This window comes from Pleurodeles waltl, chromosome 3_1, assembly GCF_031143425.1.
Source record: "Pleurodeles waltl isolate 20211129_DDA chromosome 3_1, aPleWal1.hap1.20221129, whole genome shotgun sequence".
Lineage (NCBI taxonomy): Eukaryota > Metazoa > Chordata > Amphibia > Caudata > Salamandridae > Pleurodeles > Pleurodeles waltl.
The window spans coordinates 883,710,455-883,854,633 of NC_090440.1; positions in this window are offsets into that span (position 1 = coordinate 883,710,455).

Genomic DNA, 144,179 nt, shown 5'->3' on the forward strand with positions numbered 1-144,179 from the left:
AAATATTTTTTTAATTGCTGAAGCATTATTGAAATTTCTATTATTGTGCATTAACCACTGCGATTTTTGAATATACATATATACATTTAGTATACGTAATGTTTCACAGTAGGGAATTACCAACAGCATTCCCAAAATTATCTTTTGGAATGAATTTTGTGTGGAATCTATTTTGCAAATCAGTGTTCTGTGTTTGCGGCGACCCTGGATGTCACGTTGGTGTCGTCAACTACAATGACTGCGTGCTTTTCAAATTGTGCATATCACATCTGTACACATATTGTAAAGAGTGTTTGGTTATAGGGGTTTCCTAACATGATGTATACAGTTTTCTTTTTGTATTAGGTTTTAGAGGAAAGCACTTTCCTGTGTTTTCTGTGTTCCCGCTGTGACTCCGGCAGTCAGGGTGAAGTCGTTAACTGCAACAACCATGTGGTTTTCAAATACTGTAAATCACATATATGCACATAATGTAGACAGTGTTTGTTTATAGGGGCTTACTAATATAATGTTTACAGTTTCCTTTTTGTATTAGATTTTGTAGGAAAGTACTTTTCAAGTACTTTTTGAGTTTCCACTGCAACTCCAGCAGTCACAATGATGACAAGACCTTATGGTTTTCAAAAATTAGAGTACAGATATTGTAGACAGTGTTTGATTACAGGGGCTTACGAATAAAGGGGGTCATTACAACCCTGGCGGACGGTGTTAAAGCGGCGGTAAGACCACCAACAGGCCGGCGGTAAAAAAAAGGGAATTATGACCGTGGCGGAAACCGCCAACAAAGACAGCCACTTTAACACTCCGACCGCCACGGCGGTACAGACAAACAGTGCGGAGTTCACCGCCAAAAGACAGGCGGGAGATAATGTACCGCCCACAGTATCACAACCTACCAATCCGCCACCTTTTCCGGGGCGGATTCACCGCGGATAAAAACATGGTGAAAACAGCCATTTCAAAGGGAAAACGCTCACCTCTACACACCCCACGAGGAACGACGACACCATGGAACCAGAACTCCAAATTCTCCCTGCGATAGTCTTCCTGCTCCTATACGACCATCATCAACGCCAGTGGCGAAGACAACAGTGAGTACTGCACCAACGACATAGGGGAGGGGGAGGCAAAAGTCAGGGACACACACACGCAACACCCCAACCCGACCCTCACCCACTACAACACACACACCAATGCATATCCAAACATTACAGTAACAACCCTCAACCCCCCCGGAAGAATACAAAGACAAAAGGAAATGAGTTCAACCATTGTAATATATCAAAATACAGTAACCAAATATATACGGATATATATACACATTCAACAAAATATACATCACGATTAGTAGTGCAGGTAATGCACCATTCATTGTCTGTGGACCACTGGGTCCAAAATGCATGGGCGAGGCCCACATCAGATACCTGATCAAAACGGAGAGAACACTGCTGGGGCATCAGATAGAAATACAACAGGCACCTCAGGGGGAAGGGAAGGGGGGGCACCTCAGCCGGATGAGTGCACCACGCCAGATCCACAAGGGGGCTCCATGCCCATTGATGCAAAGCCACAGTCTCTCAAGTCTCTACAGTGGGTGGGTTGCCCACTGTACCATCCTGGGGAGTGCAAAGCCACAGTCTCTCAAGTCTCTACAGTGGGTGGGTTGCCCACACTACCATCCTGGGGAGTGTAAAGCCACAGTCTCTCAAGTGGATAACAGTCTCCACTGGTTCTGGAGGGGGACTGGTGCCCAGAGTGCATCACTCTCCCCGTGACAGTCCCAGTTGCGTCACTGCCCCTGCCGCTCACGGTGCATGAGTTGGCGGTCCTTGCCCTGTTCAGCGGTGCTTGAGTTTGGTTGGTCTTTGCCCTGTTCAGCGGTGCTTGAGTTTGCAGTTTCTGACCTGTTCAGCGGTGCTTGCCATGGCGGTCCTTCATTGCCCACTGGGCTGGGCCTGGCGGTCCTTCATTGGGCAGCTGGGCCGGGGCTGGCGGTCCTTCATTGGGTAGCTGGGCTGTGGCTGGCGGTGGCCTCCTGGCACTGATGATGGGGCTGCCCTCCTGGGTACTGACTTTGGCAGTGGCCTCCTGGCCACTGACAATGGGGCTGCCCTCCTGGGCACTTACTCTGGCGGTGGCCTCCTGGCCACTGACGATGGGGCTGCCCTCCTGGGCACTGACTCTGGCGGTGGCCTCCTGGTCAGCGGGGATGATGGCGGTCTTTTCCGCCGTGCTGCTCCTCCCAGACTTTGGCAATTTCTTCTGGCCCCTCCCCACCTTGGGGGGAGTCACAGCTGAGTGGACACTCCTCCCGGGACCCTTGTGAGCGGCTTTGCTGGCTGGAGTCTTCACCCACTCCCGCCGGGCACTGTCCAACTTCTGGTGCTTCACAGGGGGGGGACTGGCTGTGCTTTGGCTCCATGTCACACTGGCTGCCCTGGTGCCCGGTGCACTCCACATGCCTCTAACAACAGGCACCACTGGTCCCGGAGATTTTTTGGCTGAGGTGCTAGTACGGGACCTATGAATTGGAGGGGGGGGGTGGGAAAGAGGTCAAACTTGGTCAGGAAAAGTTTCTTAGGAACACTGGGACGGGTAGCTGGAGGGGGTCTGGGAGTGGAGGAAGAGCAGGTGGTTGTAGGAGGTGTAACTTTTGTGGCTTTGGGTGCAGGTGCATGCGCTGGAGGCTGTCGTGAGGTGGATGTATGTTGGGTGGGTGTGTGCCTGCGTTTGTGTACTTTGGGAGGGGGCGTCACAGACACACTGAGAGAGGACACAGGGGACGTGTAATTGGTAGTGGGGGTGGTGAGTGCAGGTGAGCGGGGTGTGCTGGTGGGTGTGCTGGTGCGCGACCTAGTGGCTGTAGTGGTAGTGCATGCAGGTGAAAGTGTAGACGAGAGTGGGAGGGAGGAGGGAGACGACAAGGAGGGGGACACAGTGGAGGCAATGGATGTTGCTGTGTCTGTATGTGTATGATGCTTGCGTGAGTGCCTGTGGGATGTGTGGTGCTTATGTTTGCCTGAGCTTCCATTGTGTGTTGACATGTGTGCATGCTGGTCTGATGGTGTGCTTGGGATAGGCTGGGGTACAGGGGATTGGGTCTGTGTGGAGGAAGTTGGAGGGGGGAGGCTAGAGACAGGGACAATGGCTGCCATCAGTGCTGAGGCCAGAGTTTGCAGGGTTCGATGAAGGGCAGCCTGACCAGAATGAATGCCCTCCAGGAATGCATTTGTGTGTGCAATTCCCTTTCTACACCCTGGATGGCATTCAAAATGGTAGACTGCACAACAGTGAGTGACCTGAGGAGGTCAATGGCCTCCTCACTGAGGGCAGCAGAGGTGACAGGGGCAGGGGCTGAGGTGCCTGGGGCGAAGGTGATGCCCACCCTCCTGGGTGAGTGGGCACGGGGCGAATGCTGAGGGGCTGCTGGGAGGGCGGTGCTGGTAGGGGGGGTGGCGGATGTACCTGTAGAAGTGGGGGGCACAGATTTTGCCGCCACCACAAGGGAGCTCCCATCGGAGGACGAGTGCGTGTCGCTGGTTGCAGATCCTGTGACCGCTGTGAAGCTCTCCTTGCCCTCCGTCCCACTGGTGTATTCTGAGTCCGTGGTGTGGGCCTCGATGGCCATTTGGGATGCAGCTCCCTCGTGCTCCGGTGCCACTGTACCTCCGCCTGATGATGCTGATGCACACAAGAACAGGGAGACCACAAAAAGGGGGGACGACAGAAGAAAGACAGGTTGAGTGCATGGCTTACCGCTACCGTTGGCGGACAATACAGACACAGCAGCCCCTTGCACTACGCCGTGCTGTTGGGCTTTACAGATGCAGTTCCTGGGATAAGGACTACATTGCTATGGTGGACATCTGCACACATAGATGACACAGGGGCATGTATACCTGTACTTGGCACTCTACAGAGGTGGGGTGGAGTGCCACATGGCCTGCATTACGGAGGGGCCTAGCCTACGGAACTCGCCCTGGCCTACGGGAACCCACAGCCCTCCTCCCCCACCCAGACACCTTCACTGCGCGCAAAGTCCACAGAATGATGTTGTACTCACCCCCTTGTGTCTGCTGTGATGTCCTCAAGCGCCCATCCAACTCAGGGTAGGCCACCGGCAGGATCCGGAACATCAGGGGGGTCATGGTGCGACGGGCACCCCTCCCACGTTGGGAGGCCATCCCCAGCTGAGCCTCCGCCGTCTTCTTGCTCCAGCGCTGAATGTCCTCCCATCTTTTCCAGCAGTGGGTGCTCTGTCTGTGGTGGACCCCCAGGGTCCGGACGTCCTTGGCGATGGCACGCCAAATATCCTTCTTCTGGTAGGCGCTGACCTACATGAAACAGGGGAAGAAGAGAAATCATTAGCAACTGCACTGTCGAAGTGGGTGGCCCACATCCCTAGCCTTTCCATGTGGCACATGCATTCACAGTCCTTCATGCACACAGAACTGTGGCCCCTTCCTTCTTACAACCAGCCCTCTCCACTCAGGCATAGCCCATACAACGTGCTCCCTGTGTACTTACCTGTTGGTCTGGAGGACCTTAGAGTAGCGTGTACTGGGGGAGGACCCCGCCCATGAGCTTCTCCAACTCCTGTGCAGTGAAGGCAGGGGCCCTTTCCCCAGACGCACGAGCCATTGTCTCTTCCAGACCGAGGTCACAGCAGCACTTGCAGTGTAGGTCCTCTCCTGTCGAAGATCAGGTATCGAGTGATTGAACAGATAGAAAATGGCGGTCACGTCCGTGGAAGTGACGTCCGCAGCGTTGCGTATCATCACTGCCGGCGCACTTCGTCATTGGCTCCTGGGACCCATAGGGTCCAATGTTAACCAATGCAGCATTGCGCCGCGGTCTTCGGCCGCCTACCGCGACGGTGTACAACCCCAGCGCAGTTACCTCACATCCCATTGTCCCAGTTTAGAGGTCAGGCAGCCGTCATTTCAGGGGCCCACATGGCTTCATTTGCAACTGTGTCACACATACCTAGGCCTAGACTCAACACACATACAGGCAACTTTTTGGATTATGTTTCGTGTTCTGTGTAGACTGTGGGTACATACCTCTGAGTTGTTTGACTCTGTGGTCGCTGCTGTCCTTCCTAGGCACCGCCCGCTGGGACATGTGAGGAGATGGCGGAATCCTCCGGTGTACCGACCGCTGGTGGACCTGTTGAAAATGGAGGAGCGACATTTAATCATCACCTACAGGTTTGACCGTGCCACAATCCAGGAACTGTGTACCCAGTTGGAGCCTGACCTGATGTCAGCAATCCGCCATCCCACAGGGATCCCCCCTCAAGTGCAGGTGCTATCAGTGCTCCATTTCCTTGCAAGTGGGTCATTTCAAACAACTGTGGCCATGGCATCAGGGATGTCCCAGCCTATGTTTTCCAACGTGTTGTCCAGAGTGTTGTCTGCCCTGTTGAAACACATGCGGAGCTACATCGTTTTCCCTCAGGTGGAGGATTTGGCTACAGTTAAAGGTGACTTCTATGCCCTTGGACATATCCCCAACATCATAGGTGCCATTGATGGGACCCATGTAGCTCTGCCCCCCCCCCCACAGGAGTGAACAGGTGTACAGGAACCGGAAGATTTATCATTCGATGAATGTCCAGATGGTATGTTTGGCAGACCAGGACATCTCCCAGGTAAATGCTATGTTCCCTGGCTCTGTGCATGACGCCTACATCCAGCAGAATAGCAGCATCCCTTATGTGATGGGTCAACTCCAGAGGCACCGTGTGTGGCTGTTAGGGGACTCTGGTTACCCCAACCTGTCATGGCTACTGACCCCAGTGAGGAATCCCAGGACCAGGGCAGAGGAACGCTACAATGAGGCCCATGGGTGGACTAGGAGGGTGATTGAACGCACCTTCGGCCTCCTGAAGGCCAGTTTCATGTGCCTCCATATGACAGGTGGTTCCCTATTCTACTCACCAAGGAAGGTGTGCCAGATCATCGTGGCCTGCTGTATGCTTCACAATCTGGCTTTGCGACGACAGGTGCCTTTTCTGCAGGAGGATGGTCCAGATGACGGTGTTGTGGCAGCTGTGGATCCTGTGGACAGTGATGAGGAGGAAGCAGAGGAAGAAGACATTGACAACAGGGACTCAGTTATCCAGCACTATTTCCAGTGACACACAGGTGAGAACACATTCCTGCCTACTACAAGTACTTACACACTTCTACCTCTATCCTGTCTGTCGGTTTCAACCAGTATATGGTAACTGAGTTGTACATTTCCATTACGGTTTCACAGGTGTGGTTACCAACGTGTGTCATCTGCTTAGATTCCTCATGGACTTGAGATGTGTGACATAGGTATGTTGACATTACATTTGAGAACAGATTTTGTCACTGTCATTGCTAATACACATTTCCAAAATCACAGACTGACTCCAGATTGTTTTGTGCTTCAAGGGTGTTTATTGAAGTGCTAAATATTGGAGGGGGGTGGTAAAATGGTGAGGGGTGATGGTGGAGGAATGTCCATGGCAGAGTCCAGTCTATTAGTGTCACAGGTACACTGCCCATATGGGCTTAGGAAGTGGAGTTGGGGCAGTTCCAGTATGGACAGGGTTACAAAGTGGGACAGTGGGATGACAATCAGGGTGGTTTCATTTCTTGGCGGGGGTCTTGGCATCGTGCTCTGTCCTGTTCCTGGATCTCAGGGACCGCTTGCTGGGTGGTTCTCCGTCTGCAGGGGGTGGGGTGCTGGTGTGGTGGTCCTGTGGCGGTGCCTCCTGTCCACTAGCGCCGGCAGAGGTGGTGGGCAGTTCTTCGTCCATGCTAGTGTCAGGGGCCCCTTGGAGTGCCACGGTGTCCCTCCTGGTGTTAAGTATCTCCTTCAGCACCCCTACGATGGTGCCCATGGCAGTGCTGATGGTTCTGAGTTCCTCCCTGAAGCCAAAATACTGATCCTCCTGCAGGCGCTGGGTCTCCTGAAACATGGCCAGGACCAATTGCCATTGTCTCCTGGGAGTGGTGGTAGGCTTCCATGATGGAAGAGAGGGCCTCGTGGAGAGTGGGTTCCCTTGGCCTGTCCGCCCCCTGTCGCACAGCAACCCTCCTGTGTTCCTGGGCCTCCTTCCCCTGGACCGTGTGCCCACTACCACTGCCCCCAGGTCCCTGTTGTTGTTGGGGTGGTGGGTTATCCTGGGTTCCCTGTAGTGGTGGACACACAGCTGATTGACGTGTCCTGGGTACGGAGGTATGGGCCCGCTGGGTGGGTGCTGTGCTGGTGTTACCAGAGGGTGGAAGGTCTGTGGTGGCCTGTGACAGGATGTGGGGGAACCGACCGTCCCGAGGCCCACGATGGTCTGGGCTGGTCATCTGGATCCAGTTGGACAGAGCTGCTGTCATCACTGTGGGCCTCTTCTGTGGGTGGGGTAGAGATGTCTGGACCCTCCTGTCTGGTGACGTTGGGTAGTGGTCCTACAGGGATATAAAAGCATGATTATTGCATCTGTGTGTGTCATGGTGTGCAATGGGTGGGTGAGCGTGTACCCCAGTGCCAGCATTCCTGTGTGGGGGCTTGTGTGATGATGGTTGAGGGGGGTGTTGTGATGATGGTTGAGGGGGGTGTTATGGGTATGTGCAGTGGGCATGCTTTAGTGAGGGGTGTCCATGCTTTGTTGTGTCTTGCAGGGCTTGGTGTTGGGATGAGTGGTTTGTGTTAGTAGTACATATGTGAGGAGTTGGAGTGATAGGGGAGGGGGTGAGGGTGGGGTCTGTGATAGCATGCAGGTAGGGTGGGGGATATGATAGTTAAGATTTGACTTACCAGAGACCATTCCTCCACCAACTCCTCCGAGGCCCTTAGGATGCATAATAGTCAAGACCTGCTCCTCCCATGTTGTTAGTTGTGTGGGAGGAGGTGGGGGTCCGCCGCCAGTCCGCTGTGCTGCGATGTTGTGCCTGGAGACCACGGAACGCACCTTCCCCCGTAGGTTGTTCCACCTCTTCCTGATGTTGTCCCGATTTCTTGGGTGCTGTCCCACTGCGTTGACCCTGTCGACTATTCTTCGCCATAGCTCCATCTTCCTAGCTATGGAGGTGTGCTTCACCTGTGATCCAAATAGCTGTGGCTCTACCCATACGATTTCCTCCACCATGACCCTGAGCTCCTCCTCCGAGAACCTGGGGTGTCTTTGCCGTGCCATGGGGTGGTGTAGGTGATGTGTGGGGTGGTGTATGTGGTGATGAGTGTGGTGATATGTAGTGGTGTGTGGTGTTTTGTGCGTGGAAGTAGTGTGGGTGATGGTGTTGTGTGCCTCTGTATGGTGGGGTTGTCTATGCTGTGCTGTCTCTCTGGCCTTCGTCTAAATTTTTGGTCGTAGGGGTTTATGGGTGTGTGTTTTATATAGTATTGATTGTGTGGGAGTGGTGTGTGTATCAGGTGTGTGTATTTTGAATTGTCCAATGTGGTGGTGTTTTGGAGATGTGTGTGTATTTTGAGCGCGGCAGTGTGTACCGCCAATGGAATACCGCGGTTGAAAGACCGCCACGTGGATTCGTGGTTTGTGATAGCATGGGCGTGTTTCTGTTGGGGTGACGGTGGAGGATTTGTTTTCGCCAGTTTATCACTGACCTTTGGTGTGGCGGACTTGTGTGGGTGTCTGAATTTTGGCGGATTCCGAAATGTGGGTCATAATAGCTGTGGCGGAATTCTGCAGCCGCGGCGGTGTGTTGGCGGTCTTCTGCACGGCGGTAAGCGGCTTTTACCGCCAATGTTGTAATGACCCCCAAAATGTTTACAGTTTCCTTTCTGTATTCGATTTTATAGGAAAGGGTTTTTCCAGTGGTGCACTCCGACAGTTTCGGTGACATAGTTAACTACAAACGACCGCATGGTTTTAAAAAACAGTAAAACACATACATTCAGATATTGGAGACAGTGTCTGGCTATACAGGTTTACTGTGTTGATGTTTTAAGCTTCCCATGTGGACTTATGTGAAATTAAAACCAATTTCTATTAAATTTCTGAACCTTGGGACGACATGCGCCATCGCAATGGAGGGGCCTGCGGAGAGAGAGACCCACTCTAGTCTCTCCACGGGCACTTTCAGGAGAGGACAGGAAGTGGCGTGGAAGCGTCAGATTAGTGGCAGGTAAGTGGGGGTGGGTTTTAGTGTAGGGCCTAAAAGGGGGGGTGGGAGGGAGGGTCGGCCTCTTTCTGCACCGACCGCTGTTAGGAAGGAGCGGAATTTGGCCAACCACCCGGCAGTCAAGGAAAATAAGAAGGTATGTGGGGACATTGGAGGGTATTATACAGAGGTGACGACGGATAGAGGGGGAGAGTCAGTTAGGGCAGGTGGCATTTGAAGGTATGGCAGAAGATGGGCGAGGGTGGTGACCCAGATGCGGGCTTGTCCACCCTTCCAGGGGGAATTACAAGGAGGTGAAGGAGCAGAGTGGGGGGTGTATGCTCGAAGCAAATAGGGCATGGGAGGAATAGGGGTGTGTCTAGGGGAGGAGAAGCGAAGAGAGGTTTGGAAGAGAAAGAGATGAGCAAAGGTAAACTGGAAGTTGGGGGTTTAGTTAATGTTGGGTATACATTTGAAGTTCAATGTTGTTTCTGTTGAAATCCTGTCCTAAATAAATGACCTTTTGCACTATTGGAAGTGTCACTGTATGTGTGTGTCCCGAAGATCATGTGACTGGGAAAGAAAGCGATATGATTGGAATGGAGAGTTTTCTAGCATTTTAATAAGGACCTGTTTCTCTGTTTATGAACCTTTCATTTGGTTCTTGATTAATTCCAAGCAGGTCTGTCTGCGAATATAGAAGCAGTCTGTTTAGAGGTTTGCATTTTGGAGTTTTTCAAAGCTCTCTAAATGTCAACAGGAGGCAGCCAAGAACATCAGGTACCGCAACAAGCACAGAAACATCACATTGATGACCAAGAGAATGAAGACTCTGGAGATGAAGGCTTCAATGAAGAGTGCCAGTCTTGCATGGGAATTTTTCATGATTCCATGGGGGAGTCAAAGACTGTGGCTACAATTGTGAAGTGCTCTATGTGTCAAAAGACTCTCTCCAGAGGATACAGTAAGAGGTACTCCTGTGGTACTACATCAATGTTATACCACCTCAAATTGGACTACTCTAACCAATTAAAAAGAGCTAGGAAGGAGCGAGAAGTTGCAGGAACATCGAGATCTTCAGCAACACCTTCTGAGCAGGGCAGACAGTGCCAGTAGGCGTACAAACCCATGCTGGAGACATTGTGGCCCATATTTATAATTTTTTTAGCACCGCATTTGCGTCATTTTTTTACGCAAAAGCAGCGCAAACTTACAAAATACGATTGTATTTTGTAAGTTTGCGCCGCGTTTGCTAAAAAAAGGTGCAAATTCGACGCTAAAAAAGTATAAATACGGGCCTGTATTTGAATTCAACCAGATGGCAATGTATTGTATAGACTACAGTAAAGTCATCTCTGTTGGAGAGCAGTAAGTTCAAGTGCTCCATGAAGCAGCAAAATAGCACAAGTATTACATTTAATTTGCAATCCCACTTTTTGCAGCCTTTTTTGGCTACTTGTTAAACCCCATGTTTCCATTTAGATTGCAGACAAAAACACACAAAAAAAAGAAAATATTATAAAAGCACAAAAAATACACAAAACCAAAAACAAAAAACCAAAAGGTTCTTGTTAGTACCAACTTTTATGGTTAAAAAAAAATAAGTGCATGATTCCATGTATGTGTATGTGTGAGTAAATGCATAGATGAATGCATGTATGGCTGAGTGATTAGGTGCATAAGTGCGTATATGGGTTAGTGATTTGGTGCATCAGTGTGTGCATGGGTGAGTGATTGGGTACATCAGTGTCTGTATGGGTGAGTGTTTGGGTGCATCAGTGTCTGCATGGGTGACTAAAGGAGTGCATTAGTGTTGTAGAGGTGATTGAGTGCATCAGTAGTGTATGGGTGAATTACTGAGTGCATGAGTAATTCATGGGTGACTGAATGAGTGTATGAGTGCATGTTTCGGTGAATAACTGAGTGCATGAGTGCTAATGGATGAGTGCATGTGTAGGTGAGTGAGTGAGTACAAGTGTTTGTATGTGTGTGGTGTGTGTATGTGAGTGAGTGCATGAGTGGTGTATGGATGACTGACTGAGTGTATGAGTGGTGATGGGGGAATTACTGATTGGATGAGTTCATGCATGGGTGAGTGAATGTATTCATGGTGTATGTGTGATAGAGTGAGTGCATGTAGGGGTGAGTGAGTTAGTGCAGATATGGGTGAGTGACTGAGTGCATGTATGGATGATTGACTGAGTGTATGAGTGTATGTATGGGCAAGTGAGTTAGTGCATAGCTGGTGTGGGTGAGTGTATGAGTGGTGTATGGGTGATTTACTGATTGTGTGAGCGCATGTATGGGGGAGTGAGTGTATAAGTGGTGTTTTTGTGATTGAGTGAGTGCTGTATGTGAGAAAGGGCCTCTTTTGACATGTAAGCCCCCTACTTTCTGCTTGAAAAATGTGATTTCAAACTGTAAGTGCCCCAGACCCCTGCGAAACAGGTTCCCAGGGCCAGATCTCTTTCCCCAAAACTGTACTATGTTTGGCACTTCAGCCACCCTTGAAAGTCCCTAGTAAATGGTAACCCTGGCACCTAGGGCATGGGTACTGAAGAGGGCCCCCAGAGCTTCAGCACCAAATGTGCCACTCTGAGATGCCCCACATAAGCATCATGCAGACTGTCATAGCAAGTGCATGACAAAGTGTATTTAAAAGTTGTACACTCGGCATGGCACTCACCAAGAGAGCCATTTCCACTAACACTGTATGCAATATAGGAAAGTCATCCCTCTGGCAGGCCTTTCAGCCCTAAGACAGGGTGCACTATAATGCATGTGAGGGTACATATGTGCATGAGAAAATATGCCTCTACTGTGTCTTTGCAAAACCTTGACATAGTAAGTGTACAGGGAAGCCATAGCAAATACATTTGCTGGCACTGGTTATTACGAGTTCTGCAGCTGCACTATGACCTATCTGAATACTGGGTTGTTTGGAATAATAGACCCACATTGATGCCTGTGTAGGATTTATTATAAAAGGTACCCAGAGGATACCTTGGAGGTGACCCCTGCAAAACCTAACAGCTGTAGCATGGTTGCTGACTGGTCCTAGCTAGCCTGCTACCACCAGACAGGAGTCTGGCCATTGCGATGAGAGCATTTTCTCTAAGGAGCCAGAACACAAAGCCTTTCCTGGAAAGAGGGGTTACACCTCCTCCCCCAGGCAGGCACCCTGCAGCACCTTTGAAATCTGGCCCCCACCTCTGCTGCTAGCAGCAGATGGCCACCCAATGTTTTTCCCCCAGTTTGGGTGGGAAAACCTAGCCAGAGTAGGAGGAATGACCTCCCCTCAGCCTGCAGCACCCCTCCGGTATGGCAGGTGAGGTGACTACTCCATTCCATTTTCCTCCATCTTGGATGGTAAGAAAATAGCCAATCAGAGTTATGGGTGTGACCCATTCCCACAGGAAGCAGTCAATAAGAGGGTGAAGCCACCCTAAGGTAGGTAGCCCGTTGGTCATTAGTAGGTACTCCCCGTAATACACACTAAATGCAGTATTTAGCAGACATCCCTAGACTTATAGATCAGATTTAGTAGACACAAGAAGACCAGGAACAAAGAAGTCCTGAGGCACGAGAACAGAAGTCTTGATGCACAAGGAAAAAGTGCCAAACCCTGCCTCTTGCTCCTAGGACTTGATAATCACCGCTGAGGTGTTGCCATAAAACCTGAAGGTCTCCAAATACCCCAGAGGATCTCAAGCATTCTGAAAATTGCCAAGAATGTCCCTCAGATTGAAAGTATCACTGTACAGCAACCTCCAGGCAAGAAACCAGTGAAGTCCAGTTCACTGACCGCCACTGACCAATGAACTGGACACAGCAGCCTGACCAAAATCCACCCAATAGACCCAATGGACAAAACCTACTATTGTGCCAAGTTTGGTGACACTGTAACTTTCAGGACCTGAGATGTACTATTGCCCCGGGTATTGGACCACCAACGTTGAACACCAAGAAGAAAAGTCTACTCTGGACTCCCAAAAGCCAAGAAGCAAGCACTGGTTGAGGGACTTCAGGAACCCAAGAACTTTCTCCCAGAGTGGCCCTAGTGACCTGCAATTTACCCTCCAAGTGACCTGCTTCTGGCTCCAAGAACTGCCTGATGCACAACTCTCGGCTGACCTATCTGAACTGCACCCTGCGTGCCTGGTCCCTGCATCAGAAATCCAGCTGTGCTCTAGGGGTCCCTATCCCCTTGCGACCTCTACACTCCAAGGGGACCCACCAGGTTTACCTTTAAGTCCATCTGTGCAGTATTTTTCCAAGTGGTCCCCTTCTCCGTTGTGCACCAGCTCCAAGACTTTCAGTCACTGCTCCTGCTTGAACCAGGAACCACCCAAACTTCTCCAGCTGACCTATGGGACATCTCGTCGACCTCAACCTAAAAATAGAAGGTGACATTTGTTAAAGAATTGCCTGATTTTATGTGCATTTTTAAGTATTTTCCCAATCATTTCTTTGATGTGTAACTATGCAGACAAACAGAAAGTTTTCTAAAATTTGAAAAATCATAACTAAAAAAAGTACTTACCATATATTGATGATCTTGGTCTCAAAAACTTTATAAAAAATCTGAATTATTTTTGTAAATTGGTCTTGAGTTTTTCTTCCGAGTGTGTGTCCACATGTATTGATACTTTGACTACAACAAATGCCTAACACAGCTCCAAGATAAGCCTAACTGCTTGCCTGCACTACTACAAAAACAGAGCTTTAGGTGGTCTGCTTTTTACCTCCCGATACCAAGTGAGGTTGCTTGGACTCTTTTCCCCAATGCACATCTTTTTGGTACACTATATAGAGAACCAACCTCCTACAATGTATAAGTGGGTGAGTGTATGACTGGTGTATGGGTGATTCTCAGAGTGCATGAGTGCATATATGGGTGAGTGAGTTAGTCCATGTATGGGTGAGTGACTGAGTGCATTAGTACATGCATGGGTGAGTGACTGAGTACATGAGTGCACATATGAGTGAGTGAGTGAGTGAGTGAGTACTTGAGAGCATGCATGGGTGAGTGAGTGCTTGAGTGTGTGTTTGGATGATTGAGTGCATAAGTGCATGTATTGAAGAGTGAGTGCATGTATGGGTGAGTGAATGTATGAGTGGTGTGTGGGTGAGTGAGTGATTGAGTGCATGAGTGCATGTGTGGACAAGTGAGTGAGTGTGTGAGTGGTGCATGGGTGACTAACAGTGTGTATGAGTGTGTAAGGGTGAGTGAGTGACTGCATGAGTGTGGGTATGGGTAAGTGACGGAGTGCATGAGTGCATTTAAGGGTGAGTGATTAAGTGCATGATTGCATGTATGGGAAGTGAGTGAGGGCATGACTGCATGTGTGGGAGAGTGACTTAATGCAAGAATTATGTATGGGTGATTGAGTGTATGAGTGCATGTATGGGTTAATCAGTGAGTGTATGAGTGCATGTATGGTGAGGCATTGATTGCAAGAGTGCATATATGGGCATAGGAGTGAGTGGATTGGTGCTGTATGGGTAACTAAAAGTACATGAGTGCATGTATGGGTGAGTGAGTGCATTCATGGGTGAGTGAGTGAGTCCATGAGTCCTGAATGGATGAATAACTGAGTGTATGTCTGAGTTAATGGCTGAGTGAAGGTGTGGTGTATAGATGAGTCAATGAATGTACGAATGATGTATGGGTGATTGACAGACTCCATTAGGGGCTATATTGGTGAGTGCATGTATGAGTACCTGTATGAGAGTGAGTGTGTATCTCATTGGCTCTAATGGTGAGTGATTTGTAACATGAGTGGTTCAATTGGTGAGTAAGTGGTAGTGTGAGTAACTGCTTTAGTGAGTCACTGGCCATATGAATAGATATGAGAGCTAGTGAGTGACTGTGACAGTACTTGCATGAGTGACTAGTAAGGTGAAAAAGTGGATTTATGGGTGAGGTAGCGCCTGTGTGAGTGCCTGTTAGGTTGAGTGAGTGCTTCTATGGGTGAGTGAATGGTTGTGTGAGTGGCTGTATGAGTGAGTAAATGGTTGTGTGAGTGTGTGTAGAAAGATTGGGCTGATTGCAGAAGCACACTGTCTTTTTGCCCCCTTTTTTCACTCATACTGGTGTTCTTCTTACTCTGATGGTGCCTTGGCACTGTCACACAGTTCTGGGGCCTGTGCTCTGATTAATATGGCATATGCAAATTAGATTAATTATAATTGGCTGTACCAACCTACCTTTAAGTCACTAGTATGTGGTAAGGCATGTAGGTTTAGGGGCCCCAGCATAGGAAGTACACCCATAAGTGCACTGCTGTGGTGCCCATTGTCATTTTAAAGGCAGGCCTGCCTTGTTGGCTGCTTTTAAGTTAAAGTTAACCCCAAATTCGATTTTGGAATTAAAAGTACTTCCAAAATCCTAAACTACCTTCTTTTTCCATATAAGTCCCCCCTAAATTATGCCCTAAGTGCCCCCAGGGTTGGCTGCAGTGTAACTATAAGAAGGGACTTTATAAAAGACGTTTTTATAAGCCCTGGTGATGGAAAAATAGCCAAATCCATTTTCCCCATTGTAGGGAATGAGTTCCATAGGCTAACATGGAGAGACTTTGGGGGTCATTATGACCCCGGCGGTCAGTGTAAATGTGGCGGTAGTACCGCCAACAGGTTGGCGGTACATAACGTCACATTATGACAATGGAGGGTTGGCTTAAGCCAAACCGCCAATATACCACACTGACCGCCATGGCGGTAGCAGTCGCCAGGCCGGAGATGACAATTTCCAACCTGGTGGGCGCTACTGTACCGCCGGTGGCATTATGATCCTGCCTACCTCCATAGTTTTTGTGGCGTTTGTAACTCCACAAAAACCATGGTGGTAGGCCATACCAGTGACAGGGAATTCCTTCCCTGTCACTGTTAGGAGGCCCACCCACCCCCCTACTACCCCCAGACAACCCCTGCCCCTCTCCATCCATGCTCCCCTTCCAATCCTCCCCCATACATGCACACTCGCAGACAAACACCACGCATTCACACACATCCGTACACATATTCAAACTGACACGCAGGAATGCATTCACATTTCCATTCATACACGCATTCTCACACATGCACACACACACACTCATACAACACTACACACTCATTCGCATTCATGCACACAATCACACATTCATGCACACACCCCCACACACAGACAACACCCAGCAGGCCCCACCCCTGTCGGAAACCCGACTTACCTGCATCCAGGGGGTCTTCCGGCAGGGGACGGGACGGGGCGCTGCTACAGCCAGCAGCGCCTGCCAGCAGAACACCGCCAGGCCGTTATTATTTGACATAATATGGCTGGCGGTGGTCTACAGGCATGACACTGCTGGTGGTAGCAGCACCACCTTAACACTGACCACCAGCATGGCACAGCCGGATTTCCACCCTTCTTGTGTGGAAATCCTGCGGCGGTAGGAGGCATTTACCGCCATTGTCATAATTAGGGCCTTTATTTTAAAATAATGAAGTTTTATTTTCCATAGGAAGGAGCTAAATATACCAAGTTTGGCATCAAATTAAAACTTATAATAAATCCAACAACTTGCCACTGTTGAATGTAATATAATTTGAACAGAGGAACAGTTTTAGAGCTCTTGCTAAAAGTTACCAACTTCTCTGTTGCTCTGCTTCTGGCAGCCTGTGCCAGTTTCCTTGATGAGGTGTGAACTGGACTGGACTGAAACAAAGGAAGCATCTGATGGGAGGTAATCTGCCTCAGGAGGGAAGGACATTTGGGACAGCAACAGGACCTCCCCCCATTTCCTGCAGCCCAGATAACCAAATGTCCCCTGATTTGATTAAGAGAGGGCTAGAAAGGAGTGTGTTAAGGGGAACTCGGCCACACCAGTGGGTGGACTCAGCCAGATCTAAACTCTAAGATTAAATATTACCATCTTGGATTTTGACGGAATGTTACTCCCTGAGATTGATTTTTGCCACACTTCCGAGGAAGTGGTCACCCAGGAGTGTGGTGGCCTGCATGTGATTGGACAAGGGCACCCCACCTGCTGAGCAAGGATAAATATGACAGAACTGCCCCACACTTTAGATTCCTACTGGAAAAAGACAAGAATAAGAAGGACTGCCCTGCTGCACCCCTAGCCTGCACTTAGGCACTGCACTCAGAAGGACTGAACCAGCTGCACACTTTGGGCTTCATAAAGAAAAGTATTTTGTCTTACTTCTACAACTCCAAGAAGGGACTCCCTCTAAGCTACAGGTAAAAAGGAGCTGACCAGAGTCCCCTGCATCAAGTCCTGCAAAAACAGTCAAGCTGACCAGTGACCTGTGGCCATTTAAGGATGTGGACCAGGTGCATTTTGGGCATTGAAGTCCTAAACCCTGAGGAGCAACTCAGAGATGCTGGAACCTTGAGGTAAATTGTGGACACTTGAAGGACCTTAAAAGTACTTCTAGAAGAAGATCCAGAAGTTTGGAGCAAGTTTGGAAAAAGGCTGCATAAGTGGACTAAGACAATGGCGTAAGTCAAGCTCACAAACATTGACTGTGACCCGGCCTGACTTGTAGGTTCATCCCGATGAAAAGCTCCAGAGCCCCAGACATCCAAGACTTGATCAGGGGCTCTTAGAAAGGCAATCCGATGACATCACATCAAAATCATCATGCTGAGGAGTGTGAGATGATATCGAGGAAGAAAAGCTCCCAAAAAGTTTGAAGGTAAAAAGTTTGACCCAGGCTCCCCACCTAGTGTATCCAAGGAAGGCTCCATCATGGTCGACCTCAACTTTCAACTTGGTCCCGGTTGGAGAATTTCTTCCTGAAAAAGTTTTATAGTCCACACTTATAGGTCTTGACTGAGGCCTCCTGCGACCAGTGTTTCTGAAGTGGGCTCCAGCGAGGTCAGCCTTAATTTGTGACTTCTTCCCAGTCGGAGAGAAATCTTCAAGAAATTTACCAAGTGTGGAGGTAAAACTTTAACTGAGGCCTCCCACTCAGTATAGCCGAGCAGGGCTCCATCGTGGTCGACCTCAAATTTTGACTTTGCCCTAGTCGAGTGCATCCAGATGTCCAAAGTGACGCTTTTGATTTCAAGGTGCTGAAAAATATTTAGGGGGTCATTATGACTTTGGCAGATGGAAAAGGCCGTCCGACGAAGTCTAGTCAGGCAGGTTGCCGCCAGTGCAGCTGCTTTCCCGTGGGTCCCATTAAGAGTTTCCTGATGGGTTAGCAGGTGGAAACAGAGTTTCCACCCACTGGTCAAGTGGGAAATGGCCTACAACATTGACGCAGGCTCATAATAGAGCCGGCGGCAATGCTGTAGTGCGAAGGGTGCAAAGCAGACAGTGAACATCGTGATGGTGCTGGCCAGGGGACTCCTGCACTGCTCATGCCAAGTGCATGGGCATTGCAGGGGCCCCCCTGGAGCCCACTGCACCACAACTCCGCCATCAGTTACATGGCAGTGCTACTGCCATGGAACTACCGGTAAAGAGGGGACTCGTAATCTACAGAGCAATGCTGCATGCAGCACTGCCCTGGCAGATTAGGACCGCCAGCACCGGCAACACTGCCACTCCCTCTAGTAGAAGAATACTGGCGGTACTGGCGGTCCAGCCGTTGCTCTACTGACACAGTTGTTGGCAGCAGTCTGACCGCCACAGTGACCCTGGTGTCGTAATGACCCCCTTAATATTTAAAAATTCATATCTTCGGTTCCCTACATTGGATTTTTGTCATTTTGGTGTCATTTTATTTTAAAGATAACAATAAAGTCTATTTTTATATATTGGTGTTACATTTTTATTACTCTTTGTGTTTTACCTATTTACTGTTTTGTTATTATTAAATGCTTTACAAGCCTGTCTCTTAAAATAAGCCTAACTGCTCATAGCCAAGCTACCAAGGGTTGAGAAAGGATTAATTTAGTGAAACCTTGATTGGACCTAGTGGGGGAGTGTGGCCTATTGCTAAGTGTAGGTAAGTACCTGCCCTTTCCAATAATCCACTCTCCAACAGCGTGTCTAAGTGCAAGTGCTTTAATGATTTATTAACTTATGTGACTTCTTGAAAATTGGTTGTATTACACTAAAAACTTAATTAGGAAATACACAAAAGAAACAAAAGGAAAGGTATGGCACAAGCAGTTTATGTTTAAAAACACACTCTATGGTATCTCTGAGGAATATGTCTGAGCTTCAAGAACCGTTTTGAAACATCTAATGTCGTTTAACTACAGCCACTATTGGAAAAAAATAAAGATATGTTAATATTTAACCTTCATAGTGACACAAATATAATAATAGTCATTGCTTATACTGAAATACTGTATTACAATGTAGTAAAAATATAATTTTTGCTTTTTTTACTGTGATCAGCTTTTATACTTCTTCATCTTTAAACAATGGTCTGTATGAAGCATCATCCTCAAACAGTGGGGAAAATCAATCAATGGATTGTAAAACAAACCCCAAACTTGCATAGTAGATCATTGTAAATAAATGACAGTATGCATTGCACTCACTACAATTTATTAATCAATGGCTTTTTCTATTGTCACTACAGTAATCTAAACAAGCAGATTATAAATGTTTTCTTGAATAATTATATCTGGTAAAATATCAGAAGTAAATGTGAAGTACTTTTCATTTTTAAAGATATTTCTGGAATACATCATCCATGCTAGGCCAAATGATGTCTAAAGTGTTCTTAATCCATTTACAGAAAATCCCACACTGTAGTTTGTTTTACCTCAATTAGGATGTAAAGGTTTGGTTGGAAAAACAAAAGGGAACTTTTTTTTATTTGAAGGAGTTTTATTCTTTTAAGTTTCGGTTGCTGTAATTTGTAATTGAAAATTGTTCTTCCAGTTTCAGACTTTAATTAGAGAGTGTTGTGTTGACTTGCTATATTAACTGCTTCATGCAACATTACAAGGACTCTTGACATTTGAGCATTATTTTTAAAGACATTACCGTTAGTAGGCCGAATAATGTCTAAAAAACACATGAACCACATAGAGGAAACCCTGTGCGTCACTTTTTTAACCATAACTTTTCCTTAGAAGTTTGGTTGAAGAAATAGAAGATATGAGTTAGTAGTTTGGAGGGAAGTTTTGGTTTGTATTTCAGGTTGCTGTCATTACTTTCTATCCATCCAGTTTCACTTTTTAAATATACAGTGTAGTGTCCAGAGGTTGGCTTAACTCCTTCATGAGCGATGATAGCCAAACTAGTAAAATATCTTCCTGAATATGATATTTGTTCAGCTTTGAAGTTTGAAATTTGAGTTTTCATTTTGGAACCATCTGCTCTGCATCATTGAAGCATCACTATAAGGTATTTTCCTGCTCTTCATAGAAACAATGTAGAAATAATGTCAGATCTTCAGTTTGGGCAGGTCATATTTTGATTATCTTTTCTGTACAATTTGACAAAAGGCACAGTTTTGCAATCTGGTAATGTTCCGCAAAGAAATCATTCAGAGGTGATTTCAGTGCTAGATGTAGGAGAGCAGTCTATGCAGTCATGGATCTATTTGTAACTGAGTCCAAAGAAATCATCAATGAGAATGACATTTACATAGCAGTTCACACCTGAACTGTTTTCTAACGGATAAACTTCAATTTCACTAACAGTTTTCTCTTCTTGTCTGTGGCGACTTTCTATCCTTTCTTTTCGTGAGGGTCTGTAGACTATTTTGTAATCTTTGCTTTGGGCAGAGTATCCGTTTCACATAAACAGGGTACTGGCTTAAAGAAGCAGCATATAGACTTCTTAACCGATTGTACTCTATCACACAATTTACATAAGCACTAACTTTGTTCTCATCAAAGTCAATAAAAAATAAACCCCATAATGTTCTAATTCATGACGATGATACATAAAACATTCCTTCTTTGAATACAGAACTTACAATAATAACCAGAGCTGCATCTACACTTGTGATTTACGGATGGTTACAGCATATGCTAAAGAGAGAGGACATTCTTGCAGTCAGATATGTATGTTTTTCACAAGCAAAAACCATACAATACATTGCCCAATCTTCTTCACATCATCTATTTGATCAAACTTTATAGCCAAATATTCTACCTCATCTCTATTTGGAAAATTAATTAAATCAATACCTTTATCCATTGCACCATTTACTAAGCCTTCCTCAACATTTGAATTACATCACAAAATAACTTGACAATTTTTGCAGAAACGTAAATGTTTTTCTAATCCTGCTGACTTGGATACTGATTTTTTTAAAGAATCCAATTTTGCCTGTAGTTTATCAGTTAGTAGTATTGTGACTCCCTGATGTGCCATTTTATCAACAGCTGTAATTTCCAAAAATATCTTCTTTCCCAGTTGTAGTAATTTTTTATTAAAGTTGGAGCACTCTTGAAGTGTTGGCATTACACAAACTATAGATTTATCTTCTTTAATGAAATTGAACATTATTTCCGGTGCAGTAATGTTCAATGGGCATAGACTCTTGATAAGGTGAGTTTCCAAAGTACGCTTGTCCTTTTTCATCAGGACTCCCACTGTAACTTCTTTTAGTACATATCAGTATTCCATATCAGATGTTTGGCACATGTTCTTCACTAATTCCTTGCATTCAAAGTTTCAGCAAATATTTACTTTCCAATAATTCCCTGGGAATTTCTTGCTTCTTAATGCAAAAGTGTTTTGAAAACAGGCTGTCCTTTTACCGGAGTAAGTTGGAGTAGGTCACTAAAGACAATTAAATGCTTTCCTCCAAAAAGTACAACATAATTGGTTCTTAAAATCTGCTGCATCCTTAAATATATGAAGGCTAGCATTATGATTGATACCATGCCCACTTCATCAATGATTGGTAGCTTCATTTTTGTCAATACTCTTTGTACTTCATGGCAAGCATCACCAGATAATTTCTGATATTCTAATGTATTGTCATTTTCAACAGGTAGCATTATTAGTTGGTGTAGAGTAATTAATTTAATTTTATGTGCAGCTAATCCTGTTTGTGCTGTGAATACCCACAACAAATTTGAATCTGTATTCTTCTGTAGGTAACCGGTGAGAACTTTAATTAGGAAGCTGTTCCCGCTACCAGCTTGTCCACTGATATATAGTAATATTGGTTTATAAGAAGAACATCACATAGTTTCTTATGGTAGAGAAATCCATGCTCTGTTTTATCTTTCACTTCATTCTAAATTTCTCTTTGTTCATTGTTCAGTTATTACACTCACTGTTCGAAATCCACAGTTTCCTCTCTTGCCTGTTGCATTGCAATCTCCACTTGATTCCTAGGTATCACTGCTTCATTTTTAATTAATGGTTCTCCAAGTGGATCTTGGCTTCCAGGTACAGAACTTTGGATGTTTTGTGAACTCTACCTGGCTAACTTAGCAGTGATGGATTCTTCCTGTTCAATCTCATCTTTCAACATCTGTAAGTATGTTGGAAACACACAACACTCAATACTGTCTTTTACAGCGTTGAGTGAGTCTTCATAGCAATCATACTGTCCAAGTAAATCTGATTTCCTGTGCCGAGGTTTAAAGAGTTGCAAAAGTGCCAAATAGAAAAACTCTATACTTTCTGCAGTTTGACATATAAACTTTCTGTGGTTAATTAGATTTCATTTGTTGTATCTCACCAAACACCCAACACATCCAATGACTGCAAACCTTCCCTCTTCTATATTTTCAATTACATTACTTCTATATGTATAATGCTGAAGTACTTCATAGTTTGCGATGAGGACTCCTTCTTGGGTAGTATGTATCCAGCATATTAGTTTTTTAGAATGTCTGTTCTCTTGGGATCATATTCTGAAAGGTACTATATTTCTGAGAAACACTTCAATATTCTATCACGACTGCTTCCAAGGCCTAGGCTTACTAACACAATTCCTCTAGACTTGGAGAACAAACTTGCCAAGCTCAATCTATCTGCACATTCATAAGATCCAATTTCTACTAAAACTGTACAATTTCTTGTAAGACTCTTTTCTGCAGAAATCTCCTCCCAGACCTGTTTCATCTCTCTCTTTTCTGACTGTCTGATATAAGAAGTCACGTACTGAGAAGCAGCAATGGAGTTATCTGCTACAAATTGTACATCCATATTTGCATTCCACATCTTCAGAATAACAGGGTTGTAGTCATATATGTATTTTGAAGCTTCTGTTCTTTTCACATTGTAAGTATTTTTGGGTGATTTCCATGTTAGAGTATGCCTCACTGCTGATAAAAAGCTGTTCACTCTTCCCTCTGAGATGACAGGTCATGGAAATCCAAAACGACATCTTGTATAAAATTTAGCTTTAGATCTATAGTTTTGACAACAGTATTTACCACACCTGTGATTTTGAATCGTGCAATCCCTTGTCAGTAGTTTCTGTTGGGATGGCACATGTTATATACTGAAATATGAAGTACAAGACAGACTCATCAGTGTCTGTTTCTAACTTTCAGGCATCTCTTACCCACAAGAGCATGTCAATATGCAGAGCACCTCTAGCTTGGTACTATTTGCGCCAAAAGAAATCGGTGACTTTGCTAAGAGGAGGATACATTTTGTCGCAGATGAAGCCCATCGTTGCTTGAAACCTGTGGTTAAAATATCTGCAAACGTTTGCTGGAGCCAATGAACAGAGTTCTCCAGCGTCTTTCGACTGATGTCTTTTATATTTGAATTTGCTTCCCTTAAGAAATCAAGGAAGTCATCCCACGCATACTCAGCACAACTCAGTGTCAGAAACCAGGTAGTGTTCCTAGGTTTCTCAAAATGCATTTAAGCTCTCCATGACGACAAAACTAATATTCGTTGGTACTACGCTGACAGGCCATTAAATTATTTAAGTTGTAGTCCAGGTTTTCTTCTTTTTCATGAACCTTTTCAACAAACTCCCTTTCTGAAAAATTCTGCATTTTCACTCCTGTTTTCAGAATATGATTAACTGCATAAGCTAAGCCAGGTAAGTCACTCTCAGTATTAAGATGAACTGTGTAGGGACTGCACTGCCAAAATCTTGGGTCCTCTGTGTAAAGTCTGGTTGATCTCTACTCTGCTGCTGGTATTTGTATAGGCTGGCGGTGGCAGTAACTACCGCCAACAGTCAGGCGGTCTGGCATGCCAAATTATGAACCACCTGAAAAACAGGCAGCCTGAAAACCACTCACCACCAGCAGAGGAGTACCGACAACGATGGCAGAGGCCACCCACAGACAGACGGAAAGGCCCTACCCGCCCATCAAATAATGAAGCACTAGACCGCTGTCAGTCCCAGGGCGGGAACCACTGCTACGCAAAGCCAGGCGGAAATGAACCAAATATAAGGAAACACTCTCCGGAGGCTCACACAACACGCCAAAGCAGACATGGATAGAGAGTTGCAAATCATGCCAGTCCTGCTCCTTGCCATATACCTCCACAACAGAGACCGCGGACGACGATGGTAAGTACTGCAACCTACTATAAAAGGGAAAAAAAGGGCACAGTTACATACCCATCCACTCCACCCACCCCGCAACGGACCCACAACCCCTCACAACAGCACAAGCCATATACCCCAGAGCAAGAGGTACTTACCCGACACAAGGCCAAGACAACCTGCCCAAAGTACACACATGTGCACAACAGCCCCCACAAAGAAACAATGAACCACAGATCCAGAGTGTGCCAAAACCAACACTGGCCACACAAACTTCTTATTAAGCTCCAGGAGCAGCAGACGTCCAACAGAAGGCCAATGGCCAGTCCATAGTCCAAAGTCCGATGGGCCCAAATGGCCCCAACTTGACTCGCGCAAGTGCAAATGATACTCCACGTTCAAGGGGCAACAATGGGGCATCCAGGCACCTCAGGGAACAGGGGCAGGAGGTGGTGGGGGTGGTAACTCAAGACTGGGAGCGGGGGCTTGGCTTTACGTTTGGGAGGTGGAGGGGGCTTGGGTCTGGCCTTTGAAGCTGGTGGAGCAGCCCTGGACTGGGGTGTGGCAGATGTACCTGGGCCAGCACGGGGTCTCTTGCTCACAGAGGTAGCAAGGGAATGGGAAGGGCGGATAGGGGCAGTCTATGACGTGGGAGGAGTAGACAGAGCAAGGAGGTGGGCACGTTTAGGGACGAGACGGGGTAGGCCAGAGGGTTCGAATAGGTCAACACGGGATAGGAAAAAATGTTTAGGGGCAATCGGGGTGGACCTGAAGGAAGGTGTGGGAGTGGAGGTAGAGGGAGTGGCTGTGATAGGTGTAGGTGTGCGTGACGTGGGTGCAGGTGACTGTACAGTATGCTGAGGTGTGGTGGATGTGTGTTGGGTGGGCATCTTGGAACGTTTGAGTGTCTTGGAAGGAGGGGGGTTGGACACAGTAGGACAAGACAGGCTGGCAGTGTAAATGTATGTTGTCTGTGTGTCTGCAAGTTTGGTGAATGTGCTGCATGTGTCAACCAAAGTCGTTGTGGTGAGTGCAGGTGTGGTGTCTGGGGTGCATGAATGGATGTCTGATTTTGGTGGTGATTGCCAGCATGGGGTCAGCAACAGTGAATAAGGGTGCAGTGCCTGTGAGTGTGCATGTAGTGGTGACAGACAGGGAGGCGGAAGAGGTGGACACACTGGGGGAAGGGGATGTTGGTGTGTGTGCCTTTGTATGTTGGCTGTGTGTATGCCTGTGGTGGTAAGTGTGGTGCTTGAGTTTTTCAGTGTGCTTCTTGTGTGTTGAGGTATGTGCATGGCTGTCAGAATGTGTGCTTGGGACAGGTGAATGGAGTGGGGTGCTAGAAGGGTTAAAGGTGGTTGAAGGGGGGACGGAATGACCAGGGACACTGGCTGCCATCAAAGAGGAGGCCAGAGCTTGAAAAGATCTCTGTAGGCCAGACACGGCACCGTGAATGCCATCCAGGTAGGCACTGGTCTGTTGCACCTCTGATGGTAGCCCCTGGATGGCATTGACGATGGTTGTCTGCCCTACAGAGATGGTCCTCAGGAGGTCAATAGCCTCCTCCTTGAGGATAGCAGGGCTGACTGGGGCAGGGGATGAGGTGCCTGGGGCGAAGGAGACGCCCACCTATCTGGGTGAGCGGGCACGGGCAACTCGGTGGGGAGCAAATAGGAGGGCTGTGATGGTATTGGGGTGGCAGAAGATGACACAGAATGGATGGGCCCACTAGGGTCCGCCACCACCAGGGAGCTCCCATAAGAGGAGGTATCAAAGTCACTACCTCCAGTGGTAGTTGCCTCCCCTGTGGTACTCCCCACACCCTCCAACCCACTGCTCCCCTTGGCGTCGCTTGACTCTGCCTTCGTGGAACCGTGAGCCGCTGCATCCCCCCTCGCCAGATGATGCTGATGTACACAGACACACAAAAGAACAGGGATGGGGAGACAAAACAGGAGAGACACATGTAAATAGCTGAATGGAGATACATTACTGCTTCACACACACTCCAACCCTGCAAATATTCCACCATGCAGCACCTACCGCTATACACGTGGCTATGCCCCTGACTAGTGGCCACAACCCTGCTCTGCAGTCATTTCCAACATCACAGAAGAACCTGAAGTACGGCAGACCTGTCCCTTACAACCTAACTTCACTTGGGGGCCATTATGTAAAATGACATCAGTCAGACTCCCTGCCAATAGACAGCATACATACTAAAGCACACTCACACATCCATCAAGGAGGCATACATTGGTTTCTGTACTCACCCCCTTGTGTCTGCCTTCAAGTGCCCATCCAGGTCTGGATACGCCACCACCAGAATGTGGCGCATTAGGGGGGGTCAGGGCCAGATGGGTGCCCCTTCCTCGTTGGGAGGACTTCCCAGCTAGACCTCGCAGGTCTTTCTCACCCAGCGCCACAGATCCTCCCACCGCTTCCTGCAGTGGGTGCTCCACCAGTTGTAGACCCCCAGGGTCCACACCTCCCTGGCGATGGCATGCCTGAGTCCCCTCTTCTGATGGGCGCTGACCTATATGAGACACACAGTGAAAGTAACACAGAGGTCAGACAATGCCCATTAGATACTGCTAGCTATATGTCCCCTATGGGGTGGACACTCACAACATCATAACAGGACCTCACAAACGCAGCATGTCATGAATCCCAAGACTGTACAGTGTCAAACGTGCACACATGTTTACAGCCATCTACCACCATTACACACATCCATGTCCCCCAATCCACCTACTCACCTGTACCTCTGGTCGACCATAGAGCATGGCGTACAGGGGTAGGACCCCATCCACGAGCTTGTCCAGTTCCTCTGTGGGGTAGGCCGGGGCCCTTTCCCTTGCCGCTCATGCCAGCAGCAGCACACTCAGTGGAGTACCTGCATGCACGTAATCCGGGAGTCAAGTGAAGTTGGGGTGACGAGTTGGCGCATGCTCCGCGGCGGTGTGCACCGTCACCGCTAGTGGCAATCATGATACGCTCATATTCCCCATTGACCACCATGGTAACCAATGAATGGTCGCACAGTGGTGAACACCGCCGTCCGCTATTACGACAACCGTTAGCAGTATAAAGTCACTTCCACTACAACATTTTTGGAATACAGTGGGCAAACATTTGGCCATTACTACGCAGTTATTAATTTCTCATTTGCTCCATGCAGGCCCTATTGTCCCCTACCCCCATAAGCATTAACAAATATACATTTACTTACCACAACAGACCTGATGTAACATTGAGGACATGTCACTCCAGTTTAACATCCTACTATGCATAGATGTCATCGACTTGAATGCCAGCAGTGCTGACTATTTAACATGTTGGGCAGATGTATGTGTGTTCCTCACATGTGTTCTCAACTCCTCCTAGGTACAGACACATGTGGCGAGGGAGGGCCCCATCGGTGTACAGACCACATGTTGATTTGTGGACCATGGTGGAGCATCACATCATTATCAATTACAGACTCAACTGTGCTACTGTTCATGAACTTTGTGCATTACTGGATCCAGCAGTGAGCCCAGCTAATTGGAATCAGCATGCCATCCCTACTGAAGTGCAAGTACTCTCTGCATTCCATTTCCCTGCAACAGGATCATTTCAGGTGACTGTGGGCATGGGTGCAGGTTTTTCACAACCAGTGTTTAGCATTATACTGTCCAGATTCCTGAATGCATTTGTACAACACCTGCAGTCCTATGTGAGGTTTCCCCAAAGTGCTGACCTCCCTGCCATCAAGTCAGACTTCTATGCCTTTGCCAGCATTCCCCATGTGATAGGTGCCATCGATGGAACCCACATAGCTCAAATCTCCAAGAGAAAGTGAACAGGTGTACAGAAACAGGAAGAACTTTCACACCATGAAAATTCAATTGGTGTGTACTGCAGACCAGTACATCTCACATATGAATGCCATGCTCCTTGGAGCAGTCCATGATTCCTTTGTGCTGAGGAACAGCAGTGTGCCACACATGATGGAACAACTACAAAGGGACAGAGGATGGATCATAGGTTAGTGTTTCTGACACTTTTTGGCACATAGCAGACAGCCGGGCTGTCTGCAACTGAGGGTTGTCAATGACAGTCCTGTTTTGCCCCCTTTTGCAGGTGATTCTGGCTACCCCAACATGCGTTGGCTCCTGACACCAGTAAGGAATCCTAGGACAGATGCAGAGGGGAATTGCAATGAGGCCCAAGGACGTACTAGGAGGGTGATAGTGCACACAATAGGTCTCCTGAAGGCTAGAATCCGTTGCCTCCATATCTCTGGGGGATCCCTGGCCTATGAGCCTGAGAAGGTGTGTAGAACAGTGGTGGCCTGGCTGCATGCTGCACAACGTGGCTGTGAGGAAATCTATTCCCCTCTAGGAGGAGGAGACTGTATATCCAGACCAGCTTCCTCAGAGAGGGGATGAGAGTGATGGTGATGATGAGGAGGGGGAAGATGTACACTCCAGGAACCAACTGATTCAACTGTACTTCCAGTAATTAAGTGGTACCAATTGATGCTGTGGTTGTCTGTGCTGCATACTGTCTGTATGCTGTATCCTCTATGGGGGTGTTGGGTCTGTATACATTGTCACTGTGACCAGGTTTGCATGGGACATGTGACATTATGGACAACTTTAACTTGTTAGACATTTCAGTTGGCACCACCCCATGTTATGCGTGGGGTGCCATTCCTGCAATTAAGATATGAATAAATGATTTCAATGACAATTTCATGTACACTTCGATTTGATTCAACATAATGGCAGGGGACATTTATATTGGTGAACAGGTGTTTTGTTTGGTGTCAGGGATGCCATGGTGCTCTTTACAGTGATGGAAGTAGGCTACTGGTGGATGTCCATATTGGCTATATGGTCTCAGCGATTGTTGGCAGTGGTAATATGTCCATCTGTTATTTACAAGTTTTGGGGTTGTTATTGCATGGTGTGGATGGTGGTTCTGGGGCATACTTGGGGACAGTTCTTGTCAGAGTCTTCTTAGAGGGGGCCTTTGTCTTGGCAGGTGTTCCAGTGCCATTTCTGGGCCTGAGGGACCATTTGGGTGCCAGGTGTTGGCCTGTACGGGATGAGGTGCTGATCTCCTGTGTGTCCTCAGATGGTGGCACAAGTACAGTTGCTGCTGTTGTTGGCTGGTCTGTATCTTGGCCTGTAGTAAGGGATTCCTGGTCTGTGGGGGTCTCAGGCTGGGTTGGGACAAGGTGCAGCAGCACACCTGCTATGGTGGCCATGGTGGTATTGTGCAGTTTCCACTGCACCATGGTCTCTTGCTGTTGGGCTATCTGCAGCCTTTGACTCTGCTCCAGGTGGGCCACAATCTGGCCCATCCCATCCTGGGTATGGTGGTATGCTCCCAGGACCTCAGAGATCACATCCTGGGCTGCAGCATCTATTCTATGGCCTCACCCCTGGGCCACTGATGCCCTCCTACTGGGCCTAGTCCCCTGTGTCTGTGTCCCCTGCACAGGTCTGGTGGGACCACTTGTACTGGGGCCATTGTCTTCCTGCCTGTTGGTAGGTAGTGACTGTGGCCTCTGTCATTGTGTTCCACCAGTCTGTGGCCTGGATACACAGGTGTGGGGCCGGTTGCCCTGGCCTGATGTTGGTGGGTGGGAGGTAGGGGTGTCAGTGGCATCCTGGGTGGGGCTGCTGGATGGTGACAGTCCAGGACTGTGTGAGTGGCCAGGGTATTCCTCACTGTCCAGGGTTCCTTCTCCAGTGTCCTGGGTGGTGCCTCTGTCTCCATGTGGGAAACTGCCACTCCTTGTCTTGTTCATCAGGATGGCATGGGTGGTGGTGCCTGTTGGAGGGAATGGACATATCAGTTACAATTGCATAATCGGATGGGGTGCACAGGACTGGGCTGTTTTGTGCACGTTTTCCACTTTTGGGCCATGCAGGGTGCCTTTGTGAGGTTGCCATTGCATTTTGCTTAGGATGTCGAGGTGCACTGTGCATGGTGTAGTGCCTTTATGATTACTTGCAGGGGTAGGTGGCTGTGCACAGGGGGAGGTATGTGGGCCTGTTGGTGGAATTGTGGGCATGCATGGTGAATGGATGTTGTGATTTTGGCCTGGGTGGGGTAGTGGTCCTGGTGGCTGTTGGAGGGGTGGGGTGGTGCTTGCATTACAAGTGTGATGGATATGGGGTAATTGTAGATGACTTACCTGAGTCCATTCCTCCAGTGAGTCCAGTGAGGACCTCAGGGTGCAGGATGGCCAATACCTTTTCCTCCCAGTCAGTGTAGTCGGGTGGTGTTGGTGGAGGTCCTCTCCCGTCTTCTGGACCGCAATGTTGTGCCAGGATGCCATGAGCCTCACCTTCCCGTGTAGGTTGTTCCATCTTGACTGATTGGCCCTATGAGTGAGTTTAATTTTGTCTAAGTGGGTCTGTGAGTGGGTGTGTCAATGTCTCTGTGGGGCTGTTAGTTGGTGCATCAGTGTCTGATTTGCTCTGGGAGTAGGTTTAATAGTGTTTTAGTGGATCCGTGAGTGGGCGTGTCAGTGTCTCAGTGGGTCTCTGAGTGGCTGCATCAGTGTCTGATTGACTGTATGTGGGTTAAATAGTGTCTTAGAGGGTCTATGAGTGGGTGGGTGTGTCTGTGTGTCTGTGAGTGGGTGTTTTAGGATGTGAGGGGGCCTGTGAGTGGGCTCAATAGTGTCTGAGTAGGTCTGTGAGTGGCTGTGTGAGTGTCTCTGTGGTGGGCTGTGAGTGGGTCCTTTAATGTCCGAGTGGGTCTGTGAGAGGGTGCATGAGGGTCTGAGTGGGTCTGTGAGTAGGTGTGTGAGGGTCTAAGTAGGTCTGTGAGGGGGTGCATAAGGGTCTGAGTAAGCCTGTGAGGTGGTGTGTGATTGGGTCTGTGAATGGGTACTTGAATGTCTGAGTGGGTCTGCAAGTGGGTATTTCAGTGTCTGAATGGGTCTGTGAGCAGGTTTGACAATGTATGTGTGGGTGTGTGAGTGTGTCTATAACTCTATGTCAGTGTCTGACAGGGTCTGTGAGTGAGTGTGTCAGTGTCTCTGTGGGTCTGTGAGTGGGTGCATTAGTGTCTCAGTGGGTCTTTAAGTGGTTTCATCAGTGTCTGATTCACTCTGTGAGTACGTTCAATAGTGTCTTAGTGGGCCTGTGAGTGAGTGTGTCAGTGACTCAGTGGTTCTCTGAGTCAGGGCCGGACTGGGAACCCAAAGCAGCCCTGGCAATTTCATCAGACCAGCCCGTGGGTTGGGGTGAGGGGGAGGATGAAGCACTGCTGATTTTGTTATTTTGTTACTGGGGGACGATTCTGTTGCAAAACTGGCCCCAGTAACAAAATCGACCCCAATGGCTGAAAAACCGGGCCACACCCTTCCAGTTCACTGGGAAAATGCCCGCCGCCCACTGTGGCCAGTCCATCCCTGCTCTGAGTGGCTGCATCAGTGTCTGATTGGCTCTCTTTGTGGATTCAATAGTGTTCAGTGGGTCTGTGAGTGAGTGAATGAATGGGTGTGTTAGGAGCTGAGTGGGCCTGTGAGTGGGTTCAATAGTGTCTGAGTGGGTCTGTGAGTGGGTGTTTGAGTATCTGCAGTAGGCTGTGAGTGGGTGAGTCAGTGTCTCTGTTGGTCTGTGAGTGGGTGCATGAGGGTCTGAGAGGGTCTGTGTGTGGGTGTGTGAGTGTCTCAGTGTGTTTCTTTGAATGAGTGTATCAGTGTCCGAGTGGGTCTGTGAGTGGGTGGGTGAGTGTGTGAGTTGGTTTGTGAGTGGGTACATGATGGTCTGAGTGGGTCTGTAAGTGGATATGTCAGTGTCTGAAGGGGTCTGTGAGTGGGTACATCAGTGTCTGATTAGGTCTGTGAGGGAAGTCAATACTGTCTGAGTGGGTCTATGAGTGGGTTTGTCAGCATCTCTGTGGGTCTGTGAGTGGGTGCATTAGTGTCTCAGTGGCTCTTTGAGTGGATGCATCAGTGTCTGATTCACTCTGTGAGTAGGTTCAATAGTGTCTTAGTGGGTCTGTGAGGAGATTTGTCAGTGTCTCATTGGCTCTGTATGTGGGTCCAATACTGTCTCAGTGGGACTGTGAGTGGGTGTGTGAATGGGTGAGTGAGTGAGTGAGTGGTTTAAATAGTGTCTGAGTAGGTCTGTGATTGAGTATGTGAGTGTCTCTGTGGTAGTCTTTGAGTGGGTGCATGAGGGTCTGAGTGGGTCTTTGAATGGTGCATCAGTGTCTGCGTGGGTATGTAAGTGGGTGCATGAGTGCCTGAGTGGGTCAGTGAGTGGGTTTGACATTGTCTGAGTGGGTCTGTGAGTGGGTGTGTGAGTGTCTTTATGACTCTATGAGTGGGTGTGTCAGTGTCTGAGTGGGTCTGTGACTGGGTGCAATCAGTGTCTGGGTCTGTGAGTGGGTTCAATATTGTCTGAGTAGGTCTGTGAGTGGGTGTGTTTGTGTCTGATTCACTCTGCGAGTAGGTTCAATATTGTTTTAGTGGGTCTGTGAGAGGGTGTGTCAGATTCGTAGTGGGTCTCTGAGTTGCAGCATCAGTGTCTAGCTCTGTATGTGGATTCAACAGTGTCTCAGTGAGTCTGTGAATGGGTGTGTGAGTGTCTCTGTGGGTCTGTGAGTGTGTGCATTAGTATCTGTAGGGGTCTGTGAGTTGGTTCATAGTGTCTCAGTGTGTCTGGCTGCATGAGGGTTTAAGTGGGTCTGTGAGGTGGTGCATCAGCGTCTCAGTGGATCTGTGAGTGAGTGAGTGGGCCTGTGAGTGGGTACGTGAGGCTCTTATTGGGTCTGTAAGTGGGTGTGTCAGTGTCTGACTAGGTCTATGAGTGGTTTTGATAGTGTTTGAGTAGGTCTGTAAGTGGGTGCGTGAGAACCTCTATGACTTTATGAGTGGGTGTGTCAGTGTTTGAGTGCATCTATGAGTGGGTGCATGAGTGTGTAAGTGAGTAAATGAATTAGTGTATGAATGACTCTCTAACATGTTTTTGTTGTCACCAATATTCACAGATTTGTTGCAACGTTACTCCGGCGACATATTCGTGAATATCATGTGGCATGAAAAAAAAAAATTAAGGGCATAATTTAAGTCTTAAAGACCCTATATCACATCCCTGGGGCCAGGGGGCCTCCACCCTGAACCCTTTTGACACTTCTCATTTTACTTTGCAGCCCCAGAGACCATGTCCTGTTACCTAAAATGGTGGCCACAACATTCTGGTCAGGTTGTGGCCAGCCAATCACAGCATTCATGGTGGGGTGTGCATTTGCAAATTCGCTGCAATCGTCACAAAACCATCACAAAGGATCCTCAGCCCTAGATATACTAATTTAGTTTCTCTTTAATATATAAAGAATTACAGAATAGATTTACATCAAATATACAAAAGCATAATCTACATATCCAAAAACCTACCTTACTGCCAAATTGTATGTAACTCCAACCAGCGACTCGAGCTGTAGTCTTGTTCAAAACTCTTGGAGGAATTAACATGGGAAAAGCATGTTCTTTAACCCCCTTTTTCTCAGCCCCCACTTGACGGATCACCCCGAAACTTCCTGTGTGCAACAAGAATCAAAGGAACACTTTTTTAATGGAAATTTCATGGAGATTTGTCAAATGGTGCCAAAGATATAGGCAAGTCAAAAAATGCTTTTTCTATGGAAACATGGTCCTAACTATAACTACTTAAGTGCAATATATTGGGGCTCGGCTTCAAGTGAGTCCACAAAAAAACTGCAAAAAAGAAAAGGGGTAGGGTAGGAATACCTTGAGTCCCCAGCCTTGGTCCAGGTGTCTCCCAGGGACCCTGCCAGGACAAAAAAGCAGTATGTTTTTAATTAAAGGCAAATTTCTCAAATATTCACAAATTTCACTATGATTTGTTTTTAAAAGCACAGGTCTCCTGTGCTTGCTTTTGATTTTATTACTGGGTGGACCAGGTCCTGGAGGCATACTTATTGTAATTATTGAGGAGGGGGAAGCATGGTGCCCCAACTCCTAGGCCTTTCAAAAGCCCAAGGTACCCCAACCTCCTTGTGGTGATGTAATAAAAATGTGGGGGCTGCATTGACCGCCCTGTACCCTGGGGACTGCTACTTCCCCGAGACAAGAACAAAGAGAGAATTGCAGGGGGCCATGCTGACCCCTCAGGCCATGGAGACTGCCACCTCCCCAAGGCAAACACAATGTATGTAATGCGGGGGCGTCACCAACCGGTCTGGCCTCTGGGGACCACTACCACCACCCCAGTGCAAACAGTAAGAAAATTATACAGGGTGCTGCACAACCCCCTCCTGGAGACATTTATGACCCTGGGACCACCATCCGCAAAGGCCTACTCCTGCTACCTTCCGAGGTGCCCACCCTAGGGAGGTAACTGTTTGCTTTTGCTTGGTGGGAGCTGTGACAACTCTTATCAAGCAAAGGCAAACACTCCGCTTCCAGCAAGCGGGAGCTTTAAAAAGGCTCCTGCTTGCTGGAAGCAGAGATTTCATCTCTTTCAGCAGATAAAGAGATGACAAAATTGCTCCTGCTCACAGGGAGCTGCATTTTCAGCAGCTTCCTGTGTGCAGAAGCAATGCCAGCTCCGGCAGGAGGGGGTGCCAGCTGGGACCATGGGGGCTGTGAGGGTCCCACTGCAGTCCTCATTAAGGAATAGTGGGTACCCTGGGTGTGGCCGTGACCCAGGGAATGGGGTCCCTGGGGGCCAAAATCAGCCTAGGGAGCAGGAGCAGGATGGCCCCCTGTAGGAGGCTGGCCTGGCTTATAGTGGGTACCTTGTGGTACTTACACCTTGTGCCAGGTCCAGTTATCCCTTATTAGTAGATTAGAGGTGTTCTAGCAGCTTAGGCTGATAGAGGTAGCTATATCAGAGCAGCTTAGGCTAAACTAGGAGTTATGCAAAGCTCCTACTATACCACTTATATCACTTAGTACTATATCATGAGAAAACACAATACTAAGAGTTACTAAAAATAGAGGTACTTTATTTTAGTGACAATATGCCAAAAGTATTTCAGAGGATATACTCCCTTAGGAGCTAAGTAATAAACACAAAATATACACACACAAACCAAAATCAGGTAAGTAACAGTTAGAAAAGTAGTGCAAACACTGTAGAACACAATAGAATGCAATAGGGAGAAATAGGCCTAGGGGCAACACAAACCATATACTCCAAGAGTGGAATGCAAACCACAATGGACCCTAGGCCTAGTGTAGTGTGTAGAGGGTCGCTGGGAGTGTAAGAAAACACTAAGGGTGTCCAAGATACCTCACCCCAAGACCCTGACAAGTAGGAGTAAAGTTACCCTACTACCCCAGAAAGACAGTAAAGTCGAGATAGGGGCTTCTGCAAGGACAACAACTGACTGCAAAGCACTGAAGACGGATTCCTGGACCTGAGGACCTGTAAAGGAAGGGGACCCAGTCCAAGAGTCACGCAAGTGTCTGGGGGGGCAGGAGCCCACTAAACCCCAGATGAAGGTGCAAAAGGGCTGCTTCAGGGTGGAAGAAGCCGAAGATTCTGCAACAACGGAAGGTGCCAGGAACCTCTCCTTTGGTCAGAAGATGTCCCACAGTGTGCTGGAGGAGGCTGAATTGTTTCCATGCAGAAAGACCGCAAACAAGCCTCTAACTGCAAGAGTTGCGGTTGAAGGTTTTGGGTACTGCTAGGGCCCAGGAAGGACCAGGAGGTCGCCCCTTGGAGGAGGAGACAGAGGGGGCGCTCAGAAATACGAAGAGCCCATGCAGAAGCAGGCAGCACCCACAGAAGCACCTGAACAGGCACTTGGAAGATCTGAGGATGATGGTCGACTCAGAACAACAAAAGAGGGTCCCACGACGTCAGAGTCAAACTCGGCAAGCTGAGCAGTGCAGGATGGAGTGCTGGGGACCTGGATGAGGCTGTGCACAAAGGAAGTCTTCCAAAAGTGCACAGAAGTCCGAGGAGCTACATTTCACGCAGTACACAGGATTATTGTCTGGCGTGGGGAGGCAAGGGCTTACCTCCACCAAATTTGGCCAGAGGACCGGTGATGCAGACGTTTGGTGCCTGCGTTGGCAGGGGGAAGATTCCATCGACCCACGGGAGATTTCTTCTTGGCTTCCAGTGCAGGGTGAAGGCAGACAGCCCTCAGAGCATGCACCACCAGGAAACAGTCGAGAAAGCCGGCAGGATGAGGTGCTACAATGTTGCTGGTAGTCTTCTTGCTACTTTGTTGCGGTTTTTCAGGCATCCTGGAGCAGTCAGCGGGCGATCCTTGGCAGAAGTCGAAGAGTGAAGTGCAGAGGAACTCTGGTGAGCTCTTACATTTGTTATCTGGTGAGATACCCACATGAGAGACCCTAAATAGCCCACAGAGGAGGATTGGCTACAGAGAAAGGTAAGCACCTATCAGGAGGGGTCTCTGACGTCACCTGCTGGCATTGGCCACTCAGAGCTGTCCATTGTGCCCTCACACCTCTGCATCCAAGATGACAGAGGTCTGGGACACACTGGAGGAGCTCTGGGCAGAACACCAAAATGGTATTGGGGTGACAATTCCATGATCCTAGACATGTTACATGGCCATGTTCGGAGTTACCATGGTGACGCTACATATAGGTATTGACCTATATGTAGTGCATGCGTGCAATGGTGTCCCCGCACTCACAAAGTCCAGGGAAATTGTCCTGAACAGTGTGGGGGCACCTTGGCTAGTGCCACGGTGCCCTCACACTAAGTAACTTTGCACCTAACCGTTACTAAGTGAGGATTAGACATAAAGGTGACTTATAAGTAACTTAAGTGCAGTATAAAATGGCTGTGAAATAACGTGGATGTTATTTCACTCAGGCTGCAGTGGCAGTCCTGTGTAAGATTTGTCTGAGCTCCCTATGGGTGGCAGAAGAAATGCTGCAGCCCACAGGGATCTCCTGGAACCCCAATACCGTGGGTATCTAGGTACCATATACTAGGGAATTATAATGGTGTTCCAGTGTGCCAATCAGAATTGGTAAAATTAGTCACTATCCTGCAGTGACAATTTTAAAAGCAGAGAGAGCATAAACACTGAGGTTCTGGTTAGCAGAGCCTCAGTGATACAGTTAGGCACCACACAGGGAACACATATAGGCCACAAACTTATGAGCACTGGGGTCCTGGCTAGGAGGATCCCAGTGACACAGATCAAACATACTGACAACATAGGAGGGTTTTCACTATGAGCACTGGGCCCTGGCTAGCAGGATCCCAGTGAGACAGTAAAAACTCCCTGACATATACTCACAAACAGGCCAAAAGTGGGGGTAACAAGGCTAGAAAAAGGCGACCTTCCTACACCCCCTTCCTGTTTTAACCCCTTCGCTGCCAGGCCTTTTCCCCCTCCTGTGCCGAGCCTTTTTTTGGCTATTTGGAGCAGTTCGCGCTTAGGCCCTCATAACTTTTTGTTCACATGAGCTACCCACGCCAAATTTGCGTCCTTTTTTTCCAACATCCTAGGGATTCTAGAGGTACCCAGACTTTGTGGGTTCCCCAGAAGGAGGCCAAGAAATTAGCCAAAAAACAGTGAAAATTTCGTTTTTTTCAAAAAAATGGGAAAAATGGGCTGCAGAAGAAGGCTTGTGGTTTTTCCCCTGAAAAGTGCATCAACAAAGGGTTTGCAGTGCTAAAATCACCAGCTTCCCAGCTTTCAGGAACAGGCAGACTTGAATCAGAAAACCCAATTTTTCAACACAATTTTGGCTTTTTACTGGGACATACCCCATTTTTACGATTTTTTGTGCTTTCAGCCTCCTTCCAGTCAGTGACAGAAATGGGAATGAAACCAACGCTGGATCCCAGAAACCGCAACATTTCTGAAAAGTAGACAAAATTCTGAATTCAGCAAGGGGTAATTTGTGTAGATCCTACAAGGATTTTCTACAGAAAATAACAACTGAAAAAGAAAAATATTGAAATTGAGGTGAAAAAAACATCACTTTTTCTCTACGTTTTACTCTGTAACTTTTACCTGCAATGTCAGATTTTTGAAAGCAATATACCGTTACGTCTGCTGGACTCTTCTGGTTGCGGGAACATATAGGGCTTGTAGGTTCATCAAGAACTCTAGGTACCCAGAGCCAATAAATGACCTGCACTCTGCAGTGGGTTTTCATTCTATGCCGGGTATACAGCAATTCATTTGCTGAAATATAAAGAATAAAAATTGCTATCAAGAAAACCTGTGTATTTCCAAAATGGGCACAAGATAAGGTGTTGAGAAGCAGTGGTTATTTGCACATCTCTGAATTCCGGGGTGCCCATACTAGCATGTGAATTACAGGGCATTTCTCAAATAGACGTCTTTTTTACACACTGTCTTACATTTGGAAGGGAAAAATGTAAAGAAAGACAAGGGGCAATAACACTTGTTTTGCTATTCTATGTTACCCCAAGTCTCCCGATAAAAATGATACCTCACTTGTGTGGGTAGGCCTAGCGCCCGCGACAGGATATGCCCCAAAACACAACGTGGACACATCACAGAAAACAGAGCTGTTTTTAGCAAAGTGACTACCTGTAGATTTTGGCCTCTAGCTCAGCCGCCACCTAGGGAAACCTACCAATCCTGTGCATTTCTGAAAACTAGAGACCTAGGGGAATCCAAGATGGGGTGACTTGTGTGGCTCGGACCAGGTTCTGTTACCCAGAATCCTTTGCAAACCTCAAAATGTGGCTAAAAAAACACATGTTCCTCACATTTCTGTGGCAGAAAGTTCTGGAATCTGAGAGGAGCCACAAATTTCCTCCCACCCAGCGTTCCCCCACGTCTCCCGATAAAAATGATACCTCACTTGTGTGGGTAGGCCTAGCGCCCGCGACAGGAAACACCCCAAAGCGCAACGTGCACACAGCCAAATTTTTGAAGGAAAACAGAGGTGTTTTTTGCAAAGTGCCTACCTGTAGATTTTGGCCTGTAGCTCAGCCGCCACCTAGGGAAACCTACCAAACCTGTGCATTTCTGAAAACTAGAGACCTAGGGGAATCCAAGATGGGGTGACTTGTGTGGCTCGGACCAGGTTCTGTTACCCAGAATCCTTTGCAAACCTCAAAATTTGGCTAAAAAAACACATGTTCCTCACATTTCTGTGGCAGAAAGTTCTGGATTCTGAGAGGAGCCACAAATTTCCTTCCACCCAGCGTTTCCCCACGTCTCCCGATAAAAATGATACCTCACTTGTGTGGGTAGGCCTAGCGCCCGCGACAGGAAACGCCCCAAAGCGCAACGTGGACACAGCCAAATTTTTGAAGGAAAACAGAGTTGTTTTTTGCAAAGTGCCTACCTGTAGATTTTGGCCTGTAGCTCAGCCGCCACCTAGGGAAACCTACCAAACCTGTGCATTTCTGAAAACTAGAGACCTAGGGGAATACAAGATGGGGTGACTTGTGTGGCTCGGACCAGGTTCTGTTACCCAGAATCCTTTGCAAACCTCAAAATTTGGCTAAAAAAACACATGTTCCTCACATTTCTGTGACAGAAAGTTCTGGAATCAGAGAGGAGCCACAAAATTCCTTCCACCCAGCGTTCCCCCACGTCTCCCGATAAAAATGATACCTCACTTGTGTGGGTAGGCCTAGCGCCCGCGACAGGAAACGCCCCAAAGCGCAACGTGGACACAGCCAAATTTTTGAAGTAAAACAGAGGTGTTTTTTGCGAAGTGCCTACCTGTAGATTTTGGCCTGTAGCTCAGCCGCCACCTAGGGGAACATACCAAACCTGTGAATTTCTGAAAACTAGAGACCTAGGGGAATCCAAGATGGGGTGACTTGTGTGGCTCGGACCAGGTTCTGTTACCCAGAATCCTTTGCAAACCTCAAAATTTGGCTAAAAAAACACATGTTCCTCACATTTCTGTGGCAGAAAGTTCTGGAATCTGAGAGGAGCCACAAATTTCCTTCCACCCAGCGTTCCCCCACGTCTCCCGATAAAAATGATACCTCACTTGTGTGGGTAGGCCTAGCGCCCGCGACAGGAAACGCCCCAAAGCGCAACGTGGACACAGCCAAATTTTTGAAGGAAAACAGAGGTGTTTTTTGCAAAGTGCCTACCTGTAGATTTTGGCCTGTAGCTCAGCCGCCACCTACGGAAACCTACCAAACCTGTGCATTTCTGAAAACTAGAGACCTAGGGGAATCCAAGATGGGGTGACTTGTGTGGCTCGGACCAGGTTCTGTTACCCAGAATCCTTTGCAAACCTCAAAATTTGGCTAAAAAAACATACGTTCCTCACATTTCTGTGGCAGAAAGTTCTGGAATCTGAGAGGAGCCCCAAAATTCCTTCCACCCAGCGTTTCCCCACGTCTCCCGATAAAAATGATACCTCACTTGTGTGGGTAGGCCTAGCGCCCACGACAGGAAACGCCCCAAAGCGCAACGTGGACATAGCCAAATGTTTGAAGGAAAACATAGGTATTTTTTGCAAAGTGCCTACCTGTAGATTTTGGCCTGTAGCTCAGCCGCCACCTAGGGAAACCTACCAAACCTGTGCATTTCTGAAAACTAGAGACCTAGGGGAATCCAAGATGGGGTGACTTGTGTGGCTCGGACCAGGTTCTGTTACCCAGAATCCTTTGCAAACCTCAAAATTTGGCTAAAAAAACACAAGTTCCTCACATTTCTGTGGCAGAAAGTTCTGGAATCTGAGAGGAGCCACAAATTTCCTTCCACCCAGCGTTCCCCCATGTCTCCCGATAAAAATGATACCTCATTTGTGTGGGTAGGCCTAGCGCCCGCGACAGGAAACGCCCCAAAACACAACGTGGACACATCAAATTTTTTCATTGAAAACAGTGCTTACCTGTGGATTTTGGCCTCTAGCTCAGCCGGCACCTGGGGAAACCTAGCAAACCAGCACATTTTTGAAAACTAGAGACCTAGGGGAATCCAAGATGGGGTGATTTGTGGGGCTCTGACCAGGTTCTGTTACCCAGAATCCTTTGCAAACATCAAAATTTGGCCCCAAAACACTTTTTCCTCTCATTTCGGAGACAGAAAGTTCTGGAATCTGAGAGGAGCCACAAATTTCCTTCCACCCAGCGTTCCCCTAAGTCTCTCCATAAAAATGGTACCTCACTTGTGTGGGTAGGCCTAGCGCCCGCGACAGGAAACGCCCCAAAACACAACGTGGACACAACATATTTATTCACAGAAAACAGAGGTGTTTTTTGCAAAGTGCCTACCTGTGGATTTTGACCTCTAGCTCAGCCGGCCCCAGGGGGGGGGGGGAAATGCCCTAAAATAAATTTGACCCCCCACCCCTCCAAACCCCCCCTGCCAAGGAGCGACCCTTGCCTACGGGGTCGCTCCCCCTGCGTGACATTGGCGCCAAAAAACAAATCCCCGGTGCCTGGTGGTTTCTGCCCCCTTGGGGGCAGATTGACGTAAAATCGACCAATCTGCCCCCAAGGGGGCAGAAATGGCCTAATATAAATTTGCCCCCCAACCCCCACCCCCCCACCAGGAGAGACCCTTGCCTAGGGGGTCGCTCCCCCTGCGTGACATTGGCGCCAAAAAACAAATCCCCGGTGCCTCGTGGTTTCTGCCCCCTTGGGGGCAGATTGACCTAAAATCGACCACTTCTGTCCCCAAGGCAGAAATGCTCTAAATACAGTTTGCCCCCCAGGGGAGCGACCCTTGTCTGATGGGTCGCTCCCCATCTCTAAAAAAACAAACAAACAAAAAAAGAAACACCCAAAAATTTTTTGCCCTGGCAACAAGAGGTTTCTGCCCCCCCCGGGGGCAGATCGGCCTAATAATAGGCCGATCTGCCCCTAGGGGGGGGCAGAAATGGCCTAAAATAAATTTGCCCCCCCCAACCCCCACCCCCCCTCCCTCGGAGCGACCCTTGCCTACGGGGTCGCTCCCCCTGCGTGACATTGGCACCAAAAAACAAATCCCCGGTGCCTAGTGGTTTCTGCCCCCTTGGGGGCAGATTGACATAAAATCGACCAATCTGCCCCCAAGGGGGGCAGAAATGGTCTAAACACAGTTTGCCCCCCAGGGGAGCGACCCTTGTCTGATGGGTGGCTCCCCATCTCTAAAAAAACAAACAAACAAAAAAAAACACACAAAAAAAAAATTGCCCTGGCGCCTACAGGTTTCTGCCCTCCCTGGGGGTAGATCGGCCTAATAATAGGCCGATCTGCCTCCAGGGGGGGCAGAAATGGCCTAAAATAAATTTGCCCTCCGAACCCCCACCCCCCCCGGAGCGACCCTTGCCTACGGGGTCGCTCCCCCTGCGTGACATTGGCGACAAAAAACAAATCCCTGGTGCCTAGTGGTTTCTGCCCCCTTGGGGCAGATTGACCTAAAATCGACCAATCTGCCCCCAAGGGGGGCAGAAATGGTCTAAACACAGTTTGCCCCCCAGGGGAGTGACCCTTGTCTGATGGGTCGCTCCCCATCTCTAAAAAAACAAACAAAAAAAAAAAACAAAAAAAAATTGCCCTGGCGCCTAGAGGTTTCTGCCCCCCCGGGGGTAGATCGGCCTAATAATAGGCCGATCTGCCCCTAGGGGGGGGCAGAAATGGCCTAAAATAAATTTGCCCCCCCAATCAACACCCCCCCCCCCCTCGGAGCGACCCTTGCCTACGGGGTCACTCCCCCTGCGTGACATTGGCACCAAAAAACAAATCCCCGGTGCCTAGTGGTTTCTGCCCCCTTGGGGGCAGATTGACATAAAATCGACCAATCTGCCCCCAAGGGGGGCAGAAATGGTCTAAACACAGTTTGCCCCCCAGGGGAGCGACCCTTGTCTGATGGGTCGCTCCCCATCTCTAAAAAAACAACAAAAAAACAAACAAAAAAAAAAATTGCCCTGGCAACAAGAGGTTTCTGCCCCCCCCGGGGGCAGATAGGCCTAATAATAGGCCGATCTGCCCCCAGGGGGGGCAGAAATGGCCTAAAATAAATTTGCCCCCCCAACCCCCACTTCCCCACCAGGAGCGACCCCTGCCTACGGGGTCGCTCCCCCTGCGTGACATTGGCGCCAAAAAACAAATCCCGGTGCTTAGTGGTTTCTACCCCCTTGGGGGCAGATTGAAGTAAAATCGACCAATCTGCCCCCAAGGGGGGCAGAAATGCTCTAAATACAGTTTGCCCCCCAGGGGAGCGATCCTTGTCTGATGGGTCGCTCCACATCTCTAAAAAAACAAACACACAAAAAAAAAAACACACAAAAAAAATTTGCCCTGGCAACAAGAGGTTTCTGCCCCCCCTGGGGGCAGATCGGCCTAATAATAGGCCGATCTGCCCCCAGGGGGCAGAAATGGCCTAAAATAAATTTGCCCCCCCAACCCCCACCCCCCCACCAGGAGCGACCCTTGCCTACGGGGTCGCTCCCCCTGCGTGACATTGGCGCCAAAAAACAAATCCCCGGTGCCTAGTGGTTTCTGCCCCCTTGGGGGCAGATTGACCTAAAATCGACCACTTCTGCCCCCAAGGGAGGCAGAAATGCTCTAAATACAGTTTGCCCCCCAGGGGAGCGACCCTTGTCTGATGGGTCGCTCCCCATCTCTAAAAAAACAAACAAACAAAAAAAAAAAAACACAAAAAAAAAATTTGCCCTGGCAACAAGAGCTGGGGCAGAAAAGGCCTTCCTAAAAAAATGCCCCCCCTGGGAGCGACCCTTGCCCAAGGGGTCGCTCCCTTTTGCCAATTTCATTGAAAAAAAAAAAATCCCTGGTGTCTAGTGGGGTTTCAAAAACCGGATTGCAAGCAATCCGGCTTTTGAAACCTGTGAGAGACTTCAAAGGGAAGGAAATACATTTCCTTCCCTTTGAAGCCTCTCGGGGCCTCCCCCATGGGATTGAAAAAGAAAAGCAAAAGCATTTCTCTTTCAATCACGCTTCCAGCGCGATGGGGGAGACCCTGTGACTAATCAGCGCTTCCCCTTCCATCCCTGACTTGGGGGGTGGGGGGGAACACCACAGAAGGAGCGCTAGCGCTCCCTCTGGGCTCTGTGCACAGGACGTAATGGTTACGTCCTGGGCACAGCAGCACTGTGCCTCAGGACGTAACCATTACGTCCTGGGCACAGAAGGGGTTAAAGTGAAAAAATGGCCCTGGGGAGGTGGTGATCCCCAAGGTCTCGGGGATATGTGTGTACCCCAACAATTTATTTAATATAGCCCGGGGGAAGTGGTGGTCCCTAGGACCCAGGGGATTCATGCAGCCCCCAGTATATTTATTTAATGTAGTCCAGGGGAGATGGTGGTCCCTGGGTCCCGGGGAGTCCATGTGGCCCCCTTAAAAAAAAGTGTTATCTATCCAGTGGAGGTGGTGGCCGTGCTGCAGGTTTGGGGTGTCCGTGCTGCCTCCTCTAACTATTTTTTATTTGTTGTCATCGGGAGGTGGTGTTGCCCGGGGCCCGTGGCGTCCACATGGCCTCCCAATTTTTTTTTTTAGGTAACTCTGGGGAGGTGGTACTTCCCAAAGCCTGAGGGATCCACATGGCTCTCCTTATTTTTGTTATCATGAAGCCTCAGGGAGGTGGTTATCTCTAGGATCTGAGGGGGTCTCTGCAGCCCACCATATATTTTTTTTAACGTTGCCCCAGGGAGTTAGTGGTCCCCCTATCTTTTTTACCATGTAGCCCTGGGGAGGTGGTAGTCCCTAGGGTTTGAGGAGGGGGTCCATGCAGCCCCCATATATTTATTTAATGCTATCCCAAGTAGGTGGTGGTCCCCGGGACCATAGTCGTCCATGCAGCACTCCCTATAAATCTAGCGCAAGGGAGGTGGTGGTCCCTGGTGCTTTTAAGAGCCCTAGAAGGGGATCCTGTGCACCCCTTCTGATGTATTTATTAAATTGATCAAACCCCAAGGGACCCAGCCCACCCAAGGAATAAATTAATAGGAGGCATGGGAAACTGTGCTTTAAAAAAAAAAAAACACCCAAATCTGATGATTTGCCACAGGTATAGTTGAAAATTAAAATAAAGCATGTTGGCCCTGGTGATGTTCCAGAGGGAAACTAGAACCAAGGAGAGGGTGTTAGGGTATATGTACCCAGCCCTGTATTCTTTTTTTGTGGCTGGTGAAGGTCATGTGTGGCACGGCATTTGGTAACTTTAGGTGGTTTGCCACAGAGTCTGGCTGCAGCCAGGCCCTGCGTCCACCCTCCACCGTGCACAGCCTTTGCCAATGCATGGCCTTTGCCAATGCAAGGCATGGTGTTGGTTGATTATTGCAGTAGGTCGCAGGGCCTGCAAAGAACCTATACCATGCATGGCCAAAGGCTGTGTGTGGTGCAGGGTTTGTAGTTTAAAGGGTTTTGCCTGCAGGGCCTGGCCACGGGCAACCCTCGCCATGCATGACCAGAGGTTGTGCATGGTGCGGTGTTACTTGCTTGTATTGGGTTGGAAGCAGGGCATGGCCACCAAACCAAAGCCATGCGTAGCAGTGGTGGGATTAACGTAAAGTAATTCAAATTACTTTCCATTAAACAAACATACAAATTCACTGAAAAACCAAAGGTTACAGGGTCGTTATAGTTAAGAAATAGAATTTTAAAAAACCCATAAAAATTCACTTGAAAAATGACCAAAGGTTACAGGGATGGTATAGTTAGGTTGCGAGTTTACTCTCACAAAACCATAGAAATTCAGGAGTTATAATTATCTCAAGTAACTATAATTCACTCCCTAAGGTAGCTATAAGTCGCACCTTCACCATGCACTGTTAATTACCCCAGTTATCATAGCACCCATGACATCTTGTATGACATCATTGATAATATCACTGCAATATTTACTATGCAATTATTGATGAGAAAACTGTGTCTGAGAGGGGAGAGATTTATAGTTACCTTTGGGCATGAGTTACAGTTACTTGAGAGAACCATAGCTATGACTGCTAAATTTCTATGGTTTTGTGTTAGTAAGTTCAGTAACCTTTGTTCTCTTAAGCAAAAGTATTTGTTTTTTTCTAATTCTAGTTCCTAACTGTAATGTTCCTGTAACCTTTGGTCTTTTCAGTGATTTTCTTTGTTTATTTTTAACGTTAAGTTAAATGTCCATTGCAATGCATGGTGGGGGAGGAGTTGGATACAGGGCCTGGCTTGGCATTGTGCTGCCTCCACCCAAATGTGCTGGTTCTGCCCTCTCCCCTTGTTATCTTTTGTCTAAGAACATGCCCCTGCTCCCTCATTACAGCCTTTTGTGGCCATTGTTGTGACACTGCCTTTCCCGCCTGCCCTGAACAGTTAGCTTGCTGCCCCATCCACTTCCTCCCTAACCTCTGTTCTCCGAGTTCATGCACCAGCACCCCCCTCCTGCTCTGCATGGTCCAATGTCCTGCCACTACCCTCCATTTAGCTTGATGTCCCTGGCAACTCCGCCCCTCCATTGCCAAATTCTATGCCCATCATTCCCCTCCAGCTTAACCTCTGTGCTTAGCTTGCTGCCCCTGCCCTCCTTTCCCCGCCCTCCAATGCCTGTGTGCTTACCCCTGCTCCCTCCTTTATGCCGACCATATTCCATGGACCTGCAACTGCCCCTCCTATCTACTCTGAGTGTTCTGTTGAGCTGACACTGCCCCTCCCACCTGCCTTGCATAGTCAGATGACTGTTGCTTGCCTCTGCCACCTCCATCCTGCCTGTCTCAATTCCATGCCCCTATCCCCTCCCTCCTATCCTCCATGGTCCATTTTGCTGCCACCCCCCTCTGCCCTCCATGCTCTGTTCTGCTGCAACTGCTCCTCCTGCCTACCCTGTGTGGGCTGTTGTGAATCCCTTTCCCCTGCCCTCTCTTGTCTGTATCCAGCCCCTACCTATCCCTTCAGTCCTCCATGGTCCTTTGTGCATGCCCGCCTCCTTCCTCTTGCCCACAATGACCGTTGTGCTGTCACTAACCCTCCTGATTGCCATGCATTGCCTTCTCTGCTGCCACAGTCCCTCCCACTTGCAATGCTTGGTCAGCTTACTGCCCCTGAACCCCTCTCACCTTCCCTCTGTTGTCTGCATGTATGCCATTATATTATCACTGTCACCCTCCATGGTGTGTTGTGCTTCCAGTGCCCATTCCACCTGCCCTCCATGGTCTTACTGCTCAAACCCTGCCCTCTTGTCCCCTGTCCTTCGTTTTTCATGTGGAGGCCCCTATCCCCTTCTGACTGCTTTGTCTGGTCCGTTGTTGTACCCCTCCCCTCTCTCTCCTGCCCTTCATGGTCTGTTATGCTGAAATTGTCCCTCCTGTCTGTCCGGCATGGTCAGCTTGCTGCCCTTGCCTCCTTCCCCTCTGCTCTTATTTGTCCACGGGATGGCCCTGTTTCCTCCCTATTACTTTCCATGGTCCATTGTGCTGCACTGGCATCCTGCGTGCCCTTTGTGATGTATTGTGCTGCTGCAACCCCTGACGCCTGGTCTGTAAGGTCAGTTTGGTGCCCCTGCCCATCTCCCTCATGCCCTCTGTCATCCAAGTCCGTGTCCCTACCCCATTCCTTCTGCCCTCAGTGATCCAATGTACCATATCAGCCAAAATTTTGAACTTGATAAGAGGGAGCTTTTGAAAAAAAAAAGGGGAATTGATTTTCTTCTTTGACTTACATTGAAAAAAAGGAGATTTTAGGCAGGAGGCAGATAAAATGAAGTCCTTTTAGGATTAAAAAATTGGGAATCTCCTGCTTGAATTGGGTCTGTTCGCATATATACAGTATGGCTGCACTGCCTCTTTCATCTGCCCCCAATGGTCTGTTTTATTGCCACAGCCCCACCTGCCAGCCTAGTGTGGTCAACTTGTTGCCTCTGCACCCTCCTCTCTGCCCTCAATTATCGAGTCTGTGCCCCTGACATCTGCATCCCACAATGTATTCTAACAAACAACTAGATTGCTATCATTCTATGTCCCAGATTTACAAGTACTTGCGCCCCCTGCCACCTAACGACACCATGAATGCACTGTATTTACAATACGGCTCACCATGGTGCATGTTAGGCCAATAGGGTAAAAAATGATGACGCTAGTGTGGCGCTTTGCTCCACTAGCATCCAAAGTGCAAGGATGCCAATTGATTTCAATAGGTGCATCATTTGTAACGCCTGCTTTAAGCAGGGTTTAAAAATGACGCCAAAAATGGCACAATGAAATCTTGTAGATTTTGTTACACCATTTTTGCAGGCCTCCTAACGCCAGGAAGCCCCCCTTGCATACGTTATGCCTGGCGCAGGCATAATGTGGCGCAAGGGGTTGCAAAGTCGTGCAAAGCATGCATTGCACCTCTTTGTAAATATGATGTGGCGATTTTTGCCTTATTGAGCCACATTAGCTTAAAAAAATGATGCTAGTGTGGTGCAAGAAGGCTCTAGGGCCTTGTAAATCTTGCCCTATATTTATTACAAAGGTGTGGCACACATGGTGTCATCTTGGCATAATCAAAACTGTGGTACTGAAAGCATTTCCTTCAAAAGTTATAAAAATGAAATGGTCTTATTCTCATCAGAATTATGGTTAGTGCTCTAAAAAACTAAAATGAGGACATATATTCTGAATTCTCAAATAGCAACACAGTTCTTTTAAATTATTTGCTATTTTATGTTTTTTTTAATCTATCTCCTCACTTGATCATATGTTACACTTAGGGGACATGTGGTGTTACGGCCAGAGCTGCGGACTTTGCAACTGGGGAACCAGGTTCAAGTTTCGACGTCAGCTCGACATCCTGTGATTCTGGGCAAATCACTGAATCTCCCCATGCCTAAAGCCCATAAGAAATGTGCCCTAGTGTAATGTAACTGATGCTCATGTAAAGCATTCCAATACCTTTGGGTCTAGTCTGACCTATATAAAACTGTAAAAAATAAAATAAAAAATAAGGGCGATATTTACAAGAAAGTGGCACATCATAGATGATGCACCACTTTTCTTGCCCCCCCCCCCCACCGGTTTTTACAATACAGCACAACATGGCGGCCGTTAGCACAATAGCATAAACATTTTTGATGCTATTGTGGTGCTTTGCTACACTAGCGTCAAAAAGTCTGACGCTAGTGCAGTAAAGCACAGGGAGGCCAATTTAATTTAATGGGTGTGTCATTTTAAAGCCTGCTCTGAGCAGGTGTTAAAAATTACGGAAAGAATTACACAGTGAAATCTTGTAATGCCCCCCCCTTTCATACATTATGCCTGGGTCAGGCATAATGTGGCGCAAGGGTTTACAAAGTGGTGAAATGCCTGCATTGCACCACCTTGTAAATATGGCATGGGGAAATTGCCTCTTTAACGCCACATTCGCATAAAAACAATGGCGCTAGTGTGGCGCAAGGGGATTTTAAATGTAACCCCTAAGTGTTTTACACACTTCGGTCATTGGGCTCTTCTTGGGCTGTATTTGGGTCATAGTCGTGCTACATTTTATTTTATTTTTCTCTGTGGCTATCTTGGAGGACTTTTTTTGTTATAAATCTCCCTAATCACCTCATTTACAGCAGTATCCTCATTAGAAAATGCTTTCAGTTTTCCACTTCCATTCCATCAAGATGCCGGTCAGATGTGCCACACGTTTGCCATCAATTCAGGATGTTAGCACCCTAGTTGCTCAATAGAACACTGTAGTAAACTGCTGATCACCAGGGAGTTAACTGACAGTCTGCTGATGATGTTGAAAGTGCATGTTTCAGTCTACATGTCAGAATGTTTTAATGAAATAGGAGAGGACGATATTTGAGAACTCACTTAAAATGTGTCCTAGTTTTTCTTTCTACAGCACTAACCCTAATTTATATGTCAAAGCAAAGCACCTCATTATGTTCTTTCCTAAATTAAATGTTTTAAGTTTTTATCAGATTAAGTCAATCAAGAATGCTTCAGGTGTGTCACACCTTTGTAATAAGTAAGACTGTTGGCACTCTAGTTGTTCTTTAGAACACTCTATGGGGCTGCAGTAGTACACAGGGGTATAAACTGATAGGCTGCTCCTGTTGGAAATGCATGTTTTACCGAGAATGTCAGACTTCATTCCCATATGGCTGAGAAAGATAGTGTGAATATACAGAAAATTTGCACTCATTTTAGCTTCTGAAGCACCTTCCATAACCTCTAGGGGAAAATAATGAGAAAACAGTTTTCTCTGAAACATGATTCATGAAAGCTCAGCAGAAGGCTTTTTCACAAGGTAAAATCACCTTAGCAACAAATGATTTATATTGTAACTAAAACATGTTATCACCCTTTATACGTTCTCCTTTTTGTGACCCTCAAAACATGGCATTCACTACAATGCATTTCAATGGTTTGCTATCTTGTATATTGGTCCCAAGATGGCTGCCATCACTTTCTGGTTGAAGTACTGACAAATTTCATGAAGGTTCGTCAAATATATATATATATATATATATATATATATATATATATATATATATATATATATATATATTACCTACAAGTGGTCCCTTGTAGGTAGTTGTAATTAGGGCCAGGTTTTTGTAGAAAACACACTGGGGACCACCACCTCCCCGGGGCATATTGGATAATACTATAATGGGGGGTCCTGTAGGCCAGGGAGCGTTAGGGACCGCCACCTGCCAAGGGCTATGTATACAAAGTATGCAGATGGCTGCGCAGCCCCCCAGGCCCCAGGGACCATCACATCCATGGGGAAATCTGTCAAAAAAAAGTAAAAGGGGGGTCCTGTGGTCCCTTCAAGGCCCGGGGACCACCACCTTCGTTGGGCTAGAAAATGGTTTTAGAAGGTGGTCCGACTGGTCCCCTGGCCTCGGGAACCACCATCTCAGTTTGGCCAAATTAAAGAAGGAGGGAGGATCCATGGCTCCCCTTGTGGAGTCATACATGACCCTGGGACTGCCACACCTCAAGGCCAGCTCCTGCTACTTCCCGAGGTGCCCACCTGCAGGAGATAGCTGTGCTGCAGCACCCCGGAATCTGTGCTAGACGTCAATGGATCGAAGCGACATAGGTTTGAGGGGATGTCATCAATGGGCAATGTTAGCATCAACAATAATCAACATAATGAAAAATATTGAACCTCAAACAATAATCACACCAGTTTATTAAGAAGAATTATAAAATGTATTTGCCTAGATTAACAATGGTAATGTTACGAAAATATCTCAAGCACAAATGGTAACCATATAGAATTAAAAGCGATTGATTAGAACATCTTATATATCTCAGTTTAATCAAAACAACCAAACAAATAATCTCCATAAGAATTACGATTATTAATATTACCAGAACTGCTAATGGTGGCAAAGTATCATTAGTACAACACTTAAAAGATGTCAGTACAAATCATGAGCATTTCAAGTTAATACCCTCACTAACCACAAATTAGAATTAACATGTTGGGCTTCATGTAAAAAGAATTTAGAAACACAAATTTAGAAAAACTCATCAACTCGGGTTATTATTAAAAAAAATACTAATATGCAGCAATCAAACTATAAGTTTCAGCAGGTACCTGGAAAGCAAAAGAGACACATATAACATCACAATGTCATATGTTACCCTATTTGACCATAACATGCAGACTACTTCAGCAAGGGGACACCATCAGGTATGTCTTCAGAAGAATCGGGACTAACAACAGTTAAACCCATAGGGCCTAACAACAGTTAAACCCACACTGCTACAGGAACAGTGGAATCTAAGGACTTCAAACTCTTCTGCCTCGTCTTATTAGATCTCCCTCTAGAAAATCCTACCTAGGTTGTTATACTAATCTCTAAAAAGCTTATGATTGGTCAGTTCATGGGATGGTTACGTTTCGGCTAATAGAAAATTTAATTGATAACCTTAAATACGACAATACTACATTAACTAAAACATTTTCTCAACAGTAACTTTTCCTCTTCCGTCTCATCTGTAGCTCCATTCATTCCCAGGAAGAAACTTTTACAGTTGGAAACTTCACTTCCATCCTCGAGGAAGAAATCACATATTAGTAACATTTTCAAACAATAGGACCTTAACTTATGCAATGTTCAGTTAAAACATGACCTTGTAAGACATAATGTAGCAACCCACTATGGGCACATCTATTAAAACATTGAATGCACTTTTATGTAAGCATTGAATTATGGAAAATAACCACATCATTTAGTTAGAATTTTGCTCTGTTAGAAGCATAAAATGAACTGTGGCGACCATCTTCAAATGTCACCCATTTCACACATTAATACATTATACATTTAGTATACCAAAATCATTAATAAAAATGTTAGAAAATTCACACTCTCACACTGTTAGCTTTTGTTAGGCGTAAAATGACAGCTCCCGTCAAGTAAAAGCAAACACTCTGCTTTCAGCAAGCTGGAACTTTAAACGCACGGGTGCCGGGGCGAGCTGGTCTCGTCCAGGCACATGGTTCCCGTATGCCCTGGACGAGACCAGCTCGTCCTGCACCCGTGGCCTGCACCCGTGGCCTCCCTCCCACACCCCCCAGTCGGGGATGGAAGGGGAATCGCTTCCCCTTCCACCCCGACCCCCCCCCCCTCGGCAATCTGATGACGTCAGCGTGCTCACAGCACGCCGACATCATCAGAAGCTGCCGAGGGCGCACTGAAAGCCATTTGCCTCCAGTGCGTCGGCAGGAGAGGACTTCTTAAGGTATGTCTCTCTCTTTTTGGGGATTTTGGGGGGAAAACAGACAAGGGAGAAAGGAAAGAGTTTTTTCTTTCGCCCTGTACCTGTTTTCAGTGGATTCCTGCTCCACGATCGCAGGTGGGGCCTGCGATCGTGGTGCAGGAATCCCCATTAGGCACCAGGGATTTCCTTTTACTTTTATTTAGGGGACCGACCCCTTGGGCAATGGTCGCTCCCCTGGGGGGCAATTTTAAATCCTGATCGGCCGTTTTTTTGGCCGATCTGCTCCCGGAGGGGGGGGGGAGGAGGAGGAGTCGATACCCACTTGACCATCAGGGATTTCAGTTTCATTAAGTTTTGGGCAGTGACCCCTTGGGCAAGGTTCGCTGCCCCGGGAGCAATATTTATTTATATGTTTTTGGCCGATCTCACCCCCTCGTGGTCAAAATCCACTAGGCCCCAGGGATTGTGTGGTGTGTGTGATTTGTGTGTTCGGAGGCACCCCTTGGGCAAGGGTCGCAACCCCCAAAGGGGGAACATTAGTATTGGCCATTTCTGCCCCCGTTGGGGGCAGATGGGCCTATTTTTTGGGGGGGGCAGAAACCACCAACACGCCAGGATTTTTTTTTTTGTCCCCCTTTTTTTGTTTTGTGCTGGGGGTGCCCCCATTTGTCCCCTTTGGCAAGGGTCACCACCCTAAAGGGGGCACAGAGCTGTTGGCCATTTCTCGGCCAATTTTATTTACGCCCATCTGCCTCCAAGGGGTCCACTTAGGCACCAGGGATCCTGTGTGTGTGTTTTGTGTGTGGGGGGCAGCAACTTTGGCAAGGGTCACCCCCGCAAAGGGGGCACATTACTGATGGCCATTTCTGCCCAACTTTCTTTTTTTTTAGGCCCATCTGCCCCCAAGGGGGGCAGAAGGCACCGAAATGTCAGAGATTTATTTTTTTGGTTCCCTTTGTTTTTTTGTGTGAGGGCGCCCCCTTTGACAAGGGTCGCCTCCCCAAGGGGGCACAGAGTTGTTGGCCATTTCTGCCCCACCCCCTTGGGGCAGATTGGCCTATTTTTTTAGGCCCATCTGCCCCCAAGGGGGGCAGAATTCACTTAGGCACCAGGGATCTTGTGTATGTGTGTGTTTTGTGTGGAGGGCGGTCCCTTTGGCAAGCGTCACTCCCCAAAGGGGGGCACATTACTGATGGCCATGGCTATTCTTTAGACCTATCTGCTCCCAAGGGGGTGGATGTTACGAAGACATGAGGGTTTCTTTTTTTTGTTCCCCTTAGTTTTTTTGTGCTGGGGGCGCCCCCTTTTGCTCCCTTTGGCAAGGGTCGCCCCCCCAAACAGGGTACAGAGCTGTTGGCCATCTCTGCCCCCCTTGGGGCTGATCGGCCTTTTTTTAGGCCCATCTGCCCCCAAAGGGGGCAGAAGCCAGTTAGGCACCAGGGACAATTTCAGAGTTCTTGGTGGCGGGGTGTTTGTCAACTGGTGAAGTATTTGTTTTTGTGATTATAACAGATTATTTCTTCTTTTTGTTCTAGTTCAAAGCTTTTGCTTCCTTTGCTGTGGATCCTTGTGGTTTTGGCAGTAGTTGTCCTGCGGTTTGCATAGTTGCATGTTTTAGGTAAGTAAAAGCAATTTACTCCAAAGGAGTATTGTTGACATGCATGAATGACATGTTTGTAGGTGGTGTACTAAATGCAGGATTGTGTGTGAAATTGTCCCTTAGATTTGAGCACAATGATATTTGTGTTGTCATATGTCTAATTTGCTTTTTTCTTTTTTCTTTTTAGTGGGATACCATTGGTGATTGCTGTGTCTGTGCAGAGTAGTTGCTGGTGAGTAGCTTTTTTCAGGCAAGTGAGTGGTATAATCTTTTAGTACATAACTCTTTGTGATAAAGCTACACTTTGTTTATTACTTATTTTAGTGCTGGTTGTTGTTGGCAATCCATTTGTTGTTAGAAAGGATCATGGCTAGCCCCAGAGTGACTGCTCAGCAGGTTGTTGGCATGCTTTTTGAGTCGTCTTCAGACCATGATTATGAGACTGACTCTGCATCTGAGGCAGAGGAGGAAGTGAGAGATTCTGGCAGTGAGTTTTCTGTCCGAGATGATTCTTCTGATGAGGAAGCCACTCTCAGTGCAGATGAAGGGCCTGTTTTAGAGGAGGACATTGATGTGCCAAGAGTGCAGCAGCAGCTTGGGGCTGAAGGGTTTCCCATTAGAAGACCTGACACCTGGATTGCCCCAAACATGGAACAACCACAGTTACCTGCATTTACTGGTCTCCCAGGGTGTAGAGTCAACACCGAAAAGTTTTTGCCTGTCAATGTCTTTCACTTGTTTATGGATGGTGTATTTTTAGAAGAGACTTTGGAGCAGACTAATTTGTATGCGGAGCAATATTTGAGGGACAACGCTGCCAGATTTAGGCCTCAGTCCAGAGCTACTCAGTGGGTTCCCACACATCTGGAAGAGATGAAAAGGTTTTTAGGTTTGACTTTTTTGATGGGGTTGATAAGGAAGCCGTCACTGGCTTCTTATTGGTCTACTAGTCCCTTGATGGCAACGGCTATATTTCCCGCAACTATGACACGTAATCGCTATTTGCTTCTTCTTCGTATGCTGCATTTTGTAGACAATGCTTTAGCCTTGCTACAAGAGCACCCTGATTGTGACCGTCTTTTTAAGATTAGGCCTGTCCTTGATCATTTTGTAGATCGGTTTTCAGAGGTCTATGTTCCAGGCAAAGAGATAAGTGTGGATGAGGGGCGTTTAGTTTTTAAGTAGTACATTCCCAGTAAGAGGGCACGGTATGGAATTAAATTGTATATGCTGTCAGAAAGTGGTACAGGATACGTGTATAATTTCCAGGTCTACACTGTTGCTTGTGGCGCAATCCGTTCTAACCGGAAAGGCTATATCCAAGGGAGCTTGTCTGTAAAAAACTAGAGAGGGGACAGTGCAGTGCCTTGTGGAATAATGAGCTGCTAGCTCTGACATTTTTAGACAGGAGGGATGTGTACATGTTACCTACCATCCATGATGAGAGTACTTCCCCTGTGGCTGTTTGGGGTCAGGTTGCCAAAGTGCACAAACCTGCATGCATTTTGGACTAAAATAGTCACATGGGTGGTGTTGATAGAGTAGATCAGAGGTTGGAACCTTACACTACTCTTCTTAAGTCTCACGTGTGGTATACAAAGTTGGCCCTACATTTATTTCATTTGGCAACTTCTAATGGTTTTATTGTGTTCAAGGATTGTTCACCTGAGTCAAGGATGAAATTTGTTAAATTTCAGGAGTCAGTGATAGAGAGCCTTATTGTGGTGGAACAGGCAAGAGTTCCTAGAGTAGCAGTGGTGGAGGATGTGGCTAGATTGAAAGATCGCCACTTTCCAGATCACATTCCTTCCACTCCCAAAAAAGACTTGCCCACTAAGAAATGTAGAGTATGTGCCTGAAGAGGTATCCGGAGGGAGACCCGGATGTACTGCCCCGATTGCCCTTCAAAGCCTGGGCTGTGTGTGACCGGCTGTTTCAGAAGTTGCCACACGAAGAAACTTTTTTAGGAAATACCGTGAGCATAAACTGCCTATTTTATATTTTCATATGTTCAGTTTCATGGTTGGCATTACTGTCATGTATTTAGTTAGAGCTTTTGTGTTTGTAGTTTTGTACGTATTTTATAATTAGTTAGTGGTTTCTTTGTTGTTTATAAACAAAAAAAGTGATGGCGGTGTGCGTGAGGTGGAGCTTGGCTGGTGGAGTGTGTGGGGTTGCGCTTGGCTGGTGCTGTGCGTGGGGTGGCGTTTGGCTGGCGGGGTGCACAGGCTGGCGCTTGGCTGGCAAGGTGGGCAGGGTGGCGCTTGGCTGGCGGTGTGCGTGGGGTGGCGTTTGGCTGGCGGTGTGTTTGGGGTGGCGCTTGGCTGGCGGTGTGCGTGGGGTGGCACTTGGCTGGCGGTGAGCCAAACATCAATCCACACACTCCCATCAGCTAGTGTGACTGATGTATCAGGCATGTCGGCATATGTAAGTGATGGGCCCTTGAGTGGTGCTGTCTGTCGATGCGAGTGTTGTAATGTGCTGGGCCCGAGGCTGGCTGGGTGAATGGTCTTGTGCATGTCATGTATGAAAGGTGTGTGAATGGACTGTAAAACGGTTGGTGCCTTGACGCGGCTTTACAGCTCACGAGCTGCGAGTCACTTCAGTTTTTTGGCCTTTCAGTTATTAACAGTGCATTTCATTTTTGTGAAATCTCTTGTTAATGAAATTTGATCTACTAAACCATCACTCACCCTTGTGACAAATCCAACCAGTATGTGTGGTAAAAATGACAAAACCTGCTCCGCTGTAATCAGGCGTCGCAGCACACTTGTGACACGCTAGGTGTCTTAGGGGGGATCCCAATGATGAAGCATGCCACCAACTTGGTTGGTGGGTGAGGGGTCTTTTTCACATAACCTAAGTGCATTTCTTTTCACAATTTTAGTGTTTGGCACATCACAGACATACGTGGACACATCAAAATGACATATTAGAAAACTACCTGTGCTTGGGGAGGAGGGGGCACCTATGTTTTTGGTCCTGGGTGCAGCCTTCATCTAGGGAAACCTACAAAACCCAGACATTTTCTAAAACTAGACACCCAAAGGAGTCCAGGGAGGTATGGCTTGCATGGATCCCCCAACATTTTCTTACCCAGACTCCTCTGCAAACCTCAAAATTTGCTTAAAAAATATTTTCCTGACTTTTTTTTGTAGGGACACCGCTCCAGCACAAAATTCCTACTCCAAAGCATTCCCCTCAGTCTCCCAAGTAAAATTACACCTCACTTGTGTGGGTCCCCACAGCAGAGTCAGCCTAAAGATGTATAAAAGAAGAATATGTTCTTATCAACTCACTATGTTATCCCCTCAATCTCTACAAGTTGTTGGCCTCTTTCTGTTGCAGGCACCTGGCCCACCCATACAAGTGAGGTATCATTTTTATAGGGAGACTTGGGGGAACGCTGGGTGGAAGGAAATTTGTAGCTCCTCTCTGATTCCAGAACTTTCTGTCACCGAAATATGAGGAAAAATAGTTTTTTAGCCAAATTTAGAGGTTTGCAAAGGATTATGAGTAACAGAACCTGGTGAGAGCCCCACAAGTCACCCCATCTTGGATTACCCTAGGTCTCTAGTTTTAAAAAATGCACAGGTTTGGTAGGTTTCCTTAGGTGCCGGCTGAGCTAGAGGCCAACATCCACAGGTAGGCACTTTGCAAAAAACACCTCCGTTGTCTTTGGGAAAATGTGATGTGTCCACTTTGTGATTTGGGCGGCATTTCCGATCACAAGCGCTAGGTCTACCCACACAAGTGAGGTACCATTGTTATCAGGAGACTTTGGGGAACATAGAATAGCATAACAAGTGTTGTCTTTCTCTACATTTTTTCCTTCCAAATATAAGACAGTGTGTAAAAAAGACGTCTATTTGAGAAATGCCCTGTAATTCACATGCTAGTATGGGCACCCCAGAATTCAGAGATGTGCAAATAACCACTGCTCCTCAACACCTTGGCCCATATTTATACTTTTTGACGCAAAACTGCGCTAACGCAGTTTTGCGTCCCAAAAATTAGCGTCGGCTAACGCCATTCTGAAGCACCATGCGGGCGCGTATTTATTGAATGACGTTAGCCGCCGTTAGCCGCCGGCGCCGGCTGGTGTGCGTTAAAAAAAACGACATACACCAGGCAGCGCCGGCGTAGGGGAAAATGGAGCTTGGGCGCCAAAAAATGGGGCAAGTCAGGCTGAGGCAAATTTTGCGCCACAACCCGATTTGCGCCATTTTTTTTTTACTCCCAACCCCCATAGAAATGACTCCTGTCTTTGCAAAGACAGGAGTCTGCCCCCTTGCCCAATGGCCATGCCCAGGGGACTTATGTCCCCTGGGCATGGTCATTGGGCATAGTGGCATGTAGGGGGGCACAAATCAGGCCCCCATATGCCACCCAAAAAAAAAAAAATTATACTTACCTGAACTTACCTGAGGTTTCCAGGGATGGGTCCCTCCATCCTTGGGTGTCCTCCTGGGGTGGGCAAGGGTGGCAGGGGGTGTCCCTGGGGGCATGGGAGGGCACCTCTGGAATCCTTCCGAGCCCACAGGTCCCTTAACGCCTGCCTTTTGCAGGCGCTAAAAAACGGCGCAAAAGCTGCTGTACGTCATTTTTTTGGACCCGCCCACTCCCGGGCGTGAATTTTGCCCGGGAGTATAAATCGGACGCACATGCCTCGGAGTCAATTTTTTAGACGGGAACGCCTACCTTGCATATAATTAACGCAAAGTAGGTGTCCACGCTAAAAAATGACGCAAACTCCATGGACTTTGGCGCTAGACGGGTCTAACGCCAAAGTATAAATATGGAGTTAGTTTTGCGTCTAAATTGCGTAAAAAAAAACGACGCAATTCCGGCGCAAACGGAGTATAAATATGCCCCCTTATCTTTTGCCCATTTTGGAAATACAAAGGTTTTCTTGATACCTATTTCTCACTCTGTATATTTCAGCAAATGAATTGCTGTATAGCCGGTATAGAATGAAACCCCACTGCAAGGTACAGCTCATTTATTGGCTCTGGGTACCTAGGGTTCCTGATGAACCTACAAGCCCTATAGATCCCCGCAACCAGAAGAGGTCCAGCAGACGTAACAGTATATTGCTTTCAAAAATCTGACATCGCAGGAAAAGGTTACAGAGTAAAACATAGAGAAAAATGGCTATTTTTCTTACCTCAATTTCAATATTGTTTTTATTTCATTTGTTATTTTCTGTAGGAAACCCTTGTAGGATCTACACAAATAAGCTATTGCTGAATTCAAAATTGTGTCTACTTTTCAGAAAGTTTTAAGTTTTCTGGGATCCACCATTGGTTTCACACCCATTTCTGTCACTGACTGGAAGGAGGCTGAAAGCACAAAAAAAAATCATAAAAATGGGGTATGTCCCAGTAAAATGCCAAAATTGTGCTGAAAAATTAGGTTTTCTGATTCAAGTCTGCCTGTTCCTGAAAGCTGGGAAGCTGGTAATTTTAGCACTGTAAACCCTTTGTTGATGCCATTTTCAGGGAAAAAACACAAGCCTTCTTCTGCAGCCCTTTTTCCAATTTTTTTGAAAAAAACTACATTTTCACTGTATTTTGGCTAATTTCTTGGTCTCCTTCAAGGGGACCCACAAAGTCTGGGTACCTCTAGAATCCCTGAATGTTGGAGAAAAAGGACGCAAATTTGGCGTGGGTAGCTTATGTGGACAAAACGTTATGAGGGCCTAAGCTTGCCCTGCTCCAAAAAGCCAAAAAAAAGGCCTGGCACCTGAGGGGGAAAAGGCCTGGCAGTGAGGGGGTTAAAAATGCTCCTGCTTGCTAGTAGCAGCTCCCTGTGTGGTGGAGCAATGCCGGCTCCTGAAGGAGGTGGGGAGACTGCTGGGATTGCAGGCACCTTGAGTCTTGTCCCCATATGTTTTAATGGTTGCCCAGGGCACCACTGAATATACTGCCAGATCCTGGGAGATGTGGTCTCTGAGGCCAAAATCGGCCTAGGGAGGGGGGTCACATGGCCGCTCTCCCTTTTAGAAAGTATTTGGCTTTTGGGAGGTAGTGGTCCCTGGGGCCCAGAGGGGTCCTTGTGGTTCACTTGTGGCTCCCCCATAAATATTTTTTAAGTAGCCCCAGGGAGGTGGTGGTCCCTGGGGCACATGGGGATTTGTGCGGCCCCCCACATAGTTTTAAAATCTAGCCCTGGGGGGTGGTCTCCAGGGCCCAGGACGGTCCATGTGGCCCCCCATATATTTTTTTAAATACTGTCCCGGGGAGGTCATGGTTCCCGAAAGTGGGAAGATCTGTGTGTCCCCTAACATTTTATTATGTAGCCCCAGGGAGGTGGTGGTCCATGCGGCCTGGGGGTCTGTGTGGCCCCCCTTATACTTTTTTAATGTTGTCTCAGGTAGGTGGTGATTCCTGAGCACAGGGGGGTCTATGCAGCCACCTCTAAGTTTCTTTATTATGTAACCCTGGGAGATGGAGGTCACTGGGGCCCATGGGGCTCATGTGGCCACACAATATACGTTTTTACTGTTGTCCCTGGGAGACTGTGGTCCCCAGGACCTGAGGGGGTCAGTGTGGCCTCCCTAATTTTTTTTATTATGTAGCCCATGGTAGTGATAGTCCCCAGGGCCCATGATTCAACCACCTTTTATTTAATTTAATGCAGTTTAACTCATATTTCCCTATACTAATCCACTACCAATCTTTTTGGGTTCCATAGTAGCCTGCCACTCACCAAAAAGCACTTTGACGTTTCATCAGGGGTAGTAAGTGCTGTATAAATACAATTACAAATACACTTCTATGTCAATAAGAATAAGGGTCATGAATGGAGCATTCCGTCTTCCACCAAATCGCAATAACTGTATCAATGGTTTGCAGCTTTAAGGGCATCCACAAACCATTTACCTGATGTGGACTGCCTTAATGGAATGGAATCCTTTCACAATGGAAAGTTGTCCATGGGGACTGCTTCGACCTTGTCGATATGTGTGCAGCATTGAGGGAACAGAGAGTGCTCCCCTCCTCATTTTATTTTTGAAAGCAGACCCACTCTCTTGAAAGTGCAAGGGCTGTTTTAAAACAAGTAGTGGCATGCAGTAAATGTGTATTCACAGATGCAAATATGCTGTACCTTGGAGGCATTCATCCCTACATTCACTGCAATGGTCATTTTCTTCTTGAACACTCCTCTGTTGAGCCTGTGGATGAAGTCCTAACTCCATATCTTTCCTCGCATAAGGTCCAAAGAGACTTGTCCCTTGTGAACATTTCAGCAGTACAGATTTCTGATGGGATTGTGTGCGATAAAGTTCCATTTGATATGTACGGGCCTACTGAGGTCATTCAAATTCCATATGTTTTCAATATTCAAATGTTCAAACAGTTGATTCCATGTTAGACAAAATGAAGGATTACACTGTTTTTTAAAGTGATGATGTGTACACTAACACAAAGTATTATGGGTAAATGTTCTGCTATCACAACTGGGGACATTACTACCTGCACCGTGCAACTAGACACAGATCAGTATTCAATTACACACAGTGGGAACACTGCTCAACTCCACCTGTGGGGAGTTCAAAACATTATTCAGATAAATTCACATGTTTTTCTAGGCATGATATTAAAAATTCAGAGTCATACAATTTCAAGTTACCATCTTCTTAAATTAGGAAATGTTTGCTAACAAACATAAAATTGATATATTCAGATTCCTTTGTTTCCTGACTTTCAGCTGAAGGTTATGAATACTGGAAGAACACCATTGATGTAGAGTGTATGGGGAACAAAAGATTGTCAAATCCAGTGCAAGGAAGCTTTATTTATAGTGTGCCTTATTCCTGTGCAAATGATCTTTTTAAATGACACCATTCAACAGACATTGGCCCTCATTACAACCCTGGCGGTCGGTGTTAAAGCGTCAGTAATACCGCCAACATGCCGGCGGTTAAAAAAATGGAATCATGACCATGGCGGAAACCGCCAACATAGACAGCCACTTTAACACTCATACTACCACGGTGGTAGAAACAAACACCACAACAGACAGGCAGAATACAATGTACTGCCCACTGTATTACAACAGGCCTATCCGCCACCTTTTCCAGGGTGGTACCAATGCCATCAAAAGCACGGCGGAAACAGGACTTGGAACGGAAACCACTCACCTCTTGACACCCAACGAGGAACCAGGATGCCATGGAGCCCTAGTTACAGGTCCTGCCCATGTTGGTTTACCTCCTCTTCTACCAGGAGCAGCAAAGACGCCGGCGACGGCCACGGTGAGTACTGCACCTAGCACACAGGGGAGGGGGGAGGAAAGAGAGAGTGACACACATTCACGCAACACCCCCACCCTCACCCAAAACAACATACACACAAATACATGCAGCAACATGACATTTACACCCCGTCACCCCTTGTAAGAATGTAAGGACAAAATGAAATTATTGTAACAAGTGTAATCATTGAAAAATCAGATAGGCCAAGATAACTTAAAATCATCAGTATATACAAATATGTACAGCAACTACACAAGTCCAGATAGTGTTGCAATCATTGTCCGTTGACCAGTGGTCCCAAAATGCATGGGCGAAGCCCACCCAAGATACCTGACTCGAAATGGAGAAAACACTGCTGGGGCATCAGATCGAAAATAAACAGGCACCTCAGGGTGAGGGGGATGGGGGCACCTCAGCAGGATGAACGGATGACACCACTGCTCCACGAGGGTGCTCCATGCCCACTGGCTGGTCCTGGGGAGTGCAAAGCCACAGTCTCTCAAGTCTCTCAAGTGGGTGGTTTTCCCACTGATTGGTCATGGGGAGTGCAAAGCCACAGTCTCTCAAGCCTCTCAGTGGGTGGGTTGCCCACTGATTGGTCATGTGGAGTGCAAAGCCACAGTCTCTCAAGTTTCTCAAGTGGATGGGTTGCCCACTGATTGGTCCTGGGAAGTGCAAAGCCACAGTCCCTCAAGTGAATGCTTTTCTCCACTGGTTTTGGAGGGGGCTTGGTGCCCAGTGTGCTTCATCCTGCCAAGGATAGTGATAGTGGATGCTTTTCTCCACTGGTTCTGGAGGGGACTTGGTGCCCAGAGTGCTGCACATGCAGTCTGGCAGGTCCCGTTCCCTCACCTGGGTGTGTGTGCCATAACATTGCCTGGGAACAGGTAGCATGATACTCCATGGAGTCAGAGACACACTCCACCCTGCTGCAAATTTGCCTTCCATCTGCCGGTACTAACAGTGTTGGGTGTCGTGCCTCATGTACGCTGAGCAGTGTCCAGGCCATCTCCTGCAGCCTCGGACAGCTGTCCACTGGGAATGTTTGCCATGTCGGCTGTGGTAGCACTGTCTGAGCATGTGGCGGGGCTGGCGGAGGTGGTTGCGGCGGTGTCTGTGGCAGAGATGCTGCTCGTGGTGAATGTGTCAGCACCTGTGAAGGGAGACAGCAGGACATCTCCTGCAGCCTCGGACGGCTGCCCTCTGGGGATGATGCTGGGGACTGTTGCTGAGGCAGCAGATGTGCAGGTGACGGTGCAGGTGGCGGTGTCCACCACCGTACAGGTTACTGTTCTGGTTGCCAGAAGGGGTGACTCTAGTTCCTCAGCCGGAGGGTTCGTGCCCTGTGCTGACTTCCCCTTAGCCTTGTGTCCCTTCCCCACCTTGGATGTCGCTGCTGGTCCCTTGGCACTGTCCCCTTTAGGCTTGGAGGAGGCCTTGCTGGGTGGTTGGTGCGGCTTTTCCCTACGGCATGGGGGCACCTTCTTCACCTTGGCAGGTGGCGGAATGGGCTGATCCTTGGCCTCGCTAGTTGGCACACTGGCAGCCCAGATGGGTGCCGCCCGCGATGTGACAGGACTTGCTGAGACCACAGTGCTGGAGGATTTGGTGGCTGAGGTGCTGGGCTGAGACCTGGACATCCTGGCTCTAGGGGAAGGACGGGGGGAGGTGTAGGGAAGAGGTCAATGTTAGCCAGGAAAAGTTTTTTAGACACACTGGGACGGGAAGATGGAGGGGGATTGGGAGTGGAGGAAGAGATAGTGGTTGTAGGAGGTGTATGTCTGCTGAATTTGGGTGAAGGTGCATGGGCCGGAGGCTGTTGTGAGGTGGATGGCTAGTGGGTGGATGTGTAACTGCGTTTGTATACTTTGGGAGGAGGGCTCACAGACACATTGGGAGAGGACACAGGGGACGTGTGCATGGTAGTGGGGGTGGTGATTGCACGTGAGCGGTGTGTGGTGATGGGTGTGCTGGTGATGGAAGTAGTGGCTGAGGATGTAGTGCATGCAGGTGTGAGTGGAGACGAGACAGGGTGGGAGGAGGAAGACGTGGAAGAGGGGGACACGGTGGAGGCAGTGGATGTTGGTGTGTCTGCATGGGGATGGTGCTTGTGTGAGTGCCTGTGGGATGTGTGGTACTTATGCTTGCCATGTCCACTCTTGTGTGTTGATGAGTATGCATGCTGGTCTGATGGTGTGCTTGGGATAGGCCGAGGTACAGGGGTTTGGGTCTGGGTAGTGGAGGTTGGAGGGGGGAGGCTGGACACAGGGACAATGGTTGCCACTAGTGCTGAGGCCAGAGCCTAAAATGCTCCCTGTTGGGCTGCCACGCCAGAATGAATGCCCTTCAGGTATGCATTTATTTGCTGCAAATGCCTCTCGACACCCTGGATGGCATTCAAAATGGTTGATGGCCAAACAGTGAGGGATCTTAGGAGGTCAATAGCCTCCTCACTGAGGGCAGCAGGACTGACTGGGGAAGGGCCTGAGGTGCCTGGGGCGAAGGAGATGCCCACCCTTCTCGGTGAACGGGCACGGGAAACTCGATGAGGGCCTGCTGGGAGGGCGGTGCTGGTGGGGGGGTGGTGGCTGTACCAGTTGTTGCAGTGGGCACAGAGGTTCCCGCCACCGCAAGGGAGCTCCCATCAGAGGAGGAGTCGCTGTCACTGGTGTCTGCTCCTGTCCCCGCCGAGGAGCTCTCCTCGCCCTCTGTCCTACTGGTGCCTTCAGACTCCATAAATTCACCCTCCTGGGCCATGTGGGTTGCAGCTCCCTCCTGCTCTGGTGACAATGCTCCTCCGCCAGATGATTCTAATGCACACAAGGACAGGGTGACAAAAAAAAAAGGGGGGAAAGACAGAAGAGACACATGGTCAATGCCTGCAACACCACTACCGTTGGCGGACACAACACACAGGGAGCAGCCCTATGCACTAGCGCATGCACTAACAGAGCAGGGGAAAAGCATGTGCCCATGGGGGACTCTGCCTAGACCCATTTGATGCACAGCTGGACCTGCAAGAGCCTGACTAGGTGGAGAGGGCAACTACCACCTTTGGGGTTGGAGTGGCACTGAGCCTGCAAAACAATGAATGTACCTTGGCGCATCTGCCCTGGCCTAGGGGAACCCACAGCCTACTTCCCCCACCCAGACAACTCGTAAAGCGCGCAGAGTCAGCTGAAAGAGACTGTACTCACCCCCTTGTGGCTGCTGTGATGCCCTTAAGTGCCCATCCAACTCAGGGTATGCCACCGCCAGGATCTGGTACATTAGGGGGGCCATAGTGCGACGGGCACCCCTTCCACATTGAGAGGCCATACCCAGCTGGGCCTCCGCCGTCTTCTTGCTCCAGCAGCGCAGATCCTCCCATCTTTTCCAGCAGTGGGTGCTCCGTCCATGGTAGACCCCCAGGGTCCACACTTCCTTGGTGATGGCATGCCAAATACCCTTCTTCTGGTGGGCGCTGACCTAGAGGAATAGTGAAGTAAAAATGGATGTTACTCCCCCATCCGGTTCTTCTCACTCATGCCCACAAACCTCCCACCCTGGCCCAGAAAAACATACACTCACCTTCCTCACATGCTGGCCTGTCCCCCCGTCTCTTCCATCCATACAATCCATCCATACACTCCATACAATCATGTGCCATCCACCATGATACAGTTTACTCACCTGTTTGACTGGAGGACAGTAGAGTAGTGTGTACTGGGGGAGGACCCCATCCACCAGTTTATCCAACTCCTCCGCAGTGAAGGCAGGGGCCCTTTCCCCAGACACTGTAGCCATTGTCGCTTCCAGACGCAGGTCACAGCAGCACTTGCAGTGTAGGTCCTCTCCTGTTGAAGGTCAGGTATTAAGTGAGTGAAGAGATCAAAAATGGCGGTCACGTCCACGGCGGTGCGTACCATCACCGCCGGCGTACATCGTCATTGGCTCCTGGAACCCATAGGGCCCAATGATAACCAATGCTGAATTGCGCAGTGGTCTTCGACAGCCTACCGCGATGCTGCAGAACGCCAGCACAGTTACCTCATTTCCCCTTGTCCCTCCTTACAGGTCAGGCAGCCGCCATTTCAGGTGGCCACATGGCAGGCCAACTAACTGCGTCACAGCACTTTTGGCTAGGAATACGGACAGACAAAAGCACACAACGATTACATTACGAATGTGCTAAACAGATTTGTGAAACCTATGTGGTGTATGACCCTCTGCTCACCCTTCTCCTCCATAGGGCACGTCCGCTGGGGCAGGTGATGGGATGGCGTCATCCTCCGGTGTACAGACCGCTGGTGGACCTGTCGACAATGGAAGACAGATACATTGTTATCACCTACAGACTTGATCATGCCACAATCCAGGAATTGTGTGCCCAGTTCGAGCCAGACCTGAAGTCAGCTATCCGCCATCCCACAGGAATCCCCCCTCTAGTGCAGGTCCTGTCAGTGCTCCATTTCCTGGCCAGTGGTTCCTATCAGACAACAGTGGCCATGGCATCAGGGATGTTACAGCCAATGTTCTCTAACGTGTTGTCCAGAGTGTTATCTGCCCTGCTGAAACACATGCGCAGCTACATCGTGGTCCCTCAGGTGGAGGATTTGCCCACAGTGAAAGGTGACTTCTATGCCCTGGGACATATCCCCAACATCATTGGTGCCATTGATGGTACACGTGTGGCATTTGTCCCCCCCTGCAGGAATTAACAGGTGTACAGAAACCGCAAAAGATACCATTCTGTGAATGTGCAGATGGTGTGTTTGGCAGACCAGTACATTTCCCATGTGGATGCCAAGTATCCTGGCTCTGTGCATGATGCTTAGATTTTGAGGAATAGCAGCATCCCTTATGTGATGGGCAAACTCCAGAGGTACCGTGTGTGGCTAATAGGTGAGCCCAAGGTCCCAACACAGTTGACATAGGTGTCTGGGTATGGGAGAGTCCCTAAGGGGTGGAGGAAATCTAACAGTTGTCCCTCGATATTTGCAGGTGACTCTGGTTACCCCAACCTGTCATGGCTACTGACCCCAGTGAGGAATACTAGGACAAGGGCAGAGGAACGCTACAATGAGGCACATGGGCAGACTAAGAGGATAATAGAGCACACCTTCGGCCTCCTGAAGGCCAGATTCCGGTGCCTCCATCTGACAGGTGGCTCCTTATACTACTCACCGAAGGTGTGCCAGATCATTGTGGCAAACTGTATGTTGCACCACCTGGCTTTGCGACGCCAGGTGCCTTTCCTACAGGAGGATGGGTATGATGCTGGTCTTGTGGCAGCTGTGGAGCCTGTGGACATTGAAGAAGAGGAGGCAGAGGAAGAAGATATAGACAACCGAAACAACATCATCATGCACACAGGTAAGAGGATGGCACTGCTTCTCACATCTCATACTACTGTAGGACATAGCATTAATCTGTCTTTTTACCTCTGTGTATGGACCCTGACATGTCACTTTGCCTTTCCATTTCACAGATCTGGGTTCCACTTTGTGCCATCTGCTATGTTTACTGCTGCCCAACAACTGTGTAACATTGGTATGTGAACATGAACATTGACATTGCTATTTTTCTGAGAGGTTGCAATAACACATTTGTGAAAGTACAGACTAACTCCAGATTGATTTGTGATTCAAGGGTGTTTAGTTCTGTGCTAATAAGTGGAGGGGGGTGTGCAATAGGCTGGGGTGATGGTGGAGGAATGTCCATGGTAGAGTTCAGTCTCTTGGTCTCACAGGTGCATTGTCCAAGGGGGCATAGGAAGTGGAGAGATGGCAGGTCAAAGTTGTCAGTGGGACAAAGTGGGACAAAAGGGTGACAATCACGAGAGTCTTATTTCCTGGCGGGGGTCTTGCCAATGTTCTCTGTCTTGTTCCTGGATCTCAGGGACCGTTTGCGGGGTGGTTCTCCTTCTGCAGGGGGTGGAGTGCTGGTGGCCTGTTAGTCCTCTGGTGGGGCCCCCTGTCCACTAGCGCCGGCGGAGGGGGAGGGTTGTTCATCGTTCAGGCTAGTGTCAGGGGCCCGTTTGTGTGCCACTGTGTCCCTCATGGTGTTGGCCCCGTCTGCCAGCACCACTGCATGGTGACCAGGGTGGTGTTGATGGACCTGAAGTCCTCCCTGATCCCCAGGTAGTGTTCCTCCTGCAGCCGCTGAGTTTCCTGAAACTGGGCCAGTACCGTGCCCAAGGTCTCCTAGGAATGATGATATGCTCCCATGATGTTGGAGAGTGTTTCGTGGAGAGTGGGTTCCCTGTGCCTGTCCTCCCCCTGTCACACAGCAGTCCTCCCAGCTTCCCTGTCATCCTGTGCCTCTGTCCCCTGAACCGTGTGCCCACTGCCACTGACCCCAGGTCCCTGATTTTCTTGGGTTGGTGGGTTTGCCTGGGGTCCCTGTAGTGGATGACACACTGCTGATTGACATGTCCTGGGGATAGAGGGATGGGCCCATTGGGTGGGTGCTGTGAGTGTGTCTCCTGAGGAGGGAGGCTCTGTGGTGGTTTGTGGCAGTGGCAGAGGCAGAGGAACTGACTGTCCAGAGGTCCCTGATGGGCCGGGCTGGTCATCCAGATCCAGGCGTGCAGAGCTGCTGTCGTCACTGTGGGCCTCTTCTGGGGGGGGAATGGATATGCCTGTCACCTCCTGTCCAGTGACGTTGGGTATGGGTGCTGTTGGGGTGTAAATGCCTAGTTATTGTATCTGTGTGTGCCATCTTGTGCATTGGGTAAGTTACCCTCTACTCCTGTGCTTGCATTGTTGTGTTTGCCATTGTGTGAATAGTGTTTTGGGATCTTTGTGGGTATCTGTACTGGACATGCTTTGGTAATGGGTGTCCATGCTTTGGTGTTGCATGCAGGTCTTGGTATTGGGATGTCTGGGTTGTGATAGTGGGGCATATGTGAGGTGTTGGAGAGATGGGGGTGAGGGTGATGGTGGGGGTATGTGATGGCATGCAGGTGGGGGATATGGTAATTAAGATATGACTAACCAGAGTCCAGTCCTCCTTGTACTCCTGTGAGGCCCTCAGGGTGCAGTAATGCCAAGACTTGCTCCTCCCATGTTGTTAGTTGTGGGGGAGGAGGTGGGGGTCCACTGCCAGTCCTCTGTACAGCAATCTGGTATCTGGATACCACGGAATGCACCTTCCCCCGTAGGTCGTTCCACCTCTTCCTGATGTCATCCCGTGTTCTTGGATGCTGTCCCACTGCGTTGACCCTGTGGACCATTCTCCGCTATAGCTCCATCTACCTAGCAATGGAGGTGTGCTGCACCTGTGATCCGAAAAGCTGTGGCTCTACCCGGATGATTTCCTCCACCATGCCCTGAGCTCCTCCTCAGAAAACCTGGGTTGTCTTTGAGGTGCATGATGTGGTGTGGGTAATGTGTGAGGTGATGTTTGTTGTGCTGTGTGAAATGTTGTATTGGGGTGTGTTCTTTGAGGTGCGTGGATGTTGTATGAGTGATGGTGTGGTGTGCTTGTGGATGCTGGTGTAGTGTTTGCTATTCTCTCTCTCAAAAATGTCGTTGTAAGGGTTTGTGGGTAATGTGGATGTTTGTTTTATAGTGTTGTGAGTGTGTGGGTGTGGTGGGTGTATGTGTATCAGGTGTGTGTATTTAGATTTGTCCAATGTGGTTGTGTTTTGTAAATGTGTGTGTATTTTGAGCGCAACGGTATGTACTACCAATGGATTACCGTGGTTGAAAGACTGCGGCATTGATTCGTGGGTCGTGAAGAGTGGGCGTATTCTTGTTGGCGTGATGGTGTGGGTTTTACTATCGCCAGTTTATCACTGACCTTTGGTGTGGCGGACTTGTGTGGGTGTCTGTAGTGTGGCAGATTACAAGATGTGGGTCGTAATACCTGTATCGGATTTCCGCCACGTTATTTTGGCGGCCTTCAGCACGACAGTAAGCGGGATTTACCGCCAGGGTTGTAATGAGGGCCATTGTGTATTGGGTTTTCAAAAATGAAGGAAATGAATGCACCCAGTATCGCCACACCAGCAAAAGTTGCTAATTTGCAGACCCTCCTGAACATCACTGAGGAAGAACTAGATGGAAAGGTTCAGGCTAGTTCCTATAATTCTTCGCTTTCCAGTCCCGGTGGGTTGTTATTGTGGCCAGTGGACACAAATGGGTGTCAGGCACGTTTTGTGAATTCCTAAAGGGTTTCAAGATTAGCCGACTGGACCCTCGCTTGGTCAACACACGGGTATAGTTACTACATACAGTGTGGGTGAACTTTGCCAATAATGGTTACAGACTAACACCTTAGCAGCAGTTAAAGAACTTCTTAATACTCTTTCTGAAGACATAGACTTTCAAGACTTTTTGTTAGGTCCATGGAAGCCACCCTCTGAAAGATTAATCTATGCCATATACAATGAGATCTGGAAGCTTTCTTAAATAGAAGCTGCTGCTGATTTAAGGCAGATAGACAAAGAAAAATTGGAAAAGGCTTTAGCAGTTGTTGATAATGGCATGAAGACTCAGTCCAACAGGATTTACTCCCTTAATAACATAGTGTCATCTGTGATAGACATCATTCAGAATGATGTCCTTTTTACACCATGGACAAAGTCAGATGCGATCCATCATGCATTTAGGTTGGGCACTACAAATTCTGAAAAACGGCTGTGTATGATGGAAGTATAGTAACGGTAGTGACTTGTCTGCTGCTCTTAATTTATCCAGGGAACAACAGACAATGGCTAAAAGAGAAGGAAGTTTAACCATGCTTCACATAGAAAAGCTAGAGAAGTTGTCTTTGCAGAGTCCATCGACAGTATGGCTTGTACAAGGCATTATAAATTTGCCCATTTCCATTTTTCGTTTAAAAAAATGTTTTAAACATCTTGCTGTGGGCAGATACAAGCGGCTAGGCGATAGCCATATTAAAGAGGAGTGGAAGTTGCCATTTGAACATAAATGTCTGAGCAGCGAAACAGAGGTCTTTCTTAGCAGAAGCGAATGTGAGACTACTGTTAGCCATTCAATCATTTGCAAACAGGTGTCCCTTCATGGCCTGTGTAATGTGGGAGTCGTGATCTTGGCCTGTTTTCTGAAGGATACTCCCATCCCTTTGATTCGTCCAGCTTTTCATGTACTTTCGAATGGAAGGTATGTGGTGTTGAGCAGCTAAAGCTGTTGCGTTATGTGACCAGGAATTGCCTTTGCAATTTCAGTCTCTAAGATCGTAACATGTTGTGGACATGTTTTATTCCCCCCACACAAGAGATAAGAGCAGCAGAAATGTGGCCTCACATTGATACTACTAATGTAAGTTATTGCAAGCTGAGCAGACTAAAGGCGCTAATGTTCCAGAAACAAATTGCGTTGACATCGGCTAGAGAGACGTATGTTCTCCAGATAGCAAGATCATCAGCCAAGATACAATTCCTATTAAATACCGACTTCCCCAAGCACTTTGGAGAGCTGGTATCCAGAATATTCAACTCTACAGGGATTGTCCATTTCTTTAAAGCTCCTGGGTCTGGATTTGTGCCCATCCATCAGACTATCTTCGGAATCATTCCTTCAGCTATTCATTCACTCTTCTCCAGTGTGTTTAGTGGCTTTCCTGTGACTTTGGCATTAGTCGGTGGGACACTGCTGTTGTTCCTGATACGCAGTGTTACGTAGTGGTTGTACCTTCCCAGCTAAGCGGAGTGATGGAGCTACTACCACCAGCCTATCTGTGCTGTGATCGCATAGTACATTTTTTTGGTGCTCCGTTGCTGGAGGAATTGGAGCTTGATTGGTCATTGTCATTCCGACCAGTCCTTTAATGTGTGCAACCAGTATTTCATTGCGCCTGGTGCTTGTTTGAACATCTACCTTCGTTGTGCCTTGCTGTTCCGCCGGTGCCTCCTGTGGACAAAGAATTGCTAATGTTACCGATGAGGGTTCATTCACAGTTGTGCCCCATGAGACTGAGGCTGATTCACTAAGCTACTTATCAGCCTCCTTTGGTGGACTGTTTGGCTCCTTTGGACACTCTGGATGGTGTTGCTATCGTGGAAAATCCTGTAATTGAGATTGCTGCTCACTACTGCTCGGGAGATCCATCTGCCAATCCTGTCATTGATCTAACATCTGACAGTGTAGCTTTTTTCTTAAATGCCTTTCCTTTTGATGGCTTCGAAAACATTCTTCAAGATCATGACTACTGTTAAATAGATTTTACCATTGGTCTATTCTAAAGTTTTAAAGTTTGCCAACAATGCCTTTAAGTTTAGCCTGCTGTGCTTGTCATGATCGACATTATGGGCCTCATTCCAACCTCGGCGGTAAAAGGCGCTTACCGCCAGACAGAAGACCACCATAACACCTCCCCGCGGTCGCGGTAAACCGCCACGGTCATTCTGACCCACACTTGGCAAACCGCCAAAATACCACCATCCACAAAAGTCCGCCACACCAAAGGTCAGCGATAAACTGGCGATGACCAAACCTCCACCGTCACGCCAACAGAAATACGCCCACACTATCACGACACACGAATCCACGCGGCGGTCTTTCAACCGCGGTATTCTATTGGCGGTACACACCGCCGCGGTCGAAATACACATACACCTACAAAACACTACCACATTGGACAATTCGAAATACACACACCTGATACACATTCACACACCACACCCACACACCCAATACAATATAAAACACACACCCACATCACCCACAAACCCCTACGGCCAAAAAGTTCGAACGAAGACCAGAGAGAGACACCACAGTCAACTACCAAGCATCCACAGGCACACAATACCAATACCCACAGAACTTCCACGCACCTCACACAACACACCACTAAATAGCACCCCACCTATCACTACACACTTCACCCCACACATCATCCACACCACCCCATGGCACCTCAAAGACACCCCAGGTTCTCAGATGATGAACTCAGGGTCATGGTGGAGGAAATCGTATGAGTAGAGCCCCAGCTGTTCGGGACACTGGTGCAGCACACCACCATTGCCAGGAAGATGGAGCTATGGAGCAGAATAGTGGACAGGGTCAAAGCTGTGGGACAGCACCCAAGAAATCGGGATGACATCAGGAAGAGGTGGAACGACCTACGGGGGAAGGTGCGTTCCATGGTATCAAGGCACAACATCGCGGTACAGCGGACTGGCGGCGGACCCCCACCTCCTCCCCCCGAATTTACAACATGGGAGGAGCAAGTCTTGAACATCCTGCATCCTGAGGGCCTCGCTGGAGTATCTGGAGGAATGGACTCTGGTAAGTCTCATCTTCACTACTTCATCCCCCCCCACCCCAACTGCATGCCAACTCATACCCCCACCCTCACCCCCTTCACAACTACCCCTTGCAAATGTCCCACCATCACAACCCACCCATCCCAAAACTTAGCCCTGCATGCGGCCCCAAAGCATGGACACCCATCACCAAAGCATGCCCAAAGCACATACCCATCACCCCCCCCCAAAAACACCGTCACAACAGCCCCCACAAAGGAATGCCAGCACTGGGGTACACTGGCACCCACCCATTGCACGCCATTGGCACACACAGAAGCAATAACCATACTTTTATACCCCTGCAGGACCCGAACGCCAGGTCACCGCGCAGGAGGGTCCACAAATGTCCACTCCACCCCCAGAAGAGGCCCACAGTGATGACAGCAGCTCTGTCTCCCTGGATCTTGATGACCAGCCCGGTCCATCGGGGACCTCGGGACAGTCGGTTCCCCTCAGACAGGCACAGGCCACAGCAGACTTTCCCCCCTCTGGGAACACCAGCACAGCACCCACCCAGCGGGCCCATACCTCTGTCCCCAGGACACGTCAATCAGCGGTGTGTCCACCACTACAGGGCACCCAGGTTAACCCACCATCCCAACAACAACAGGGACCTGGGGGCAGTGGTAGTGGGCACACGGTCCAGGGGACGGAGGCCCAGGGAATCAGGGGAACTGGGAGGGCTGCTGTGCGACAGGGGGGGGGACAGGCCAAGGGTACCCACTCTCCACGAGGACCTCTCATCCATCATGGGAGCATACCACCACTCCCAGGAGACGATGGCGACGGTCCTGGCCAAGTTTCAGGAAATCCAGCTTCTGCAGGAGCAACAGTATATGGGGTTCAGTGAGGAACTCAGAAACATCAGTTCCGCAATGGGTACCATCGTAGTGGCCCTGAATGAGTTAATCACCACATTGCGGAACACTGTGGCACCTCAAAGGGCCCCTGTCACTAGCATGGACCAAGAACTGGCTGCCACCTCCGCCGGCGCTAGTGGACAGGAGGCCCCGACAGAAGACCAACAGGCCACCAGAACCCCACCCCCTGCAGAAGGAGAACCACCCCGCAAGCGGGCCCTGAGATCCAGGAAGAAGACAGAGTAACATGTCAAGACCCCCGCCAGCAAAGGATACCGCCCTGATTGTCATCCCACTGTCCCACATTGTCACCCTGTCCAACCTTAAACTGCCCCTGCTCCACTTCCCACAGGCATTTGGACAATGCACCTGTGAACCTGATAGTCTGGACTCTGCCATGGACAATCCTCCATCATCACCCCTCACCGATTTGCAACCACCCATCCAAATTAGAGCACTTGAATAAACACACTTATTGCACATAAACAATCTGGAGTCTGTCTGTGATTTTAACAAATGTATTAGACATGACAGTGGCAAAACTTTTCTTCACATTGTGATGCCAAAAAACCGCTGTCACACAGCTGTAGTCCCTGGGGAAACTAAGCAGATGTCACGCAGTGGGGCCCACAGCTCTGAAAACGGAAGGTAAAGTCACAACACAGTTACCATACACTGGGGGAAAAAGTCAGACAGTAGAGAGGTAGGAGTCTTTAAGTAAATGTAATATGCCGGTGTCTACTCTTACCTGTGTGTCACTGAAAGTATTGCTCTATTACTGTGTTCCTGCTGTCTATGTCATCCTCTTCAGCTTCCTCTTCTTCACTCTCCACAGGCTCCACAGCTGCTACAACACCACCATCTGGACCATCCTCCTGCAGAAAAGGCACCTGGCGGCGCAAAGCCAGGTTGTGAAGCATACAGCAGGCCACGATGATCTGGCACACCTTCTTTGGTGAGTACATTAGGGATCCACCTGTCATAGGGAGGCACCTGAACCTGGCCTTCAGGTGGCCAAAGGTGCGTTCGATCACCCTCCTAGTCCGCCCATGGGCCTCATTGTAGCGTTCCTCTGCCCTGGTCCTGGGATTCCTCACTGGGGTCAATAGCCAGGAAAGGTTGGGGTAACCAGAGTCCCCTAATAGCCACACACGGTGCCTCTGGAGTTGACCCATCAAATACAGGATGCTGCTATTGCGCAGGATGTAGGCCTCATGCACAGAGCCAGGGAACTTGGCATTAACATGTGAGATGTACTGGTCTGCCAAACAGACCATCTGTACATTCATCGAATGATAACTTTTCCTGTTCCTGTACATCTGTTCACTTTCTCTGGGGGGTACCAAAGCCACATGGATCCCATCAATGGCACCTATGATGTTGGGGATATGTCCAAGGGCATAGAAGTCACCCTTCACTGTAGGCAAATCCCCCACCTCAGGGAAAACGATGTAGCTCCGCATGTGTTTGAGCAGGGCAGACAACACTCTGGACAACACCTTGGAAAACATAGGTTGAGACATCCCTGATGATATGGCCACTGTTGTTTGAAATGACCCACTTGCTAAGAAATGGAGTACTGACAGCACCTGCACTAGAGGGGGATCCCTGTGGGTTGGCGGATGGGTGACATCAGGTCTGCCTCCAGCTGGGCACACAGTTCATCTATAGTGGCTCGGTCAAGCCTGTATGTCAGAATGACATGTCGTTCCTCCATTGTCGACAGGTCCACCAGCGGTCTGTACACGGGAAGATTCCTCCATCTCCTCGCATTGCCAAGCGGATGGTGCCTAGGAAGGAAAACAGCGAGCACAGAGTCAATCAACCCACAGGTACGTTCCCACAGCTTGCACACAACACGATTCACTATGCATTGAATGGTGTGTATGAGTGTTGAGGAAAGGCCTAGGTATGTGTGACACAGTAGAAATTAAGCCATGTGGGCCCTTGATATGGCGGCTGCCTGACCTGTGAAGTGTGACAATGGGATGTGAGGTCAATGCGCTGGCGTGGCACACCGTGGCGGTGGGCGGTCGAAGACCGCGTCGCAAAGCCGCATTGGTTTACATTGAAACCTATGGGTTTCAGGAGCCAATGACGATGTGCGCCGGCAGTCGCGGTACGCACCGCCGCGGGCGTGACCACCATTTTCTATCAGCTTAATCACTCGATACCTGATCTTCCACAGGAGAGGACCTACACTGCAAGTGCTGCTGTGACCTCGGTCTGGAAGAGACAATGGCTGCTGAGACTGGGGAAAGGGCCCCTGCCTTCACTTCTGAAGAATTGGAGAAACTCGTGGATGGGGTCCTCCCCCAGTATGCGCTACTCTACGGTCCTCCAGACCAACAGGTAAGTACACTGGGAGCATGCTTTGTGGGCAATGCCTGGGTTGACTCCGGTGGATGAAAGATGGTGGGGAGGGGAGCGATTGAGTCATGCATCAGACGACAGATGAGAGCATGTGCCACATGGCAAGGGTGGGGATGGGGAGCCACTCACATCGAGCATGCAGAAGGTGATGACAATTTTTCTCTCCCTGTACATGTCACATAGGTCAGCGCCCACCAGAAAATCGCGATTTGGCGTGCCATCGCCAAGGAAATCCGGACCCTGGGGGTCCACAACAGACGGGGCACCCACTGCCGGAAGAGGTGGGAGGACATCCGCCGCGGGAGCAGGAAGACGGCGGAGGCTCTGCTGGGGATGGCCTCCCAACGTAGGAGGGGTGCCAGTCGTCAATTGACCCCCCTGATGTCCCGGATCCTGGCGGTGGCCTACCCCGATTTGGATGGGCGCGTGAGGACATCACAGCAGACACAAGGGGGTGAGTACAGTCTCATTCTGGTGACTTTGCGCGCAGTGGAGGTGTCTGGGTGGGGGAGGAGGGCTGTGGGTCTCTCTAGGCCAGGGTAAATTCTGTAGGCTAGGCCCCTCCGTAAGGCATGGCCCCGTGCCCCCGCCCCCCACCTCTGTAGGGTGCCAAGTTCAGGTATCCATGGCCCTGTGTCATCTATGTGTGCAGTTGCCGTCGATAGGCTTGTAGGCCATGTCCCACGGATTGCGTAGTGGACCCCAAGTGCGCGGCGTAGTGCAGGGGGATTCTGTGTCTGTCTTGTCCGCCAACGGTAGCGGTAATCCATGCACTCAACATGTCTTTATTTCTCCCCCCCCACCTTTTTTGTGGTCTTCCTGTTCATGTGTGCATCAGCATCATCAGGCGGAGGAGAAGTGGCATCAGAGCACAAGGGAGCTGCATCTCACATGGCCATGGCGGGCCATGCAACTGACTCGGATTTCACCAGTGAGACGGATGGCGAGGGGAGCTCCACAGCGGGGACTCGTGCTGATGTCAGTGGCAGCGACTCGTCCTCTGAAGGGAGCTCCCTTGTGGTGGCGGCAACATCTGTGCCCCCCACAACAACAGGTACAGCCGCCACCGAGCGCACCAGCACCGCCCTCCCAGCAGCCCCTCAGCCTTCGCCCTGTGCCCGCTCACCCAGGAAGGTGGGCATCTCCTTTGCCCCAGGCACCTCAGGCCCTGCCCCAGTCACCCCTGCTGCCCTCAGTGAGGAGGTCATTGACCTCCTGAGGACCATCATTGTTGGGCAGTCTACCCTTTTGAATGCCATCCAGGGTGTAGAAAGGGATGTGCACCGGAGTAATGCATACCTGGAGGGCATTCATTCGGGTCAGGCTGACCATTAGCGATCGTTCAACGCTCTGGCCTCAGCACTGACAGCAGCAATTGTCCCTGTCTCTAGCCTCCCCCTCCAACTTCCTCCACCCAGACCCAATCCCCAGTACCTCTGCCTATCCCAGACACACCATCAGACCAGCCTGCACACACCTCAACACCCAAGGGAAGCTCATCCAGACATAAGCTTCACACAAGCATTCACACAAGCAACATCCACATGCAGACATACCAACAGCCACTGCCTCCACTGTGTCCCCCTCCTCCTCGTCTCCCTCCTCCCTCCCTGTGACGTCTCCACTCACACTTGCATGCACAACATCTTCAGCCACTACGTCCATCACCAGCACACCCACCAGAACACTCCGCACACGTGCAGTCACCACCCCCACTACCATTTACACGTCCCCTTTGTCCTCTCCCAGTGTGTCTGTCACCCCCTCTTCCAAACCACACAAACGCAAGCAGCCACCCACCCAACAGCCATCCACCTCACAACAGCCTCTAGCCCAAGCACCTGCACCCAAAGACACCAGACTTCACACTCCTACAACCACATCCTCTTCCTCCACTCCCATACCCACTACACCTACCCGTCCCTCTCTTTCCAAATTGCTTTTTTTCCCCAAACTTGACCTCTTTCCTACAACTCCCCCACCCCGTCCATCTCATAAGACTGCAATCAGCACCTCAGCCACCACCAAACCAGGACCTATCAGGACTGTTGTCCAAGGACTGTGGAGTCCCCCACCCTCAAGGGCAACAACTCCGGCTAGGAGCCAAGGCACAGCCAGCCCACCCCCGGAAAAGCACCCAAAAGTTAGCAGTTCCCGGCGCGAGAGGCCATGGACACCAGGGACCAAAATCCCTACCCTGGCTCCGTCTGGAAGTGGGGTGCCACCTGGCACACCGCCAAAGGTGTCAAAGGGCCACAGACGACCAGGGAAGGGTGGGAAGGGCAGCACGCCCGACAAATCCGGCAGCAGGCCAGCTGCCCAGGAGTGCCCCACCAGCCCCCTCCCAGGTGTGCAGGAGGACACCCAGAGGCCCGGTACGGCAGCCCAGGAGGGCCCCGCAAGCCAACGGACAGATGGGCAGGAAGGCCCTGCCAGCCACATGTCAGGTGGCGAGTGACACCCATGCCTGGGCTAGAACCGCTGAACTGTGCCCTTTCAAACAAGCACCGCTGAACTGGGCCCTTTCAATCAAGCACCGCTGAACTGGGCCCTTTCAATCAAGCACAGCTGAACAGGGCACCGCCGTCTCAAGCACCGCTGAACAGGGCACCGCCGTCTCAAGCACCGCTGAACAGGGCACCTCCATCCCAAGCACCGCTGAACAGGGCCCTTTCAATCAAGCACCGCTGAACAGGGCCCTTTCAAACAAGCACCGCTGAACAGGGCACCGCCGTCTCAAGCACCGCTAAACAGGGCCCTTTCAATCAAGCACAGCTGAACAGGGCCCTTTCAAACAAGCACCGCTGAACAGGGCCCTTTCAATCAAGCACCGCTGACAGGGCCCTTTCAAACAAGCACCGCTGAACAGGGCACCGCCGTCTCAAGCACCACTGAACAGGGCCCTTTCAAACAAGCACCGCTGAACAGGTCACCGCCGTCTCAAGCACCGCTGAACAGGGCACCGCCGTCTCAAGCACCACTGAACAGGGCCCTTTCAAACAAGCACCGCTGAACAGGGCACCGCCGTCTCAAGCACCGCTAAACAGGGCCCTTTCAATCAAGCACAGCTGAACAGGGCCCTTTCAAACAAGCACCGCTGAACAGGGCCCTTTCAATCAAGCACCGCTGACAGGGCCCTTTCAAACAAGCACCGCTGAACAGGGCACCGCCGTCTCAAGCACCACTGAACAGGGCCCTTTCAAACAAGCACCGCTGAACAGGTCACCGCCGTCTCAAGCACCGCTGAACAGGGCACCGCCGTCTCAAGCACCGCTGAACAGGGCCCTTTCAAACAAGCACCGCTGAACAGGGCACCGCCGTCTCAAGCACCGCTGAACAGGGCCCTTTCAAACAAGCACCGCTGAACAGGGCACCGCCGTCTCAAGCACCGCTGAACAGGCCCTTTCAATCAAGCACCGCTGAACAGGGCCCTTTCGATCAAGCACCGCTGACAGGGCTCTTTCAAACAAGCACCGCTGAACTGGGCACTGCCGTCTCAAGCACCGCTGAACAGGGCACCGCCGTCTCAAGCACCGCTGAACAGGGCCCTTTCAAACAAGCACCGCTGAACAGGGCACCGCCGTCTCAAGCACTGCTGAACAGGGCACCAACGTCTCAAGCACCGCTGAACAGGGCCCTTTCAAACAAGCACCGCTGAACAGGGCACTGCCGTCTCAAGCACCGCTGAACAGGGCCCTTTCAAACAAGCACCGCTGAAGAAGGCACCGCCGTCTCAAGCACCGCTGAACAGGGCCCTTTCAAACAAGCACCGCTGAACAGGGCACCGCTGTCTCAAGCACCGCTGAACAGGGCCCTTTCAATCAAGCACCGCTGAACAGGGCCCTTTCAAACAAGCACCGCTGAACAGGGCACCGCCGTCTCAAGCACCGCTGAACTGGGCACCGCCGTCTTAAGCACCGCTGGCCCATTGGCGGAAGGGGCAGTGCTGCATCTGTGTCGGGCAGGGCTGCACGAAGCACTCTGGGCACCAGTCCCCCTCCAGAACCAGTGGACACTGTCATCCACTTGAGAGACTGTGGCTTTGCACTCCCCAGGATGTAACAGTGGGCAACTCACCCACTTGGGAGACTTGAGAGACTGTGGCTTTGCACTCCCCAGGATGTAACAGTGGGCAACTCACCCACTTGGGAGACTTGAGAGACTGTGGCTTTGCACTCCCCAGGATGGAACAGTGGGCAACTCACCCACTTGGGAGACTTGAGAGACTGTGGCTTTGCACTCCCCAGGATGTAACAGTGGGCAAGCCACCCACTGTAGAGACTTGAGAGACTGTGGCTTGGCACTCCCCAGGATGGAACAGTGGGCAACTCACCCACTTGGGAGACTTGGGAGACTGTGGCTTTGCACTCCCCAGGATGTAACAGTGGGCAACCCACCCACTTGGGAGACTTGAGAGACTGTGGCTTTGCACTCCCCAGGATGTAACAGTGGGCAGGCCACCCACTATAGAGACTTGAGAGACTGTGGCTTTGCACTCCCCAGGATGGAACAGTGGGCAATTCACCCACTGTCTGGACTTGAGAGACTGTGGCTTGGCACTCCCCAGGATGGGACAGTGGCCATGGAGGCCCCTCGTGGATCTGGCGTCGTGTACTCATGTGGCTGAGGTGCCCCCCCATTCCCTTCCCCCTGAGGTGCCTGTAGTTTTTCTATCTGATGCCCCTGCAGTGTTCTCTCCGTTGGTGTCAGGTATCTTGTGTGGGCCTTGCCCATGTGATTTGGGCCCAGTGGTCCACGGACGATGACAGCTAGAATTATCGGACTTTTAATATTTATGTATATATTAGTTTTAAATGTGTGATATTTTTATAAGGCAATAATACAATATAATCGACTGTTTATGATCTATTCCTTTTGTCTTTGCATTCTTTCGGGGGGGTTTGGGGGTTGTAACAGTGATGTATTGCTATGCATTGATGTGTGTGTTGTAGTGGGTGGGGGTGGGTGTGTCGCGTATGTGTGTCCCCGTAATATTTTCTCCTCCCCCCTCCCCTGTGTCGTAGGTGCAGTACTCACCGTTGTCTTCTGCGCCGGCGTTCGTGCTCCTGGTAGAGGAGCAGGAATACAATAGCTGGTAGGATGTGTAATTCGGGTTCCATGCTGTCCAGATTCCTCGTGGGGTGTATGGAGGTGAGCGTTTTCGGTTTGAAATGTCTGTTTCAGCCGTGTTTTTATCGGCAGGGCTACCGCCCCGGAAAAGGTGGTGGATTGGTGGGTTGTGATAGGGTGGGCGGTACATTGTCTTTCGCCTGTCTGTTGGCGGTGACCGCCGCGCTGTTTGTTTGTCCCGCCATGGCGGTCGGAGTGTTAAAGTGGCGGTCTCTGTTGGCGGTTTCTGCCAGGGTCAGAATTTAATTTTTTTAACCGCCAGCCTGTTGGCGGGTGAGCCGCCGCTTTAACACCGACCGCCAGGGTTGGAATGACCCCCTATGTCTGTTTGTATGTTTTAGCTATTTTTAACAAGTTTTATTTAGATTTTATTTATATTTTCAGCCAAGATACAATCCCTATTAAATACCGACTTCCCCAAGCACTTTGGAGAGCTGGTATCCAGAATATTCAACTCTACGGGGATTTTCCATTTCTTTAAAGCTCCTGGGTCTGGATTCAGACTGGATCCTTCAGACTGTTTTCGGAATCATTCCTTCAGCTATTCATTCACTCTTCTCCAGTGTGTTTGGTGGCTTTCCTGTGACTTTGGCATTAGTCGGTGGGATACTGCTGTTGTTCCTGATACGCAGTGGTACGTAGTGGTTCTACCTTCCCAGCTAAGCAGAGTGATGGAGCTACTACCACCAGCCTATCTGTGCCGTGATCGCATAGTACATTTTTTTGGTGCTCCGTTGCTGGAGGAATTGGAGCTTGATTGGTCATTGTCATTCCGACCAGTCCTTTAATGTGTGCAACCAGTATTTCATTGCGTCTGGTGCTTGTTTGAACGTCTACCTTCGGTGTGCCTTGCTGTTCCGCCGGTGCCTCCTGTGGACAAAGAATTGCTAATGTTCCCGATGAGGGTTCATTCACAGTTGTGCCCCATGAGACTGAGGCTGATTCACAAAGCTACTTATCAGCCTCCTTGGGTCACTCTGGATGGTGCTGCTATCGTGGAAAATCCTGTAATTGAGATTGCTGCTCACTACTGCTCGGGAGATCCGTCTGCCAATCCTGTCATTGATCTAACATCTGACAGTGTAGCTTCTTTCTTAAATGCCTTTCCTTTTGATGGCTTCAAAAACATTCTTCAAGATCATGACTACTGTTAAATAGATTTTACCATTGGTCTATTCTAAAGTTTTAAAGTTTGCCAACATTGCCTTTAAGTTTAGCCTGCTGTGCTTGTCATGATCGACATTATGGCGGTCATTCCAACCCTGGCGGTCAATGACCGCCGGGTTGGAGGACCGCGGGAGCACCGCCGACAGGCCGGCGGTGCTCCCAAGGGCATTCCGACCGCGGCGGTAAAGCCGCGGTCGGACCGGCAACACTGGCGGTCTCCCGCCAGTGTACCGCCGCCCTTTGGAATCCTCCAAGGCGGCGCAGCTAGCTGCGCCGCCGAGGGGATTCCTACCCCCCCTACCGCCATCCAGTTCCCAGCGGTCCGCCCGCCGGGAACCGGATGGCGGTAGGGGGGGTCGCGGGGCAGACAGTGAAATACGCGACGGATGCAACAGCACCCGTCGCACCTTCCCGCTCCGCCGGCTCGATTACGAGCCGGCATCCTCGTGGGAAGGGAGTTTTTCCCTGGGCTGGCGGGTGGTCTTTTGGCGACCGCCCGCCAGCCCAGGGAAAAACTTAGAATACCCTCCGCGGTCTTTCGACCGCGGAGCGGTATTTTGGAGGGGGGAAGTCTGGCGGGCGGCCTCCGCCGCCCGCCAGACTTGGAATGACCCCCTATGTCTGTTTGTATGTTTTAGCTATTTTTAACAAGTTTTATTTAGATTTTAGTTATATTTTAATATGATTTTAGCTTGTTTTTAGTCCAGAGCATTTGAGCTTGGGCTTATTCACTTTGTCTTGTGTCATACTTGTTCCGGCAATGGGGAGGGTGTAGTGGATCCTATTTAGTTTTAATGGGAATCAAGAGTTTAGCTTAGCCTTTGGCTTATAGGCCTGTTTTCCCGTCACCTAGTGATTTTTAAGCTATTTAGCTTGCTCTGTTTTAGCACATTTATTTAATTATTTCTTCCAAGATGGCTGCCATGTTTATAGTGAGGAAGATGTTTTAGTTTCACGTTATCAGTGCCACTCAGTAAAGGCGTCACTATCAGCATCAAAGATAAATGAGATATGTAGGTATTCACATCATGTACTTTCCCACTTTCACTTGACAGTAACATAATGTACCTTTTCAGGGAATTGTTTATATAATTGACTCCCCAAGCATGCCTTCTTATCTATTGTTTGGGAACATACCTGCGTCAGGAGTCCTACAAGATCTGTATAAATACATCTCACACAGACAAGATAATCAGAGGGATTCCTACCAGACGCTGTTGACGCTGTCTATGCTACATGTCGCATTGATGCTGACCCAGTCTTAGTGTCACCACAGAGTCTGATCTAGAGACCTCTTTCTAAGCTAACGAGGGTTGGGGGGCTCTTCTCATGGACATAGTATGGGCAGATTAGGTTTAACACAACTAGCTCTCTTTAGGTTAGAGATTGGGTTTATCACGCTAGGGTATTAGGGCCTATTTCACATCTATTTCATATTAAATCTTATTGCAAGATGGCGGGGGTCTTTGTGTTCATGACTCTTGTTTTTACCATTCTGTGACTTGCATTGTTCATTGTCCTTATCATTTTAGCCCATGCAGTTTACAGTAGATTGCAGTCTTGTTAATAAAACCTATTGAAAACTCTACTGCATCTCTTTCATTGCCTGTGTTTGACTGCGACATGTTGCTCATGTGAGAAAAAGGTCATCTCCGCTAAACCACGACTTCCATGAGATGTAGCACTTTTGAGTCCATGCATGAAGGCTGCCACAAATCACCATTTACTGTTTGGGTTTTTGGTGAGGTAATGCTTGTGAGCCGGGAGGGTTGGGACGACAGTTGCGATTTGTTGTAGGATTGGCCTAGTCACCTACAAACAAAAGTACAATCATCTCTAAACCAGCAGTCTTGCCTAGAGCAAGAGTCAAACTACGACAAGCGTAGTAAATGGGATTTTGCCTTATAACAATTTAGGAAGCGGGGGTTATTGCAATTACCTGTTATGGGCATGTGAAACAATTTCCACTACTGTTTCCATAACTGTACATTTTATGAATATGCAAGGGAGCTATTACTATTGCTATGCTTACTATAACTGTTGACTGGAAAGCTTTCATGGCATGTGTATACATAATGTACATGCTGTATACATTCAGTAGGTAAAGAAAGATTGCCCTGCTGCCTACAATGTGTCCATGTCCTGTGTCTAAGTGTAGCTTGCACTTCTGGCAACCATCATGCACCAATCTCTATTTGACAAAAAAGTGAAAACATCAGTTTCATAGCACAAAGTCCCAAACTATTTTCTTTGTTAGCACTTGGGGGCATATTTACAAGAAATGGTGCATCACTGCTTTGCGGCAGTTGTGCATCAAAAATAGTTATGATGCACAAAAATCTGTTACGACGGCATGGATGCACCATATTTACAATAGAGGAGACAATCGCACAAGGACCCAAGGTGTTTCAGAAATTCAGACACATTTGTGGGAATTTTGCTGTAACAAATATTCCCCAAAAGTGGTGCATCACTGAAGTTGGCCTCACAACTGACACAACTTCAGTGATGCATCAAAATTCAGAGGGGCTGCATCAGTTTTGACTGACGGAAGTAGCCTTAAGTGTTAGGATTAATGTGAAAAAATGTAAATTGTTGAAACAGCACCTTTTGTAATCTCACATTGGTCCTGGATGTAGTGTAAGTAGTATGGCTACGTGTCTCTTTACAGTGGGCTTTGTCTACTTTTGTGTATGTGGATACCTGAGTATGTGTGACATAGTGTGTGACAGTGTAATTTGAGTAAATACAAGTATATGGTATAATGTAATGTGGAAATACATGTATTACCTACCTTATGTGTGTACTTGACCTGGACTTTTGGACCCCTTCCTCCATGGAGAAGTGACAATCCTGGCCCGTCCCTTGCAAATAATACACACGTCACTTAGCCTTGCTGCAGAGGAAATCATTGGTACCATGGTCCCAGGTTGGTCATGGGGTCTTACAACATGTTTGACACATGTGTAGAGCAAATACAACTAGTGGAGGTGTGAATAACAGACATGCTCTGGGGTGAGAAGTGACCTCAAGGCATGTAAATTCTGACGCATTACAAGCTTTGCGAGATGCATGTGACAGATGTGTCAAATGAGGGACATCTTGTCAATCTCACTGCATCAGTTGCCACTGAGTTTTTCTGACAGAACAACCACTCTGTAAACATTAATTTCTCTGTGATGCAGCTGTATCCAACCCTGTTTTTTTGATGCAGGGCCCAAAAAGCTAACGCATTTGGCCAAATGCGCTGCTTTTTAAATATGGAGCTAGCAGAGCACCATCGCTGTGTCAAAAGAAATGATATAACAGCGGTACAAGCTCCTTGTAAATATCTCCCTTGAATTCTAATGATATTTAAGCACATTCCTATGTTCCTCTTGATCCAAACCCCACATCTGCATCAAAAGCACTAATTTGCACTTCTGGTGCCGGAGTACATTTTGAAGAAAAAAAGATTGAAATTGAAAAATTGTTCAGAGATAACTGAATGATGTTTTAAATATGATGATTTCCCAGTGATATCGTCGTGCACATACACAGACAGGTAATGGAATCACTTTACACTTACACATAGGCATGACAAAAGGATGTACGAGAATCGCATGAGAGAAAGGTTAAACAATGAACATATGATGTCCGGACACTCCTAAAATGTCTGCACAGATCGCTCCAGAATCTATGCATCAGGACTGACTGGACTCCGCCGAGCATGTCATTTCAATTGCTCAGCTCTGAGAGATTGCCGGTATCCGCGCTCATTACACTGACATTCACCGGCTCTATAGAAAATAATGTATTTTTGATTCTCGCTCCCTCCATGATTTATAAAGCTTTAGAAGCGAGGAACACAATTAAAACGATTGAGTGGGGTTTTGTAAACACCTGGGGCACATTTCCCGCAGACGAATTGAACCTTTTCAAGTATGCATGCTTCCAAAACCTTAATTTACCAACATACCAGAAATGAACAGTTTTGCAAATCTTGTGATTCCACTTACACCCTTTCCTTGCAAAAATCCTGATCTGATCTGATTTATTTAGGTATTGGTTGTGAACATATTGCCTTCAAAAAGCACTTATGTGCCTTTCATGCAGTAAAAACAAATTGACTCCAATTTTATTGTCTCATATTTAATCTACACATATACAATTCCCTCAGAGACATGAAATGCAGAGCAGAATACGGGGCTGGGGTGGAAGTAGGGGGTACATGGGGGTTGACAAGATTCTGAAACATAGCCCTTGGCTTGGAAGGCATGTTCGACTGATAGAATCTTTCCGTACCGACACTATCCTGTTTATGCTTGGTGTTTTGGGCAGTAAAATTAGCACAGTGCAAATATATAATTCTGATACTATTAAAATAGTACACGCGGCAATTTTGCCACTGTAGATCTACCTGGATATTAGTCAGTTTCATTAAGGGCGATGCAACAGAGCTCACTCACAACTCCTGTGGGAATTAGGAAGACTTCTGGTGCACTCGATACAGGATTTCAAAATGTTTTACATACAGGAAAGAGCTGAAGCCTTGAAGAGCTGAGGGACAGATGCAGTTCCTTCTGGTGGAAATCCTACTGGACTAGTTAAAATGATTTAAACTAAATCCACTTGCTAACATAATGGTCTTCATTAGGACCTTGGTGGTCGGTGCAATGGTGGCGGTCGTACCGCCAACAGGCTGGCGGTACATAACGCCATATTATGACATTGGCGGTTTGGCAAAAGCCACACTGCCAATGTTACACACCGACCGCCACGGCGGTAACGACCGCCGGGCTGGAGACTACAGTCTCCAGCCCTGGGGCCGTCACTAGGCCCCCCATGGCAATATGACCCCGCCCACCGCCATGGTTTCCGTGGCTTTTGTACCACCACGAAACCATGGTGGTAGGCACTATCAGAGCCAGGCCCTGGCACCGATAGGGGTCTCCCATCCACCCTCCCACCTCCTGGATGTCCCCCACTACCCCCTCCCGTCCACCCCCAACATACACACACATACACACACGGCAAAACACACGCACACCCACCCGCATACCCACATTCACCCACGCATGCATACATCCATGCACACACACACCCTCACACACTGACTTACATACATGCACACACACATTCACACATCACAACATACACGCACACTCACATTCATTCATGCACACACACATCACACACACCCCACAGCCTCATGCACGCATGCAGACACAAACACCCCCACCCACACACACTCACAACACCCCTCACCCCCCTCACCTGTCATAGCACCCAATTTACATGCTTGCAGGGGGTCCTCCGGCAGGAGACAGGACGCGTCTGCCAGCGGAACACCGCCAGGCCGTACCATGTGTAATGATACGGTCGGCGGAATTCTACTGGCATGGCGCTGCTGCTGGCAGCAGCCCCAACTTACCGCCGTCTGCCGCCATGACCGTAGCCGGAATTCTGCCAGCCTTCTGGCGGAATTCCGGCTACTGTCATATTATGGTGGACGGTAGGTAGCCACGGCGATGGTCTTTTGGAGGCCGTCGATGTGGCGGTAGGCAGGATTTCCTGCTAATGTTATAATGAGCCCCAATGTCTTTTGGATATCTACTAAAGTTATATGGAAGAAATTCTTGAATCTAACTGCATCTTCTAAATGATTAGATAGGGTTTTTTAAGGGTGAATTATGGGGTCAGTTTGTGGTTTTGCTCGGTGTCGATGTGGCAGAGACAAGTAAGTGATGTTTATATTTTTAAAATGTTATATTTATTACTTTGCATGAGGCATTTTTTACATCAGAGATAAGGTTAAGTTGTTATATGTGTGTGTGGGTGAGTGTGTGTGGTACATGTGTTGTGGTCACAAATGCACATGTGAAGTTGGCTGTATATGAATTCTGAGACAGAACGAAGTTCCAAGACTTTGACTCAGGATATCTTGGAACACTTATTTTGGACACAGGCACTAATAGCCAGATGTACTAAGGTTTTTCTGGTTGCAATTGAACAATTTGCAACTGCAAAACGACCTTTCTGTAGGTACCAAACCCACATTTCGACTCAGTAACACATTATGAAATCACAGTTCGAGTTTACAGCTATCTACCAAATCGGTAGCTGAAAGGGGTGTACTTAGACCCTTCCAAATAGCAATTGGATTGGGATCTGTTAATGTTTTGAGATTGTAATCGGGTCTCAAAACATGAATATTTCACCAACAACTGAAAGGTGATGATAAACCATTCGCAATCCGGAAGGAGTTTGCAAGGCACTGTTGAGAAAAATGTTTTGTGAAAGTGGGCAGTGTTCTAATGGATTACCACCTATTCTTAAAAAATGTTTTTTTAAAAGTTTTAATTATTTATTTTTTTTATTTCTGGACATATAGGGACACTGATCCCATAGAAATTCAACAGTTATAGTTACAGTTATAGTTATCTCAAGACAATATAGCTCGTGTTCTAAGGTAACTATGTACAGTTTTCTCATCAATAAGTTTAATACAAATGTTGGAGAGATATTTTAAATTATGTAATAGGACATGGCATTACTGATGTAGTTTGTGGAGTAAGTAGCAGTGCATGGTGAGGGTGTGATTTATAGTTACCCTAGGGCACAAGTTATAGTTACTTGAGATAACTAACTATGCCTGCTGAATCTCTGTGGCTTTGTGTGTGTGAATTGTTAACCTAACTATAACGTCCCTATAACCTTTGTGTTTTTTAATGTTTTTCTAAGGTTTTCTAAATTCTATTTCCTCGCTTAAACATTCCTTTAACCTTTGTTTTTTTCAGTGAATTTTGTATGTTTTTTTAATGCAGCAGGGGATTGGCTATAGAAACTGGCCTGTGGCCAGACCCTGCGGCCAACCACCTGCATGCGGCCAACCCCCTGCTGGCCATGTGTGGAGGGGGGATTTGCTGCAGGGCCTGGCCTGTGGCCCTGCAACCCCACGCTGCACACAGCTGAAGGGTGTGCATGGCGTGAGGTTGGCCACAGGGACTGGCCAGCAGCAAAGCACTTTTAAATGAGGAGTGGGGCACACAGCCCTTCTCCACGAGCCAATTTCTGGCCTTGGGACCCCATCTCCCAGGACCCAGCTATATTAAGGGGTGAGGGGAACACAATCCCCTTCCCTGGGGGAAAGATTGCCCCTAGGGACAATATCCCTTATGCCCAGTCAGAAAAGTGTGGGTACCTTTGAGCTCACCCAGAGCACCTATAGCATATTAAAAGGGGGAGGGGGCACGCAGTCGCCCTCCCTTGGCCCATATTGGCCCCAGGGAAACCATCCTCAGGGCCTATTTAATTTATAATGGTGGAGAGGGGTGGTGAGGCCTCCCCTCCGTGGGCTGGTTTTGGCCACGCAGGCCCCCTTTCGGGGCCCAGCCCTATGATGAGTGGGGAGGGGGGCATACAGCACCCCTTCCTTAGCCAATATTGGTCCCAGAGATTCCATCACCTGGGGCCTGGCCAATTATAAATGGGGAGGGGGCCCCCTCCCGTGTCAATTTCAGTCTTGGGGACCCCATCAGCCAGACCTGGCCAGTAACGGGTCGGGCGCATGAGCTCACCAAAGGCACCCTTTTGAACGCTGTTGGAGGTCATGAGGGGAGCCACAATGGCCCGGGCCCCAGCTGGCTCCCAGCCTCCAGCCGGAGCTGGCATTGCTCCAGCCCGCAGGAAACAGCTTGAAATGCTGCTCCCTGCAAGTGGGATCAAGTTTCTTATCTGTTTCCCTGCCCACTGAGAAAAGGTCTTCACAACTGGCAGAGGAACAAATGAAAAGTCTGCTCCCAGTGGGCTGGCCGATTTTTGATGCTCTCTCCCGCTGGGTGCATACTTACTACTTACTGTTCGCTCTTGTTTTGCTGGAGCTTTAAATTGCTCCCGCCAGGCGAGAACAAACAGATGTTTCCCTTCCCCCACCAGCATGGGCACGGAAACAACTAAGTCCCAGGGGTGAGCACTCCAGATCATAGTAGGATCCTGGCCTTCTGGATGGGGCCCCCAGGGCCATTAAGGGCTCCGGAAGAGGGGCTATCTGGCCATCTCACTTTTTCATTCAATGGCCAGGCCCTGCGTGTTAGGGTCCCCAGGGCCAAAATCAGCCAGGGCGAGGGCAGCGTGGCCCCCTCCCCATTCTCATATTTGGCTTGGCCCCAGGGATGGATGCCTCCTCTCCCCTCCCCGTTTTCACTTTTGGTTAAGTCCCATGGGGTGGGAGTCGCTGGGCCCATAATTGGCCTGGGGAGGGGGGGCCAGATGGGCCCCTACCCCTTCATTATACAAGTATATTCCCTCTGGGACCACATGGAGTGTGAAATGAAAGCAAGCATGGTTATCGATTTTAAATTTTCCCATGGATTTGCAGATCCTCCGTAAATTTTGGGAGAATTAAAAAAAAAACACTATTTGGCTCCACAGAGGGTCCCTGTGGACCCCACCACCAGGCCTGTCTCCTTCTGTTTTTTTTTTTTTTTACTATTTTCGTGGGATGTGCTGAGTCCGAGTCCCAAGATGGCTGTCAAAACTTCCTGATTGAAGTGTTGGCCGCCAACCTGGTCTAACCATGAGATCTGTTGCATCTGCAGAACCTGACCATCCCTAGATATCTATTAATCTTTTTTCTTTAATATCGCCAAAACTAATGAATGAATTTACACTACACCACAAAAAGAAATCCTTCTGGCCCACTATCTAGCTTTGTGCCAAATTTGGTGTAATTCCATTCAGCGGTTCGAGCTTTAGTTGTGTTCAGAACCCCAATGGGAAATTGCATGGGGAAAACACATTTTGGGACCCCCCTTTTCTCATCCCCTGCTTGACGAATCACCTCAAATCTTTCAAGACAGCAGCTGAAGTGAGTGAGTACCTACTGGAAATATATATATATATATCCTGATGAGGGATCCTAATACACATTCCCCAGTGCAGCATGCAGACACGGCCTAGGAGCCTATGCAGGGGGACAAACTGGATGCTATCCTGGCTGCAATTAGTTCCACCAAGGAGGCACTAAGGGGCATATTTATACTCTGTTTGCACTGAATTAGCGTTATTTTTTTTTTAACTCTAATTCGTTGCAGAACGAAAACCATATTTAAACTTTATGGAGTCATTATTTGGAAGTGGAAACCCATCTTGCCATAATGAGATGCAAGGTAGGCGTTCCCATGCACAAAATTACTCAATGGCCTTAACGCCATATTTATACTCCCGTGCAAAAATGGTGCCCAGGAGGGAGGAGAGGTCAAAAAATGGTGCAAAGCTTGCTTTGCCCCATTTTTTAAAGCCTCGGTCAGGGACCTGTGGGCCTATTTCCATGGTGGAACACCATGCAATAAGCCAAATGGTGCCTTCCCCAGGCCCTAGGGACACCCCCACCCACACCCACACCAGAGGGACAGCGGAGGATGGGGGACCCCATCCCAGGTAAGTACAGGTAAGTACAGGTAAATATTTTATTTTATTTTTTAAAGTGCAATTGGGGGCCCTGAAATGGGCCCCCTACATGGCACTGGGTGCATTGGCCATGCCCAGGTGACCCTGGTCCCTTGTGCTGGCCATTGGGGTGGTGGGCATGACTCCTGTCTTTTCAAAGACAGGAATCATTTGGTATGGATGGTTTTGCATCAGAAAGTGACTCTAAGCAGATTAGAGTCATTTTATTTTTACTCTAACCTGCCTAATGTCATTTTTTGCTGCAAAAACCCCTTCTTCCATACTGCCAGCCAGATCCGACTAAAGTCATTTTTTTTTGCTGCTAGCCTACCCTTTGGACCGGCTTGCACCATTCCTTAAATATGGTGCGCGGCTGGTGCACAGAAATGGTGCAAGGCGGTGCTAAACTTTTTGGTGCAAAACTGAGTTGGTGCAGTTTTGCACTAAAAAGTATAAATCAGGGCCTAAGAACTAAGGGCCTTATTCAAATATTGTCGGTGTTACTACCTCAACCACAGCACCCACTACAACTCCCTCTACCTCAACCAGCCAATCGCATTACACACATGCATACACGTACTGACTCACACACACAACTCGAAGCACAACACGACTTGTCCAGGTCCTCTTGCAAGGTGCACACATGGACACAGCTTACAGGTGTGGTTGTACCTTCATTGTGGTGCCAGCATTCATTTGTCAATGAATTCTGACAACAAATGACATTTGTGTATGTGTGCGATATAATACTATGTACCAGTGTGTCTGCATCCGTGTCTGTCCCACTCGTGTCACCGACATATGCATGTCACAGTAATGTAAAAAAATTACTATGATATGTATATGTCTGCAGTGGTCCCGAGGTCATGTACAGTGACCCCTCCAATGTACACAACCAATGCGGTTTCCCTACTTACATGTCCAGTGACAGGGGATGCGTTTTCTCTCCATGGTCCTGTGGCAGCTGCGACGGAGGGTGTTGTCCAGTTGTGTCCAGCTGGAAACGGAAGTGTAACTAGGAAAAAAGATGACTTTTCACCCCTCCCCCCCAATCTGCCAAGTCAGACTTGAAGGTTGGACCGCCACATTTTGCTTGGCGGTAAAACACATCCAAATCTGTACAACGGTAAGTGTGGCTGGAGTCACTGGAACCACTCTTTCCTCTAACCCGTGGCAGCTGATGGGAATCCTTGGAGGAGCCGGCAGGACTCAGGTGGCTTATCGTCTAAGGGATTGCCAACATCTAAATTGAGCGGGCAGACTGCCAAGCGTGCAGATGAGATTTCCCTTAAAAAAGTGGCATTGGACCTGTTACCAACAACATCTAAATCAGGCCGTAATATTAAATCCATGGTGGTAGATCTTGGCCTGCTCTGGATGCTCATAGGAAAATGGTGGACCGAGTGCATGCAGTTGAAATGACAATAGCAGGCGTGGTACCTGCAGAGAAAGAGCACTAATCCACGATACATGACATGTTGGTTGGTTGGATCACTGGTAGGACCTCCATGCACCACTGTGACATAAGTGCCCTAACTCTACATGACAAACCACAAGGCCATTGCAATGAGATGCCTGAAATGACAGAGATCAGGCATCCCTGGCTCAGATTCCAGCACTCTCCTGTCCAAGGTAATCCAAAATCAGTGGATAATATTGACTAACAGTGCCAATTTCCCCATAGCTTTACTGAAATGGGATAAATGACAATGTGGTAGGTGCAGGGGCATCTACCCATTCTCCCCATGATATACAGTTGCTCCTTCTACTCCCTTGGTTTCTGTGCCCCTGAATTGGATGAAAGAGATTGAGAACTGAGTACGAATTCTAGACGGTTTACTTTCCCCTCCCTAATCTCAAATGATGATCATTTTAGGTCTCACTGGAGAAGCATTTAAACTCTGGTTCTTTCTTTTTTGGACAGAGAGCTATGGCACAAAAGTCCTGGAGCATGCAGTTGGAGTATAGTCTTATCATTTGCACCCCAAATATGGGGGAACTGTTTCTGTTATGTTCACATTGGGATGAGTTCCCTATTCTTATATTTACATTTCCTACTGGTGTGTGTGGGGTGGGTGACACTCACTCACATGACTAATGTTGCTTCTATTATTGGGGGATCACCTGGAATGGAATGCAATACCCCTCTCTAAGAGACAAAAGGTTCAAATGTACCTAAAATGACAGAAAATCTGACTACCTTTCTCCAGGAAATGCATTTTGCAAAAGAAGAGGGACTGGTGTTGTAAAAACCCTGGAGGGGAAAGATCTATGCTACAATCTATTCCAAATTCACAGAGGGATGCTGCTCTGGATCTTCCTCGAAAATCATTCCTATCATAGATAGCGATTATAGATCCTGAGTGTCATTATGTGCTGCTCAGCGGAAACTGGATGGCAAGGACCAAGGCGGACCCAAAGGACCTCAAGAACTTTCGGTCTATCTCCCTGCTCCCCTTCCCAGCAAAAGTCATCGAGAAGGCTGTCAACAGACAACTAACCCGCTTCCTCAAGGAGAACCGCACCCTGGACCCTTACAAATCCAGATTCCGCAGCAACCACAGCACCAAAACCACCCTCATTGGCGCAACCAATGACATCAGAACCATACTGGACAGCGGCGAAACCACCGCCCTCATCCTCCTGGATCTCTCGGCCGTGTTCAATACCGTCTGCCACCACACCCTACACTCACGTCTCAGCAATGCTGGAATCTGCGACAGAGTCCTGGACTGGGTCACCTCCTTTCTCACTGGCAGAACGCAGAGTCCGCCTCCCCCATTCCACTTGGAGGCCACCGAAATCATCTGCGGCGTACCCCAGGGTTCGTCCCTAAGCCCGACCCTCTTCAACATCTACATGGCCCCGCTCGCTAACATTGCCCGATCCCACAACCTCATCAACAACACCCAACTGATCCTCTCTCTCACCAAGGACTCCGCCAAGACCTACCTCCACGAAGGAATGAAGGGCATTGCCGAATGGATGAAGAGCCCCTGTCTCAAACTCAATTCCGACAAGACTGAAGTCCTCATCTTCGGCTCCACCCCTCCTCATGGGATGACTCGTGGGGGCCTGCCACTCTCAGAACCACTCCAACTCCCACCAACCATGCACGCAATCTAGGATTCATCTTGGACCCCCCACTATCCATGACCCAGCAAGATAACGCCATCTCCTCCTCCTGATTCAACACCCTCCACAGGCTCCGAAAGATCTACAAATGGATACCCACCCAAACCAGAAGAACAGTCACCCAAGCCCTCGTAAGCAGCAATCTGGACTACAGCAATACCCTCTAAGCAGGAACCATGGACAAACTCCAGAAGAGGCTGCAATGCATCCAGAACGCCTCCGCACGCCTCATCCTGGACATCCCCCGCCACTGCCACATCACAGACCACCTAAAAAACCTGCACTTGCTCCCAGTCGACAATAGAATCACCTTCAAACCCCTCACCCATGCTCACAAGGCACTGCACAACACCGGACCAGAATACCTCAACAGACAACTCTCCTTCTATACCCCAACCCGGCATCCCCGCTCTGCTGACCTCGCCCTCGCAACCATCCCACACATCCGCAGAACTACAACCGGCGGTAGATCATTCTCGCACCTCGCCGCCAAAACGTGGAACACTCTTCCCACCCACCTGCGCAGACCAAAGACCTCCTTACCTTCAGGAAACCTCTCAAGACCTGGCTATTCTAGCAGTGTACCCTCACATCTCCATAATACACCATTACTCAATATTATTTGGAGGCAACGTCAACTGTGTAGCTGATGCCACCCTAGGCAGATCACATACCCTACTGTCTACATAGCCAGCTCATAAAATGTCCCAATTATTTCAGAAATTGACTTATGAATGGAGCTTTATGATATATGTAGGGCCCACAACCCTCGGGGCTGTGTCTATTCCTGTTACGCAGGAGTGCACAAGTTGTCAGTTCACCTGAACAATTTCTATGGTCCAGAAGCCCCCATGCAAGGACTAGGGGGATTAAGGACCTAGCGAATACATACTCTGACCAGAACCCGTTCCCATTATCCCTTGACTGGATTATGGCCTGACCCTCCATCCTGAACTGGAAAGTCAATGTTGCAACACTTGATGACGGTACCTTAAAAGTAACTCCATGGTACAACATCTAGAATTACTTCAGGTAAAATACGGGTACGGCATCCACTCCTCTCGTGGAGTGGGAAGCATTTAAATTGGTGGTGTGTGGTCACTGCATATTAACCATGGTGGGGACTCAGGCCCAATTCCATACTGAGATAACGACTCAGGACTGTCTATTGATGAGCCTGGAACTACCTACGGAGGGTGCGCTGGCACCCCAAGACAGACTGCGATAAGAAAAACTCTTTGAACTAAAATCATGACTCCAAGAATACGATCATCGGGCTTCCATTATTAAGGCTCAATCTGAGCATGACAAATCTTGCAGAGTATTGGCTTAGTGGGCCACCCTTGATCAACTAGCTCCCAAATACTCTAGATGCTTACTGGGGGGGGGGCTAGTCTATAGCCAGGGGGAGATCAATACTGCCTTTGTGACTTATTTCTCCTCCCTCCACAGCTTTTCTGATGAAGCCTGGTCCCAACCCCTCCACAATTATATCCTAGCAGCAGGCCCAAAGAGGCTACCACTGGCAGTGGCTACTTCCCTAGGAGGTGAAATCATGGTCCAGGATGTCAGATTGGTGATAAGATGGCCTTTCCTTAGAATTTTATGTGACATTTGTTGATACTCTGCCCCAATCTTGGCTACTCAGTGTAACATGGTCAGGATAGGCGGAATACTCCAGCTCCCAATGGAGAAGTCTCTTCAAGTGCCCTTGCTCAAGAAGAGCAAAGATGGAAACCAGGTGATATCTTATAGACTACTCTCTATATTAAATTTATACTATAAAATACTCAGTAAAATCTTACTAAAGACCACTGCTTCATGTTGGTGGCCCTATACGTCATGACCAAATGGTGGTTATACCCACATGTAATACAATCCTTAATGTTCACCAACTTCTGCACATTATCCATACTCCATTAGTGGGCTACCTAAAGAGCTTGCAATCTCCATAGACATGGAGGCAGCATTTGATTCCGTATGCTGGGTTTTTCTCTATGCTACAATCTCCAACAGGGGATTGGGGAATGATTTTCTCGTGTGGACGTGACTTTTATACTTGTCCCCAACCGCAGAGTCAAGATTGGGGACATCATTCCTACATCCTACATGATTGAATGCAGCACTCAACAGGGTTGCCCATTGTAGCTGGGGCATTTTGCAAAGGCTATAGAACCATTGGCTTTGTGGATCCACAGCAGCCAGTACTACCAAGGTCTAGAGATCGATGGTTATCCCCACTACATATACCTATATGCAAATCACCTATTATTATATCTTTAAGGGGAACGTCTGCATGTAAAGGGTCCCTGCCATGCCCTTGAGGAATATGGATGCTCATCAGGCCTTCTGGTAAACTTGAATGAATCAAATGCTTATCTGATACATGTCCTAGACACAACCGCTACACCACCAGAGGTAGGACATGATCTTTGCTAAGAACCACACACATTTCGATTTTGGTACATGGGTGTCTGCCTACCACACAGTGGCTGATGTTCTTGAGGGTAATCTGCAATTGCCATTGACATCCCTTCGATTTTCCAGTAATTTCTGGCTGACCTACTGTTAACTGTTGCGGGCATGATTGTACTGTCAAAGTTGGTTTTTCTTCCCTGCCTTTAATGCTGCTTCACAGCACTACCTATTCGGCTCCCAAACTCCATCTTTCATTAGATGGACAGCTTCTTGCTCTGTCTCACCTGCGGTATGGAACGCTGAAAACAGGCATTGACCAAACTACATCTCCCCACTAATGGGGGAGGCATGGCAGTCCCAGGCCTAGAACTGTATTATCTTGCAGCGCAACAAACATGTGCGACTTATTGGAGCCATTATAGATGCGAGAGCATGCCACCTGGTGTACTCTTTAACCGTTGACCATAGCGATTAACCCAAATGCTCGACTGGAAAACATCACCCTGGACGCTTATTGGACACTCTTCAGTACGCATGGGCCACGGCATTATAACAAACATGTACGAGAACCCCCAATGAGAAGGACCTCCCACTGGCAGCATTACTACATCTCTCACATAAGGAACACTGGTCAGGGTTTCGAGACTGGGAAGGAAGAGGTATGACAATGCTTGGAAATTGGTATGCAAATTGGAAACTGCGAGACTTCACAGATTTTGTTGACGACTATGCCATACCTGCCCACCATTTCCTACTATATGGGGCAGTTGGGACAAGTGTGTGGCAGATGTGGGGGGAGGAGGGGCAGGAGCCCTTAGGCCATACAAGCCTGAGACAAATTTCTCCATCAATGATCAATCTCATGTGATCACTCTTATCTACAAGGTGTTGGCTGCACAGACTCAGAGTACACTGACTGACTTGAGAGATTGCTGGTCCCAAGGCATGGACCAAGTACTCAAGGATGGGTACTGGCACAATGTCCTAAGATGCACACCTCACACATCTCCCAATGCTTGGTTCTACCTCATGCAAGATTTTTTTATTTAGTTTTCAAAGATTTTATTAGGAACCATAGACCATAAAACATTTGGTTACAATATCATGGTATGATGGGCCCATATCAATTATAACAGTTGAGCAATGAGCATATTTTAAATGGCAATCCACATCACTGTTTCCAACAACTGAAGAGTTATATCACCGATTAGCATGCCATTCGGAGTTAGTATGTAAGGTACAGAGGAAGTAGGACAAAGAAAAACTCACATCAAAACAGGAGACCCTACTATGGACTCCATAGTATATTACTGTGTACTCTGCGTAGGGGGGACAAGGAAGTTGGAAGGGCCTATGTGGGGAAGGGAGAATCCAGGCACCAGGTTAGGGAAGTGCGGATGTGTAAGGAAATGCCTCTTTTTGCATGTCCAGGCCCACATTTTTTGGATTGATTCTGCTGTTTTATCGACTCTGAGAGTGCACTGAGGCCTGCTAACCAGACCTCAGTGCCAGTGTCTTAACCTAACACAAATGGCATGTTGAATTGGATGCACCCAAATAGCATGCCTGACTTATTATACGTCTTTAGTATATGGTAACCAGGGGACCCAGGATCTGTAAGACAGAGGCCCTCATTACAACCCTGGCGGTCGGTGGTAAAGCGGCGGTAACACCACTAACAGGCCGGCGGTAAAATAAATGGAATCATGACCACAGCAGAAATCACCAACACAGACAGCCACTTTAACACTCCGACCGCCACGGCGGTAGCAACAAACACCGTGGCAATAACCGCCAACAGTCAGACGGAAGACAAGGTTCTGCCCACTCTATTACAAGAGGCCTATCCACCACCTTTTCTGGGGCGGTATTAACGCCATCAAAAGCAGGGCGGAAACAGTGTTCTGAAGGGAAACAACTCACCTCTCAACACTCAAGGAAGAACCAGGACGCCATGGAGCCCGAAATGCATGCCTTCCCCATGCTGGTGTAGCTGCTCATATACCAGGAGTGCCAACGTCGGCGATGACGACCACGTGAGTACTGCACCTAGCACACAGGGGAGGAGGGGAGGAAAAAGAGACTGACACACACACGCAACACCAAACACCCCCACACTCACCCCCAACACCATACACACAAACAAATGCAACAACATTACATATACACCACGTAACCCTCAGGAATAACGCAATGACAAAAGGAATCGAGTCAAATAAGTGTTATATTAGAAATAGTTATAAATACGTTGATGTTAGAAATGGGGTCTTTGGTTGGCAGTCAGGTTACCCCCTGTCCAAGCAAGGACCCTCACTCTAGTCAGGGCAAGTCACACACAATCCAAATTATCCTGTGCCCACCCTCTGATAGCTTGGCACTGAGCAGTCAGGCTTAACTTAGAAGGCAATGTGTAAAGTATTTGTGCAATAAATCATACAATAACAGAATATAGCACCACAAACATACACCACACAGTGTTTAGAAAAATATATAACATTTATCTGGGTATTTGCAGGTCAAAACGATAAAAGATGCAATAAGAAATTGTAGAGATATCACTGGAAAGTGATATAAAGTGTCTTAAGTCTTTAAAAAGCAAACAAAGTCTCTTTCAAGCACAAAGTACCTAGTTTGGAGTGAAAAATCTCTGCAAAGGGCCGAAGAGGAGGATATGCGTGTAAAATGGTGCGTGCGTCGGTTTCGCTCTTTCACACATGGACTTGCGTTGTTATTTTCCGCGCGGGGAAGACGTTGCGTCGTTTTCCGGTGCGAGGACAGGTCTCCTCTGGGGTCGCGGGGTTTTCAGACGCCCCGGGGTCTGTGCGTGGAATCCTGGGCTTGTGGTCCGGCTGCACATTGTTCCGGTGGGCTGTGCGTGGAATTTTCTTCTTCACGGCAGCCGCTGCGTTGATTTCCCCTCTGGAAGTTGGGCGGCATTGTCCAGGCAGGCCGTGGGTCGAAGTTCCGGTCGCACCGCAGGCGCCGCGTCGATCTTTTCCTTGCAAAGTCGAGCGGCGTCTTTCCGGGTCGGCCTGCCTGAATTTTTCACCGCAGAGCAAGCTGTGCGTGGAATTTTTCATTGCACAAGGAGTCCAGTTTAAAAGAAAGAAGTATTTTTGCTCCTGAGACTTCAGGGAATGGGAGGCAAGCTCTATCCAAGCCCTTGGAGAGCACCTCTGCAGCAAGGCAATAGTTCAGCAAGGCAGCAGGGCAACAGCAAGCCAGCAGTCCTCTGTAGAAAGCAGTCAGGTGAGTCCTTTAGGCATCCAGGCAGCTCTTCTTGTCAGGGTGCAGGTTCTGGTTCAGGTTTCTTCCCCAGCAAGTGTCTGAGGTGGTAGGGCAGAGGCCCTGTTTTATACCCAAATGTGCCTTTGAAGTGGGGAGACTTCAAAGAGTGGCTTAGAAGTGCACCAGGTCCCCTTTCAGTTCAATCCTGTCTGCCAGGGTCCCAGTAGGGGGTGTGGCAGTCCTTTGTGTGAGAGCAGGCCCTCCACCCTCCCAGCCCAGGAAGACCCATTCAAAATACAGATGTATGCAAGTGAGGCTGAGTACCCTGTGTTTGGGGTGTGTCTGAGTGAATGCACAAGGAGCTGTCAACTAAACCCAGCCAGACGTGGATTGTAAGGCACAGAAAGATTTAAGTGCAAAGAAATGCTCACTTTCTAAAAGTGCCATTTCTAGAATAGTAATATTAAATCCAACTTCACCAGTCAGCAGGATTTTTTATTACCATTCTGGCCATACTAAATATGACCTTCCTACTCCTTTCAGATCAGCAGCTACCACTTCAATCATGTATGAGGGCAGCCCCAATGTTAGCCTATGAAGGGAGCAGGCCTCACAGTAGGGTAAAAACGAATTTAGGAGTTTTACACTACCAGGACATGCAAACTACACAGGTACATGTCCTTCCTTTTATCCACACAGCACCCTGCTCTAGGGATTACCTAGGGCACACATTAGAGGTGACTTATATGTAGAGAAAGGGGAGGTTTAGGCTTGGCAAGTACTTTTAAATGCCAAGTCGAAGTGGCAGTGAAACTGCACACACAGGCCTTGCAGTGGCAGGCCTGAGACAAGGTAAATGGGCTACTTAAGTGGGTGGCATAGCCAGTGCTGCAGGCCCACTAGTAGCATTTAATCTACAGGCCCTAGGCACATACAGTGCACTTTACTAGGGACTTCTAAGTAAATTAAATAGTCCAATTGGGTGTGATCCAAGGTTACCATGTTTAAAGGGAGAGAGCATATGCACTTTAGCACTGGTTAGCAGTCGTAAATTGCGCAGAGTCTAAAAGCCAGCAAAAACAGTGTCCAAAAAGTGGAGGGAGGCAGGCAAAAAAGTTAGGGGTGACCACCCTAAGGCTGTCAGGTCGAACACGTTTAGAACTCAAAAACAGTATTTACAAAATGTACAATATTTACAAAAGGCGGGACAATGTCCACTCAAAATGTCAGTGGCCCACTGGGCCAAAACACATAGGCCAAGCCCACACTCGACTCCTGCCTCAATACGGAGAGAACACTGCAGGGGCATCAGGTCAAAAACACACAGGCACCTCAGGGGGACGGGGAGGGGGGGGCACCTCAGCCAGAAGATGGGACAATGCCACTGCTCCTGGAGGGGGCTCCATCCCAATGCTTGGTCCTGGGGAGTGCAAAGCCACAGTCTCTCAAGTGGGTGGTTTTCCCTTTGCTTGGTCCTAAAGAGTGCGAAGCCACAGTCTCTCAAGTGGGTGGTTTGCCCACTGCTTCATTCTGGGGAGTGCAAAGTCACAGTCTCTCAAGTGGGTGGTTTGCCGACTGCTTGGTCCTGGGGAGTGCAAAGCCACAGTCCCTCAAGTGGGTAGTTTGCCCAAAGCTTGGTCCTGGGGAGTGCAAACTCACAGTCTCTCTAGTGGGTGGCTCCTACACTGGTTCTGGAGGGGGCTTGGTGCCCAGTGTGCTTCATCCTGCCAAGGATAGGGCGAGTGGATGCCTTCTTCCACTGGTTCTGGAGGGGGCTTTGTGCCCAGTGTGCTTCATCCTGCCAAGGATAGCGTGAGTGGATGCCTTCTTCCACTGGTTCTGGAGGGGGCTTTATGCCCAGTGTGCTTCATCCTGCCAAGGATGGGGTGAGTGGATGCCTTCTTCCACTGGTTCTGGAGGGGGCTTGGTGCCCAGTGTGCTTCATCCTACCAAAGAAAGGGTGAGTGCTTCATCCTGCCAAAGATAGGGTGAGTGGATGCTTTCTTCCACTGGTTCTGGAGGGGGCTTGGTGTCCAGTGATGCAGCACTTAGGGGGTGCCAGGTCACAGTCCCTCACCTGGGTGTCAAAGCCACGAGATTTGCAGGGGCCAGGATGCATGATACTCCATGGAGGCAGGACTACAGTCCATCCACCGGTGGCTACAGCTGCACAGTGGTGGTAGTGCTGGTGGCGGGGCAGGCCGCAGTGCTGGTGGGAGTGCTGCCAGTAGTGAGGGGAGGCTCCAGCCCTTCCTCTGCAGCCTCGGATGGCTGGCCACTGGGGCTGCTGCTGATGACAGTAGTGGTGCTTGCAGCGGTGCAGGTGGCGGTGCGGGTGGCGGTGCTTGGGGCAGTGCAGGTGGCGGTGCTGCCCGCGGTGCAGGTGGCGGTGCTGGCCGCGGTGCAGGTGGCAGTGCTGGTGGTTGTGCTGGTATCCACCAGGCCTTCACCTGCAGGCTCAGATGGCTGAAGTGCCTTGGCTGGTGTTCTGTGACCCTTCCTGCCCTCGGCAGATGGTGGTGTCACCTTGGGTCTGCCAGCTGGAGTCTTTGACGTTGCCTTTCTGAGTGGTTGTGGCTCCTTCTTCTTGCTGGATGCTGTCCCCTTCTTGACCTTACCAGGTGGTGGAATCTTCTTGGCCTAGGCAGGGGTTGGTGGCACACTGTCTGGCATGACGGGTGCCCCCTTAGAGCCTCTGACAGCTGTAGAGACCACAGCGGATGTGGACTTGGTGGCTGAGATGCTGGGCTGGGTTCTGACCACCCTGGCACGAGGTGAAGGACGGGGGGTAGGGAACAGGTTACTGTTGGCTACGAAAAGCTTCTTATGGACATTGGGGCAGGAAGGTGGTGAAGGTTTGGGAGTGGAGGAAGAGGGAGTGCTTGTAGGAGGTGTCAGTCTACTGTTTTTGGGTGCAGGTGCATGAGCTAGATGCTGTTGTGAGGTGGATGGATGTTGGGTGGGTGTGTGCTTGCGTTTGTGTACTTTGGGAGGAGGGGTCACAGACACAGTGGGAGAGGACACATGGGGCATTTGCATGGATGTGGGGGTGGTGACTGCCAGTGAGGGGTGTGTAGTGATAGGCATGCTGGTGATGGAGGTAGTGGATGAGGATGTAGTGCATGCAAGTATGAGTGGAGACACTACTGGGAGGGAGGTGGACAAGGAGGAGGAGGGGAATACAGTGGAGGCAGTGAATGTTGGTCGGTCTGCATGGGGATGGTGCTTGTGTGAGTGCCTGTGAGATGAAGTGTGGTGCTTGTGTTTGCCTGAGCCACTTCTGTGAGTTGATTTGGGTGATTGCTGGTCTGAAGGTGTGCTTGGGATGGGCTGAGGTTGAGGGGATTGGGACTGAGTAGAGGAAGTTGGAGGGGGAGGCTGGGTACAGGGACAGTGGCTGCCATCAGTGCGGAGACCAGACCCTGAAACGCTCTCGGTTGGGCCACCACGCCAGAGTGAATGCCCTCCAGGTATGCATTTGTTTGTTGCAAATGCCTCTCAACACCCTGGATGGCATTCAGTATGGTTGACTGCCCAACAGTGAGGGATCTCAGGAGGACAATCACCTCCTCACTGAGGGCAGCAGGGCTGACTGGGGCAGGGCCTGAGATGCCTGGGGCAAAGGAGATGCCCACCCTCCTGGGTGAGCGGGCACAGGAAACACGCTGAGGGGCTGCTGGGAGGGCAGTGCTGTACAGGGGTGGCGGTGTACCTGACACAGAGGTGTCCGCCACTGCCAGGGAGCTTCCATCAGAGGAGGAGTCGCTGTCTGTAGTGTCCCCTCCTGCCTCTGTAGTGGTGCTCCCCTCGCCCTCCGTCCCACTGGTGCCCTCACGGTCGGTGGATTCGGACTCCAGGCCCCTTTGGGATGCAGGTCCCTACGTCACTGGTGCCTCTGCTCCTCTGCCAGATGATGCCAATGCACACAAGGACAGGGTGACAAAACAAAAAGGGGGGGAGAGACAGAAGATACACTTGGTCAATGCCAGCAACAACACTACCGTTGGCATACACAACACACAGGGAGCTGCCCTATGCACTAGGCCATGCACTACCAGTTACACAGCTAGTCACCAGCCCCTGGGTAAAATGCCTAACGCCATTAGCTGCACACCTGAAACCCACAGGACCCTGCCCAGTAGTAGATGCCCACTAACACTATTGGGGTTGGAGTGCTTAGAGCCTGCCCAACAAGGGACCTACCCTGCCATGATCGCAGCTGGCCAGAGGGCACCCACAACCCACATCCCCCACCAAGGTAAAACCTTCAAGCACCCATCCAACTCCGGATAGGCCACTGCCAGAATGCGGAACATCGGGGGGTCAGGGTATGACGGGCACCCCTTTCTCGTTGGGAGGCCAGCCCCAGCTGGGCCTTCACCATCTTCCTTGCCCAGCGGCACAGGTCCTCCTACCAGGGTCCGCACCTCCTTGGCGATGGCACGCCAAATACCCTTTTCTGATGGGTGCTGACCTGCAGGGAAAAGACAGCAGAAAAAGGATTAGTCATACCATCCGGACTGTCATACTCATGGCCCACCATATCCCTCCCATCCCCTTACGCACATACATTGACCACCATACATGCAGCACTCTGCCCAGGATCCCTCAGCCCCCCCTACATGAGGCTGACACACACAGCACTCCATACATTCATGGCCCACACATCATGCTCACAGTGTACTCACCTGTTTGTCTGGAGGACCATAGAGTAAAGTGTACTGGGGTGAGCCCCATCCACCAGTCCCTCCAACTCCTCTGAAGTGAAGGCAGGGGCCCTTTACCCAGACACTTGAGCCATTGTCACTTCCAGACACAGGTCACAGCAGCACTTGCAGTGTAGGTCCTCTCCTGTTGAAGGTCAGGTAGCAAGTGAGTGAACAGATAGAAAATGGCAGTCACGTCCGCGCGGTGCGTACCGTCACCACTGGCGTACATCGCCATTGGCTCCTGGAACCCATAGGGCCCAATGTTAACCAATGCGAAGTTGTGTAACGGTCATCGACCGCCAACTGCTACAGCACACAACGCCAGAGGAATTACCTCATTTCCACTTGTCTACCCACAGAGGTAAGGCAGTCGCCATTTCAGGGGGGCACAGGGCATGGCACCTAACTGCATCACAGCAGACATTGGCACATCAACTGACTCTCAAATTCACATACTGTTTCTGTAAAGGAAGAGATGCATCATTACTTCAATAGATGGGTGAAGATGTCCCTCTGCTCACTGTTTTTCTCCCTAGACTTCAACCGCTGAGGATGAATATGAGATGGAGACATCCTCCCGTGTACAGACCCCGGGGGACCTGGCGAAATGGAGGACAGACACATTATCCTAACCTACAGGCTTGATTGTGCCACAATCCAAGAACTGTGTGCCCATTTGGAGCCAGACCTGATTTCAGCTATCCGCCAGCCCACAGGTATCCCCCCTCTAGTGCAGGTCCTGTCAGTGCTCCATTTCCTGGCAAGTGGTTCCATCCAAGTGACAATAGGCCATGGCATCAGAGATGTCACAGCCTATGTTCTCAAACGTGTTGACCTGAGTGTTGTCTGCCCTGCTGAAACACATGCTCAGCTACATCGTATTCCCCTAGGTGGAGCATTTGGCCACAGTGAAAGCTGACTTCTATGCCCTAGGACATATCCCCAACATCATAGGTGCCATTGATGGTACACATGTAGCATTTCCCCCCCCCCCCGGGAGGAATGAACAAGTGTTCAAGAATGGAAAAAGCTATCACTCTCTGAATGTGCATATGGTGCGTTTGGTGGACCAGTAGATCTCCCACGTGAATGCCAAGTGTCCTGGCTCTGTGCACGATGCCTTTATCTTGAGGAATAGCAGCATTCCATATGTGATGTCTCAACTCCAGAGGCACCGGGTGTGGCTAATAGGTGAGCCCATGGTCCCCATCCAGATGATGTAGGTATATGGGTGTGGGGTTGTCCCTAAGGGTGAGTGTCTGTCTAACAGGTATCCCTTGAATATTTGCAGGTGACTCTGGTTACCCCAACCACTCATGGCTACTGACCCCAGTGAAGAATGCCAGGACAAGGGCAGAGGAATGTTACAATGAGGCACATGAGCGAACAAGGAGGATCATTGAAAGAACCTTTGGCCTCCTGAAGGCCAGGTTCCGGTGCCTCCATCTGACAGATGGATCCCTATACTACTCACCCAAGAAGGTGTGCCAGATCATCGTTGCATGTTGCACAACCTGGCCTTGAGACGCCAGGTGCTTTTTCTGCAGGAAGATGAGCCTGGAGATGATCTTGTGACAGAAGTTCACTCATACAACAGTACTTCCAGTGACACACAGGTAACACACTGTAACTTCACTTTCCATTGCAGTTTTGTGTTAGACATTGGACATGGCAGCCTGATTTCCCTATGTCTATGGCCACTTACTGTACCCTTTGGCACCTCTATTTTCAGATCTCTGTGGCCCCACTCCGGCTCCTGGTGTGTTTAGTGCTGCCCACTATAGGTCATACCAATGTATATATAACTGTACGTATGATTTGAAACGTTTACAGCTTGTTAAACTTATACATATTTCAAGCATTTGACAGACTTCATACTTGTATTTGTTCCAAGGGTGTTTATTTAAGTGCTAATAAGTAGAGGGGGATGTGCAAGGGGCTGAGGTGATGGTGGAGAAATGTCCAGGATAGAGTCCAGTCTATTTGTATCACAGGTGTATTGCCCAAGGGGGCATAGGAAGGGGAGCCATGGCAGTACAAGGTGGACAAGGTGACAGAGTGGGACACAAGGGTGACATTCAGGAGAGTATTATTTCCTGGCGGCGGTCTTGGCAATGTTCTATGTCTTCTGCCTGGATCGCAGGGACCGTTTGTGGGGTGGTTCTCCTTCTGCAGGGTGTAGGATGCTGGTGGCCTGTTGGTCCTGTGGCGGGGCCTCCTGTCCACTAGCGCCGGCGGAGGTGGAGGGCTGTTCTTTGGTGGGGCTAGTGTCAGGGGCCCATTGGTGTGCCACTGCCTTCCTCATGGTGTTGGCCATGTCAGCCAGCACCCTTGCAATGGTGACCAGGATGGTCTGGATGTGTTTGAGGTCCTCCCTGATCCCCAGGTACTGTCCGTCCCGCAGCCGCTGGGTCTCCTGCAACTTGGCCAGTATCTGGCCCAAGGTCTCCTGGGAACGGTGGTATGCTCCCAGGATTCCTGCAAGTGGCTCGTGGAGAGTGGTTCCCTGGGCCTGTCCTCCCCGTGTCGCACAGCAGTCCTCCCAGCTTCCCTGTTGTCCTGTGCCTCTGTCCCCTGAACCGTGTGCCCACTGCCACTGACCCCAAGTCCCTGATTGTCTTGGGTTTGTGTGGTTGCCTGGGGTCCCTGTAGTGGTGGACACACTGCTGATTTACGTGTCCTGGGGACAGACAGATGGGCCCTCTAGGTGGGTGCTGTGGTGGTGTTTCCTGAGGAGGTAGGCTCTGTGGTGGTATGGGACTGTGGCAGGGTAACTGACTGTCCAACGGTCCCTGATGGGCCAGGTTGGTCATCGTGATCCAGGCGTGCAGAGCTGCTGTCATCACTGTGGGCCTCTTCTGGGGGGGGACTGGATGTTGGTGGTACCTCCTTCCCCGTGAGTGTTATTGTATCTGCATGTACCATCTTGTGCATGGGTGTGTTTCCCTGTATGGTTGTGATTTCCCTGTCAGCTTTGCCTTGTGTGAGTGGTGATTTTGTGGGCTAGGTGATTCTCTCTAATGTGCATGCTTTAGTGATGGGTGTCCATGCAAATCTGTGATGGGTGTCCATGCATTGGTGGCATGCAGGGCTTGGTTTTGTGATTGGTAGGTTGTGATGGTGGGGTATATGTGAGGTGGTGGAGTGATGGGGTGAGGGTAGGGGTAGGAGTTTGTGATGGCATGCAGGTAGGGTGGCGGATATGATAGTAAAGATTTGACTTACCACAGTCCAGTCCTCCTGCTACCCCTGTCAGGCCCTCAGGATGCATGATCGCCAAGACTTGTTCCTCCCATGTTGTTAGTTGTGGGGGAGGTTCACCGCCCTTCCTCTGTAAAGCTACCTGCTGTCTTGCAACCACAGAACGCACCTTCCCCCGTAAGTCATTCCACCTCTTCCTGATGTCATCTCTTGTTCTTGGGTGCTGTCCCACAGCGTTGACCATGTCCACAACTCTCTGCCATATCTCCATCTTCCTTGCAATGGACGTCTGCTGCACCTGTGATCCGAATAGCTGTGGCTCTACCTGGATGATTTCCTCCACCATGACCCTTAGCTCCTCCTCTGAAAACCTGGGGTGTCCTTGGGGTGCCATGGATGTGGTGCAAGTGGTATGTGTGAGGGTGTGTGGGGTGCTGTGTTGGGGTGTGTGCTCTGAGGTGCGTGGATGGTGTATGGGTGATGGTGTTCTGTGGCTCAGATTGAGTGGGTGCTCCTGGCTTGTCTCTCTCTCAGTTGGCAATCTGTTTTTTCGTTGAAAGGATTGTGGGTAATGTGGGTGTGTGTTTTATATTGGACTGGGTGTGTGGTTGTGGTGTGTGTATGTGTGTCAGGTGTTTGTAGTTTGAATTGTCCAATGTGGTGTAGTTTTGTTAGTGTATGTGTATTTTGAGTGTGGCGGTGTGTACCGCCAATGGTTTACTGCGGTTGAAAGACAGCTGCAGTGATTTGTGGGTCCTGATACTGTGTATGTATTTCTGGTGGCGTAACGGTGTGGGTTTTGGTACCACCAGTTTATTACTGACCTTTGGGCTGGCAGACTTGTGTGTGTGTCTGTATAGTGGCGGATTTCTATGTGTGGGTCTTAATACCCGTAGCGGTATACCGCCACGGTCACGGTATGTTGGCGGCCGTCAGCACGGCAGCAGGCGGCATTTACCACCAATGTTGTAATGAGGGCCAGAGTGTCCAGTCTGGGCTAAGCCACTGTTTGTGCCACCCTTTGTGTGATAACATACAAAATGATTCCCAGCCTGCCACTGCAGACTGGAAGGGTAGAGCTTGCACTGCCAGTTCGACTTTGCCATTTAAACCTACGGCAAAGCCACCCTATTCCTTAACATTACATGTAAGTGTCCCCTAAAGAAGGCCTATCGAGTCCTATGGCAGGGAGCAATATTTTGCTAAGTAAGACATATGTTTTATGATATGTCTTAGCAGCAACACTTCTGAATTGTTGTTTTACTGTGGGTAAAGTTGGTAGCTCCATTGACTATTATAGAGTTACCATGTGGCATCCCCACCTGCCTAACTTTGACTGGGTCTACCAAACTGGGTCATATGAGGTATCAAAATAATCATGGCATTGAATGTGACTTGATGCCCAGGTCAAACATAATTTCACTATTAATAGTGAGCAGTTTTTACAAAGTTGCCCCTTTGTGCTCTGCTTGTCCGGCAGCCTCACAAAGGCACACACACTCATACAGGTTTCTAACCATCTGGGGAGACATATGAATGACTCCCAGGCCTGGGAACAAAGGGCAGTGCTGCAGCAGCGGGGTGTCCCATGCTTTGCCCCAATGGCCACTCAGGAGGTTATCAGTGGTAAGCTTCAAAGTTGAAGCCATCTTTGATGGGCCACCTGGCCCAATACCCTTTAGCAGGATGCCTTTTGTTACTGGAGATAGTATTAAGACAGGGCCAGAAAAGGAAAAATCACCCCAAACCAGTTTTACCATGGACTTTTTGCCTTCAGGTAGCCACCTTTCTCCTCACAATCGACGAAGGATCATGCATCTTAAAAGGGGAAAGAATGCCAGATGCCACACATCACAGGAACTTCATCACTAGGTAGGAGGGTCTCAGTAGCCTATTGGCTAGTGACTTTGTGGCCCTCTTAAGGCACTTTCCTGGGATATATTTTGCACTCGTGGCCTGTTGACCATCAGTACTTGGACTTGAAAGGAAGACAAGAAGAAGACCACTTTGCACTGGTTGGAAACGCATATAGAGAGGCTGCTACGCCAGACCAACTGCACCTGCTCCCCCTTGGGATAGCAGAGTGTGGACCCTTTTCTGTGTGCCTGGCTTGGAGGAAAGTTGATTCCCAGCCTCAGTCTAAAGCATAGACTCTAAGGGTCAGTTGACTGGCCTCCCAGAATGGCACTGGGGACATTAAAGCTGGAAGAGCCCAAGTTGCATCTCTAGTAGCCACCGCAGATGCTTTGCTGCTACTGGACGCTGGGCATCCCAAAGGACAATTTGGAGCTAGTCAAAAGGTGCACCCGTGTCTGCTGGACTTGTGTGAGTATTGTTTGTGGCCAGATTCAACACCCAAGACAGACACCAGCTTCCACTAAAGATTAGCACCATGACCTCTGTGTTGCAAAAGTGCAAAGTCTGCATTGGCAGCCCTTAAAAAAATGCATAGAGGACTTCATGGGACCTAGAGAGCTGTGGACAGAGTTGTCTCCACTCACCTGTAGACCGAGGACTCAACCGTACTTCACCCCCATGGACCACATAGCATCACAAGCATCCTTGAGCATCTTTACGCCTGCATCCCTCAGCATCAGGACCACTTCCTTGTCATCTATGGCGGCCATGCTGTAAAGTTTGGATCTTGATTTTAAAAAGCTCTAGTGGCCAGGTAACTGTCCAAAATGTCTATTCTGGCCCTCTGGACCTCTGCCCTGCTGGACTTGGTCACCCAACTCGGACTGGAGTTGTCGAAATAACTGTTTCAATCTTTTTTTAAAATCCAAGCGTTTTGTTGGCCAATGCTTGTTTGCGGTTTGTTAGACCTGTCATATCATGGCGTGGTTTCCCCTGTCTTTTTGGCTTCTGATCTCCTGTTATGATCCTGTACTGACCTTTGTTTTTGCTGGCATTAGGACTCTAGGCACGTTACCACTGCTGACCAGTGCTAAAATTCAAGTGTTTTCTGTCTAAATTGGGTTGGTGGTTGGTTTTCTCCATGATTGGCATATTTACTGGTAAGTCCCTAGCAAAGTGCACTAGAGGTGCCCAGAGCCTGTACATCTAATGGTACTAGTGGGTCTGCAGCACTGATTGTGCCACCCACATGAGTAGCCATGTAAACATGTCTCAGACCTGCCACTGCAGTGTCTGTGTGTCCAATTTTAAGCTGCCAATTTGACCTGGAAAGTGCACATACTTTCAGGCCCAAACATTCCCTTTTACTACATGTAAGTCACCCCTAAGGAAGGCCCAAGGCATGCCCCATGGGCAGGGTGCAGTGAAATTAAATGCTAGACCATGTACTAGTGTGCGTTATATGTCCTGATATTGGAATACTGCTAAATTCATTTTTCACTATTGGAAGGCCTATATCTCCCATAGGGCAACCAAGGGATTGCCTGGAAATATCTTTCAAGTGTAATTCCCCATTGGAAGCAGATAGAGGATGGAGTTTGGGGTCTCTGAACTCACAATTTAAAAATACATCTTTTTGTGAAGTTGTTTTTTAGATTATAAATTTGAAAATGCCCTTTTAGAAAGAGGACATTTTCTTGCTTAACCATTCGGTGCCTCTGCCTGGCTGATGAATACCCAACTAGGTCAGACTGACAGTTGGGCTGTCACGATTCACCCTGGGCTTATCGTCGGTCCTGGAGAAGGATGGTGAGCGGCCCCGGTTCCTGCAAGTCCTGCTCTTACCGAGGTAGGGGCGACCCCTTCCGGTAGTCATGGTGCTGTTGACAATAATAAGCCACCACAGTCCGTGCCCTCCAGAAGGAGTCCCAGAGGAAAAACCCCAAGGGGGAAAAAACCTCCAACAGGAACTCCCTGAAACAGAAAGAGGACACGAGGATTAGAACTCAGGATCCTGGAAATCTGGAAGACTGAAGACAGAACAAGAACGACTGGCGTCCCAAACGAGGACCAGCCGGAGCGTGACCACCACTGCTGAAGTGTGGCAAAGCAATGAGAAGAAGAAATGATTCCCCTTATATACCCCTAGACAGGAAGTGATAAACAGGAAGTAGTAACACCACCATCTTGGCTTGGGAAGGAGCTATAGCTAGAGATAGAAGATATACCCTTGCACAAGAGGAACAAATGCATGCAGGGAAGAAGGGAAGTGCACGGCATGCTGGGAAGGAGGAGGCATGCCTTAAAACCATGCATGAGAAAGAGGAAGGCCCTGAAGGCGTGTGGCAGGTAAGTAAATGCTAGGGGGGAGGGCCCAAACACCCCACAACAATGTCCGCATCGCGCGGAGTGCGCGGCGAGGACCGTGACCCAATTCTGGGCCTCCGTCCTCGCCGCGTCCTTACAACAGCGCGCGGCCGGAGAAAAGGCCCGCCGCGGGTGCCGCGGCGCAACATGGGCAGTTTGTGAATTTACTCTAGACAGTCACCCAAAGGGAGCTGAGGTGTGTCCTGCCTATCCTGATGGGTCTTCCTGGGCTAGAGTGGAGGGAGGAGCTGACCCTTGCACCTGAATGGGGCTGTGCCTGTCCTCACACAATACAGTCTCCAAACCCAGAAGAAAAATTGATGCAGCTCCAGCACTACGGCTGAAATATTGATGCAGCGATGGCAACATCAACGCATTGCCTGCTTCAGCATGGATCCATCATTGCTGTGAATCAGGATTTTCCACCCATTGTACCTGGATGTCAAATCTTCAACATTAGTGCAAGGAATCGAGGCTGCATGGCGGGAAAGTTGATGCATCGCTGTCCTTCGGAGAAAGAATTGATGCATCACCTAACTGGCGGGGAAAAAATCAACACACAGCCCCACCTGTGAGTAAGGAATCAACGCATCACTTACTTTTCTAATGCACCACCTCTCCTGCAGCTTTATTTTTGACACAAATAAGATACTTTGTGCTAAAACTGCACATCCATTGTTTCCTATGAGTTAAGACTCTTTTATCTTTAAAAAAATTATATTTTTTCTTGTATATGGTGGAATTTTGTCATTTTGGTCTTGTTTTCTTCAGATAAATATTAGCTATTTTTCTAAAGTGGTGTGGCGTTTATTTGTAGTGTTTTCACTGTGTTACTATGTGTGTGGATACAAATAGTTTACACATTGCCTCTGAGATAAGCCTGACTGTGTCTGTCAAGCTACCAAGGGGGTGAGCAGGGGTTATCTTAGATGTGTTACTCCCTTACTCTGACTAGAGCGAAGGTCCCTAGTTGGACAGGGTGTAAACTGACTGACAACTAGAGACCCCATTTCTAACATGGTTGATTTTAAAGTTATTTATTGCTTATAAAATCTGTATCTCCAAAACCCTCAGGAGGATTTTAATGATTAAGGTCTCTAAAAAGTCATAAAAATAGGCTCTATTTTTATAATCTGGTGTGTTGTTTCTTTCGTGTCATGTAACATTCTTATTGTGTTGCTTTAGACATTGTTCCTTTGCTAAGCCTTACTGCTCACAGCCACAGCTACCCAGGGTTGAGCTTAAGGTTAAGTAAATGTACTTGACTAGACCTAAGTCGGTATTTGAGAGCATACTGCATGATCAAGCTACCTAGCCATATCACATAATACACCCAAATCATCACATGGTGTATAGTGACATTCGGAACTCTGATTTGGAATAGCGTAAGTATCTAGACATACCTCTTCAGATTATTGCAGATTAAGACAAGGGGAAGTCTAGAAAATTGAAGGTGAGTTCAGGAAAGGGGACCAAAAAGAGTCAGACAGCTCTTCCCTGCCTTGTATTGGATAGAGTGTGCATTCATATGATGCCACCTTAAACATCTCAGAGGGCCATTCCTCATGTGTGGGTAAGTGTTGTGAGCACCAGTGATTCAGGACCCATAATTTGGCTGTTATTACCGCAGTAGACAAGACTCACTGAGTATGCATAATAAGATCAGGGAATTCCACAGTTTTGTGTAAATATAACCAAAGCAAGGGGAGAGGGAAGGGCAGAGAAAGCCCAATGCCTAGGGTGTCTGCTATGTGGGTCAAAAAATGAGAGATAGCTGGACAATCATATTATATGTATAGAGTGTTTTGCAGTTGGGAAGTGAGCAGACCCAGTATTGAGAATGGGGTAAGAGCCTCCCTGTCTCAAGTTTACAAAGGGGTTCAGTACCAGTTCTGGATCATTTTGAAGAGATAACATTTAATTCTAGGCTCCTGCAATCCACTGCTCACTCCTGTAATCAGCTCTCTCCAGTCTCCCTCCGAGTAATGGCTGCCAAGAGATTTTTGCCACACTGTGCAAGAGAGGATAGAAGGGGTCTCGAGTGAAGGAGTCGGAGCAATATGTTGTAAACCCCAGACATGTCTTTCTTGTAGGTTCCATAGGTATCCAAATATTGCCAAATGGGAGAGAGTGAGATGTTCCACAGTTTGGCCTCACAGACAACATGGAGGCAGTGTCACAGTTAGGAGTATCGCCATAGCTGTGAAGTGGGTATATGAAACTCCTCTTGCAGTTCAGCAAAATATTTCAGTTTAGTGTTGTGGACTATATCACCTGAGGCCTTTAACCCAGCCAACATCAAGGTCGACTACCAGAGAGGGTGGCCACCCTCTTGAATGGTGGTATTTCCTCAGGGTAGCCTGTTGGTGAAGGCAGGCAGAACTATCAGTGAGCTTGTGGGCATGGTTCCAAACCTGCATCATTGTTTTTATTAAAGGCTTAATTGTCAGATTAGACGGGGTCTTGTGGTAGTAGAGCATATTCAGACTGGGATCCATGTCAGTCATAGATCACTGTCAGTCATGACCCAGGGGGGTCCTCTATACCTCAGTTCTTACTCCTAATCCTATACATCTCCTGTGTGCTATCATTTTAGTGCAGGCTAGTCAAGGTATTATAGTTCCCCAAACAAAGGACCCAATACCCTTGTCCATAGTCCGCAAAGTATGGGCTCGGACCTGAAGGGGGAGCATACCAAGGACATACCTAAACGAGGGGCTATCACCATTTGTGCAGTCATCCATATCATTCAAGTCTATCATATTTATAGAGCATATCTTACACCTAAACGCATTAATCTCATATTCTAGGGGATTTAGGAAGGATGCCTCACTGAACAGAGACTGGGGAAGACTTCTTTTATATGGTATCAAAATGTATGGACCTTACTTCTCATTCAAAGAAAGTAGTGATCTCATTATCTCTGCCCCAACAGGCAACATAGTCGTATCCCCAGCTACCTGCCTATTGGGCTTGTTTCCTATAATCAAAGCCACTATGATCACCCTGAAATTTCTGACCTAGGCCTGGTCATTGCATGACATCTGCTTACTTTTTTTGGTAATCTCCCATAGGACTCACACTCCAGGGTTGGGGTAAGAAACTGTCCAAATGAGCAGCTTGTGATAGAGTTCTGCTTAATACTGAGGCATAAAATGTGTTGACCACGCACAAGCATGGGACATCATTCTTCAGGATTGCCCCCATTTAGATGACACATAGCAGGTAAACCTGATCTCAGGTGATGTTTCCACTGAGGAAGACTAATTTGATGCACCCTGGGCAGTGCAGAAGTAGGACCTAAGATGCCCAATCCATGGGGATCCTCCACTCTCAAATACCTGATTTGCCTTTACCAGATGCTTTAAGTCCAATATCCCCTCTTCATGGCATCACACCCCCAAGTTAAGTTGTCCATTTCCCTTTATTCCTGATGGCAAATACTTTCCTCCTCACACTTTGCTTCACCTCCTATTTAAGTGTTTGAGTTCTTCTGTACTGTGAGGGATTACCCATAGGAGCATATTCTGTGGCTACTGTTGGACTGATCTGTATTGTGGTGTTGTAGAACTGGTATACTTGTTTGAGTCCGGTGTTCTGTTCATGATTTAGCCAGCTTAGAGCTGTACTGCCATGTCGTTAAAAAAAAATGTTTTCAAAAAAATTGTTTTGTGGGATTTTTGACAGAATGAGAGAGAGGGGTGGGTCCATTGCAGATGGATTGGGTGGGTTTAATACTTAAAAAAATATACACTTTGTTTTGTTCATACATGTGTTTTCAATTGAATATTAATGGAATTATTATTGGTATTATTATGGTTATTATTAGTTGTTTCAGTGGCTGTAATTTTTACTTTAACATCTATACACCAGGGTGCTTTACCTACCTACTGTCATCATAGACACTGTGCCCTGGACCTGGCACATCACAAATAAACTGTCAAGTTGTTTACCATCATTGTCCTTTCTCTTGTCAGCTCTCTAATTGACTGGAGCTCCCCTACCACCAGGCTAACACCAATGGAGGCCTCCAGGCCATCCACCTGCAATCATTGTTAGAAACAGAGGAAACATTACTTTGCCTTTCCCCATCATGATTTGTTGTTATTGAGATCCCCCACTCATCCATCAGTTACTACCAGTAATATTTGGGTAGTGCCCTATTCTCTGACCTAGTCACCACTCACCAGTTCGGTGGAATAGTACTTACAATAAAAAAAGATAGAAAGGAGATGTGCTTATATCATGCATACTAAAAAGACCTGTCCAACCCTGAACTCAACTACTCCTTTCTTACAGTTCTTAACTGAGCAGAAATGTATTGTCTGAGCCGTTTTCTAAGACCGGTTATTGATGTAGTGTTTTTTCCAAAGGGATTAACTGCTGGGGGCTCTAACGGTCCCAAATAGGAAAGACATCTATTTTTCTTTTCACTAATGACTGAGCTGAACTACTCATACACTGACAAACAATCTCTGGAACACACTTCTTAGTCCAAAGAAGACATTTATTGTTTCACTATGCAAGGTACCTAAAAGGAGATTAGCATGTTGAAAGCACACATTTAAACATAGTCAAGACAATAAAATGAAAACATACACCACCGATTCTCCACTGCAATATACACAGCAAATATATGTATCTATATTATAATGCAAAGCAAATAATTAATAAAAATGCATCACCGTAGGGCCTGTCAGGTGCTTCATCTTTCTCATGCCAGCAAGCCAATGACCCTGTTCAACTGAGAGAAAGTGAGATTTCCACCCTCACGGAAATCTATATCAGGCATCTGACATCTGAATCCTGATTGAGGGCTCTGAATCTCTCACTGTCGCACTGGGTCTGTTTTATATCTTAAAAACCAAAGGAGCTTTCTGGAAAAACACCTCCAGTTGCGCAAGAAGTATTCAAACATGCTGGCTAGTTTAGATATACTTTGAAAAGAAAACGTTGGGGTTTGGCCACAATCCAAAGATGTAAAGTCAAAGCAAGGCCGTTCTCGGCCGCCTGAGTACATCCTTATCAACCAAACTCCATTGTGAGAAAAAGCATGAAAACAGACAGACAACGTGGAAAATCGCTGGCAGCCTTTAACATGGCAGTGTCTAATGCTATGATAAAGTCAATAGGCAGAATGAATCTAAGGCTAAACTGAGTCTGTTACTGGTGAACACTAATGTGATGGGGGCAGCGAAGCCAAGTGCAAAGTGGTGCAACATGAAGTCAGTGGTCAAAACACACATTTCACTACATTCCGCCCTTTTAATCAATGACTTTGTGCAAACTACAGATTGAAAATCAACTTCTCTGTTATTTTTTTTTCTCTTTAAAAAAAACCATTACAAGCAATTCAGGTATGCATTGTACACAGCAACATAATGAAATGATAAAAGCAATAACTATAAAGCAATGGAAGTGGATTAATGTATCCATCTTATAAACAGTTAAAGCAGACACACCTACAATAAAAATACTGAAGCTTATATATTCTGATTGGGATAATAACTGATTGAATGGTGTCTCTAGGGTAGCAAGTTGGTATAGAATTGGATGGAAACATCCTGAGTTCTAATCATATAAAGGTACACGGTCCACCTGTAATGTTTGTGAAATATGTGTTCCCATATGAGAATAGTCAGCCAACTGGCAACTTTGCTTAATAAGACTAGCAGCAGTCATCAGATGATAACAAGCCTTGTATTAGTTTGAGGAAAAATTTAATCAAACAGGTTGACAGAACATCTACTCTACATTGTTCCCATGCAGAACTTTGATCTGTGAAGCACAATTAGCGCTAAATGGATCCATAGGTTTTGTACTTTAAAAGCAGCAGGAGCGTTCCACAATGGTTGATCAATCAGGTTTAAGTTGGGGTGCTGTCCCTCCCCCGACCCCACACGCAAACGCCCTAAGGGAGACCACACAGCACACTCATGGTCAGTGGCAACTCATAGTATGATCTGTAAAAAAAACAAGTATGATTTTACTTGGAAATAACATTGTCATCTGAAATGTGCTCCCATATTTCCTTTCCTTGTTTTCTAATCAGCAGATGTTATTGGGGCCCTTGGCTATAATTTCTGCAGGTTCTGGAGGGCCATTTGGGGATTTATCCCACACTTTAGCATTGGGGTTTTTATCAGCTGAACCACAACTTCTCTTTCCTTGCACTGTCAGAAGGGCTGGGGCAGTCCACTTTCTCACCAATCCTCCATACACTGAACTTATGACAAGTTGGGCAATTCTGTCTCCAATCTGTATGAATAAATCAGCTTCTCCACTATTTAACAGAATAGCTTTGATTTCTATCTGTCCTGGTAACTTTTCTCTCCCCAATTGACCTTTGACTGTTTGTAGGACAGATCTCTGTTGTGTGTGCTGACAATTAGGACATTGCAAAATCACAGTTGTTATCAAATCTAGGGGAATGTGCATCCCTCTAATCTCTGCCCACCTACAAGTGGCTTTTTCTCCCAGGTGTCCACATTTCTGGTGCGCCCACTTAGCTATCTCCACCAAGTCAGGATTCTGGGTTGCCACTTCTGCCTCTGAAATTTTGGCTTTGTCATCTGCAAGGCAATTTAACCAGCGTTCTAGTGAGTCAATGAGACAATGAGCATTTATATGGTACATAGTGACTTTACTATATTCTAACATTTCCCAAATTTCCTGCCACAACTCTTTGCCCCACACCTCCTTTGTGAGAATGAACCAGTTATATGCATGCCATGTGGGAAGCCAAATGGCAAGCCAATTGGCAGTGTACCAAGAATCAGGGTAAATATAACAAGTCCCAAACAGCTCTTGCTTTAGAGCCTGATACACAGCGTACAACTCAGCATATTGGCTACTTTTTCCTTCTCCTGTGATGGTCAACAACTTTTTAGTAACTGGAATGTATGACACTGCTTTCCAATGTCTTTTGGTACCCACGTATTTGGATGAACAATTAGTGAACCAAACATGCTTCCTATCCTCAGGGGACAAGGATTCAAATGGCACACCCCATCTCACTGGTGACTTTTTTCCTGTGGTACCTCCTGCACCCTCTCCTCATCCTGTACAGGGGCTTGTGACACCTGTTCATGTAAGGCTGCAGTGCCTGCAGGTCCTACTTGAGCCCTGTCTTGTATGTACCATTTCCAGCATATGATACTAGCCTCCTGTGCATGTCCTATACGGTAAGATTTAGGTGAACTCATCACCCACTACATGATTGGTATTTCAGGCCTCAGAATTACATTATGACCTAGTGTTATTTGCTCAGTATCCACTACAGCCCAATTACAGGCCAAAAGCTGTTTTTCAAAAGGAATTTAAAGCTCCCCAAAGTCAGGTAGTTTTCTAGTCCAAAACCCCAGGGGCGCCCTCGTCCTCCCTTGTTCTTGCATATTGTCCCTGAACAGTTACATGTAACTCAATGTCTCCCTCTTGCACTGGCCACAAGTCTAAAGTCTGTTGAATTATTTAATTTGCCAAGTCAAAAGCATACTGCTGCTCTTTACCCCATTCAAACTCATGTTTTTTTCTGGTTACTTTGTACCAAAGGGTTAAGATTTTACTCAGATGAGGGTCATGCTGTTTCCGAAAATCATACAATCCCATGAAACTCTGTGTCTCTTGCTTAGTGTGAGGAGTAGCAAACTCCAAAATCTTTTGTTTTACCTGTAACAACATCTGTCTATATTCTGGATTCAACTGAATTCCTAGAAACTCCACATTTTGCGATAGTCCCTGTGTCTTGTCTGAATTAATTGTACACATAGTACTCTGCAAATGTTTTGTGAATATATCATTAATATCCTCAACTTCTTGCTGGGTGTAATCTTTTAAAGAATGCATTTTAACTCCTGCCAAAAGCTGTGGGCTACTCTGTATTTTTCGTCCAAATATTGGTTGCGCATGAACTACGTTCTGCTCAGGCAGCTTACACTGGCCCCCAACTTTTTTAACCATCTCATTACTGTAATGTTAAAAGTCAGATTCCCCTGTAACAGCTTGGTAGATTTCAGCTTTATCTTGTAATCATTTAGGGCCAGATATAGCAAGCCGTTTGCATGTCGCAAACTGCGAAAAACGCAGTTTGCGCCATGCAAACGGCCTCCTGCGATGCTCATTCCCAAATTGCGAGTCGATAGCGACTCGCAATTTGGGAATGCGACTCACAAATAGCAAGGGGTGTTCCCTTCCTATTTGCGACTCGCATCGCAATTCAGACTTGCTTTGTGACTGCGAATGCGGTCGTAAAGCAACTCGCAGTTACCACCAGTGTCCCACTGGTGGTAACTCATTTGCAAAAGGGAAGGTGTCCCCATGGGACCCCTTCCCCTTTGTGAATGTCGACAAAAATATTTTTTCAGAGCAGGCAGTGGTCCTATGGACCACGTCTACTCTGAAAAAACGGAACCAAATGGTGTCGGTATTTTTTTCATTTTGCAACTCGTTTTCCTTTAAGGAAAACGGGCTGCAAAATGAAAAAAAAACTGCTTTATTTAAAAAGCAGTCACAGACATGGAGGTCTGCTGACTTCAGCAGGCCACCATCCCTGTGAGTGCAGGGACTCGCTATGGGGTCGCAAAAAGCGACCCGCCTCATTAATATTAATGAGGTGGGTCTTTGCGACCCCATAGCGAGTCGCAGAAGGTGTCTGAGACACCATTCTGCATATGCTTTTGCGAGTTTGAAATTGCGAGCCGCACCGACTCGCAATTTCAGACTCGTAAAAGCATATCTTGCTACATTTGGCCCTTCGTTTGGTCAAGTTGTTCTCTCAGTTCCTTATTTTCATATTCTAACTATTTGCATCTCTCATCCATTTTTCTGTAAGCAGACAAAAGTATCCAAACCCTCCTGTCAAGAACAAAAACGATATCATTCTGTTAAAAAAGCACCTTTTCTAAACACGTACAAACATTCAACAATTTTGTTTAATCGAAGCACCCATCACAAAATTTAGAATGTCCTGATAAACAAGAAAACACATTTGCCAAGACATCATAAGGCAGTTTAACTTCACATGCATTTTCAAACATGGTTTGCGGTGCTTCCTTTAAATATCTGACTAAAAACATATTTACACTTTTAAATCATGCACTCTCAACCTCCAATCTCTATTTTAGACTGTCCGATCTAAGCCAAAATGTTTTGCTTTTCACTAATGACCGAGCTGAACTACTCATACACTGACAAAAAATCTTTGGAATGGACTCCTTAGTCCAAAGAAGACATTTAGGCCCATATTTATACTTTTTGAAGCAAACCAGCGCCGGCGCTTGTTTGCGTCAAAAAATGTACCTACGGCTAACACCTTTCCAACGCGCCAGGCGGGCGCCTTATTTATGGATTGACGTTAGCCGGTGCTGTGGGCTGGTCAGAGTAAAAAAAAAAGATTCTAACCAGGCAGCGCCGGCGTAGGGAAAATGGGGGTTGTGCTTTAGAAAATGGTGCAAGCCAGGTTAGAGTAAATAAGCATGGCTCTTACCGGACTTGTGCCATTTTTTGACGCACAACCCCATTGAAATGACTCCTGTCTTGGCAAAGACAGGAGTCATGCCCCATTGCCCAATGTCCATGCCCAGGGGATTTCTGTCCCCTGGGCATGGCCTTTGGGCACAGTGGCATGTAGGGGGGTCCAATTTAGGCCCCCCATGCCACTTTAAAAAATAAAAAAATTATACTTACCTCTACTTACCTGGGATGGGTCCCCCCATCCGTGGGTGTCCTCCAGGGGTGGGCGAGAGTGACAGGGGGTGTCCCTGGGGGCAGGGAATGGCACCTGTGGTCTCTGACCATGGAAGTGAGCCCACAGGCCCCTTAACACCTGCCCTCACCCAGGCGTTACAAAACGGCACACATCAGGCTGTGCGCCATTTTTTAAGTCCCGCCCCCTCCTCTGCATCCAAATGACGCAGGAGCATAAATAAGGCGCACAGGCCTTAAAGTCATTTTTTTGGACAGGAACGCACACAGAGAAATTTTGACGTTCGCGGGGTCGGGCGTCAAAATATAAATATGGTGTTAGGTTTGCGCCGAATTTGCGTCAAAATTTTTTACGCAAATTCGACACAAACAGAGTATAAAAATGCCCCTCATTATTTCACTATGCAAGGTTTCTAAAAGGAGTTTAGCATGTTGAAAGCACACGTTTAAAAATAGTCACAACAATGAAATTAAAACATACACGACTAATTCTCCACTGCAAATCACACAGTAAATATACAAATCTTTATTATAATGCAAAGCAAATAATTAATAAAAATGCATCACCGTAGGGCCTGTCAGGTGCTTCATCTTTCTCATGCCAGCAAGCCGATGACCCCATTCGACTGAGAGAACGAGAGATCTCCGCCCTCACAGGAAATCTATATCAGGCATCCGACATCTGAATCCTGATTGAGGCCTCTGAATCTCTCACTGTCGCACTGGGTCTGTTTTATATCTTAAAAAACCAAAGGAGCTTTCTGGAAAAATCACTCCTGTGGGTGCAAGAAGTATTCAAACATGCTGGCTAGTTTGGGTATGCTTTGTAAATAACATGTTGGGGTTTGGCCACAATCCCAAGATGTCAAGTCAAAGCAAGGCCGTTCCCTGCCGTCTGAGTACATCCTTATCAACCAAAGCCCTTGGTGAGAAAAAGCATGAAAACAGACAGACAACGTGGAAAATCACTGGTAGCCTTTAACATGGCAGTGTCTAATGCTACGATAAAGTCAATATGCAGAATGAATCTAAGGCTAAACTGAGTCTGTAACTGGTGAACACTAATGTGATGGTGGGCAGCCAAGCCAAGTGCAAAGTGGTGCGACACGAAGTCAGTGGTCAAAACACACATTTCACTACAACATCACAGGTCAAATAAGGTTCTTCTCATTCAGAATGGAGCAGGTGAACCAATAAAGAAGGATTCTCATTCTATAACAAGAAACTAAAAACAAAGTGAGTGAAAAAATCAAGACAAAAACCATAACAGACAAACACAATATAAAGGAGGGAGTTATTTACTAAATCAAGTGTAATGAACAATGAAGATACAGCAGTAGGTTTTCATTTGAAGAATCATTAGGAAGATTAATTCAGTGTGTGTGATATAGCTTGCAGAGAAAAAATGCACACTACCTATTCTTGGCATACCATTATTATAAATTATTCTCTGCACTACAATGTTTCTTTTGGCTCAGATAAGAGGGCTAGTGCAGGTAAATTTGAAAAATAGTAACCTCCCCTTTGACAGTTTGACTTTGCTTGCACCACATCTGCCCCACCAAGTGTGAGATCTGTTGATGGTGGAAATAGATTATACAACAATAGATCTCACAACCTGGAGGAAGAGGGATACGAATATCCATGATTAGATGGGTAAGGTGGGAAAACTTTAAACCGACAAGCATAGTATTCAGCAGGCCCATAAGCACAGCACATCTGGTATAGAAGGAAGATGACAGTTAAGGTAACTCTGTATTTAACAGCCAACAGATAGTTATTTAGACTAAAGGCCAACATGGGAATGAAAAATGCTGTTAAAAAATATTTATAATATGTAAAAGAAAATGATAATGTACACAAATGATACAACTGCATTCTTCTGGCATTGTCCGTCTTGAAAGCAGAGGTCAACTGCACAGCAGGTGAATGATACATGCTGTTAAAAATATTTATAATATGTTGTTTTAAAAAAATGATATTGTGTTCAATTGGTACAACTGCATTCTTCTACCATTGTCTTTCTTGGAAACAGGAGTGAACTGCAAAGCAGGAGAACCATGGATGATCTACAGATCTGTACAATGAGAAAAGAAAATAACTATATTAGAGAGTGAAGATAAATAAGGTGTGTGGGGATTCAAATTATGCAGCATAAGCTAGCAAACAATAAACAAAGGGAAAATCTAGTAGCACTTATCCCAGAAAACTAACTGTAAGTAACTGAATGATTGATCACACAAACAATAAAAAAGTTTAGCTGTGCTCATTGTTAAACCTGGCAGCTCTTGGCATGGTTTCCCTGTACCTTTTACTTCTGACCTCCTGTTTTTGGACCTCGTGCTGCAATTAGTTTTGGCTGGTTTTTAAACTTTGGGCACTTTAACACTGCCAACCAGTGCTAAAGTGCAAGTGCTCTCTGTCTAAATTGTATTGGTGATTGATTATCCATGATTGGCATATTTGATTTACTAGTAAGTCTCTAGTAAAGTGCACTAGAGGTGCCTAGAGCCTGTGAATCAAATGTTACTAGTGGGCCTGCAGCACTGATTGCGCCACCCACATGAATAGCCCTGTAAACATGTCTCAGACCTGATACTGTAGTGTCTATGTGTGCAGTTCTAAACTGCCAATTTGACCTGGCAAGTGCACCAACTTGCCAAGCCCAAACCTTACCTTTTAAAACATTTAAGGCACCCGTAAGATAGACCCTAGGTAGCCCCATGGGCAGGGTGAAATGTGTTTAAAAGGTAGGAAATGTCCTGATAGTTAAATACAGCCAAATGTGCTTTTCATTACTGCAAGGCCTATCTCTCTCATAGGTTAACATGGGGACTGCCTTTAAATATCTTTTAAGTGCTGTTTCCCATTGGGAGCAGATAGAGGTATGAAGTTTGGGATCTGTGAACTCGCAATTTAAAAATACATTTTTTGGTAGAGTTGGTTTTTAGATTGTCTGTTTAAAAATGCCACCTTTAGAAAGTAAGCATTTTCTTGTTTCACCATTCTGTGCCCCTGCCTGCTTGTGTATTCTCACGCCTGGGTCAGACTGACAGTTGGGCTGTTGTGAATTCCCTCTAGGCAGTGACACAAACGGAGTTGGGGTGTAGCCTGCATACCCTGATGAGTCTCCTGGGCTACAGTGGGGAGGAAGGAGCTGACACTTACACCGGAATGGGCTGTGCTTGTCCTCACACAATGAAGTCTCCATCCCCCTGGTGTGTATCTAGGGCCAGGCCTGGGCAAGGCAGGATCTTGTGAACAACATAGACTTTCCTTTGAAGTTTGCCTACTTCAAAGGCAGAACAGGGTAAAGGCAGTGGACCCAAAACCCCAGACTTTTAGATTACTTCTGGATCAAGAGAAACCTCTGCCAAGGAGAAGAGCTTGATGCTTGAGGAGGGCCTGCCACTCTGCCTGTTGCTTAGCTGGGCTGGGCTGCTGCTTCTGCCGGAAAGCACTGGACTTTGCTTTTGTAATCCTGCTTGTGAAGTTTCTCCAAGGGCTTGGACGGAGCTTGCCCCCTGTCTGAGGTCTCAGGGACATCAAAGACTTCATCTGCCAGTGCCTGGGCTCTTCTGCTGGAAGTACTTTCTTGGTAAGTGGTGCTAAATCCAGTCCCTAGGCCCTTAGAAGTGGAAGCTGGTAACCTGCGGGGGAAAATCCATGCACAGCTATGTGTGTGTCAAAAAAATCAACCCACGGCCGGTCTCACAGCTGAAATTCAACACAGCGCCTGCCTTGCAGCTTGAGAAATGACGCAGCACCTGTCTCATGCACAGCGCGTCGGAAATTTCCATGCACAGATCCTGGGCATCAAAGTCTTCAACATCCCTACTCGGACCCAAAGCTGCAGACCTGGAATCAACGCACGGCCTCCCTTGCGAGAAAAGAATCCACGATTTTTTTGATTCCTCACCTCAAAGCGCGGAGCAATTAACATCTCCCTCCACTTCCTCAGTTCAGCGGATGAGGAACCTCAGAACTCGTCCTCCAAATTGCTCTTTTGAAGATGAAAGAAAATTTGAATTTGTGTGGCCTTGCGACAAGATGCTGGTACGTTAATCACCACTGTCCGGAACTAGAGTGAGCACAAGCTGCTGGTGCCCCAACGTACTGTGGGCGCGAGCTGCTGGAGTACTATGTGGAGGGAGCACAGGGCCCACCTTGAGCCCCTCATGACCCAGATGGGCAGCGCCCGAGGGTTTTGATGGGGCCCGGGTGTGCTGGACAGTGTTAGAGTTTGGAGCCCCGTCTGAGACGGACCACAAGCCTAGCCTGTCACGCATCTATGTTAGAGGAGAGAAGAGAGCCCAGTCTGGAGCCACACCAGAAGTGAAGCGGAGCTGCGCGTGATGCAATAACAGCAGTAGTAGCGGTAGAAGCCACTAGAAAAGCTGGGAAGCTGTGAGCAGCAGAGGCGAACTGTGAGTTAGGGGGGTCGTGAGCCAGGGCCGAGGGTTGAGCTGCGTGTGAGTGGCTCCACGAGCTGCCCCTCGAGCTGCCCTCTAAGCATAAGCTGCACAAGCAGTAATAATAACTTATATCGGAACTGCCCGCAATTGAAGGAGACATAGTGGAGGTTGGTCCTCTGGCTTTTATCACGGCACGACCCCAGTGTGCCTCCAGTGTGGTAGTGTAGATGGTCCTGTGGGGGAGGGGTGGTAACCCCAAGGCCGCAGAGTGGAGCCAGAGTGGAGCTGAGCCAAGTGGAGCTGCATTTTCCCCCGTCCTGTACCTGTGGAGGAGAAACATCGGGAGACCCAACTAAGGCCTATATTGATATCTGTATTATACGCCAACCTTGCCCCTCACAAACAATTTGATTGGGATCCACTTGAGTGGTACAAATCATGACTTGTTGCTGTTATAGAGAGCAAAACAGCGCCTCAAATATCTGGAATTGAAGAAGGAAAGTTGCTCTGGCAAGGTGGTCTGTAGGGTCCCTTTTGCCCGAGGGGAGATAGTGGTGTGCTGCGGAATGTGGCCACTCCAGGTTGTGGTGCGGCTTGCAGCCTCATCTCCCCTTGCTCTGCTATTTGCCATAAATCAATTTAATTGTTACTAATAAGTCACCGGCCTAAACCTATTGGTCATTATTCTGGAAAAATGACTGTGAAAATATTGAGATCTGGCCTTTTGCTCCAGGGAAGAGCTTGTGCAAAAACAAAATCTAATCCTCTTCAGTATAAGGACTCCTCATCCTCACTGAAGAAAAGAAAAAGTCAGATTGTTATTCTTTGGGAAAAGAAGAAACCTGAGCAGGACATTCTGATTGATATCTAATATGAGCTCTAATGGGGGCTCAACTGAATCTGTGCAAAGAGAAGGTATGGAGAGGTCTGGGGGAACAGGCCATAGATGAATTTAAAGTATTTGGAGATCACCTTACAGAAGGATGCCTCAGAGACCTATGATGCTGCTTTCAGCCCCCCTACTCCTGGACTGTCCTCCCCCCCCCATCTCCTAACTTGCCTCCTTCTCTGTTGGTTGCGGTGGCGATGATCCCCTCCCGATAAACTTACAGAGAGGGGTTGTCGCAGCAAATAGGGCACATGTTCGAGATGATGACTTTACCTTACCAGGCCTTGATTTAGAGTCATGTAAGGAATATGGTTATCAAGATAAAGGGAAGTCCTTGCAGTCCATGGGGCCCCTTCCTCCCCCTTCAGTAATACCCCATCAAATCATCCTTCATTGATTTCTAACTTTTCTGTCACCCCAGACCTAGAAGTAAGCCAAATACAATTTTACCAACCCACTGACCAAGAAGTAAAAGTGTTGAATTCTTTACAGTGTTTTGAAAGACTTTTATCTTCAATTTTACATTTATTTGAAAAATGTGTTGGAAGGTCCGACTGTATATTTACAATAGTGTTACAGCAACACTGAAAGAACTGGCCAACAAAAAGAATGTTAAATCTTCAGGTCCTGGGAACCTATTGGATTGGAAGGGCACTTGCTGTTGGATAGAAAGATTCACCATAAAGAAGTCGGTTACCAAAAAGATTTTGGCTCCCAGGCAGGGAAACCACATTGTAAGAAGCACACTAAAGACATCTTCTGTCCAGATGGTCCAGTTGACCCTATTCGTTTTATCTTCATTAACTCTTCAAATGTATTGAATTTGGGTGAAAATCCACAGACAGATGAGCAGGCCATTGAGCAGGTCCTGTTTCTGATTTTTAAATCCTGTCCCAAACAGGTGCTAAGTGCTGACGATCCAAAGCAAGTAAAACCTAGGAAGAGGGAGATCCTGTGCAAAGGAAAGTAAAAAACCTTGTTGTAGATTTTTGAAGAAAGGTCGAAGGAGGTGATACTTTGGAGAAGTTACTGAGAATTTACAAAGCGCCGAGGGTCCTTTGCAAATTCCCTCTTTAGTCCAGGCTGTAAGTGACTCTTATAAAAATCCCCACAAAGGCATCAGCTGAGAGAACCACAGCAGTAAAGGAAGATGACTATATGCCACAAGCGTCTTATATCCATTGTCTCTAAATCTGGTGGCTGTGCCATTTTTAGATCCTGGAAGAAAGAGAAGTCAATTGGTGTTAGAAGAGACAAAGGCTGTAGAGTGCAATGTGGACTCCTGCAGGTTGGACCTTATCCTCCTTTTTGATGGAGATTTAATTTTAAATAGTGCCTCACTACTTAAATGTTTTTCTGAAATTGAGAACCTGAGATTAATTGAAGGTAATTATATTAAGTTGGTCTCCTTATTGCAGGCAGGGCCTGGTTTTACCTCTAGGGTAACCTTTCACTCTAAATTCATGGCAAATATGATATTAACAAATTCTGAATGTTTGCAATGTAGGAGGATTGATGTTATTCCTACCAAGGAAGACGGGGGGGAAGCAAATCCTTGGCTTGGCCCCTTATAAGATTGATGTAATGGGCAAAGGGCACTTACCCCCCAGGCTCCTTCCATTAGTAAAGGGTCCCCCTTAGATTATAAGGGGTTGGAAGACCACCTATGTAAGCATGGTAGACAGGTATCCTTAGGGATCCTCTCAGTTCTTTTACTCAAGTAGCATGTGAAGATGAATTGTCTAGATGGGACTGCTTACTGGGTGCTCTATCCAGCGCTTCTCGGAATGGCCACTTGCAATGTCCTTACAATTAGCAATGAGCTAAAAGTAATCTCTTGGAATATAGCTGAAGTAAGGAACAGTCAGGAGAATCTGCAATTTTTGGCAACATCGAAAGCAGATGTACTATGCCGTCAGGAGATATGGTATGTAGGGGGTCCCATCTTTGAAGCTTTTTTTATCCTTGAGTGTGAAGCAAAGCCCTCAAGATGAGGACATGCAAAGGGAGAGGTGGCCTGTCTGCTGTCTAACAGGCTCAAGTAGAGGTATGAGTGTTATAAGGACCCAAGTAATTTGTTTTTGACAGTAACTTTGTTTAATTCAGGAAATAAACAAGGGACTCTTGTTGATGAGCACTTACATTCCCCCAGAGACCATTCACGATGAGCTCTTACATAAGGTTTTCTCTTATATTGTAAAGCTGTTGAAAAGGATCAGCCACCACAAAAAATTCTGGTAGGGGACTTAAATTGTGAAATATCTAACTCGGCCTGAGATAAGTTGTGTAATACTGAGAAAGAGGAAGCCTTGCCGATCCCTCCAGCTATCTTCCCCCCAAATATAAGAACAAATAAGAGAGGGTAGGTACTGTTGACCCAGTTGGAAAGGACCGATTTTATTATAGTTAATGGGAGGTTACCCTCCGATTCCCCTGCTGTATTTTCTGGTAGAACTCCTGGGGGGTTGTCCATTTTGGACTATGTGGTGGTAAGCTGTATTTCATTCTGTCTTTCAGGAGATCTAAAGGTTGCTGATCCTCTGCTTAGTGACCACAGCCTGCTAGCTTTTTCCTTACACCTTAATATTCACCATACTAGTTCCTGGAAACTGGATAGAGATGCTTTAAGCCTTAATAGGAAGATAGGGTGGACATATTGGGATTAGAGGTTAAGCATGGGGTTAAAAGTTAAATTAGAATCCACCCTCGGTAATTTAGGTAATTGGGTAGGAATTGAAATTGAATGTTTTAATAATTTCATGCAGCAGATAGTAAATGAAGTTAACCAAAAAAACTCAATGAACCGTCCTAAGGTGACCTTTATCCCTTTTTTGTTATTAAATAGGGAAATAAATGCACTCGTTCGGGACCAATACTTGGTTTTTGATCCTGATAGGAAAGTGAAGATGCAGTTATTAAAGAGAAGAAGGGCTCGTGTAAAAGCTTACCTGAGGAGAGGAGAATGGGATAGGCTCTAGATTAAATTAAGGAAGGGAGCAGTCAAAGGCAAGTCCAGGACTTTCTGGACACTATTTGGGAATGCTCTGTGGTATAAGAGCCAGATCTCTCCCATTATCTATAGAGAAATTTAAATGGATTACCCTTATTAAGGTCCTTTATGCAGTAAATGAGGGAGAGAATAATCAACCTTTAGTAAAAAAAGACTTGCTCTTCTACGGTCCCCCGTTTGCAGAAGAGATTTCCTCTGTCATCCAAGGAATGCACCCCTCGGCATCAATGGGGCCTGATAAGATCCCTATCTTTGTATTAAAACAAAATACACTACTTTGGAGTAAAATGCTCTACCGGTTTTCAAAAAATGTTATGAAACTATAAAGATTCCCCCATCCTGGATGGGTAGTATTATAGTCCCTCTTTTCAAGAAGGGCAACAGTAACTTGCCCAACAATTACCACCAGATTACTCTTCTTGATGCAGTGGGTAAAGACTTGGCTAAATGTGTATTGGCTCAAAAAATGAATGGGTGGAAGAAAATAAAACCCTCCCCATGGAGCAAATATGTCTTAGGAATAAACATGGAACCTTTGATAATATAACCGCCCTTCAAGTATTAACAGAAAAATATGTGGTAGTAAGGGGTGGGGTCTTATGTACAACCTTCATAGATTTTCCACTGCCTTTGATAAAGTAGATTGTTCTTTGCTGTGGAATAAGCTGTTAAAATTGGGTATGCCAGGCCCCCTCCTCAATTTAGTGATAGCTCTTCATTTGGATACCTGGTGTAGGGTGCTCATGGGTGGGTATAGGGGCTTCTCACAAGTTATTCCTACCTTAAATGGGTTAAAACCCGTGGTCTTCCAGACTACTTGTCTCAAAGCATGGGTATTGCCCCATTGCTTGGAGGAAAGGCTATTGTTTGTTTGCTTTATGCGGATGACATAGGCATTTTTTATCCTACCCTAAAATGTTAAATTGTCACCTGCAGGCTTTACAGCAATTTTTAGACACACTCTTTATAAAGATTAATGCAACTAAAAGTAAAATAATGTTCTTCCGTGTGAGGAAGAAGATGAATTATGACAATTATGTAAGAACCTTGGGTGCCCAAAAGCTAGAAATTGTTAAATCATATGTTTTCCTGGGGAAGACAGTATGTGGGAATCTAAGTGAAAAAGCTCATATAGGAAATTATATGTCCAAAGCCCTCTCTCAGGCCAAAGGCTTAGGTACATTCTATAAAGCCACAGGGAGAAGGCACTTTTTGCACCTGTTAGAGGTCTATAGAGCTAAAATGCCTCCCCCTTTGCTGTATGATTTAGAACTGATTGATATCTCTAATTTGATAGAAGGTTGTGTTCTTATAAGGTTAATTTCAGTAAATCCAGCATCCTCCATAGCAGCTTTATGGCTAATTTGGTTTGAGAAGTGCCTTTGTGCAGGGTCTTGCAGGGGTAGGGCGCTGGGTTGAACACATTGCAAATTGTGATGATGGCTCATTAAGATCCACTATATGCTTCCCCAAATTAAAACATTTTGGCCCTCATTACAACCATGGCGGTTGGTATTAAAGTGGCGGTAATAACGCCAACAGGTTGGCGGTAAAAAAAATGGGATCATGACCACGGCGGAAAACTGCCAGCACAGACAGCCACTTTAACACTCCGACCGCCATGGCGGTAGCAACAAACACCGCGGCGGTCACTGCCAACAGACAGGCGGAAGACAATGTACCGCCCACCCTATTACAACCCGCCAATCCGTCAGCTTTTCCGAGGCGGTACTAATGCCATCAAAAGCACAGCGGAAACAGTCTTTGGAAGGGAAACCACTCACCTTCCGACCATCAATGAAGAACCAGGATGCCATGGAGCCCGAGCTGCAGGTCCTGCCGATGCTGGTCTACCTCCTCATACACAAGGAATATCAAAGGAGGCGGCGGCGATGATCACGGTGAGTACTGCACCTAGCACACGGGGGGGAGGAAAAAGAGAGTGACACACACACGCAACACACAACACCCCCACCCCCACACCCATCCACAACACCATACACACAAACACATGCCTCAACATTACATTTACACCCCGTTACCCCCTGGAAGAACGCAAGGACAAAAGGAATTGAGTTGAATCAGTGATATATTAGAAATAGGCAGGTATACTTAACAAATAGAAAAACAGTATATACAAATATTTACAATATGTACAGAAGGCCGTACACTGTCCTTTGCAAATGTCCGTGGCCCACTGGGCAAACAATCATGGGCCAAACCCACACTTGACTCCTGCCTCAATATGGAGAAAACACTGCAGGGGCATCAGGTCGAAAAAACACAGGCACCTCAGGGGGACGGGGAAGGGGGGGGCTCCTCAGCCGGAAGATGGTACTACGCCACTGCTCCTGAAGGGGGCTCCATGCCCATAGCGATGTCCTGGGGAGTGCAAAGCCACAGTCTCTCTAGTGGGTGGTTTGCACACTGCTTGGTCTTGGCGAGTGCAAAGCCACAGTCTCTCAAGGGGGTGGATTGCCCACTGCTTGGTCCTGGGGAGTCCAAAGCCACAGTCTCTCAAGTGGTTGGCTCCTCCACTGGTTCTGGAGGGTGCTTTGTGCCCAGTCTGCTTCATCCTGCCAAGGATAGGGGAAGTGGATGCCTTTCTCCACTGGTTCTGGAGGGGACTTTGTGCCTAGTCTGCTTCATCATGCCAAGGATAGGGTGAGTGGATGCCTTTCTCCACTGGTTCAGGAGGGGGCTTTGTGCCCAGTGATGCAGCACTTGGGATGTGGCAGTTCACATTCCCTCACCTGGGTGTCTGAGGCATGAGATTTGCAGGGAACAGGTAGCATGATGCTCCACGGAGGCAGGGCAAAACTCCATCCTGTGGCGACTAAGGCTGCAAACTGGTGGTAGTGCCGGTGCTGGTGGGGGTGTTTCCAGTAGTGGTGGGAGGCTCCAGGCCGTTACCTGCAGCCTCGGACAGCTGCCCACTGGGGATGCTGCTGCTGACAGTTGTTGTGGCAGCGGCGGGGCAGGTGGAGGTGTTTGCGGCAGTGCTTGTGGCAGTGCTTGCCGTGGTACAGGTGGTGGGGCTGGTGGTTCTGATGGTGCGCAGCAGGCCCTCACCTGGAGCCTCTGAGGCCTGAAGTGCTTTGCCTTGGCTTTTCTGCCCCTTCCTCACCTTGTCAGATACTGCTGGGACCTTGGCACTGGCAGCTGGAGTTTTGGAGGGGGCCTTGCTGGGTGGGTTGTGCTCCTTGGCTGTGCTGCATGCTGGCCCCTTCTTCACCTTGGCAGGTGGCGGAATGGGTTGGTCCTTTGCAGGGGTCGGTGGCACACTGCCTGGCCCGACGGGTGCTCCCTTTGATCCTCTGGGAGTTGCAGGTACCACAGCGGACGCCGACTTGGTGGCTGAGGTGCTGGCCTGGGATATGGACACCCTGGTCCGAGGGGAAAGACGGGGGGGAGGGGTAGGGAAGAGGTCAATGTTTGCCAAGAAACATTTTTTAGACGCACTGGGACGGGAAGATGGAGAGGGTTTGGGAGTGGAGGAAGAGGGAGTGGCTGTAGGAGGTGTCTGTCTGCTGAGTTTGGGTGAAGGTGCATGGGCTGGATGCTGTTGTGAGGTGGATGCCTGTTGGGTGGGTGTGTGCTTGCATTTGTGTACTTTGGAAGGAGGGGTCACAGACACATTGGGAGAGGACAGAGGGGATGTGTGCATGGTTGTGGGGGTGGTGACTGCTCGCGAGGGCTGTGTTGTGATGGGCGTGCTTGTGATGGATGTAGTGGATGAATATGTAGTGCATGCAGGTGTGAGTGGTTGACGCTACTGGGAGGGAGGTGGACAATGAGGAGGAGGGGGACACAGTGGAGGCAGTGGATGCTGGTGTGTTTGCATGGGCATGGTGCTTGTGTGAGTGCCGGTGAGATGAAGTGTGGTGCTTATGTTTGCCTGAGCCACTTTTATGTGGTGATTTGGGGGGAGGCTAGATATAGGGACAATGGCTGCCATCAGTGCTGAGGCAAGAGCCTGAAATGCTCTCTGTTGGGCCGCCATGCCAGAGTGAATGCCCTCCACGTATGCATTTGTTTGTTGCAAATGCCTCTTGACACCCTGGATGGCATTCAGAATGGTTGACTGCCCAACAGTGAGGGATCTCAGGAGGTCAATAGCCTCCTCAATAGCCTCCTCACTGAGGGCAGCAGGGCTGACTGGGGCAGGGCCTGAGGTGCCTGGGGCAAAGGAGATGCCCACCCACCTGGGTGAGCGGGCACGGGAAACACACTGAGGGGCTGTTGGGAGGGCGGTGCTGGTAGGGGGATGGCGGCTGTACCTGTTGTTGTGTTGGGCACAGAGGTGTCCGCCACCACTAGGGAGTTTCCATCAGAGGAGGAGTCACAGTCTGTGGTGTCCACTCCTGTCCCTGTTGTGGTGCTCCCCTAGCCCTCCGTCCCACTGGTGCCTTCACCCTCTGTGGATTCTGCCTCCAGGCCCATGTGGGATGTAGCTCCCCCTGTCGCCGGTGCCTCTGCTCCTCCCCCAGATGATGCTTATGCACACAAGGGCAGGGTGACAAAACAAGAAGGGGGGGCAGAGGATACACTTGGTCAATGCCAGCAACAACACCACAGTTGGCGTACACTACACACAGGGATCAGCCCTATGCACTAGGCTGTGCCCAACCATTTACTGAGACAGTCACCAGCTCATGGGGTACAATGCCTAACACCAGCCTTTTCACACCAGAAACCCACAGGACCCTGCCTAGTAATAGATGGCCACTTACACCATTGGGGTAGAAGCGCTCCAAAGCCTGCTCAACAAGGGACCTACCCTGTCATGATCGCCCTGGCCCAGGGGCACCCACAGCCCACATCCCCCACACAGGTACCTCCTAACGTGTGCAAAGTCAGCTTTCAGAATCTGTACTCACCCCCTTGTGGCTGCTATGATGCCCTCAAGTGCCCATCCAACTCCGGATAGGCCACCACCAGGATGCGGAACATCAGAGGGGTCATGGTGTGACGGGAACCCCTTCCACGGTGGGAGGTCAGCCCCAGCTGGGCCTCTGCCATCTTCTTTGACCCGATGGTACGCCAAATACCCTTTTTCTGGTGGGTGCTGACCTGGAGGGAAAAGACAGCAGAAAAGGAAATTACTCACCCGTCTGGACCGTCATACTCATTGCCCACCAGTTCCCACCCATTCCCTGACGCACATACACTGACCACCTTACAAGCTGCACTCTGGCCAGGACGCCTCAGCACCCCCCAACAAGTGGCTTACATCCACAGCACTCCATACATTCATGGCCCACACATCATGCTCACAGTGTACTCACCTGTTTGTCTAGAGTAATGTGTACTGGGGTAGGAGCCCATCCACCAGTTTCTGCAACTCCTCTGCAGTGAAGGCAGGGACCCTTTCCCCAGACACATGAGCCATTGTCCCTTCCAGACACAGGTCACAGTAGCACTTGCAGTGTAGGTCCTCTCCTGTTGAAGGTCAGGTAGCAAGTGAGTGAATAGTTAGAAAATGGTGGTTACATCCGCGGCTGTGCATACCGTCACCGCCGGCTTACATCGCCATTGGCTCCTGGAACCCATAGGGCCCAATAATAACCAATGTGAAGCCTACTGTGATGGCGCACAACGCCAGCGCAATTACCTCATTACCACTTGTCTCTCCTCACAGGTCAGACAGCTGCCATTTCAGGGGGGCACAGGGCCTGGCACCTAACACAGAAGACATTGGCACATCAACTGACTCTCGAGTTCACATACTGGTTCTGTAAAGTAAATTATTCAACATTAGTGCAATAGATGTGGAAATATGACCCTCTGCTCACCGTTCTCTTCGATAGGCTTCAACCGCTGAGGCAGAAAATAAGATGGCGGTATCCTCCGGTGTACAGACTCCTTGCGGACCTTGCGACAATGGAGGACAGACACATTATCATCACATACAGATTTGATCGTGCCACAATCCAAGAACTGTGTGCCCAATTGGAGCCAGACCTGATGTCAGCTCTCCGCCAGACCACAGGAATCCCCCCTCTAGTGCAGGTCCTGTCAGTGCTCCATTTCCTGGCAATTGGTTCCTTCCAAACAACAGTGGCCATGGCATCAGCGATGTCTTAGCCAATGTTCTCCAACGTGTTGACCAGAGTGTTGTCTGCCCTGCTGAAACACATGTGCAGCTACATCGTGTTACCCCAGGTGGAGGATTTGGCCACAATGAAGGCTGACTTTTATGCCCTGGGACATATCCCCAAAATCATTGGTGCCATTGATGGTACACATGTAGCATTTGTCCCCCCCCAGGAGAAATTAACAGGTTTACAGGAACAGAAAAAGCTATCACTCGATGAATGTGCAGATGGTGCGTTTGGCGGACCAGTACATCTCCCATGTGAATGCCAAATATCCTGGCTCTGTGCCTGACGCCTTTTATATTGAGGAATAACAGCATTCCATATGTGATGGGCTAACTCCAAAGGCACCGGGTGTGGCTAATAGGCGAGCCAAAGGTCCCCACCCAGTATATGTTGATGTCTGGGTATGGGATCTCCCTAATGGTTAGTGTGTGTCTAACAGTTGCCACCCTATATTTACAGGTGACTCTGGTTACCCCAACCTCTCATGGCTACTGACCCCAGTGAGGAAAGCCAGGACAAGGGCATAGGAATGTTACAATGAGGCGCATGGACGTACAAGGAGGATTATAGAAAGAGCCTTTGGCCTCCTGAATGCCAGGTTCCCGTGCCTCCATCTGACAGGTGGCTCCCTGTACTACTCACCCAAGAAGGTGTGCCAGATCATCGTTGCATGCTGCATGTTGCACAACCTGGCCTTGAGACGCCAGGTGCCTTTTCTGCAGGAGGATGTGCCTGGAGATGGTCTTGTCGCAGCGGTGGAGCCTGTGGACAATGAGGAAGAGGAGGCGGAGGAAGAAGATGTTGACAACAGAACAACTGCCCACCAAAGGTCATCCTGTAGTATATTTCACTGCCTCCAGATTGGTGTTTGTTTCAAGGGTGTATATTTAGGTGCTAATAAGTATAGGGGTATGTGCAAGGGGCTGGGGTGATGGTGGAGGAAAGTCCTGGGTAGAGTCCAGTCTCTTGGTATTTCAGGTCCATTGTCCAAGGGGGCATAGGAAGGGGAGCAATGGCAGTTCAAGGTGCACAGGGTAACAGAGTGGGACAGAAGGGTGTCAATCAGGATAGTCCTATTTCCTGGTGGTGTATATTTTTGTTAGGTCATCCCTGATCCCCAGGTACTGTCCATCCTGCAGCCGCTGGGTCTCCTGCAACTTGGCCAGTATCTGGCCGCCTATCGCACAGCAGTCCTCCCAGCTTCCCTGTTGTCCTGTGCCTCTGTCCCCTGAACCGTGTGCTCACTGACACTGACCCCAGGTCCCTGATCATCCTGGGTTTGTGGGGTTGCCTGGGGTCCCTGCAGTGGTGGACACACTGCTGATTGACGTCTCCTGGGGACAGTGGCATGGGCCTGCTGGGTGGGTGCTATGCTGGTATTTCCCGAGGAGACAGGGTCTGTGGTGGGTTGGGACTGTGGCAGGGGAACCGACTATCCAGAGGCCCATGATGGGCCATGTTGGTCATCCTGATCCAGGTGTGCAGAGCTGCTGTCGTCACTGTGGGCCTCTTCAGAGGGGGGACTGGATGTAGCTGACACCTCCTCTCCAGTGACGTTGAGAAGGGATCCTGTTGGGATGCAAATGCATTGTTAATGTATCTGCGTGGGCCATATTGTGCATGGGTGTGTTTCCATCTATGATTGTGATTTCCCTGTCAGCTTGCCCTTGTGTGAGTGGTGATTTTGTGGGCTGGGTGAGTCTCTCTACTGGGCATGCTGGGGTGATTGGTGTCCATGCAGGTCTGTGATGGGGGTCCATGCATTGATGTGGCATGCAGGGCTTGGTATTGGGATGGGTGGGTTGTGATGGTGGGGTATATGTGAGGTGTTGGAGTGATGGGGGTAAGGGGAGGTGGAGGAGTTTGTTATGGCATGCAGGTAGGGTGGGGATGAAGTAGTTCAGATTTGACTTACCGGAGTCCAGTCCTCCTGCTACTCCTGAGAAGCCATCAGGATGCATGATCCCGAAAACTTGTTCCTCCCATGTTGTTAGTTGTATGGGAGGAGGTGGGGGTCCGCCGCCAGTCCTCTGTACAGCAATCTGGTGTCTTGCTGCCACGGAACGCACCTTCCCCCATAGGTCGTTCCACCTCTTCCTGATGTCATCCCTGGTTCTTGGGTGCTGTCCCATGGCGTTGACCCTGCCCATGATTCTCCACCATAGATCCATCTTCCTTGCAATTGACGCCTGCTGCACCTGTGATCCGAATAGCTGTGGCTCTACCCAGGTGATTTCCTCCACCATGATCCTTAGCACCTCCTTAGAAAACCTGGGGTGTCTTTGGGGTGCCATGGATGTGGTGCGAGTGATATGTGTGAGGATGTGTGGGGTGATGTGTTGCATTGTATGCTGCGATGTGCGTGAATGGTGTATGGGTGATGGTGTTCTGTGCCTCTGATTGAGTGGGTGCTCCTTGCTTGTCTCTCTGTGCTTGCTATCTTTTTTTTCACTGTAAGGGGTTGTGGGTGATGTGGGTGTGTGTTTTATATTGGATTGGGTGTGTGGGTGTGGTGTGTGTATGTGTGTCAGGTGTGTGTAGTTTGAATTGTCCAATGCGGTGTAGTTTTGTAAGTGTGTGTGTATTTTGAACGCAGCGGTAGGTACCACCAATGGTTTACCACGATTGAAAGACCGCCGCAGTGATTCATGGGTCGTGATACTGTGGGCGTATTCCTGTTGGCATAACCATGTGGGTTTTGCTATCGCCAGTTTATCACTGACCTTTGGTCTGGCGGACTTGTGTGGGTGTCTGTATAGTGGCGGATTTCTATGTGTGGGTCATAATACCCGTGGCGGATTACCGCCGCGGTCACGGTATGTTGGCGGCCGTCAGCACGGCGGTAGCCGGCATTTATTACCAGGGTTGTAATGAGGGCCTTTTTTGTTTTGGAATTTTTAACTTTTCTAAATGTTTCTTAAAGTTATACTAATATTATTTGTGCTCATTCTGGATCTATCTTCGATTTTATCTTATTAGAAAAGCTTTATGATGTTTTTATCCTAGGTATGACAGTCACTCTTTTATCTCGTATGTGCAATATATCTTATATAACTGTGAAACTGATCTTTTTGTGATGGTTAAGATGAATGTGACTACTTTGTAATTATATGTTCTGATATTTTTATGTGGACCTCTTGGTAGTTCCTCATTGTAAATAAAATAAATTGAAAAAAAGTGATGGAAAATGGGTTATTGGTAAGGGCAGTTAAGTACCTATACTTAGCAATAGGCCACTAACCTCCACTTAGGTCCACTTAGGTCTCAGTAAATTAAACCTAGCTCAACCTTTGGTAGCTTGGCAATGAGAGACAAGGCTTAACTTAGGAGACAACGCATAAAGCATTCAAATATCACAATGCAGTAATTAAATAAAACACACAATAAACATTTTAAAAATCCCAAACCAATTAATAACAATAGGAAATTGACTCAAGGGTAGGTCGCTCCCCCTGCCGCTGCAGCTCCACCAGCCCAGGCTCCTGAGACCTCCTAGCAAGCCCAGCGAACTCACAGGAAGTACCCCCCCCCACCGCCCAGCCCCTCGCCCTGCCCCGCGCTACTCACCTTCTCTCCTTTCTCTTTTCTTCTTCTCTGTTCTTCCTCTGTGCTCTTCTTCTGTAGTCTTCATCTGTACTCTTCTTTCTCTCCTGCTCCCCGTCTTCTGTCTTCATCTCTCTCTCTCTTTGCACCGCGACCTGCGTGTGCTTTCTTCTTCTCTGTCCCTCTTCTTGGCTCTTCCCTCTGCTGCTTGTCGCTCCTCTTCTTCTTTACCTTCTTCTGTATTCTTCTGTCTTCTGCGCTCCTCTTCTTCTTTACCTTCTTCTGTGTTCCTCTGTCTCCTGCGCTCCTCTCCTTCTTTACCTTCTTCTGTATTCTTCTGTCTTCTGCGCTCCTCTTCTTCTTTACCTTCTTCTGTGTTCTTCTGTCTTCTGTTCTTCGGCTCCTCTTCTTCTTTACCTTCTTCGGTGCTCTTCTGTCTTCTGATCTTCGGCTCCTCTTCTGCTCCTCTTCTTCTTTTTCCTGCTTCTTGCTTCTTCCCGCGCCTGTCCTCCTGCTCCTGTCTCGTCCCTCTCCCTCACTCGCCTCCCCCTCTGTAACACCCCTATCTACCTATCTACCTATCTCTCTATCTTACCACTTCACTCGCCACCTCCTCTGTAACCCCCCCTATCTTCCTATCCTTTCACTCTACCTCTCACCCTCACTCTCCTCCATCGCTGCAACCCCCTATCTTCTATCTCTCGCCCTCACCCACCTCCACCTCTACAAACCCCCCTCCCCTATCTTCCTAACCTTCCTCCTAACTTTCTTCCTAAACTCTTCCTAAACTCACCCCCCTCCCCATCTCTTCTCCCCTCTACCTGTCCCCCCTCCCTCCGCTTTCCCGCCGCCACCTCCTGCACGCCCCCACCCCCCCAGCTCTCATTCGTCACCCCACTCCCGTCCCCCGCCCCCAGCTGACCCCTCCCCCCCTCCTCCCTCTTATGGCGGCCGCTGCGCAAAAGCGCAGCGGGCGCGCCGTCTGCGCCCGTCCGTGCCTGGCCCGCGCCCAGCACCACGACCCCTGGTCCTCAGCACTCCCAAACCCCGCTGCACCGCTACGACTCCATCACCCTCCATGCCCTCAACTCTGGGTGCTCCAGCACCTGCTTCCAAGCTAACCCGAAACGTACCCATGGACCCTTCGCATGTCACACCTGCAAACTTACCTTCCACCACGAAACTACCACGACCACCAGCCCACGCGCCATCAACCACCTCAAATGCATCCTGGTCAACGCTCGATCCGTCCACAAGCACGCCGTTTAACTCTGGGACCTCCTGGACTCCACAGCACCAGACGTCGCCTTCATCACTGAGACCTGGATGAATGCCTCTTCGGCCCCCAACATCGCCATAGCCATCCCCGAAGGCTACAAGATTTCCAGGAAAGACCGCATCAACCAAGTAGGAGGAGGAATCGCCATCGTCTTCAAAGACTCCATCAGCGTCACCACCTCCACCGAAGACACCCCCCTCGCCGCCGAGCACCTGCACTTCCAGATCCGCACTGACCCCAGGACCACCCTCAGAGGATCCCTCATCTACCGCCCCCCCCGGACTGCGCGCCCTATTCAGTGACTCCATCACCGACTTCATCTCCCCGCACGCCCTCACCTCGCCAGACTCAACTTCCATCTAGAACAGAACAACGACCCCAACACCACCGCCCTGCTCGACAACCTCGCCAACCTTGGCTTCAAGCAACTGGTGAACACCCCCACCCACATCGCCGGAGACACGCTTGACCCCATCTTCTCCGCCAGCAAACACGTTTCCTTCAGCCACGCCTTCGCTCTACACTGGACCGACCACAGTTGTGTCCACTTCACCTTCCGACGCGAGACCCGCCACCTCCGCACTCAACCCATCCCTCGTCGACAGTGGAACAAAATCCCCGAAGAACAGCTTTTCTCCACGCTCATCGACAACCAACCTACCTTCAACGGCGACCCCAACGACGCAGCCCTCAGCCTCACGAACTGGATCACCAACTGCGCAGACACCCTCGCTCCCCTCAGACACCTTCCAAGACAGGCCAACACCAAAAAACCTCTCTGGTTCTCTGACACCCTTAAAGAATCAAAGAAAACCTGTCGCGCCCTCGAGAAAGCCTGGCGTAAGGACCACACCGCAGACAACATGACCGCCCTCAAGAACGCTACCCGCGAACACCACCACCTGATCCGCGCAGCCAAAAGGAATTTCTTCACAGACAGACTGGACAAAAACAGCCACAACAGCAGAGAACTCTTCAGCATCGTAAAAGAGTTCTCCAACCCCAACGCCAACGCCATCACGCCCTCACAAGACCTGTGCAACTCCCTCGCCACCTTCTTCCATCGTAAGATTACCGACCTACACGACAGCTTCGGACACCAGACCCAGCCGACCAACACTGAACCCACACCCCCAGCCATCACCCTCAACGCCTGGACCCACATCAACACAGAAGAAACCAAAACCACCATG